Raw genomic sequence first — 144,179 nt, 5'->3', positions numbered from 1 at the left:
CATGGTCCCCGCACTAGTTGAGATAATATTGCTTGTAAGACTCATGTAATTGGTTTTGATTAATCAATTATAATTCTCAATTTAGACTATGTCTATTTGTGAATTTTTCACTAAGTAAGGGCGAAATTGTAAAGAAAGAGTTTATAGGGGCATATTTGTTAATTATGATACTTTGTATGGTTCAATTAATAAATATGATAAATGATAATATTATTTAATAATTATTTATAGTTATTAAATAGTTAGAATTGGCATTTAAATGGTTGAATTTGAAAATTGGCATTTTTGAGAAAATCAGATGCAGAAAAGATAAAACTGCAAAATTACAAAAAGTGAGGCCCAAATCCACTAGTATAGGGCCGGCCACTTTTGTTTGAATTTTTAAACTGATATTTTCATTATTTTAATGCCAAATAATTCAAACCTAACCCTAGTGGAATGTTATAAATAGATAGTGAAGGCTTCAGAAAAATTACACTTAAATTTTCTACTTTTTCATTCAGAAAAAACTGAGCCTTCTCTCTCCCTATCTTTGGCCGAACCCACTCTCTCTCTCTTCCTCATTGAGATTTCGAAATTCTTAGTGTATGAGTAGTGTCCACACACAGCAAGTGATACCTCAATCATAGTGAGGAAGATCGTGAAGAAAGACTTTCAGCAAGAAGGAGGTTTCAGCATCAAAGATTCAGAGAAAGAGATCCAGGTTCAGATATTTATAATGCTCTCCTACAGAAAGGAATCAAGGGCTAGATATCTGAACGGAATGAGTCATTATATTCCGCTGCACCCAATGTAAGGTTTCCTAAACTTTATATGTGTTTATTTCATCGTTTTAAAAAGTTCATATTTAGGGTGTTAATAAACATACTTGTAAGTAGATCTAAGATCCTGGTAAAATAAATTCCAACATTTGCTGCAGCAAAAGTAGCAGTGACTGAATGTTGAAATTAATGTAGAAAAAAGATGACGTGACAATTCATTAATTGATGTGGCAAAAATTGGCTGAGGTAGCATGAATACATATGGATTGTGGCTAATTTATGAGGAAATTTCTAGAAAATTCATAAGGTTTATGTGGAATTAATTTTATGAAATGTATTTTTGTGGAAAAGAGGGATAATATTACCTAGCCTCCATTACACCATTTGGGGGAACACAGTTTCATAGCAGCCACCATTATTGAAAATACTAAGGTGGCGTTTGGTAATATTTTTATTTTTAAATTTTTGAAAACAAAAAAATGAAAGTAGATTTTTTGTTTTTAAATTTTGTTTTTGAAAAACAAAAATGTGTTGTGCTATTGAGAACAACCTAATATTGACATGGATACTCGCTCACCCTTATATCTACAAGTCTGCTTTATCTTTGCTTATGAATATAATCAATAAGCATGTCTAAATCTATGACATTCCACATATAGATTCCAATTTTATTAAATCTTTTTCCCCTCAACAAAATACTCAGCAAATGAGAATATATATATATATATATATATATGAAACACTTCTTAATGGGTATAACCCATAAATGGTTACTAAACAAATTTAGTGCTATCTCTCTACACATAAATAATAAAGAAAATAAGATAAGGAAAACACATAAGTTCAAACTAAAATTAATCATATAATAAAATGAAATACATTTTAGAAATGGAAACAAAAAGAACACACACCTAGACAACTCGGTTGAAATGTCACCATCCAAAACTATCTGAAAGAGATTACTACATAATTTTCATAGCATAAGGTATAGCAGAGAAATATATGTCGTCGCGTTCATAAAATCAAAGCACGACCAACTAAGAAGGTAGCAACACACGAAATGACTCTACTACTACCAGTGCAAGATGATTCTTATTGTCACATATCAATGAATATTATATGCATTGCAAAACCCATTATCATCTCAGCAACAAGATGTTTGCAGTTGATAATTCTTGAATAAAGAGTTCTTTGTCATGTTTTTAAACTTAATTTGTGTGTGTGTGTGTGTTTTGTTTATTTTTTAGTTCTTTTCTTTCCTTTCAATGTTATTTTGTATTTTTATATTAATTTTTTTGGGTAATTTGGAGTGTTAGTGATAATTATTAAGTTTGATTTGAGTTTTGTTGAAGAAAAAAGTTTAATAGAGAAAATGCAAGATTTTGCTAAAAATTTGCAGGGATTTTACTGCAGCAAAAGTAGCAGGGGCTGAATGTTGAAAAAAGATGACGTGACAATTCATTAATTGATGTGGCAAAAATTAGCTGAAGTTGCATAAATACATGTGGATCGTGATTGATTTGTGAGAAAGTTTTTAGAAAATTCATAAGGCACATGTCGAATTAATTTTATGAAAGATATTTTTGTGGAAAAGAGGAATAATATTACCTAGTTTCCATTACACCATTTTGGGAAACATAATTTCTTAGCAGCCACCATTATTGAAAATACTAAGGGAATGAAGAAAAAAAAGAATAATAAGAAGAAAATGAGTGCACAAGAAAGAAGGAAGAAGGAGTCATCTATATAGTTTCTTCTACTCCTTTAATCTTTTGTATTTTGTTTTTATACTTCTTTATTTCATTTGGGTATATTTTATAACCTTGAGCATGAACTAATTTTCTTGTAGTTAGAACTTTAAATAAATCTTGGATTGTGAATTTTATTAATGTTTTATGAATGTGTTTTTGGTAATAGAAGTTTTGTTCATTCAATGATGCTTAATGTTTGTCTACATACTTTTGCTTTATCACTAATTTTAAGTTGTTAGCTAATCTTGATTTTAGAAAAAGTAAGATTAGTGGAAATACTTGAAAGATGCAAGATTATCACCTTAGAAAAGTTTGATGTGTAAATTGTTAAGGAATATTTTATTTACTTTGTATGACCCATGAGAAATTGATACTTAATTTGTATTATTTAAGTCTAAATTTGCATAGAAATATATTAATTTAGTCTTGAGAGCTCATAATATATAAGAAATTATATGTTGTGGTTGATAAAATTTAATTACTAATACATTCTTCCATATTCTTCCATGACATTTACATTAAATTTGTATTCTAAGAGAATTTAATTGTTCTAGCTCATCACTTTTCCCGTTTACTTTCTTGTTATATTTACTTTATTATTTAGTGTTGGTTTAATTCAAATCAACTCTTTATTGTTTTACCTAAATTGTTAGTATTAATTTTTGTATAATTGATTGTTAATCAATTCATGTGGAGAGTGGAGAGATACTCATACTTATCACTTTATCTAATTTTAAATAATAAGTAACTTTAGTCTAAAGTAATTTATTTTTTTGAATAAAATCATCAGCTTTATTTAACTGCAATCATTCATGATTACAAGAAGCAAATCGGTAGAAACCTCATTGCTTATAAGAGTACGATCAGCGACAAAATAGGATGCTCGAGCCAAAGAGCGAACAACTCTATTTGCAGACCGTCTTACAAAAATAACGAAAACATCACGCAATTGTTCTAAAAACATTTTACAATTAAAAATAATACTCTCAAAAATATGACAACAAAGGAAGATCACTTCTAATTGCTTAAACACGGATAGACAATCAGTTTCAACCACCGTTCCTTGCCAATCTCTTTGTTTTATCCAACTTAAGGCCTCCCTTACCCCCATTGCCTTCGCCAATTCAGGAGCAATGTTCCCTGCCCGACATCTAGTGATAGCCTCGACCAATTGACCATTAGCATCCCTAGCCACACACACAAAACTATAAGTGGCATTGGTGTCAAAAATTGCAACATCAATATTTAGTTTCAACTTGTTTGCAGTAGGTTTTTTCCAGGTCTCTCCTCTGTCTTCCTCTGTTAGAAACGCTGCTGTAGGAACCAGCAGCTTGTCTTGAGCATTACACCAACTAGAGAGAGTAGACTTGGCCAGAAAAACTACACCAGCAACCGTCGACTGTTTGTCCGTCCAAACCAGTTCATTTCTGGTTTTCCATATCGCCCAATAAAGCACTGCAATATCATCTCTCCTTTCTTTCTCCACTTGCTTGAACATGACTTCCAGCCATCGTAACGGCTGGGACATTCTTCTTCAAACCAGCAAGCTCCCAACAGTTACTAGCAAACGGACAATCCACCAGATAATGATAAGAAGTTTCAACATTGTTAACACACCTTGGACAGCCACTATCAACTTGTACATGCCTAGATGGAAGACGCGTTTTAGTATGAAGACAATCAGAAGCCGCTCGCCATACAAGATCTTTAACTTTAGGAGCAACATACAACTTCCAAATACCATTCCAAATCGCAGTATTACTTGGTATTTGGAATGGTAATAATCCACTATAAATTACACCAAAAACAGATGAAAGCACAGTAATATAGGGAATTTAACTTATTAAGTAAAATTGTACGAAAAAAAACTAATCAAAACAATACGAACAAAGATTACACAATATGACTAAATTTTTTTGACAAATTGAGAAAAATGCCTATTCAATATCAAGTTTTAATCTGATACAAAATAAAGAAACACTGTCAAACAACACAGCCAATAATATATACGATCTCGTTAACATTGAAGCTTAAATATAAAAGAAGATCATATATATAAATGATTGAGCACCATTAATTTCCCATTTAAATTTTCTTGAAATTCTAATGTGTGGTGATGACAGAATTCTAGACGCATGGATTAGATTATGAAATAGGGGAAAATCCAATTTTAGTAATTGCTTACTTTTGATGCAAGTATGAGATTAATAGGTACAAATGTGGTTTATATAACTACTAATTTGTTTTGTTTGTCTATGTAGTTTGAATTTAGTCCTCATATTCTTTTTCCTGCTATTTCCATTTTGGGATATACTTTTGATGTGTAAGCAAATCATTTCTTATGTGTATATATTATTGGTACATTTCAAAAATTCCTGAATCATTTGAATCGGTTCAGAATTATTTGGGATCTTTTGTGTACCCTTTGTTGGAAGAAACTCGAGCGCAGTTATACTCAAGTATGGACACGCTGCATCATAGATTACCTTATGCCAAGGCAGTTGCTTTTGAGAAAAAGTTTATCAAGTTCAAGTTGATTACTGGAGGAACAGATTCAATGATAAAACTTTGCCTGGAGACATGATGCATGATTTTAGTGAATGCTAAACCAGAAACAGGAAGATTATGGGCCTTTATATCAGTCACTGAGGATGAGAAGGGGAATGATAGTAACTCTAATTGTACTACTAATTTCAAAGCCAAGTCTTCAAAGAAATTTGAACTAGATATGCAGATGAAGACATCATTGTTTGTTGTTTTCCTGGGGAATTTGACCACCAACAAAAGGGTTTGGATTGGAAGGCATTGCATATGTCATGCAATCTTGACATATGCAATATGAATGAGTCTCAGACAGACTAGTGCAGTTCTTGCTTGTCTTGTCTTCACATGATACACTGCAAGAGCAGAGATGGTTTTGAGCTTATATGGGGTCCACCTGGGACAGGAAAGACGAAAATCAATGCTACACTTCTTAAAGATCAACTACACAACTCTTATTTGTGCACCAACAAATGTTGCAATAACTGAAGTGGCTTCTCGAGTCTTGACTGACACCAACAAAATCACTTCAAAAGTACAACCTCATACATACTCACTCGTAGTAACTCCTAATGTCCCCCACTTGTTCTAACAGAACAGAACAAGTACATATCATCTTATAAAAATAGAAATAATTACATATACACTTGTGTGTACAAATGGATGTGATCTTCGATCCACCAAATGAAAAATCCTTCTCGATTGAATTGAAGTGGGTTTCTTTGATATAATCCTAGATTTTAATCAAGTAAAACGATAGAGAAGTACCACGCCATACCTAGAAATCAACCGAAACCCTTGTCTTGTCTTGTCGAAATCTTCCAAAACTCTCACATCTGCCTCATTATCCCCACCACCAGTCGCCATATCTGTTTCTGGAAACTAAAAGAAACTCAAGGAATCGTTGGAAGGAGTCGATGAGTTCGTTGAGAATAATGTGGGAATAAAATAAAAAAGATAAAAAAAAACGTGAAAGGGGTAAAAATGACCTTACAATCCAACGCCTCATATTAATCCTACTCCTAATAGAATGTAGATTTTAATTACATTAAATAGTGCTCTCACTCCTTATTATCGTTTTTCATCTCACCCTCTCTCTCTCTCTCTCTCTTTCCTAAGCTAATTGAATACATTTGATAACCCTAATTTCAAAACTTCTAAATCTCAAATTTTTCTTAAACTTTGTAAATTAACAAAAATTAATCATTTCTTTGAGTGATTAATTATGATTTCTCCTGAAGTAATTGGTGATCCTCGTTACGATATATCACCCTATAGATATAGTTATACTACTCAACCTAACACAATAGAAGAAGAGCCACATGCTCCTTTCTTTACCATTAACTTAAATGCCAAGTTCATTCTTGTTCCACACCTATCTATTATAGAAGATGAAGATGAAGAATCTTTATTCGACGACGACGCTGGAAATCCAACTGCTTTTTTAGAAAATATTGGATGGATTTCGTACGAGACATTGATGAAGAGCGACGTTACTGAAACCATAGTTTACGTTCAAGACATGCTTGCTGCGATCTATCTTCCTTCTCTCTTATATTGCCGATCGCATTATTGATTGCTGTAAAAATATGATAAACAACAACGATTATGATCATAATTTGAATGAAGAAGTCGGTGTTAATATTTCCGTTGAAGTTTTGGTTTATGAACTACCTCAACTTGATGACGACGACGACTACGACGACGACGACGACGATGATGACGACTTTGATATGAATGATGTTCCAATTTGCTTTGTGGCGGCAAGTGAAGAGTCAATCGAGAAATTAGAAAAAGTTTGGGTTAAAGATAATCCAATTTTTTGTTCGATTTGTTTGGAGGATGTTTCGGTTGGTTTGGAAGCTGCTAAGTTACCATGCACTCACGCGTATCATGAAGGATGTGTTGTTGAGTGGCTACAAGTTAGTAAATTTTGTCCAAATTGTAGAGTCGAGATAGTGTAATAATCATGTACTTAACAAATATTTACTCATATATAAGCTATGTTTGGACCATTTTAATTATTATATTATGAAGTTGTGTATTATATAAACATCTTGAAGGAGTTCATTAATAAAGTTTTATGATCCGTTTTGTTTAGTGAGTATATTATTATTTTTTATTTTAGTGGTTGCTTCAAAAACTAACGATATTCATGATTCTATAGTATTATGTTTAATGTAGTTGTTTTTTCTTGTAACATCATTTTGATCATTACTAAATGGATGAAAAATATAGGCTTTGTTCACTAACAAAATGAAAACAAAATTTAAGCAACTAATTCAATTCTTACTATTTCAGGTTTTTTTTTTAATTAAAAATTTGAAAACAAAATGAAGAAGTGGATATTTGGTATCTTATTTTTTATTTTATTTTTTAATATTGTAGTTTATTATTTACCTCTTATAAAATACATAAAATACTAAAAGATATACAAATAGTAGTTACTCCATTGTTATTCTTGTCTCATTTATTTGTTGAACTATGCAATTAAATAAGTAAATTTTTAATTAGTTCTATTTTCAATATTGAATTTTATTTTGTTAAGCACTAACAGCACTGCTCATTATCTTGCTTGTAATGCTTGGATGAGTTTTTAAAAGCTCTTAAGATTGCTCACTACAGAAAACAATATTTGTTATATTTTTTCTTATTTAATATTTATGTATAGTAACAAATTTTTTTGTCACAATTTTGAGGCGGTGAGCGTTCGGGGCCCGAGGCGCACGCTTGGCTCACGTACCCTCAAGGTCAGCCCTATTTTCTGTCAAACTCTACAATATTTACAGGCATACTAAATAACATTTATGTTGTTGATCTTATGTGTGGTACCACAAATTATTTTCCAAATTAAGGTTACAAGCTTCTCTTTGATGATACATAAAAGAGGAATTGTGTCATGTCATATTGATATTGTAAGGAAATAAAAATGACAGAGTTACAGGTCAAGTTATTTATTAACTAACATTATTATAAAATTATATGATATTATTGTTCATTAACACAAATAAGGTATCAAACGAAAAAAAAAAAAAAAACATGATGAGAAAACTAAGAGTACATAAAGTTGCAGGTTTTCAATCTTTGACATGCATTGTGTTATTGAGAATAATCTAGCTAATATAGACATGGATACTCTAGCTCGGTTTGCTTTATCGTTACATATGAATATAATCAATAAACAAGCCTAGATCTATGTCGACATTAATTCCACATATAAATCCAAATTTTGAATCTTCTTCCCCTCAACAAAATACTTAACAAATGAGAACATATATATCATGCTATCTCTACACACAAATAATAAATAAAAAAAAAAGGAAAACACATAAGTTAAACCCAAAATTAATCATAATAAAATGAAATACATTTTAAGAATGGAAACAAAAAGAACACACACCTAGACAACCCGGTTGGAATGTCACCATCCAAAACTACCTGAAAGGAATTACTACATACTTTTCACAACATAAGGCATTGTAGAGAAATCTATGTCGCCATGTTCATAAAATCCAAGCACGACCAACTAAGAAGGTAGCAACATACGAAATGACTCCACTGCTACCAATGCAAGATGATTCTTATTGTCACATATCAATGAATATTATATGCATTGCAAAACCCATTATCATCTTAGCAACAAGATGTTTGCAGTTGATAATTCTTGAATAAAAAATTATTTGTCATGTTTTTTAACTTAATTTGTGTGTATTTTGTTTATTTTTTAGGTCTTTTCTTTCCTTTCAGTGTTATTTAGTATTTTTGTGTTCTTTTGGGTAATTTAGAGTTGTTAGTGATAATTATAAATTTTATTTGAGTTTTGGTATTTTTTAGGTCTTTTCTTTCCTTTCAGTATTATTTTATATTTTTGTGTTCTTTTGGGTAATTTAGAGTTGTTAGTGATAATTATAAGTTTTATTTGAGTTTTGGTGAAGAAAAGAGTTTAATAGAGAAAATAAAAGATTTTGCTAAAATTTTGCAGGGATTTTGCTGCAGCAAAAGTAGCAGTGGCTGAATGTTGAAATTAATGTAGAAAAAAGATGACGTGACAATTCATTAATTGATGTGGCAAAAATTAGCTGAGGTAGCATGAATACATGTGGATTGTGGCTAATTTATGAGGAAATTTCTAGAAAATTCATAAGGCACGTGTGGAATTAATTTTATGAAATATATTTTTGTGAAAAAAGAGGGATAATGTTACCTAGCCTCCATTACACTATTTGGGGGAACACAGTTTCTTAGCAGCCACCATTATTGAAACTACTAAGGGAATGAAGAAAAAGAAGAAGAATAAGAAGAAAATGAGTGCACAAGAAAGAAGGAAGAAGGAGGAGCCATTCATATTGTTTCTTCTACTGCTTTAATCCTTGGGAATTTTTTAGTTTTATATGAAAATGATAAAATAATTCTACAAATACTATTAGCTAAAATAATACACAATTATTGAGGTATTTATACAGAAATCATAAAAATAAAGCCATCAAATCATGAAAACACCCTGCCATTCTAGTTTCAAGTTTTTTTTTTTTTTTTGCTGATTTTTTTTTTTTTGGTTATCTCCTCTGTTGTCTTTTTGTTTATTATAGATATATTTTCTTTCTTATTAATATTTCTAAAAAAAATATTAGTTTCACTAAATAAAAAAAATACTAATTATTTTATTTTAGCTCATACTATTACAATTTATTTTTCGAGACAATTATTTTAATATGTGAAAAATATAAATATTTGCTATCACAAAAAATAATGATCCAAATAAAAAGTATAATTTATTTTATATATATTCATATATTTGAGCATTAACATTAGGCACCAGTAATTGTAGTACTAATACCACCATGAGGTAACTTTTTTTATTAATGATTAGTGATATTTCACAAAAATTATTAAATTAAAATCTTTAAGGCCCAATTTTTAATTGCAATAACATATCACACCTTATACGTAATAGTTAGACATCACTACCATTTCCTTTTATATCATGTTAACTAAAGAATAAATAAACTGTTAATTTAAGTAAAAATTAATTAATTATACCAACTAACTTCACAAAATATTATATTTTATTATTATTATTTTCATATTTAAAAGTAACCGTGTATTGTTGTTTAAGATAGTTTCACATTCTTTCAGTAACTTTTGTTACCTTTAAACATGTGTGATAAAATTACAGAGTTAGGATAAAGTACACTTAATATCAAAATTAATAAAGTCAATTTTTTTAATATTAACGATTCTAATATTAAGATACTATTTGGTTTCTTTATAAGTTCTTTTAGGAATTTATCAGAAATGTTTCAATAAGATAAACTCATTTAAAATACTATTATGTAAGTTTTAAATATCAAATTAGAAAAAAAAAATTGTAATCTATTAAAGTTCGTTTAATTTTATAGTTTGATTACTTTTTCGTTAACAAAATATAAAATAAACTAAAAGGTTACTTTTTATTTCAATCATTTTTCTAGATTCAGCAAAGAAATATATGATTTCCATATATTAAAATGATCATCTTAAGAAAGTAGGTCGTGATGATATTGAGCTCAATCAACTAACGATGTGATGTAAAAAAAAAAAAAAAGAGATAAGTGGACATACTTTTATGAAAATTTATTGAAATTGCTATATAAAAGAAGTGTATGTAAATTACAATATAAAGGTTACTCTTTTTTTTTAGACATATACTAAAATTGTTATAAAATAAACTTATGTAAAATATAATCTAATAAATAATAAAATACTTGGTAATATAAGAAATTAGTTGGTACATTGAATTTTGTTTAAGTGAAAAATTTGGTAGTATATCTTGTTTTCTTATAAGTTATTTTAAAAATTTGTAAAAAATATTTTATAAAATTAGAATATGATTTATAAAGAGAAGCATGCAATATTAATGCTTGACAATTAGAGTCTTATTTAAAAAAAAAAAAAATAGTGCTAAATCGTAAAGTAATTGAATTATAATGAGTTTCTCTTATGTATATTTTAACAATTTATATAAAATTTAATTGTTTGAAGAAATTTTTAAAAAAGAAAAATATATTCCTATCAAATATATTGACCAATACAGAATTATTATAAGAAAAATCAATTGTAATGTATATATATAGTACAAAATAATAATTGGTCAAAACATATAAATTCTTTCATAAACATAAATATAATCATTTATAATTTAGACGTTTTATAAAAATATTGTAAAAAATATGAGTGAATGAAAAGTTACATAATGTATGAATTATTCAGCGAGATTATATGTGTATTTAAGAGATTATCATTAACTAAATAAATATAAAACTAAATATGTATTCATAATACTTTTATTATTACAAAACGACGAAAAAATGAAATTATTTATATATAAAAAAAACCCAAGCAAAAACATGTGACATCTTCTTCTTTTTTTTTTTTACTTTGTATATTTTCTTTCTTTTTTTTTTTAATAAAATTTTGAATTTTTTCTAATTTTTGGTAACTTATGCTTTTAATCTCTATATCATAATTAATAGATAAAAAACTTCTCTTAAAAATTGATAACTTATAAACATCTTCATCTACAATACATAATATTAACACTAATAAAAAATAAAATCATAAATATAACTTATAAAAATATTAATCATCAACAAAATCTTTATGTAATATAGATAGGTTGATTTTTTTAATCTTCACATATTCTATACTTTTCTATTAACTCATAATATACAATTCAATATATAATAATAAATTCATAATTTTTAACTATCATAAAGTTATGTATAATAGTTTTAAAATATAAAAATTATAATTAATTTATTTAGTAAGATATAATGCATGTATACACATTTTTTTTTAGCTCTAACTATATATATACACTTAAAAATAATTGAGTTTTTATTAATCTGATTATTTAAATAATTTTAAAAGTTAATAAATTTAGAGTACAATTCTTATTTTTTTTAAAAAAATAGAGACGGCAAAATGCTTATTTATTTTATACACATTGCATTGATATTACTAAAACACACTAGGATTTAATGTGCCAAATCAGTTTTATATTAACCATATAAGATGAAAAGTAAGAGAAAGATCACAACTCAGTATCGAGAATATTTAACATCAGTAATAGTTTAGAGAATTTTTTTTTAAATCAGGAGAAAAAAAATACTTAGTAATTTATTTTTATAATAATTTAAATTGTGTACAAGCTGTAAAATTAATCATGAATTTCAATCATAAAATATATAAACTTCACTATAAAATATAAAATTATTTTAATATATATAATTTTCAATTATTATTAAAACCGCGCGAAGCGCGGTACCATTCCCTAGTTGAAATATAAAGGAAAGTGGTAATCGTGAGATTAATATCAAAAATTCGTTGTACAGCGTAAATTTCTCTTAATCCTTTGTATTTTGTTTTTATACTTCTTTATTTCATTTGGGTATTTTTAATAATCTTGAGCATGAACTAATTTTCTTGTAGTTAGAACTTTTAATGAATCTTGGATTGTAAATTTTATTAATGTTTTATAAATGTTTTTAGTAATAAGTTTTGCTCATTCAAGGATGCTTAATATTTGTCTACCTACTTTTGCTTGATCATCAATTGTAAGTTGTTAGCTAATCTTGATGATCCACACCTTGGAAAAGTGTGATGTGTAGATGGTATAAAAATATTTTATTTACCTTGTATGACCCAAGGAACATTGATGCTTAATTTGTATTCTCTAAATGGTCAAATAGCTCATACATCAGATGAGCTACTCTAAAGTTATTTTAAAGAATAGTACTGTAGCTTCTCTAAATGTAGCTAGAACTATTTATTGAGTTATATTTATTTTATTATTATTTTACTCTCTCACTCCTCTCTCATACCATCTCTTTATTTATTTTAATGATTTTTTCCTATAATTTTTTATAAATGTGTATTGAAAATAATAATATTTAAATGATATGAAGATAAAAATAGAGAAGCTGATGTATGATGTAAAGTAAAAGTTTGAGGTAAAATAAAAAAAAGTACAGTTTTAGTAAAGTATTATAAAAGATAGAGTAGAGAAGCTGTTAGGAGTGCTCTTATCACTTTATTTAATTTTAGCACACAATTCTAGTAAAAGTTAATTGCCAAATTTTTTACTTTCCCCCGAACTTTTTCATTTTTCTCATTCTCATTTCACCTAAATAATAATTAATTTTAGTTTAAACTAATTTGTTTTATTCAATTCATAATCAACTATAAATTGCACCAAAAATAGATCAAAGCAAAATAATATAGGGAATTTCACTTATTAAGTAAAATAATATGAAAAAAAACCAATCAAAACAATACGAACAAAGAATACACAATATAACTAAATTTTTTGACAAATTGAAAACGGAAAAATGCCTATTCAATACTAAGTTTTAATTTGATACAAAATAAACAAAAACTGTCAAACAACACAGCAAATGGTATTAGTCCTTAAACCACAACCAAAATTCGATTAGTTAGTTAGTTTTTAACTAACTTAACTGTCAAAAAGGACAACAAGTATTATTAGATCATTTAGCCTATATAAAGAGAACTACTCCTCTCATTTCATAAGAGAATAGAAACACAAAAATAAGTGCAAGAACAAGAAAGACACAACACAATAGAGAGAGAGAAGTTTGAGTGAGAAATGGAGAGAGATATCTGAGAGAGAGGGCTGGGATTGGGAAATTGTATTGAGCAACATTGACGATTATGTTCGCTCGAGTTAGTAAGTTAATGAGTATTGAGAGATTACACCATAAATGATATTTCCTTATAGTTTTCGAGAATGATATCTCTAATTCTTATTATCAAAAAACAACACTACCTCTGGGGACTTCCTTTTTGTATGAATTTTTTTACATGTTTTTTTCTTTAATTTATTATTATATAATTATTTTTTGAAAAATTATTTCTTTTGTTTTTGTATTTAAATATCACAAAAACAGCCCATTTCATCAATGGCTTTAAATGTGATCAGTGTAATAAATATGAACAATTACAATTCTTCATTCGAAAATGGACATTACAAAATTTCTGTAATCTGAAGATCAGTGTCAGTATATATATATATATTTTTATATCTATATTTTTGTTCATTGTTTTCACGAAGCTACGGACTCAAGAAACCTATTTTCCTTCAAAAATGAAAATGGGTTAAGGTGGTAAAGAGATGATGATGATGATGATGGAAGGTGGGGAAACTTCAGGTACGAGAACGCTAGATTTAGACTCTGCTGTTGATGGCTTCACTCAGACTGTGTTTTCTTGGACTCTTGAAGACATTTCTAATGAAAATCTTTAGAGAAATGCAAGTAAATGACCATATCTCTAACTTTACTGATAGTTAATGTTCATTTTTTAAAATAATAAAGCAAATATCATTTTTTACTTTTTAATACCTAAAATACCCTTCATTATATAAAAGGTATTATATGTTTTATTTCTTTAATAGAAATTTATACAGATCACAAAAGCCTCAAGTACTTTTTCACTCAGAAGGATTTAAATATGAGGCAACGACGATAGTTAGAACTGGTCAAAGATTATGACTGCGAGATTCTCTACCACCCTGGTAAAGCAAATGTGGTAGCGGATGCTCTAAGTCGGAAAGGACCAGGGCAAGTTTGTGAACTAAAGGAAATCTCAGCAAAGTTGGCTGAGGATATGACGAGAGCGGGAATTGAATTTGTAATTGGAAAACTTGCTAATATTACCATACAGTCTGATCTACTGGAAAGAATTAGAGTAGCTCAACAAAGTGATCTTGAGCTACAGGGACATAAGGAGAAGTTAGAGGCTGGATTGGCAAGAGACTTTTCGTGTTTATCTGATGGGTTGTTGCGATAAAAAAACAGAATCTGTGTACCGGTTGATAAAGAGATCAGACAGGAGATTCTTGATGAATCTCATACTACACCGTACTCCTTACACCCGGGAACAACCAAGATGTATCATGATGTGAAAGTTTTATACTGGTGGCCGGGTATGAAGAGGGATATTGTTGAATATGTGTCAAAATGCTTAACCTGTCAACAAATTAAAGCAGAACAACAAAGGCCGGCAGGTTTGCTTCAACCTCTAAAGATTCCTGAATGGAAATGGGAAGACATCACCATGGATTTCGTAGTGGGATTGCCTAGAACAGTAGGGTATTATGATTCTATTTGGGTGATAGTGGATCGATATACGAAGTCTGCTCACTTTCTCCCGGTGAGGACAACGTATACAGTGGATCAATATGCTGGTTTGTATATCAAGGAGATAGTTCGACTTCATGGTGCCCCAAAGTCGATAGTTTCAGATCGAGATCCAAAATTTACATCCAAATTCTGGGAAAGTTTACAGCAAGCAATGGGTACTAAGTTAAAATTCAGTACAACTTTTCATCCTCAAACCGATGGTCAATCTGAAAGGACTATCCAAATACTTGAGGATATGTTGAGGGCATGTGTAATGGACTTTGAAGGTTCTTGGAACAAGTACCTACCTCTGATTGAGTTTTCTTATAACAATAGTTATCAGAGTACCATTGGCATGGCTCCGTATGAGATGCTTTATGGAAGAAAATGTCGATCACCTATTCACTGGGATGAGGTTGGTGAACGTAGGTACCTTGGACCTGAAGCTGTCCAAAGAACGAGCGAGGCTATTGAAAAGATTCGAGCTCGTATGCTTGCTTCCCAAAGTAGACAGAAAAGCTACGCAGATCCAAAGCGTAGAGATGTTGAATTCCAAGTTGGGGATTTTGTTTTTCTTCGGGTGTCCCCAATGAAAGGAATTCGAAGGTTCGAAAAGAAAGGAAAGTTGAGTCCCAGATTTATTGGTCCATTTGAGATTCTTGAGAAAGTAGGTCAGGTAGCTTATCGGTTGGCTCTACCTCTTGCTTTATCTGGGGTTCATAACGTGTTTCATGTCTCGATGCTTCGGAAATATGTATTTGATACAACTCATATCTTAAGTTATGAAGACATTGAGCTTCAAACCGACCTGTCGTATGACGAACAACCAGTACAGATCTTAGACAGGAAAGAAAAGGTGTTGCGAAACAAGACTATTCCACTAGTTAAAGTGTTGTGGCGGAACAGCAAAGTTGAAGAAGCGACTTGGGAGTTAGAGTCGCAGATGCGGGAGTTGTATCCCGAGCTTTTCAGGTAATTTCGAGGACGAAATTCCTATAAGTGGGGGATAGTTGTAATATCCCAGAAAATAAATAATATTTAAATGGACATATTTTATTAAATATGTAATTACTTGAGAAATGAAGTAGGATTATGATCTTACTTAGGTAATTGTTGAGAAATTATTTAATGAAATACGTTATTTTTGGGCCCGGCAATTGTGGAATTTTAGCTATGTGGTTAGCAATGTTACGACATTAAATGAAAGAATTATTTTGAGAATATCTCGGATTAAGTTAGAATTTTATTAGAATGTCGGATTGGGGAATTAGTAAATTACCAAAATGCCCCTAGGGTTTTTTTTTAAGAATTAATTATTAAAGAGGGGTAGATTAGTAATTTAGGTGTTGGTTTTGTTTTTCTTTTTGTAGCTGCCTATATTTAAAAAAAAAAACAAAAGAAAAAACATTATTTAAAAGCTTTCTTCCAAGGCAAGAAAGAATCACAATTTCCAACTTTCCTTCCTCCTCTTCCTTCGAGCAGCTGCAACCAGCCACTAGGGGGATTATTTTTCTTCAGCCATCTCCTATTTTCAGAGCTAAACTCTAACTTCAAGCCAACCTTGAACCTTAGGTAAGTTCTTCCTTATGTTTTGGTGTTTTTTTTAGGTTTCTAAGCTAGGTTTGTTATTCTTTTTGGAAGTTTTCGTGTCGTAGGTTTAGAGAAGGTTTAGGTTTGTTATCTTAGTTGAATGAGGTCTGTTAATGTATGTTTGAATTGAATTCATGGCTGTTGGAATTGGTTTGTGAGTGAGGAAGCTAAAAGAATTTAGATTTCTTCACTTGAGTGTATGATTTTAAGCTAGAGATTGAACTACTGTGTTTTGCAGCTTGGGTTATGCCATATTTATGTTATTATACTGTTCTGGAAAGTTTGGTTAGGTTTGGAGGAGTTTTGGTTCGAATTTGGTGAAGAGGAACTTTTGTTCTGGTTCGCGTAACCTGGTCGACCTGGATTGGTTCGTGTATCGTAACCGGTCGACCGGTTGCTTGCGAGGAAAATTTTTCGGGTTTGCTTTATGTTCGGTTTGACTGGGAGTTGTGTACTATCTGTTTTAAATTAAATATGGGATGCTTGACCTAATTTGGGGTTGCTGGGAGTTAGGTTATGTTTGATTTCTAAACTAGGGTTTTAATCCGGAACTTTGAGTTAAGGTATTTATTGTGTTTCAATTGTCGTGACATAGGACCGGGATTGCTGTTGCTAAAATTTATAAACGCTACGCAGGTATACGCAATCAAGTAGTAAATCTCACACAGGTGAGGTCGATCCCACAGGGAATTGGATTAAATACCACTAAATTACACTTATGATTCTATTCGGCAAATCGAAAGCAATTATGATTTAAAAACAAGAAATATGAAAGTAATTCAGAAAACTTAATAACACAATTGAAAGTTGAGCAAGATGAGATAATAGAGAGGAGAATCCTGTTGTTGTTTACCCAAATCGTTAATGCTTAATTACTATCCTATTCTTGAAGTGAATGACAGATTATGAAATAACCTAGCTCCTTTCAGATCTTCTATATTCTAAATCACATGTTATCTAATTAACTCCTTAATTAAACTAACATGAAATCAGCATTAAGTAATAATCTACTCGTCACATAAGTCATGCAAATACTTTCGTTTCACATAGAACATCGATTATCTTAATTTTAGCATTCTCAATTCTCACTTTTTCAGATTTCGAATTGAGATCATAGAGCATGCACAAGGTGATCAATCTTAAACATGAAATTAAGAACAAATTAAGATAATTTCACACACAAGAATTGAGGAATGGTAATTAAACATTAACTAGGCAAAACATTAAACAACAATCATCATTCTCCCTAAATGGGAAATTTAGTTCAGAAATAAATCCATAACCATTCCTATAATAATATTCAACATAAAGAAATTAAAGAGGAATAGAGAAAGAAACTGTTGGTGGATGAATTCTGGATCTTCACTTTGATGTCCTCTGCTCTTCTTGCCTCTTTCTGCTGTGTTTTAGGGTTCCAAATCGCTTCCCCTGACTTCCAATCGTAGTTTTCTATTTATAACAAAAATTTAGGGTTCGATGGACGAAATTGCCCCTGGTCCGTACGGACGCTCACCGCGGCCAAAAGTGGTCTCGCCGCGGCCAAAAGTGCATCAAAAAACCACGTTTCTGCCCAGACTTTCTAGCCGCGGCCATGGAAATCTCGCCGCGGCGAGATGGAATTTTCTGCTTCGATCTGTTTTACTAAAATGAGCATAAATTTCTCATCCGAACTACAAATAAGCTGATTCAAGATGCGTTTGAAAGATAAAAAAGAGATCTAAAACTTTTATGTTTTGACTTTTTCCAAAATATGATCAGAACATAGTCGAATTTATGCTTGAAGTTTCAGCTTTATTCTCTTTCAAAATTTTCTCTATTTTATAGATCACTGTTTTTCCGAAATTTATCCAATTTATACATCCCAAGTGTAGAAACCTGAAATCATAGAAAACAAGCGTAATTCTATTCCAAAAACAATAATAAGGAAGAAAAATAACTATAAAATGTGACCCAAAACTTAGGCTAAAAATAGCTTAACAATTGCCTAGCTTGTTCTTCTACTCAGGTCGGCCATACTTTTGACTTCTGAATTAAGGTAAGAAAAGTGGTAAGCACCGTATGTGGTTAAAAATTAATGGATGAATGGAAGTGGCCTTAATTATTATCATGATATTGATTAAAAGCTTATTAAGCCTAGGTTATGACCTAGGGTTGGAAACGGTTATTACCGTTATGAGTAATTACTCTTGAAACCGCGGTTAGGTTTCTTACTTATCGTTTGCTTTATCGGGCAACGATAGTGACATATTCAGCTCGTATGTGACGAGTGGTAAAAAGTGGTACTTTATTAAGTACCAGGAATGTGTGATGTTCAAAGGAATGCTTATTATTATTATCGAATAGTAAGTAAACATAATGGCATGAGATTAAGTTAATAATCATCTTCTTTTAATTATTGTTTTGATCACTTTCTTGCTGAGTCTCTGTGACTCACTGGTGCTTTATGGTGCAGGTAAAGGGAAGGCTAAAGTCGAGCAACCATGAGTTTGTGGTCGCAGCAACAATGTACATACCAGCTGCGGTGGCACAGCCCAGTTTACAGGATGCTCTATTTTGATTGTATTTTGGAAAATATAAAGCTTATGTTGTAAAATACTTTGAAACCAGTTTGTAAATATTTTGAAAACAGGGGGACCCCGTAATCCATGTTACTTATCTTTTGTTAAACAGTTTAAAAGTCGAGTTTTAACTATCAAAATTTAATTACCCACACTTTTAGTATAATTACATATTATATAATTATCAGTATTTTAATAAATTGCACACACGTGGCGTCCCTGTTGGACAGGGCGTTACATGTTATTTAAGCATACAATTATTTTTTTTTTCATTAATATATCGTATGATATACAAACAATATACCTTAAACTAATATACATATATCACAAACTTAAACTAATATACTATTAAATGAATTATTTTCCACAATATACAGCAGCATACAAAAACTATATACCACAATCATAAGCAGATATACTATAGTTAGAAATTAATATACCACCAGTATAGTAAAAAAAAAAATTATACAAAAAATTTAATTTAATATTCCACAAGTTTTTTTTTCTTGTTCTTTCCTTCATGAAATACCAATGAACATAAAATCAATATCCCTCAGTCAAATATAACTATACCTCATACTTAAACTAATAATTCATGTTTTTTTCCTCTTTCGTTCATTATATACCATAGCACATTAAAACAATATACCACAATATTAAACTAATTTATTTTCTTTCAATTTTTTTTCTTAGTATATATTTACACATAAAAACAATATATCATAGTGCAAAATAACTATACCGAACACTAAACTATTATTCAATTCTTTTAATTTTATTTTTATTTCTTTCCTTCATGATATATAATATAACATACAAATACTATACCTTAGAGTAATATGAATATACCACAATAATTCTATAGTCAAATAAATATGGGCTATTTTCAAAAATATGGGAAAAGTTATTAAGGTTATGATAAATATGACATAAAAAGTAAATGCCACTAAATATGGCATTATCTAACCAATCAAACTAAAAATATGGGTTTTTTTCTAAAAGAAACCATATAAGACATTAAAAATAAATCTGAATTTAAAATTCATAAAAAATAAAAACTTAATTAAATTACCATAAAAAATATTAAAATTCTCTTCATATTTATTTTTTAAAAAAAATAAAACAAATAATACTATAGTGATTGCCAAAGTTGTCACTTGTGCTGGAAAATTCATCGGAGTTTACTGCCGACACCGGAAAGTCGCCGGAGTATAGCCGTCGGTGCCGGAAAATTCGCCGGAGTTGCTGCCGGCGCCGAAAAAGTCATCAGAATTAGCATTGTCGCTGGAAAAATCACCAAGAAACTAGTTTCTTGATGTTAGAAACCGGTTTCTTGGTGATTTTTCCGGTAATTTTACCGGTGACAATGCCAAGTCCGACGACTATTCTGGAGTTTGATGTCGGTGCCGAAAAAGTTGCCGGAGTAGTTCTTGGTGTTGGAAAAATTGCCAGAGTTATTGCCGGCGTAAAAAAAATCGTCAGAATTGACATTGTCGCCAGCAAAATCATTAGAAAAATCACCAAGAAAGTGGTTTTTTTATCAAGAAACTGGTTTCTTCACCAAGAAAGTGGTTTCTTCATCAAGGAACTAATTTTGTTACACAACAATAATAAAGATTATGAAAACAAAACAAAAATGATATACACTGAAAAATAATTGAAACCAGTTTCATCAATCAACCAAATAGAGAAAAAAAATACAAAAAAAATTACCAAGAAACCGAAAAAAAACCAGTTTCTTGGTGATTAGTCCGATAATTTTTCCGGTGACAATGACAATTTTGACGAATTTCTCAGAGTTTACCGTTCGATCGAAAAAGTCACCGGAGTAGATGTCGGTGTATTAGTCGTCAGAGTTGCTACCAATGCTAGAAAATTCGTCATAATTGCCATTGTCGTCAGAAAAATTACCGGAAAAATTACCAAAAAACTGGTTTCTTCATCAAGAAACCAGAAACCAGTTTCTTGGTAATTTTTCCAGCGACTATGCCAATTCTGATGACTTTTCTGAAGTTTACTGTCGCTGCCGGAAAAGTCGCCGGAGTAGCTGCTAGCGTCAGAAAAGTCGTCAGAATTGGCATTGTCAACGGAAAAATCACCAAGAAACCGGTTTCTTAGACTTCAAGAAACCGGTTTCTTGGTGATTTTTCAGTGATTATTCCGGCAAAAATGCCAACTCCAACGAATTTTCCGGCGCCGGCAGCAACTCCGACGAATTTTCCGGCACCGACCGCTACTCCGGTGACTTTTCCGGCACCGGCAGCAAACTCCGGTGACTTTTCCGGCATCAATGACAAATAAAAATTCCTAAACAAATAAAAACATTAAATATGGGATTTAGAAACCTAATTACATATATATGGCATATCAAATACCATAAAAAAACCTAAAAATAAAAAAATACCATATAAATTGGCCAAACTTAAATGTGCCATATTTATCATAAGAACTTTTAAAATCTCATACTAAGTGTAATTTCCTCAATAAATATATATATATATAAAAAAAAAACTTAAATAAACTTCCACAAGTTTTTTTTTTTCTCTTTCTTTCATGATATACCATAGCAAATAAAAACAATATACCACTCTATTTATTTATTATTATATCATAGCATATCATAAAGATATACTGTACAAAATAAAAAAAATACTAAAAACTTAAATTAATATTTAATAGTTTTTTTTTAATCCTTCACGATATACATATCACATACAAACGATATACATTAGACCAATATGAATATACCATAAACTTAAACTAATATACTATTAAATGATTTTTTTCCACGATATACAATAGCATATAAAAACTATATTCTGCAATCATAAGTATAAATATTATAGTGAAAAATTAATATACCATCAGTATAGTAGAAAAAAATTAGAGAAAATTACATGAGGAGACGAAATTTTAAAACAAATTTTGAAAATAGCGTTGCCTATTTTATTATAATAGAATTAGCACTTGTTTTTATTTATTTTACTTGATTTCGGCAACTGTATACCAATGAAAACTTATTGCTTATATGAGATTTTTAGAGAGTTTGAAAAAGTTATTTCCTCTTTTTATCTCTCTTCAATAGACACTAGTATATATGCCAGTTTCCTCTTTTTTTCAATTTTTTTTGTTCTTTTATTTTTATTTTTTTTTGTTTTGTCCTTTTATTTAGCGTCATCGTATTGTTTTTTTTTTCTTGATACATTGATTTAAAGTATTCATTTTAAATATTTTATTTTATTATTGTATTTCTTTCTCTCTTTCTCTCGTTTAAAAATTTAAAAAAAAAATCGATCGTAGAGAAATTATTTTGGCTGAAGAATTACATATGATTTATTTTTGAAGATCATTATTTTAATAAGATAAGTATATATACATATATTTTTGTTACTATTACTAGAGAAAATAAATAGAATTTAAAGTAACTATCTAATTTCTTTTTTTATATAATTAACAAATAAATAATTAAAATTAAATATACCATCCAATTTCATAAATTATTAAAAATCTTTTGTTAATTTATATTTAAAAACTATGAGATAGTATAGTATAAACAAGTTTACTTAATTAAGCAATTTAAATATATTTCTAAAATAACTTATAATAAAATAAGAAGGTAATATAAATTTAGTTATATTAATTATATACTAAATTTTTAATAAAGAAAGTATACTTTAGTTACTTTCTTTTCTTTCAAATATTTTAAAAAAAATTATGGTCAATATAATTATTTGAGTTCAAGAGTTATGTCTCACTAGGCCTAATCATCATAATCCACTTTTTAAAGTGATTCTTTTAAAATGTGCGAAGAATATATTTTTTCACCAGAAAATCGAAATAAAAAGTGACATTTTAGTTTTTTTTTTCTTATATACATATGTATATATATATATTTAGCTATCAAAAAAGTAATCAACTTTTAAACTTAAAACAAAATATACCAACCAATTTCACAAGTTACCAAAATATATTTTATTATTTTATATTTAAAATAAATAATATTCTACATAAGTCTTCTGTATTTAACTGCTAGTCGTCCTGATATCTGTTACAGTGTGGGAGTGTGTGCTAGATATCAAAGTAATCCTATGGAATCTCATGTATCAGCTGTAAAAAGGATTATTAGATATGTTAATAGCACTCCTGATTATGGAATTTGGTACTCAAAAGATACCAATTCAAATCTTGCTTGTTTTAGTGATGCAGATTGGGCAGGAAATGCTGATGATCGAAAGAGCACAAGTGGAGGGTGCTTCTTCCTTGGGAATAATCTAGTATCTTGGCATAGCAAGAAACAGAATTCCATCTCCTTATCCACTGCCGAAGCTGAGTACATAGCTGCTGGCAGTTGTTGCACTCAACTATTGTGGTTGAAACAAATGTTGATTGATTATGGGTTTGATTTGGGTGTTTTGACTATTTTTTGTGACAATACGAGTGCCATAAATATTTCCAAAAATCCTGTTCAACACTCTAGAACAAAGCACATTGATATAAGACACCACTTTATTAGGGAACTTGTTGAAAATAAATCATTGCAATTAGAATATGTTGATACTGAAAAACAATTAGCTGATATTTTCACCAAGGCCCTAGATGCAAGTCGCTTTGACTCCCTCAGAAAATCTTTGGGAGTTTGCATTGTTTAATTTTATCTGTTCATAATTCGTGTACAATAGTGTTATGTGATTCTTCTTTAGCTCTTAATCTTCTCTCATTGTATTTTGACAAAACATGTTTATGCTTTTGGAATATAATTAGTTAGGATCTCAGTCTGATCATACTTTGTGATGTTGTGTTAAAAGATTCTTGTTACTCTTTATTTGTGTCTAGGATTAAATAATGTTCTTATACAGAGTTGAGCAATTTTTGTTTCATTCTTGTCAGGCCCCTTGCTGGAATAGAGCTACCCATACTGAGGTGTGAAAGCCATCTGATGAGTAAGCTGGAACATTGTAATTAGCAACTATGATGAGGATGCACTACCATAGAAAAGGGCTACCTTCAGTATGGTGTGAAAGCATCCAGTTGCGGGATCAATTTGAAAAAGGCGAAAATGAAAAATCATGCCAAGGACAATGATCCTATTTTCACTGCACACACTTATGTCTGACAAGTGTGTTCAACTCTGTAAGTCTCCTCTATTAAAATTAAATTAATAATCCTGGTTCACAATTCTCAGTAACATGCATATCTTTTTCCTCAACATCAATTAAGTATGATCATTTCATGAGATTCTAATTAGTTATTTTCCTTGAAAGCATAACATGTAATCTACTTTGTCAATTGTCAATGATATTTGATTTCTCTGCTTGATTCGAATCACATATACTCATTGTACACATTATTTTTTTATTTTCGGTTTTATTTTAAAATAAAAACAAAAAAAAAAAGGGAGGCGTGTGACTTGCTTCATGGGTCAAGGAAAATCTTGTGCATAAATGGTAAGTATCAACATTCATTCTTTCTTTGATTTATTATGATATTTTTCCAAGTAAAGATTAATCTTTATATGGTAATGTGTCTTTATTCTTGAAAGATTGCTTTATTTTTGGAAAAATTTGTTGGCATTTCTAGTTTCCTTTTATTTTTTTTTAAAAAAAAAAGGGGGAAAGGAGTTGAGAAGTGGGCGGTTTCCTCTTTTGGTTCATGGGCTGGCGGTTATCATTTGAATTTTCAAAATTGGTTTCCTTTTTCTTGTTTTGATTCCAAGGTTATATAAACCAAGTTTTGTCACTTATTTCACCACCTACCCGAACCTTCTTCTTGTTTCTTTGTCAGACACTATTCATCTTCTCTTTCAGTTTCAAAATGGTGAGAACCAAGAATCTAGGGCACTCTAAAAAATTAGAAGAAACCGTTCCAACTCCTTCTAGTGCTCCCCCTGCTGCCTCAGTTCCTTCTCCTGCTGTTGCAAAGCCTGGAGATTCATCGCTTCCCCAGCGTGAATCTCAAGCCGTGAAGCCAAAACGTCCACCCAAGCAAGTAGCTCGCAAATCGGTAAGGCCCTATCGCACCTGGACGTCCTCTTCTGAATCCTCGAAGGAATCTCCTCCTCCATTGGCTGTTCCTCCTCCTGCTGCATCAATGGCTGGCACCACTCCAACAGGCCCTTCCACTCGAACTCGAGCCCAGCAAGCCTCGGCTGAGAAAGAACTTCAAGCCTCTCGATCTCGAGAGAAGACTGCTCCTCCAGCCAAGAAGAAACTCAAGACTAATCCTCCCTCGGCTTCCTCGAGTTCCAGTTCAGAAGAAGAGGATCCAATGGAAGTCTCTTCAGACAAATCAGTATCTCTGCATACCGAGAAGGACGATGAAGACACGGAACTCGAGCCGAGCCTCCTCGTTCAAAAGCGCTTCGCTGAAAGGCCTCTCGCTTCGCCAAAGGCAAGCAGCCCATGGAAGATCCTCCATCTGGTAATATCCCTTCCTCTATCTCTGGCTGTCCAACTTTTTACTATCGAGACAATGAGCGTGACTGGAATCTTTATGCAACTCGTAAGTTTGAAAGTGAGAGGAATTATGATTTGCATGCCCATCGTGTATATGGTATTGTAAAGTTCATTCAATTTCATCAATGGGAACACACTCTTACTGGTTTTATTGGATTCATTGCTAACATTATTAAAGAGTTTTATGCTAATCTTACTGATGATTTCCTTGATGAGAACTCTAGACTGTATAGAAGAGTGTATGTTAGGGGTCACTGGTTCTCATTTTCTGAAAAGGACATTGCTCAGGCTCTGCAATTGCCTGAGAATGTATCCAATGCTGTGATGTCCATGGATCGTGACTTGATGCACTCTGAACTCACTGGTGCTCGTTCGTAAGTGAAACCGAGGGGAGAGTCTTCGAATTACTCACCTCACTTTTGCTCATGCTTCCCTTATGCGGTTTGCACTAAGCAATTGGGTTCCAAATTCGAACAAGACCGTGGTGTCTCAAGAAGTGGCTACACTCCTATACCGCATCACCTCTGGAACTTCCATTGATCTAGCCTCTCATATTCTCAACCAGATTGTCTCCTTTCGAAGAGGTAAAAAGCCAACCTTCAAACTTGTATTTCCAAATCTCATCTATAAGGTTTTATCCTCTCAGAAGAATGTGGCCCAAGCACATGAAACTCTTGAGCCTCCCATCACTGGCCCTACATTCCAACCTTCTGAATATTTTGATGGTGTGTTCCAAAAACGGCCAAAGGCTGGTGCTGCTGCTGCTTCTGCTGGTGCAAGTTCGTGCTCTGCCGTTCGCAGCTCCCGGAAGTCAAGTCCGAACTTCGAATGTGTACACTCGTCTTGAAGCAATGGCTGATGTCCAGCATGACATGTCCAGGCAACTGTCCACCTTGATTAAACTCTCCAAAAATTAAAGTGTTATAGTTTGTTTCTTTTTACTTAAACTTTGGTCTATTTTTGTTCTTTGTTTACTTTGGCACTCCGATAAACAAAAAGGGGGAGAGATATTTTTTGGGTTTTGTTGCCCAACTCTGGACCCTTTTTTTTTAGGGGGAGTTGTGGTTTGTTAGTACTTGTGAACTTATTGTTTAAAGTTAGCATGCTCTTTGTTTTTATTGTGATATTCGATTGTGTTACTCAGGGGGAGTAGTATTGTTTGCTCTTGCTAACTTTGCATTGCAGGTACTTTATGGTAAAAATTATTTTGTTCATCTAAAGTGCCAAAGGGGGAGATTGTAAAGTCTTTTTTTGGCAAGTTAGGTGACAAAATAATTTTTCCTTTTTATGGTAAGATTGCTATGCATTCATTTTCGAAATCTTACATCTTTTATTCGGTTATAAGTTGCCATTTTCCTTGTTTGGAAAGTTGCACTTTCAGCTGAACTTTCCTTTGTTGAAAACTTCTCAAAAGAGAAGGAATTCTCTTTTGGAAAGTTGTCCTTTTAAGGGAAACTTTGATTATTGCCTTTTCCTTATTAATTTCAATTGTATCTTGATACAATCAGAATATCTAATCTGTTTTTGGCAGGAATCAAGCTTTGAAAGAAGATCGGACCCGATTTTAGTAAGTTTCCCGTTTAAGGCGTATACGCTTCGTCAGCAACCGAATCTGATGTAGCAGATCGTGTTTGTTTTTGGAAAGTCTTTGTACAGCTGCTAATTCGATCTTGTGGTTGCCTCTTTGGTTTCTATGATCTATAAATAGAGCCTAGAGAGCAACCATTCGAATTACCTCTTCCATTATTCATTTTTTGCATTTATCTTTTGTGAGAAGAGAGTGTTTCTTTGTTTTGTGAGAGCCTAGTTGTTCACCTAGGTTCTAGTTGTTCTATTTCTGTTCTTACTCTATCTTAGAGGTTGTGAAGAACTACTTGACTGAACAAGAGATTGGTCTTCGGGAGAAGACTTGATAAAGCCTTACTTCGGGAGGAAGTAAGCACTTGGTCTTCGGGAGAAGACTTGCTAAAGCCTTACTTCGGGAGGAAGTAAGCACTCACACTTCAAAGACGAAGGGAGTTCGGGCTTGAAGGTGTTTCAAGAAGTCAGATTCATAAAGTGGATTACAAAGGATTGCGCAATACTTTAGAGGGAGTCTAAACTTGTTTAAGTCAATTGTCTTTGTAATTTTGATACTTTATTAATTGATTTCATTCTCTGGGCGTGGCCCCGTGGACTAGGAGTGTTCGTGAGAACACTGATACCACGTATAAATCTCTTGTGTCAAGTTATTTATTTTTACGCAAATATTTTATATTCTCGTTCGGTTCTTTGTAGCAGAATTACTTTCTGCTGCTGCAAACGCTTACAGTTTTTATATTTTCTTATATACAACTGACATTTGCAAAAACACGGTTTTTCATTTGGTATCAGAGCGGGACACTAAACTCTTAGTGTGGTCCTATAACGTTTTTGTTAGAATGTCATTTTTTGCAGAAGGAAGTTCTATTTCTAGACCACCATTGCTTAATGACTCTAACTATCCTTACTGGAAAGTTAGAATGAGAGCCTTCATCAAATCTCAAGATGAGAAGGCGTGGAGAATGGTTCTATCAGGTTGGTCTCCTCCAGTTGAGACAGATTCTTCAGGTAATACTATTATAAAATCTGAACTGGAATGGTCTATTGAAGATGATAAACTATCTGCCTACAATAGCAAAGCCTTGCATGCTATCTTTAATGGTGTAGGTGAGGGTTACATTAAACTTATATCATCTTGTGTTTCTGCTAAGGAAGCTTGGGAGATTCTTCAAACTCAGTTTGAAGGAACTTCTGATGTGAAAAGATCTAGATTTATCATGCTTCAAACTAAATTTGATGAGCTTAGAATGTCTGATAATGAAACTTTAACTGAATTCTATGAAAAATTATCTGACATTGCTAATGAATATTTTGCTCTTGGAGAAAAGCTTGATGACTCTGTTCTTGTGAGAAAAATTGTTAGAGTTCTTCCTGAAAGGTTTGATACGAAACTTTTGGCAATGGAGGAAGCTAAAGATTTTAGCACTATGAAAGTGGAAGAATTGATGGGTTCCTTACGTACTTTTGAATTAAATCAACAGATTAAACAAAAGGACAAACCCAAATCCATTGTTGATAAAGGTAAAAGTATTGCTTTGAAAGTTGCTAATAATGAAAATTCTGATAGTGAATGTGATGATGAGATTGCTTTATTAACTAAGAATTTTCAGAAATATATGAAAAAGATGGGAAATAAAAAGAATATTTCGAAAGGTTCAAAAGGTAATGCTTTCATTAAACCATCTGTCTCTAACAAAAAGGGAATTCAGTGCAGGGAATGTGAAGGTTTTGGGCATATTCAATCTGAGTGTGCAAACACTTTGAAAAAGAATAAGAAAAGTTTCAATGTCACTTGGAGTGATGATGAAACCGAAAGTGATGAAGATATTACTGAAAATGTTGCCCTAACCTCTGTTATGACTAATGTGTTGTGTGATTCACAGGTGAAAGATAGATTGGTATGTCTGAATAATACCACCAAACAAGAGGAATCAGATTCAGATGAGTCTGAAATCTGTGAAGAATCTCTTGCTGAATCATACAAAGTCATGTATGAAAAATGGATTCAGGTTGCTTCTGAAAATAGAGAGTTGAATAAATTGAAATAAAAAATTGTCTCATCAGATTGAAATGTGTGAGTTGAAAATAAAAGAATATGAGACAAGTGTTTGTGATAAAGATGAAAAAATCTCTCTATTGAAGAAGGAACTTGAAAACTTTAAGAAAAATGTTCAAATGCTTAATCCTGGATCTTCTATTTTTGAAAAAGCTCAGAATGCAGGTCAGAGAGGTTTTGCAGGCCTTGGTTCTAATGGAATGGAAAGTTCTGGAGTCACGAAGTTTGTAAAATCTAGTGTTCCAACGAATCACCATGAGGCTTCAAACTCTGCCGTAACAAGCCATGTACTCGTGGCGAAGAAGAACAAACTCTTCGATGCCGCAAAATCTCCGGGATTTTCGGAAAGGGTAAGATCTCAGGTAAAAAGATTTGTTCCCATTTGTCATTTTTGTGGTAGAAAAGGACATATCAGACCTAAATGTTTCACATTGAACAACCTGTTTAAAACAAATTATTTTGATAATTTGAAAAAATCTCAAAAGAAACATAAAGGTTTGAAACAAATATGGGTGAAAAAGAAGTGTCTAGCTGGTTTTTCTGATAAACCTGCTGCATCTCAAATGTGGTATTTTGACAGTGGTTGCTCTAGACATATGACAGGTGACAAGGATTTCTTGACTAACATACGGCCTATGCAATGTGGAGAAGTCACCTTTGGTAATGGCTTATCAGGAAAAGTTGTTGGTATGGGAACTCTAAATTTTGAAGGGTTACCTAGACTGAAAAATGTGATGTTAGTTGAAGGACTGAGGGCTAATTTACTTAGCATCAGTCAAATCTGTGATCAAGGGTTTACTGTTTCTTTTGATAGTGATCATTGTTATGTTATGAATGATGACAATGAATGTATCTTGCAAGGATTTCGATCCAATGATAACCGTTACACTCTAACCCCTGTGTTTACTTGTCACTCAGCTATCAACAACACCCCAGATCTGTGGCATGCCAAGCTTGGGCATATTAATTTTAAAAACCTGAAAAAATTGTCAAATGCAGGTATTGTTCGAGGTCTTCCCAAGCTTGGTAAGGAAAGTGAAGGTAAGTGTGAACCGTGTCAACTTGGGAAGCAATTAAAAATCACTCACAAGCCTGTGTCTGATATCAATACCTCAAAGGTATTGGAATTGCTTCACATGGATCTTATGGGTCCAATCCAAGTTGAAAGTTTGAATGCTAAACGATATATCTTTGTGTGTGTTGATGATTTCTCTCGTTTTACTTGGGTAGATTTCTTAAGAGAAAAATCTGACACTTTTGATGCCTTTAAAACTCTTTGTCTGAGATTAAGAGTTGAGAAAGGTTGTAATATTGGGAAAATTGTTCGAATTCGAAGTGATCATGGTAAGGAGTTTGAAAATTCTGTGTATGATGATTTTTGCAAGTCTACAGGTATAACTCATGAATTTTCAGCTCCCAAAACTCCTCAACAAAATGGAGTTGTTGAGAGGAAGAATCGAACTTTGCAGGAAATGGCAAGAGTGATGTTAAATAGCAAGAAATTGACAAAGCGCTTATGGGCTGAAGCTATTAACACTGCTTGCTACATAATAAACAGAGTGTTTATTCGTCCAGGTACCTCAAAAACATCTTATGAAATCTGGAAAGGTAAGCGCCCCAATGTAAGTCATTTTCATGTTTTTGGATGTGTGTGTTATGTCTATAGAGATCGTGAGCATATTGGTAAATTTGATGCTAAAAGTGATGTTGGTGTGTTTATTGGATATTCCTTAAACAGTAGAGCTTATCGTGTTTATAACATGAGAACTCAAACTGTTTTGGAATCAGCTAATGTGGTTGTTGATGATTTTAGAGATTTTTCAGAGTTTTCCACAGAAGCCAAGATAGATAGTCTCATGGATACTCCTCCAAAAGTTGTAACAACAGATCCTGATGCAGCAGAACCCATTGCTGATGCTGCAAATGACGAATCTGCTGCTGCAACTGAAACTGGAGAACCAGAACCGTCTATCTTGACTCATCCAAACATCATCACTGACTCTATTCAGAAAGAACCAAGCACCAGAGTCAAACAAAATCATCCAAAAGATCTCATCCTTGGAAATCCTGAAGAAAGCATGGTAACTCGCAGAAGGTATATTAATTTAATCAGCTTTCTTTGCTTTGTTTCTCAATATGAACCGAAAAATGTGAAGGAAGCCATGACCTTTGAGGAATGGCTCAATGCAATGCAAGAGGAACTCAACCAATTTGTTCGCAACAAGGTATGGATTTTGGTCCGAAGACCAAAAGGTATAAATGTTATTGGAACAAAGTGGTTATTTAAAAATAAAAGTGATGAGTTCGGTACAATTGTGAGAAACAAGGCTCGTTTGGTGGCACAAGGGTACACACAGGTAGAAGGTATTGATTTTGATGAAACTTTTGCTCCTGTTGCAAGGTTAGAATCAATTCGTTTACTTTTGTGTATTGCTTGTATTCTGAATATTAAATTGTTTCAAATGGATGTGAAATCTGCCTTCCTAAATGGTATTTTGAATGAGGAAGTTTATGTTGAGCAACCAAAAGGATTCGAAGATCCTCAATTTCCAGACCATGTATACAAACTTGAAAAAGCTTTGTATGGTCTGAAACAAGCTCCTCGAGCTTGGTATGAAAGGTTGACTCAATTTTTACTTTCTCATGGCTATCACAGAGGTAGTGTGGATAAAACTCTTTTCATCAAACATATAAAATCTGATTTTATCATTGCTCAAATTTATGTTGATGATATAGTTTTTGGTTCTACATCTAACCATGAAGTGCAGGTATTTGTTGATCAAATGAAAAGTGAATTTGAAATGAGCATGGTTGGTGAGCTTAATTTCTTTCTGGGTCTTCAAGTGAGACAAATGGAAGGAGGTACATTTGTATCTCAAAGCAAGTATGCTAAGAACCTGGTCAAGAAATTTGGCCTTGAATCGGCTAAGCAGGTAAGTACTCCTATGAGCACCACACTGAAATTAACAAAAGATGAGAATGGAGTAAAGGTAGACACTACACTCTATCGTAGCATGATTGGAAGTCTTCTGTATTTAACTGCTAGTCGTCCTGATATCTGTTACAGTGTGGGAGTGTGTGCTAGATATCAAAGTAATCCTATGGAATCTCATGTATCAGCTGTAAAAAGGATTATTAGATATGTTAATAGCACTCCTGATTATGGAATTTGGTACTCAAAAGATACCAATTCAAATCTTGCTTGTTTTAGTGATGCAGATTGGGCAGGAAATGCTGATGATCGAAAGAGCACAAGTGGAGGGTGCTTCTTCCTTGGGAATAATCTAGTATCTTGGCATAGCAAGAAACAGAATTCCATCTCCTTATCCACTGCCGAAGCTGAGTACATAGCTGCTGGCAGTTGTTGCACTCAACTATTGTGGTTGAAACAAATGTTGATTGATTATGGGTTTGATTTGGGTGTTTTGACTATTTTTTGTGACAATACGAGTGCCATAAATATTTCCAAAAATCCTGTTCAACACTCTAGAACAAAGCACATTGATATAAGACACCACTTTATTAGGGAACTTGTTGAAAATAAATCATTGCAATTAGAATATGTTGATACTGAAAAACAATTAGCTGATATTTTCACCAAGGCCCTAGATGCAAGTCGCTTTGACTCCCTCAGAAAATCTTTGGGAGTTTGCATTGTTTAATTTTATCTGTTCATAATTCGTGTACAATAGTGTTATGTGATTCTTCTTTAGCTCTTAATCTTCTCTCATTGTATTTTGACAAAACATGTTTATGCTTTTGGAATATAATTAGTTAGGATCTCAGTCTGATCATACTTTGTGATGTTGTGTTAAAAGATTCTTGTTACTCTTTATTTGTGTCTAGGATTAAATAATGTTCTTATACAGAGTTGAGCAATTTTTGTTTCATTCTTGTCAGGCCCCTTCTTTGGAATAGAGCTACCCATACTGAGGTGTGAAAGCCATCTGATGAGTAAGCTGGAACATTGTAATTAGCAACTATGATGAGGATGCACTACCATAGAAAAGGGCTACCTTCAGTATGGTGTGAAAGCATCCAGTTGCGGGATCAATTTGAAAAAGGCGAAAATGAAAAATCATGCCAAGGACAATGATCCTATTTTCACTGCACACACTTATGTCTGACAAGTGTGTTCAACTCTGTAAGTCTCCTCTATTAAAATTAAATTAATAATCCTGGTTCACAATTCTCAGTAACATGCATATCTTTTTCCTCAACATCAATTAAGTATGATCATTTCATGAGATTCTAATTAGTTATTTTCCTTGAAAGCATAACATGTAATCTACTTTGTCAATTGTCAATGATATTTGATTTCTCTGCTTGATTCGAATCACATATACTCACTGTACACATTATTTTTTTATTTTCGGTTTTATTTTAAAATAAAAAAAAAAAAGGAAGGCGTGTGACTTGCTTCATGGGTCAAGGAAAATCTTGTGCATAAATGGTAAGTATCAACATTCATTCTTTCTTTGATTTATTATGATATTTTTCCAAGTAAAGATTAATCTTTATATGGTAATGTGTCTTTATTCTTGAAAGATTGCTTTATTTTTGGAAAAATTTGTTGGCATTTCTAGTTTCCTTTTATTTTTTTTTTAAAAAAAAAGGGAAAGGGGAAAGGAGTTGAGAAGTGGGCGGTTTCCTCTTTTGGTTCATGGGCTGGCGGTTATCATTTGAATTTTCAAAATTGGTTTCCTTTTTCTTGTTTTGATTCCAAGGTTATATAAACCAAATTTTGTCACTTATTTCACCACCTACCCGAACCTTCTTCTTGTTTCTTTGTCAGACACTATTCATCTTCTCTTTCAGTTTCAAAATGGTGAGAACCAAGAATCTAGGGCACTCTAAAAAATTAGAAGAAACCGTTCCAACTCCTTCTAGTGCTCCCCCTGCTGCCTCAGTTCCTTCTCCTGCTGTTGCAAAGCCTGGAGATTCATCGCTTCCCCAGCGTGAATCTCAAGCCGTGAAGCCAAAACGTCCACCCAAGCAAGTAGCTCGCAAATCGGTAAGGCCCTATCGCACCTGGACTTCCTCTTCTGAATCCTCGAAGGAATCTCCTCCTCCATTGGCTGTTCCTCCTCCTGCTGCATCAATGGCTGGCACCACTCCAACAGGCCCTTCCACTCGAACTCGAGCCCAGCAAGCCTCGGCTGAGAAAGAACTTCAAGCCTCTCGATCTCGAGAGAAGACTGCTCCTCCAGCCAAGAAGAAACTCAAGACTAATCCTCCCTCGGCTTCCTCGAGTTCCAGTTCAGAAGAAGAGGATCCAATGGAAGTCTCTTCAGACAAATCAGTATCTCTGCATACTGAGAAGGACAGTGAAGACACAGAACTCGAGCCAGAGCCTCCTCGTTCAAAAACTGCTTCTGCAGCAAAGGCCTCTGCTGCTGCCAAAGGCAAGCAGCCCATGGAAGATCCTCCATCTGGTAATATCCCTTCCTCTATCTCTGGCTGTCCAACTTTTTACTATCGAGACAATGAGCGTGACTGGAATCTTTATGCAACTCGTAAGTTTGAAAGTGAGAGGAATTATGATTTGCATGCCCATCGTGTTTATGGTATTGTAAAGTTCATTCAATTTCATCAATGGGAACACACTCTTACTGGTTTTATTGGATTCATTGCTAACATTATTAAAGAGTTTTATGCTAATCTTACTGATGATTTCCTTGATGAGAACTCTAGACTGTATAGAAGAGTGTATGTTAGGGGTCACTGGTTCTCATTTTCTGAAAAGGACATTGCTCAGGCTCTGCAATTGCCTGAGAATGTATCCAATGCTGTGATGTCCATGGATCGTGACTTGATGCACTCTGAACTCACTGGTGCTCGTTCAGAATTGAAACCAGGGGAGAGTCTTCGAATTACTCACCTCACTTTTGCTCATGCTTCCCTTATGCGGTTTGCACTAAGCAATTGGGTTCCAAATTCGAACAAGACCGTGGTGTCTCAAGAAGTGGCTACACTCCTATACCGCATCACCTCTGGAACTTCCATTGATCTAGCCTCTCATATTCTCAACCAGATTGTCTCCTTTCGAAGAGGTAAAAAGCCAACCTTCAAACTTGTATTTCCAAATCTCATCTATAAGGTTTTATCCTCTCAGAAGAATGTGGCCCAAGCACATGAAACTCTTGAGCCTCCCATCACTGGCCCTACATTCCAACCTTCTGAATATTTTGATGGTGTGTTCCAAAAACGGCCAAAGGCTGGTGCTGCTGCTGCTTCTGCTGGTGCAAGTTCAGGCTCTGCTGCTGCAGAGCTCCTGGAAGTCAAGTCTGAACTTCAGAATGTGTACACTCGTCTTGAAGCAATGGCTGATGTCCAGCATGACATGTCCAGGCAACTGTCCACCTTGATTAAACTCTCCAAAAATTAAAGTGTTATAGTTTGTTTCTTTTTACTTAAACTTTGGTCTATTTTTGTTCTTTGTTTACTTTGGCACTCCGATAAACAAAAAGGGGGAGAGATATTTTTTGGTTTTTGTTGCCCAACTCTGGACCCTTTTTTTTTAGGGGGAGTTGTGGTTTGTTAGTACTTGTGAACTTATTGTTTAAAGTTAGCATGCTCTTTGTTTTTATTGTGATATTCGATTGTGTTACTCAGGGGGAGTAGTATTGTTTGCTCTTGCTAACTTTGCATTGCAGGTACTTTATGGTAAAAATTATTTTGTTCATCTAAAGTGCCAAAGGGGGAGATTGTAAAGTCCTTTTTTGGCAAGTTAGGTGACAAAATAATTTTTCCTTTTTATGGTAAGATTGCTATGCATTCATTTTCGAAATCTTACATCTTTTATTCGGTTATAAGTTGCCATTTTCCTTGTTTGGAAAGTTGCACTTTCAGCTGAACTTTCCTTTGTTGAAAACTTCTCAAAAGAGAAGGAATTCTCTTTTGGAAAGTTGTCCTTTTAAGGGAAACTTTGATTATTGCCTTTTCCTTATTAATTTCGATTGTATCTTGATACAATCAGAATATCTAATCTGTTTTTGGCAGGAATCAAGCTTTGAAAGAAGATCGGACCCGATTTTAGTAAGTTTCCCGTTTCTCGCGGATCTGCTTCGTCAGCAACCGAATCTGATGTAGCAGATCGTGTTTGTTTTTGGAAAGTCTTTGTACAGCTGCTAATTCGATCTTGTGGTTGCCTCTTTGGTTTCTATGATCTATAAATAGAGCCTAGAGAGCAACCATTCGAATTACCTCTTCCATTATTCATTTTTTGCATTTATCTTTTGTGAGAAGAGAGTGTTTCTTTGTTTTGTGAGAGCCTAGTTGTTCACCTAGGTTCTAGTTGTTCTATTTCTGTTCTTACTCTATCTTAGAGGTTGTGAAGAACTACTTGACTGAACAAGAGATTGGTCTTCGGGAGAAGACTTGATAAAGCCTTACTTCGGGAGGAAGTAAGCACTTGGTCTTCGGGAGAAGACTTGCTAAAGCCTTACTTCGGGAGGAAGTAAGCACTCACACTTCAAAGACGAAGGGAGTTCGGGCTTGAAGGTGTTTCAAGAAGTCAGATTCATAAAGTGGATTACAAAGGATTGCGGCAATACTTTAGAGGGAGTCTAAACTTGTTTAAGTCAATTGTCTTTGTAATTTTGATACTTTATTAATTGATTTCATTCTCTGGGCGTGGCCCCGTGGACTAGGAGTGTTCGTGAGAACACTGATACCACGTATAAATCTCTTGTGTCAAGTTATTTATTTTTCTGCAAATATTTTATATTCTCGTTCGGTTTTTGTCGTAGCATTACTTTCTGCTGCTGCAAACGCTTACAGTTTTTATATTTTCTTATATACAACTGTCATTTGCAAAAACACGGTTTTTCATTTTTAATAAAGAAAGTATACTTTAGTTACTTTCTTTTCTTTCAAATATTTAAAAAAAAATTATGATCAATATAATTATTTGAGTTCAAGAGTTATGTCTCACTAGCCCTAATCGTCATAATCCACTTTTTAAAGTGATTCTCTTAAAATGTGCGAAGAATATATTTTTTCACCAGAAAATCGAAATAAAAAGTGACATTTTAGTTTTTTTTTTCTTATATATATATATATATATTTAGCTATCAAAAAAGTAATCAAATTTTAAACTTAAACAAAATATACCAACCAATTTCACAAGTTACCAAAATATATTTTATTATTTTATATTTAAAATAAATAATTTTTTACATAAGTTTAACTTACAAAATAATTTATATTCAAAATAACTTATATAAGGACACTAAATAGTATCTTAGACATTAAAAAAAAATGGTAATATGTATTATGTAAGTGATTTTGTAAATTATTATTATTATTATTATTATTATTATTGGAGGAGAGAGGATTGAAACTTGAAAACTTCTCTTTGTAGGAGACATGTAAAAGTATTAGACGTACTATACTTATGACTAAGATGTCATTTAGTTTCTTTGTAAGTACTTTTGTTAGTAACTTACAAAGTTGCTCTATAATATCCTTATTGAATAATTTTTAATTATAAAATAACTAAATACTTTATAATAATTTATGAAATTGGTGGCTATAGTTAATTTTCTTTAAGATTTTCTTTGTGAGGTGTTTAAGTTTATAATTTAGTTAATCTTGAGGGTTTTTTTATCTTTTTTAAAAGCATTTTAGTTAATACAAATACTAAAAAAAAACTAAAATGATGCTTTTAAGTCTAAAAATTTGTGTTTGCAGATGGAAAAAAAAACATATACTTTGTCAAAATGATTATTTTAAAAGGTATGTTATAATAATAACACGTTTGAGCTAAAATAATTAATAGTATGGCTGATTTTTTTATTTTTTTATTTTTTTTGAAAAACAAAATAGTGAGAGACGTATAATTTCTCTGAGAAAAAAAATAGAGAAATATGACACATGATTGGAGAGATTAAAGAAAGGTGATAATGTATTTGTTACCGAGCTTATATATATTTCATAGTGAAATATAACTATACCTCAAACTTAAACTAATATTCCACATTTTTTTTAATTTCCGTCTTATATACCATAGCACATTAAAATAATATACCACAATCTTAAACTAATATACTACCTTTCAGTTTTTTTTAATATACTATTGCACATAAAAATGATATACTATTGTGCAAAATAACTATACCAAACACTTAATTATTCAAGGTTATAATTGTAATTTTATCATCAAATTCTTAACATAATAGACATTTTTTTAATTTTTTATAAAAAGGGACATTTATTAACTTAATTGTTAGATTTAGGGCTATTTTGCATCTTGGCCCAAATCTTTATAAGGTTCTTTACTCTCACTGTGTAACTGTATATGTTGATTGTTGATGTTGTTCTTTTCTCTGTTTATTAATTAGTATCATCGTTCACCTTTTTGTTTGCCCTTTTTGTAACATTTTATTCTATAATTCTTCATTTTGTTTGTTTTTGTAATTTTAAATTTTCTTGAAATTCTAATGTGTGGATTAATTCTTAATTGTGATGACAGAATTCTAGACGCATGGATTAGATTGTGAAATAGGGGAAAATCCATTTTTAGTAATTGCTTACTTTTGATAAGAGTAAAGAGCCTTACAAAACTTTGCCTGGAGACATCATAATTTTAGTGAATGCTAAACCAGAAACATTTTCTGACTTAGAGATAGAGTGTTTAGAATGTTTGTGCTTTTTTTTCTTAATAAAAGAAATAACTATGACTCTTGGCTGCTTATATATTGACCAAAAGATTCTGTAAAATAATCGTTTTCTTTTGATCAAAATATTCATTTATTTTATTATTATTTATCCATTTCCACTCCTTTTTTCCCAAAATTCAAGCTCCAATGAAAAATTCAGCATAGCTTCATGCCATATGGAATGATGATATACAATAAAAGTTTAGGTGTTAGTCTTCGCATGATGCATTGCAAGAGCAGAGATGGTTTTGAGCTTATATGGGGTCCAACTGGGACAGGAAAGACGAAAATCAATGCTACACTTCTTAAAGATGAACTACACAACTCTTATTTGTGCACCAACAAATGTTGCAATAACTGAAGTGGCTTCTCGAAGCTTCTCGAGTCCCACTTGTTCAATGACACCATTAACTGAAGTGGGTTTTGTTTTGTTATAAAAAAGATATAATAAAAAACGTGAAAGGGTAAAAATGACCTTACAATTAAAAAAAAAACAAAATCCAACGCCCCATATTAATCCTACTCCTAATAGAATGTAAATTTCAATTACTTTAAATAGCCGTTTGAGTCCTTAATATCGTTTTTTCATCTCACCTCTCTCTCTTTCCTAAGCTAATTGAATACATTTGATAACCCTAATTTTGAAACTTCTAAAGCTCAAATTTTTCTTAAACTTTGTAAATTAACCAAAATTAATCATTTCTTTGAGTGATTAATTATGACTTCTCCTCAAGTAATTGGTGATCCTCATTACCATATATCACCCTATAGATATAGTTATACTACTCAATCTAACACAATAGAAGAAGAGCCACATGCTCGTTTCTTTACCATTAACTTAAATGCTAAGTTCATTCTTGCTCCACACTCCTCTAGTATGGAAGTTGAAGATGAAGAATCTTTATTCGACGACGACGCGGGAAATTCTACTGTTTTTTTAGAAAATATTGGATGGATTTCGTACGAGACATTGATGAAGAGCGACGTTACTGAAGCCCTACTTAACATTGAAGACATGCTTGCTGAGGTCTATCTTCCTTCTCTCTCTTTTATTGCCGTTGGCGTTATTGATTGCGGTAGAAAGATGATGAACAACAATGATTATGATAATAATAATTTGAATGAAGAAGTCGGTGTTAATATTTCTGTTGAAGTTTTTGTTGATGAACTACCTCAACTTGATGACGACGACGAGGACGACGACGACGACGATAATGACTTTGATATGAATGATGTTCCAATTCGCTTTGTGGCGGCAAGTGAAGAGTCAATCGAGAAATTAGAAAAAGTTTGGGTTAAAGATAATCCAATTTTTTGTTCGATTTGTTTGGAAGCTGCTAAGTTACCATGCACTCACGCGTATCATGAAGAATGTGTTGTTGAGTGGCTACAAGTTAGTAAATTTTGTCCAAATTGTAGAGTCGAGATAGTTTAAAAATCATGTACTTAACAAATTTTTACTCATATATAAGCTATGTTTGGACCATTTTAATAATTATTATATATGAAGTTGTGTATTATATAAACATATTGAAGGAATTCATTAATAAAGTTTTATGATCCGTTTTGTTTAGTGAGTATATTATTATTTTTGATTTTGGTGGTTGCTTCAAAAAATAATATCGTTAGTTTAATAATTATATACTCAACAAATTTTTACTCATATATATAAGCTATGTTTGGACCATTTTAATTATTATATATATAGTTGTGTATTATATAAACATCTTGAAGGAATTTATTAATAAAATTTTATGATCTGTTTAGTGAGTATATTATTATTTTTTATTTTGGTGGTTGTTTCAAAAACTAACGATATTCATGATTCTATAGCATTATGTTTAATGTAGTTGTTTTTTCTTGTAACATCATATGAGAAGAAATCCAATTTAAGTAACTATTCAATTCTTATTATGTTATGTATATTTTGATCATTAGTAAATGGATGAAAAATATAAGCTTTGTTCGTTAACAAAATGAAAACAAAATTTAAGCAATTAATTCGATTCTTACTATTTCAGGTTTTTTTTTTTAATTAAAAATATGAAAACAAAATGAAGAAGTGGATATTTGGTATCCTATTTTTTTTAATATTGTAGTTTATTATTTACCTTTTATAAAATACTTAAAAGATATTCAAATAGTAGTTACTCCATTATTATTCTTGTCTCATTTATTTGTTGAACTATGCAATTAAATAAGTAATAAATTTTTAATTAGTTCTATTTTCATTATTGAATTTTATTTTGTTAAGCGCTAACAACACTACTCATTATCTTGCTCGTAGTGCTTGGATGAGTTTTTAAAAACTCTTAAAATCGCTCACTACACAAAACAATATTTGTTATATTTTTTCTTATATAATGATATTTATGTATGGTAACAAATTTTTTTGTCACAATTTTGAGGCGGTGAGCGTTCGGGGCCCGAGGCGCACGCTTGGCTCACCTACCTTCGAGGCCAGCCCTATTTTCTGTCAAACTCTACAATATTTACAGGCATACTAAATAACATTTATGTTGTTGATCTTATGTGTGGTACCACAAATTATTTTCCAAATTAAGGTTACAAGCTTCTCTTTGATGATACATAAAAGAGGAATTGTGTCATGTCATATTGATATTGTAAGGAAATAAAAATGACAGAGTTACAGGTCAAGTTATTTATTAACTAACATTACTATAAAATTATGTGATATTATTGTTCATTAACACAAATAAGGTATCAAACGAAAAAAAAAAAAAAACATGATGAGAAAACTAAGAGTACATAAAGTTGCAGGTTTTCAATCTTTGACATGCATTGTGTTATTGAGAATAATCTAGCTAATATAGACATGGATACTCTAGCTCGGTTTGCTTTATCGTTACATATGAATATAATCAATAAACAAGCCTAGATCTATGTCCACATTAATTCCACATATGAATCCAAATTTTAAATCTTTTTCCCCTCAACAAAATACTTAACAAATGAGAACATATATCATGCTATCTCTACACACAAATAATAAATAAAATAAAAAAAAAAAAAGGAAAACACATAAGTTAAACCCAAAATTAATCATAATAAAATGAAATACATTTTAAGAATGGAAACAAAAAGAACACACACCTAGACAACCCGGTTGGAATGTCACCATCCAAAACTACCTGAAAGGAATTACTACATACTTTTCACAACATAAGGCATTGTAAGGAAATCTATGTCGCCATGTTCATAAAATCCAAGCACAACCAACTAAGAAGGTAGCAACATATGAAATGATTCCACTGCTACCAATGCAAGATGATTCTTATTGTCACATATCAATGAATATTATATGCATTGCAAAACCCATTATCATCTTAGCAACAAGATGTTTGCAGTTGATAATTCTTTAATAAAGAGTTATTTGTCATGTTTTTTTAACTTAATTTGTGTGTATTTTGTTTATTTTTTAGGTCTTTTCTTTCCTTTCAGTGTTATTTTGTATTTTTGTGTTCTTTTGGGTAATTTATAGTTGTCAGTGATAATTATAAGTTTTATTTGAGTTTTGGTAAAGAAAAGAGTTTAATAGAGAAAATACAAGATTTTGCTAAAATTTTGCAAGGAATTTGCTGCAGCAAAAGTAGCAGTGACTGAATGTTGAAATTAATATAGAAAAAAGATGACGTGACAATTCATTAATTGATATGGCAAAAATTAGCTGAGGTAGCATGAATACATATGAATTGTGGCTAATTTATGAGGAAATTTCTAGAAAATTCATAAGGTTTATGTGGAATTAATTTTATGAAATGTATTTCTATGGAAAAGAGGGATAATATTACCTAGCCTCCATTACACCATTTGGGGGAACACAGTTTCATAGCAGCCACCATTATTGAAAATACTAAGGAAATAAAGAAAAAAAAGAAGAATAAGAAGAAAATGAGTGCACAAGAAAGAAGGAAGAAGGAGGAGTCATCCACATTGTTTCTTCTACTGCTTTAATCCTTTGTATTTTATTTTTATACTTCTTTATTTCATTTGGGTATTGTTCTTTATAATCTTCAGCATGAACTAATTTTCTTGTAGTTAGAACTTTTAATGAATCTTGGATTGTGAATTTTATTAATGTTTTATAAATATTTTTGGTAATAAGTTTTGTTCATTCAAGGATGCTTAATATTTGTCTACCTACTTTTGCTTGATCATCAATTGTAAGTTGTTAGCTAATCTTGATTTTTTTTAAAAAAATAAGATTAGTAGAAATGCTTGAATGATCCAAACCTTGGAAAAATGTGATGTGTAGATGGTATAGACATATTTTATTTACCTTGTATGACCCAAGGAAAATTGATGCTTAATTTGTACTCTCTAAATGGTCAAATAGCCCATACATCAAATGAGCTACTCTAAAGTTAGTTTAAAAAATGGTATTGTAGCTTCTCTAAATGTAGCTACAACTATTCATTGAGTTATATTTATTTTATTATTATTTTACTCTCTCACTCTTCTCTCATAGGACTGTACATCGGTCGGTTTGGGCGGTTTATCCTATATATTTTCTAACCCAATCTAAAGTTCGGGTTGCTAAAATTTAAGTGCAACCCGCCCAATTTAAAAAAAAAAATCCTATAAACCGACCAACGGTTTGGGCGGTTTGGTCGGGTTAACCCGCCCAAACCGGCCATTTTTTTTTTTTTAGTTTTAAAGTCAAAATTAACAAAAATTTTAAAAATAAATTAAAAATATCACATTCCACCAAAGTACAATACCATATATATGACTTTAAAACTAATAATTAAGTATATAACTTTATATTATTATATATTTAATCATTTATATTATATATAATAAAAACTAAAAAGTTTAAAAAAAAAATAAAAGTGCAAAATCGGGTTGGTCGGGTTGGTCGGTTTAATTGGGCGGGTTGTACCTATTTTCAACCCGCCCAATTAACAGATTGGGCGGTTTGTAATTTTTTCGGATTATTTCGGTTTGTAATTTTTTTCGGTTTTTTCGGTTCGGTTTGGGCGGGTTATTCGGTTTAGGCGGTTTACAAATTTTTTTGTACACCCCTACTCTCTCATACCATTTCTTTATTTATTTTAATGATTTTTCTCTATAATTTTATATAAATGTGTATTGAAAATAATAATATTTAAATGATATGAAGATAAAAATAGAGAAGCTGATGTATGATATAATGTAAAAGTTTGAGGTAAAATAATAATAAAAAAAAGAGTAGAGTTTTAGTAAGGTATTATAAAAGATAAAGTAGAAAATCTGTTGGGAGTGCTCTTATCACTTTATTTAATTTTAGCATACAATTCTAGTAAAAGTTAATTGCCAAATTTTTAACTTTCCCCTGAATTTTTTCATTTTTCTCATTCTCATTTCACCTAAATAATAATTAATTTTAGTCTAAACTAATTTGTTTTATTCAATTCAATAATTAACTATAAATTACACCAAAAATAGATCAAAACAAATTAATATAGGGAATTTCACTTATTAAGTAAAATAATATGAAAAAAAACCAATCAAAACAATACGAACAAAGAATACACAATATAACTGACTTAACTGTCAAAAAGGACAGCAAGTATTATTAGGTCCTTTAGCCTATATAAAGAGACTACTCCTCTCATTTCATAAGAGAATAGAAACACAAGAATAAGTGCAAGAACAAGAAAGACACAACACAATAGAGAGAAGTTTGAGAGAGAAATGGAGAGAGATATCTGAGAGAGAGAGAGGGCTGGGATTGGGAAATTGTATTGAGCAACATTGATGATTATGTTTGCTCGAGTTAGTAAGTTAATGAGTATTGAGAGATTACACCATAAATCATATTTCCTTATAGCTTCTGAGAATGATATCTCTAATTCTTATTATCGAAAAACAACACTACCTCTGGGGACTCCCGTTTTGTATGAATTTTTTTACATTTTTTTTCTTTAGTTTATTATTATATAATTATTTTTTGAAAAATTATTTCTTTTGTTTTTATATTTAAATATCACAAAAACAGCCCATTTCATCAGTGGCTTTAAATGTGATCAGTGTAATAAATATGAACAATTACAATTCTTCATTCAAAAATGGACATTACAAAATCTGTGTAATCTGAAGATGAATGTCAGTATACATATATATATATCTATATTTTTGTTCATTGTTTTCACGAAGCTTCGGTCTCAAGAAACATATTTTCCTTCAAAAATGAAAATGGGTTAAGGTGGTAAAGAAATGATGATGGAAGGTGGGGAAACTTCAGATACGAGAATGCAAGATTTAGACTCTGCTGATGATGGCTTCACTCAGACTGTGTTTTCTTGGACTCTTGAAGACATTTCTAATGAAAATCTTTATAAGGTTCTTTACTCTCACTCTGTAACTGTATATGTTGATTGTCGATGTTGGTCTTTTCTCTGCTTATTAATTAGTATCATCGTTCACACCTTTTTGTTTGCCCTTTTTGTAATATTTTATTCTATAATTCTTCATTTTGTTTGTTTTTATAATTTTAAATTGGGAAAATTACATGTGGACACGTTTTTTTCTATTTAATTCTAATAATAACATTTCTTTTTAAATTATTGAATATACCGTTAGTTTTACCGTTTTTCATTTTATGCCATTTCTTTATGTTTTGGCTTCTTGAGCACGCTTAGTGGATGAGAAGGTCATGTCAAAGTGGGCGCGCAGGCACGTTTTTCAGTTTTTGAATTTTTTTAAACTTTTACCCAAAAAGTGGGTTGTAAACCTCCCAAACCGCCTCTATTTCTATCAATATAAGTGTTATTTTGTTTTTTTTTCCTAATTTCATTTCTTCTCTCTAAATGTTTAGTAATGGTGAAAACACGTTCGTCTACTTCTCCATCCGCGTCCTCCAAGGCGATGAATCCGAAGAACAAATCAAAAGAAACAATGTCTGAGGGTAGTGATAGTGGAGAGTCTGATCTTTCTTCGAAGAGGAAGAGGAACAATGCTGGGTCTAAGAAGGGGAAATTTGCAGATCGTCTGTTGAAAAAGATGAAGCAGGTGGTTGAAGAAGACGATGTTGAATATGATAGTGACGATTTGGAGATTGGAGTTCCAGATAGTATTAAAGTATATATAATTTATATTTTATTGTAATTTGTTTGGTTTATTTTCTGATTTTTGGTTTGATGGATTTATGGTTTACAGATTTGTTTTTGGCTTTTTGTTTTTTTTTTTTTTTTTTTTTTTTCAGTTTTCAACTTAAGTTTTTGCATGTGTTTTTTTTTTCTTTTGTTGATTTTTGGTTGTCTTAGGGTTTTCTATGGATTTTTTATTGTTTTTTGATTTTTCAATAAATTTTAGTATATACATTTCAAATATTAATTTGTTTTTGTAATTGTTATGTTTTCGGTTATTTAGTTTGTTTATTTTTGATTTTCAATTTGCATATATAATTTTTATTTTATTGTAATTTTTTTGGTTTATTTTTTGATTTAATTTTTGTTTTGATGGATTTATGGGTTAAGATTTTTATTTAAAATGTATATAATCTATTTGCATGTGTTTTATTTTTTATTTTTGTTGATTTTGTTTGTGTTAGGCTTTTCTAGGGATATATATTGTTGTTTGTTTATATATTTGGGATAAAGCTTAATTGTATAGTGATTGATAGGTAGTGGTGTGAGGTCTCTCGGGATTCCTAATCTAATAGTAGACAGTACACATTAACACTAGTAAATGAGTTAAATACAAGATGAGATAAGACAATTTTTATAAATGGGTTAAATCTGTGTTGGTGTATTCACTTTATAAGTTTAATTTTCCCATTTTGCAAAAGCAAAATTATTTAATTAGTGTTTTAAATTTTTAGCATTTTCATAAGTTTTCACATTCGATTCAACTATAATTTTTAAATATGTATTGAATTTATTTTTTTTAGAGAGTGAAATGTTTGGTCTATTTGATTTTGTGGTTTAGTTTTGGTAAAATAAGTATACGTATTAGTTTATTATATATAATCAGAAAAGTGATTCTAAGTAGATTCTAACCGTTGTGTAGTAAGGCTTGTTAAGTTATACTTCTTTATTTTTGTTTTTCTTGACTTGTTTTTTTTTTTTAGGTTGATTTGTTTTTGTTTTTTGTTTATATAGTTGGGATGAAGCTTATTGAAGTTATTTTTTTTAGATAGTGAAATGTTTGGACTATTTTGTTTTTGTGTTTTAGTTTTGGTAAAATGTGTATACGTATTAGTTTATTATGTATAGTCAGAAAAGTGATTTTCTTATTATTTATGTTTACATAATAGTTTACAGTATCTGTATGTTGATTTATGTGTTTATTTCTTTTGTAGGAGTGGGAGCAATATTTTAAACTTGAGAGTCGTGTTAAGGATTAGATGATTTTCTTCCCTAATACATTGGAGAACAAAGTGATTGCAAATATCAATGCTAAGTTGAGCCCTGAACAAATTAGGCCTTTTTGTAAATCATGTTTTGGTCATTTGTTAGACATGAAACCAATTTTATATCAGCCTCAGTTATTACATAATGCTCTACTTAGGGAGGTACATCAAAAAATGGGAAGGAGATGTGGTTTAAGTTTGGTTGTGAAAATTTTAGGTTTAGTTTGGCTGAGTTTGCGGTCATAACTGGTTTACTGTGTAATGGTGATAACGATATGAAAAAGTATGCAAAAAGGGAGAATGCATTTGTCGATAAGTATTTTTTTGAGCAGCAAGTTACTCATGGTGCGGTTGAACAAAGATTTATGTTTAGTGGGTTCAAGAGTGATGAGTATGCTGTTAAAATGGCAATTTTGTACCTTCTTACAAATGGGTTGATTTGTAGTCCTGCAGTAAAAAAGGTTTTTGATGAGTTGATGAATATTGTGGGGCTTGGTGAATATGATAGTTTCCCTTGGGGGAAAATTGTTTTTGATCTTACATTGCACAATTTGATGATTGCTTTGAGGGGCAGAAAAAGAACAGATTTGTCTGATGATTCTTGTGGTAAGGGAAAAGCTAAGGTGAAACGCAAACAGACGAAAGAAAATAGTAAAACATACAAGTTACCTGGTTTCCCTTATGCGTTTATGGTCTGGTTATATGAAACCATTCCTTTATGTCTTAAGGCCTCTATATGCCAATATGATGCTTCGGAAGAGTATAGGATTTGTAGGTGGTCAAGTACTGGAAATCCCAACTCTGGGGAGCTGGATAGGAAAATTTTCATGTCATCAAAGGTAAATAAATATTTATTAAAATCATGTTGTTGTTTCTGTTTATTGCTGTGATATATTTTTGTAAACTTATCTGCTTACTTTTCTCATTTTTTATTTGTAGCTGAAAGCTCAAGCTATTCTCCCCACTGATGTTGAAAGAAAGATGATGAAACTTGAAAGTTTTGATTTCCCCGTGGTAGAATCTTCTGAAGATGATTTTGATGATGAGCCATTAGAAAGGAAGCATTATGAGAAAGGTGACCCTTCTAGTATACAGAGAAGTTATGGTGTGGGGAAGTCTGATCTAGTAGAGTTAAGGAACAACGTGAAGATGCTTGTTGGTAATCAAACAAAATTTGATGAGTCTTTGAGTTTGTTGAAGAATGAGATGAAGTGTAGTGTTAAGGAATGTGAGTTGAATATAAAGTCTTATTGATGCAAAAATTGATGGAAGTTTGAAGTTTTATTTGGACATGAAGTTCAATGAGTTGAGAAATTGTTTTATAAGTGGAAATGATGGTGGAAATGTTGTAGTCAGTGATGAGGATACTTTTAATATGGTATGTTTTACATATTATTTTTATTTGATAGTGTCTATTATTATTGTTTGTTTGCTATTTTTATTTATTGAGTATGTGATTAGTTATAATGCTGAGTTTTTATTGTGTGTCTTGTATTTTATTTCAGAATGATGATGACCTTGTTTTGACAAATGAAGAGGAGCTAGTTGTGGAGGTAATATTAGTTAAAGAAGAAACTAATAAGTTTACTGTTTTTTAATTAGTTGTTAGATTAATTATTGGTTTTTATGTAAACTGTTTTTATTATTTTTTATAAATTTTTTTTTTCTAATGTTGTTTATTTTTTTTGTGGTATCCTGTTTATGTGTAAACTTTTTTGATTATTTTTGATAATATTTGTAATCTAAAGTTAAACTTTTTTTAGGTTGAAAAAGTTGAAGATGAAATGTTGGTAGATAATAAGGTAACTTTTTTAAATTTTAATATTGATGTAAATTATTATGTAACTTATTAGGATTATTTTTATTATTTTGTAGTGTAATGTGAAATTATATACAGGTTGAGGAAGTTTTAGATGATACGATTGTAGAGAATAAGGTAACTTTTTTTTTTATGTTTTTATTGTAGTTTTAGTTTTGTAGTTTACTTGTTATATTTAAACATCAGTAACAATTTGGTTTATGATTTATTTTTTATTGCAGAATGATGGTGGTAGTCAGCCTACTTTTGATATAATGTGTTTTATTACATCACAACCTAGTGATGATAATGGGAACGATGATAAGAAAGAAGTGGTTGATGATGATCATGAGATGTTCAAAAACGGGTCTAACAAGTTAAGGGAAGATAATAATGATGGCGATGACAAGGTTATAGTTTGTGTTTTATTTATATATTTTGTTATGTGAGTTATATATATATTTGCATATTGATAATTTATTTTTTTATATTTTATTTTGTTTTTTGCAGGGTATTGGTGGTGATGAGGTTGGTGCCAAGGAAGTTAAAGGTGGAGGTAATGTTGGTGCATCTAGTGGTGGAGTGAGTGCTGGTGAGTCAGCTGTCAAAGAAGGCAAGGAGGTAGTTGGTGGGGGTGTAAATGAGAAGGTTGCTGATGATAAGGTGATTTATGATGAAACTAAAGAGTGTACTGTAGCTGTAACTAAAAAGTTGGGTGATAGTCAAGGTACGGAGGATAGTATAACACTATTTGCTTTAGAGAAGATCAATGATATTGAGGAAAAAATTGCTAAGGTATTTTTATGTTCGTGTTTGGTAATTGTTATGGATTATTAGAGTATTTTTTTTTTTTTTTTGAGTTGTGTTTTATTATTTTTTTTTTAAAACTGCTTTTTTTTTTTTGTAGGGTAAGGTGTTGCACAATGAAATAATGGCTCCTAATCAGAGGAATAATGCAAAGGTTCCATGTTATAAATGTTTAATTACGTCATTTTGTTTACGTACTTATTATTGAAACTTTTTAGTTTATTTTATTATTATTATTTTTATTTTTTAAATTTGTGTTTGTTGTGTTTGTTGGTAGGGTTTGACTGTGGATTTTACGTCTAAGGTTGTTAAAAGGCCTGCGAAGCCTGGATCTGTAATGAAGAGTCCTTACACAACAAATTTTGGTTCGGCCAGCAGTGGTAAACCAACGGGTGAAGTGTATGGATTGTTTCCGTTTTCAAATGGATTGATGGTCATGCCAGATGAACTTCAAGTTAAATCATTTGAGCAATGGTTTAATGTTGGTTTCAATGATAAAAACAAATTGAAGAAGTTCAAACAAGAGTATCGAGTATTGAAGGTGCTGTTAAATTTTGTTGTTGTGAAGGTTAACGATAAAATATGGTTTTACGATCTGAGAACCCCGGGGAGGAATTTATCATGTTCGGTTAGTATTTTTCTTATGATATATTAATGGGATTTGTTTTTTCTGTTTGTTTTAAGTTTTTTTGTGTGTTTATAATTTATGTTTTTTTTATGTTCTACGTGGTGCAGCATATTGATGTGTGCTTTTATTACTTGAGGAAGCAAATTAAGTATGACAAAAGTGTGAGGGTTTCTGCCAGAACCTCTGATTGTTTTTTTGCAGCCCATATATTTGATTTGTACAATAAGTTTTGTGCAAATGATGAGGATATTAATTCTGTTCCTCGGGATACTAAGGCAGCTTCGTATATTGCGGGATTTGGTTTGTTGTGTGGTAAACCATGGTTCGTTTTAGATTTCATGCTATTTCCAGTCAATGTAATGGCTTTGGCACATTGGATTTTGTGCATCTTTGACATCAAGATGAGATGTCTGAAGGTGTGCAATTCTTTGAGGGGTGGAAAGTTTAAGGACAGTCGTAGTTTTGTGAATGCATTTGCTGTTATTTTGCCATTTTATTGTCTCATGTGGATTTCTATGGTCGGAGGTCGGATATTGACAAGAGCACTCAGTATTTTCAGGGAGTGAAGGATACAGATCCTTTAGAAATTGTTTTTATAGATAAATTGCCTCAACAAGATCAATGGTAACTATATTGTATACTTTATTATTTTTTTTTATTAACATTTTAGTTTACGATCGTTCTGACTGTTATTCTTGTTCTTTTTTTTTTTTTTGTAGTGACTGTGGTGTATTCGTTATAAAGTATGCTGAATACTTTATACATGAAATGATCAACAATGTCCCCAAAACTTTGAATATGGATTTCGTTCGAAAGAAGATGTGCGTTGAGCTTTTCGTGCATGCTATGAAGAAGGAGTTGAATGGATATGAATCTGGTTCAGCGTTTACTAGAAAGATGCCCAAAGCTACTAGGGGAGCTTTGAAGATTGGATGATTAGTGTTACAATTACTATCTTTAGTTTGGACTATATTGTTTGTATTTTTCTAATGTTTGTAATTAGCACATGTAGTATTTTGCAAACTTTAACATGTAGCTTTTGGTTTTATGTAACTGTTGTGTGTGCAAGGTTTCTTTTGGTTTGGAACACTTAATTAGGTGGTGACATGTTTTTTTGGATGGTATATGAACCTTGTATGTTATGGAACATTATTTTGTGTAAATGAAATTTTTGTGTACTTAAGCAACTAATTAGTTTACGTTTTCGATCGATGATCAATCTAATTAAAATTGATTTTTTTTTCAGGAAACAAATCACGATCATCAGATAATTTTCTTGTGTACATATCGATATGAGAGGGTAACAGGTACATATTTTTTTTTAATTGGTGTGAGGATACGAATAGGTAATAGATATATTAATTTTTTTTTTTAAAAAAATGAACATTAATTTTCATTTGAAGATCATTATAACAAAATATAAAACCTAAAATAGATGGATATGGGTAACATGTTTGTTTATTTTTTTGACAAGTTTTTGTTTTTGTAAAATCAGAGGAACCATTATGTTCATAATAGTCTAAGACATAGTACTAATGTACTACTTATTACTGTAAGTATCAAATGTTGTGAAAAAAATGTTATTTTTTTAAGTACTGATGTTCTTTCTCTTTCGTGTTGGCTTTGGAACTGGTTCAGTTTTGCACGATCTTATGTTGTGTCCTTTTTGGTTGCATGCCCCACATTTGACCTGTGTTTTTATTTCCAGCACACCTTTGTACCTTTGTTTTTTTGGCCGCCCTGCTGGCCTCTTGTGTGTTGGGGGCAGAACAATCATATCTTTTATATGATCCGGTACATCCCAAGTTGTAGAATCTGCTAGTGGGAAGATATTATCTTCATATGTTGAGAAAAAAAGTTTTTTTCGTGTAGTAGTATGAGCAGTAGCTGTAGCATGATAGATTCTTTTTCGTTAACACAACCATTGCATGTGAGCAAGGCATTTCATCATATTCAAATTTTTGACAGCTGAAGGTTTTTTTTTCCAGGTTTACTATGTATGAGTCGGTACAATCATGTACTTTGTATACAACCAGATTTGATGTTTCCACCTGTGCAAGTAGTTATATTAGTTACATTCTTGATTGCATGTAAAAAAAAATTTAAGCATGTTTATTGGTATACAAACGGGTTTGATTTTGGATATGCAGCAATAGACTAATAAGTTTATTTAATAACTGTATGAGACAATAAAGTGATTTTTTTTCAGTAATGAGTGCAAAAATAAACCAGTACGTCTATTTCAAATAAATATGGAATAATTTTTATAAGGCAGATATGTTACCTTGTACTTTAAGCTCATATCTCGTTCTTTACGTAGACTTTTCTCTGGTTTTTGTGCCAAGTATGTGAATGTAGACAATGCTCTATTCTTGTTGTCCCAATACCATTTTTGAACCAAAGAGTGAAGACATTATAGTAAAGTTGCTATTGGTAACTCTCTTACTTCTTTGAGTACTGCATTCACAGATTATGCGATGTTCGATGTCATTGTTTTGTATCACTTGTTTTGGCTGTATAACCTTGTCCACTTACTGTTTCCAACTTCGTTGACCAGATAGTCTCTTATGCCGCTATGAATATTGTCTAAATCTCTCATGTTTTTTTTTCATATACAGCAGCATTGTAAGCTTTGGAAGCTCCATTGAATGCATTCTTGAGTTCATCTCCACCATTTTTGAACTTGGTCTTGATATTTTTTAGCAAGTGGTAGCAACAAACCCCATGCATGAGGTTTGAGAAGTTTGTATTTGCTGCTTTCGCAATACTTTCATGTCTGTCTGAAATAATGCACTGCCCTTCTCTTTCACTGTATGATTCTTTTAGCTTGCTGAAGAACCAGTTCCATGAAGTGTCATTCTTAGAGTCTACTATTGCAAATGCTAGTGGAAATATGTGTCTATTTGCATTTTGTGCACTAGCTATTAATAATGCTGCACCATGTTGATTTTTTAAGAAAGTACCATCCGTGACTATTATTGGATTGCAGTGTTGCCAACCTTTGATGGAAGCACCTATTGCGAAGTATAGGTATTTGAAGTGGCCATTTTCGTCTGTGACAAGGTCTGTGATTGTTCATGTAATTCAATAAACCATTTAGTATATTATATTTTATAATTTTGTTTGGAAAACTTGGTTTTAGGGTTGTCAAGTAGTACCTGGGTTGCATTTTTCCATCATGTATAAGATTCCTGGTATTTCAGAGTACGATTCGTGTGGACAGCATCTTGCATCTACAATAGCTTTTTCTCTAGCCCTCCATGCTTTTTGGTAAGATATGGAGACACAATAGTCATCTGCCATGTCATCCACTATTTCATTTGGTGTGTAGTCTCTCTTTGGCTTTACAAATTTGGTTCTTATTACACTACCAATCAGGTTGCTTGTTGCATTAGGATGGTCTACAGATGTGACATCTATTGAGCATGTATGAGAATGCTGAATCTTTCTGATTTTGAACATGTTTGTTTTTCCATGTTTTGATGCCAAGAAACTCCATGTACAATTTTCATCGATGCAAACTAGCTTATAGTCAAGTTTGGAGGATCTCTTTACCTTGAAGGATTGATTTCTTCTTATAGAGTATAGGCTGACAGCATTTTGTAGAGTTTCTTTGTTTGAAAAAACTTGTCCAACAAATATGTTATCAACATGAGGATCTGAGATCACCTGACTTGTTGCTTGCTGGCTTGTTTCAATTGCATTTTCAACTTGATTGATTACGAAGTCTGCCATGTTTTGTGCATACTCTGTCCTTGTAGGTATAGCTTGGGTGATTTGCATTGTATGTTCAGAGTAGTCGTGATTGATGGAGTTGTTACCAATATTTTCTGTTGGAATGGCTGTCGAAAGGTTTACCATCATAGGGTATTTGGTCTCATCATCATCTTTTTTTTTTTTTTCTGATTTGTTCATAAAATTTGCAGCCATTGTCATCTATAATCTTCATGGGTGGTATTCCTAATTTAATTTGGAATTGAACATCAATGTTTTGTTTACTTCTGTCCAAACCCAAAGTAGAACATATTGTTTGTGCAAGTAGGTTGTAAGAACATTTTGATGGTATTAATATCCCTGTCACTTTAAAATCTGTGTAGTTTGTTTTGTCCACTCATTGTCCATTATAAAATATCATAACTGTTCTTGGATCTTCCATATCAAACTGTCATCAATCAATGCAAATGTAACTTTTGTTATAAACAGTTTTGAATATTCTAAGTATTTTTTTTTTGTTGACAAATATACGTATAAAAAATGATTTTCTCACATAATTATTGAAAGTATTTTTGTATAATAATCAGTTATGTATTTTTAATTTTTATAATTACCTATTTTGGTAGCTTTTGGTGGTGCGATTAGGAAAGGCAGAGGAAGACGATGAAGATGTACATGTCGTCGATTACACTGCGGAAGGTAATTTTTGCTTAACCTTTGATTTTTGATCGCATTTGCTGTGTCGACTGTTTGGTTGATATGTCGTAATGTTGTCTGATTGCTTCGTTGGTTCTGAATTAATGTTGATCGGCTAGCTGTGATTTTTTGTAACTGAAGCTTTTTTTTTGTTCTTTAATGGAGATTTTTTTTTTGAGAGAAGTTTTACAGCTGTGATATTGATTTGTATAATCGCAGGGAAGCGATTTTGAAAATCGTTATTGCAGTTTTCAAAATCGAAATTTGTTTTTAGGATGTTCGATCGGTTGTCGAACGAAACCTTTTTTTTTTGTTCGTTAATGGTTTTTTTTTTTCAAGATTTGATTTGAATTCTCAGATTTTGAATTATAGATTTATAGGTTTCCTTTTTTTTAATATAAATCACGCGCTGTTTAAGAAATTCAATCCCTTGATTTTCGGATGATTACAGCGCGTTGATGAAACGAGATTGCAGGCTGGGTTTATTTTGGATTTACGGTAGGGGTGATGACGTGTCACGTTATTAGGATTGCATTAGATTAATTAACGTCATTTATGTTAACAGATTGTAAATTACGTATATATACGAAAATTTCCCATTTAAATTTTCTTGAAATTCTAATGTGTGTATTCTTAATTGTGATGACAGAATTCTAGACGCATGGATTAGATTATGAAATAGGGGAAAATCCATTTTTAGTAATTGCTTACTTTTGATGCAAGTATGAGATTAATAGGTACAAATGTGGTTTATATAACTACTAATTTGTTTTGTTTGTCTATGTAGTTTGAATTTAGTCCTCATATTCTTTTTCCTGCTATTTCCATTTTGGGATATACTTTTGATGTGTAAGCAAATCATTTCTTATGTGTATATATTATTGGTACATTTCAAAAATTCCTGAATCATTTGAATCGGTTCAGAATTATTTGGGATCTTTTGTGTACCCTTTGTTGGAAGAAACTCGAGCGCAGTTATACTCAAGTATGGACACGCTGCATCATAGATTACCTTATGCCAAGGCAGTTGCTTTTGAGAAAAAGTTAATTTATCAAGTTCAAGTTGATTACTGGAGGAACAGATTCAATGATAAAACTTTGCCTGGAGACATGATGCATGATTTTAGTGAATGCTAAACCAGAAACAGGAAGATTATGGGCCTTTATATCAGTCACTGAGGATGAGAAGGGGAATGATAGTAACTCTAATTGTACTACTAATTTCAAAGCCAAGTCTTCAAAGAAATTTGAACTAGATATGCAGATGAAGACATCATTGTTTGTTGTTTTCCTGGGGAATTTGACCACCAACAAAAGGGTTTGGATTGGAAGGCATTGCATATGTCATGCAATCTTGACATATGCAATATGAATGAGTCTCAGACTAGTGCAGTTCTTGCTTGTCTTGTCTTCACATGATACACTGCAAGAGCAGAGATGGTTTTGAGCTTATATGGGGTCCACCTGGGACAGGAAAGACGAAAATCAATGCTACACTTCTTAAAGATCAACTACACAACTCTTATTTGTGCACCAACAAATGTTGCAATAACTGAAGTGGCTTCTCGAGTCTTGACTGACACCAACAAAATCACTTCAAAAGTACAACCTCATACATACTCACTCGTAGTAACTCCTAATGTCCCCCACTTGTTCTAACAGAACAGAACAAGTACATATCATCTTATAAAAATAGAAATAATTACATATACACTTGTGTGTACAAATGGATGTGATCTTCGATCCACCAAATGAAAAATCCTTCTCGATTGAATTGAAGTGGGTTTCTTTGATATAATCCTAGATTTTAATCAAGTAAAACGATAGAGAAGTACCACGCCATACCTAGAAATCAACCGAAACCCTTGTCTTGTCTTGTCGAAATCTTCCAAAACTCTCACATCTGCCTCATTATCCCCACCACCAGTCGCCATATCTGTTTCTGGAAACTAATGAGCAACGGAAAAGAAACTCAAGGAATCGTTGGAAGGAGTCGATGAGTTCGTTGAGAATAATGTGGGAATAAAATAAAAAAGATAAAAAAAAACGTGAAAGGGGTAAAAATGACCTTACAATCAACCCACAAAATCCAACGCCTCATATTAATCCTACTCCTAATAGAATGTAGATTTGAATTACATTAAATAGTGGTCTGACTCCTTATTATCGTTTTTCATCTCACCCTCTCTCTTTCCTAAGCTAATTGAATACATTTGATAACCCTAATTTCAAAACTTCTAAAGCTCAAATTTTTCTTAAACTTTGTAAATTAACAAAAATTAATCATTTCTTTGAGTGATTAATTATGATTTCTCCTGAAGTAATTGGTGATCCTCGTTACGATATATCACCCTATAGATATAGTTATACTACTCAACCTAACACAATAGAAGAAGAGCCACATGCTCCTTTCTTTACCATTAACTTAAATGCCAAGTTCATTCTTGTTCCACACCTATCTATTATGGAAGATGAAGATGAAGAATCTTTATTCGATGACGACGCTGGAAATCCAACTGCTTTTTTAGAAAATATTGGATGGATTTCGTACGAGACATTGATGAAGAGCGACGTTACTGAAACCATAGTTTACGTTCAAGACATGCTTGCTGCGATCTATCTTCCTTCTCTCTCTTATATTGCCGATCGCATTATTGATTGCTGTAAAAATATGATAAACAACAACGATTATGATCATAATTTGAATGAAGAAGTCGGTGTTAATATTTCCGTTGAAGTTTTGGTTTATGAACTACCTCAACTTGATGACGACGACGACTACGACGACGACGACGACGATGATGACGACTTTGATATGAATCATGTTCCAATTTGCTTTGTGGCGGCAAGTGAAGAGTCAATCGAGAAATTAGAAAAAGTTTGGGTTAAGGATAATCCAATTTTTTGTTCGATTTGTTTGGAGGATGTTTCGGTTGGTTTGGAAGCTGCTAAGTTACCATGCACTCACGCGTATCATGAAGGATGTGTTGTTGAGTGGCTACAAGTTAGTAAATTTTGTCCAAATTGTAGAGTCGAGATAGTTTAATAATCATGTACTTAACAAATATTTACTCATATATAAGCTATGTTTGGACCATTTTAATTATTATATTATGAAGTTGTGTATTATATAAACATCTTGAAGGAGTTCATTAACAAAGTTTTATGATCCGTTTTGTTTAGTGAGTATATTATTATTTTTTATTTTAGTGGTTGCTTCAAAAACTAACGATATTCATGATTCTATAGTATTATGTTTAATGTAGTTGTTTTTTCTTGTAACATCATTTTGATCATTACTAAATGGATGAAAAATATAGGCTTTGTTCGCTAACAAAATGAAAACAAAATTTAAGCAACTAATTCAATTCTTACTATTTCAGGTTTTTTTTTTAATTAAAAATTTGAAAACAAAATGAAGAAGTGGATATTTGGTATCTTATTTTTTATTTTATTTTTTAATATTGTAGTTTATTATTTACCTCTTATAAAATACATAAAATACTAAAAGATATACAAATAGTAGTTACTCCATTGTTATTCTTGTCTCATTTATTTGTTGAACTATGCAATTAAATAAGTAAATTTTTAATTAGTTCTATTTTCAATATTGAATTTTATTTTGTTAAGCACTAACAGCACTGCTCATTATCTTGCTTGTAATGCTTGGATGAGTTTTTAAAAGCTCTTAAGATTGCTCACTACAGAAAACAATATTTGTTATATTTTTTCTTATTTAATATTTATGTATAGTAACAAATTTTTTTGTCACAATTTTGAGGCGGTGAGCGTTCGGGGCCCGAGGCGCACGCTTGGCTCACGTACCCTCAAGGTCAGCCCTATTTTCTGTCAAACTCTACAATATTTACAGGCATACTAAATAACATTTATGTTGTTGATCTTATGTGTGGTACCACAAATTATTTTCCAAATTAAGGTTACAAGCTTCTCTTTGATGATACATAAAAGAGGAATTGTGTCATGTCATATTGATATTGTAAGGAAATAAAAATGACAGAGTTACAGGTCAAGTTATTTATTAACTAACATTATTATAAAATTATATGATATTATTGTTCATTAACACAAATAAGGTATCAAACGAAAAAATCAAAAAAAAAAACATGATGAGAAAACTAAGAGTACATAAAGTTGCAGGTTTTCAATCTTTGACATGCATTGTGTTATTGAGAATAATCTAGCTAATATAGACATGGATACTCTAGCTCGGTTTGCTTTATCGTTACATATGAATATAATCAATAAACAAGCCTAGATCTATGTCCACATTAATTCCACATATAAATCCAAATTTTGAATCTTTTTCCCCTCAACAAAATACTTAACAAATGAGAACATATATATCATGCTATCTCTACACACAAATAATAAATAAAAAAAAAAGGAAAACACATAAGTTAAACCCAAAATTAATCATAATAAAATGAAATACATTTTAAGAATGGAAACAAAAAGAACACACACCTAGACAACCCGGTTGGAATGTCACCATCCAAAACTACCTGAAAGGAATTACTACATACTTTTCACAACATAAGGCATTGTAGAGAAATCTATGTCGCCATGTTCATAAAATCCAAGCACGACAAACTAAGAAGGTAGCAACATACGAAATGACTCCACTGCTACCAATGCAAGATGATTCTTATTGTCACATATCAATGAATATTATATGCATTGCAAAACCCATTATCATCTTAGCAACAAGATGTTTGCAGTTGATAATTCTTGAATAAAAAATTATTTGTCATGTTTTTTAACTTAATTTGTGTGTATTTTGTTTATTTTTTAGGTCTTTTCTTTCCTTTCAGTGTTATTTAGTATTTTTGTGTTCTTTTGGGTAATTTAGAGTTGTTAGTGATAATTATAAATTTTATTTGAGTTTTGGTATTTTTTAGGTCTTTTCTTTCCTTTCAGTATTATTTTATATTTTTGTGTTCTTTTGGGTAATTTAGAGTTGTTAGTGATAATTATAAGTTTTATTTGAGTTTTGGTGAAGAAAAGAGTTTAATAGAGAAAATAAAAGATTTTGCTAAAATTTTGCAGGGATTTTGCTGCAGCAAAAGTAGCAGTGGCTGAATGTTGAAATTAATGTAGAAAAAAGATGACGTGACAATTCATTAATTGATGTGGCAAAAATTAGCTGAGGTAGCATGAATACATGTGGATTGTGGCTAATTTATGAGGAAATTTCTAGAAAATTCATAAGGCACGTGTGGAATTAATTTTATGAAATATATTTTTGTGAAAAAAGAGGGATAATGTTACCTAGCCTCCATTACACTATTTGGGGGAACACAGTTTCTTAGCAGCCACCATTATTGAAACTACTAAGGGAATGAAGAAAAAGAAGAAGAATAAGAAGAAAATGAGTGCACAAGAAAGAAGGAAGAAGGAGGAGCCATTCATATTGTTTCTTCCACTGCTTTAATCCTTGGGAATTTTTTAGTTTTATATGAAAATGATAAAATAATTCTACAAATACTATTAGCTAAAATAATACACAATTATTGAGGTATTTATACAGAAATCATAAAAATAAAGCCATCAAATCATGAAAACACCCTGCCATTCTAGTTTCAAGTTTTTTTTTTTTTTGCTGATTTTTTTTTTTTTTTGGTTATCTCCTCTGTTGTCTTTTTGTTTATTATAGATATGTTTTCTTTCTTATTAATATTTCTAAAAAAAATATTAGTTTCACTAAATAAAAAAAATACTAATTATTTTATTTTAGCTCATACTATTACAATTTATTTTTCGAGACAATTATTTTAATATGTGAAAAATATAAATATTTGCTATCACAAAAAATAATGATCCAAATAAAAAGTATAATTTATTTTATATATATTCATATATTTGAGCATTAACATTAGGCACCAGTAATTGTAGTACTAATACCACCATGAGGTAACTTTTTTTATTAATGATTAGTGATATTTCACAAAAATTATTAAATTAAAATCTTTAAGGCCCAATTTTTAATTGCAATAACATATCACACCTTATACGTAATAGTTAGACATCACTACCATTTCCTTTTATATCATGTTAACTAAAGAATAAATATTGTTAATTTAAGTAAAAATTAATTAATTATACCAACTAACTTCACAAAATATTATATTTTATTATTATTATTTTCATATTTAAAAGTAACCATGTATTGTTGTTTAAGATAGTTTCACATTCTTTCAGTAACTTTTGTTACCTTTAAACATGTGTGATAAAATTACAGAGTTAGGATAAAGTACACTTAATATCAAAATTAATAAAGTCAATTTTTTTAGTATTAACGATTCTAATATTAAGATACTATTTGGTTTCTTTATAAGTTCTTTTAGGAATTTATCAGAAATGTTTCAATAAGATAAACTCATTTAAAATACTATTATGTAAGTTTTAAATATCAAATTAGAAAAAAAAAATTGTAATCTATTAAAGTTCGTTTAATTTTATAGTTTGATTACTTTTTCGTTAACAAAATATAAAATAAACTAAAAGGTTACTTTTTATTTCAATCATTTTTCTAGATTCAGCAAAGAAATATATGATTTCCATATATTAAAATGATCATCTTAAGAAAGTAGGTCGTGATGATATTGAGCTCAATCAACTAACGATGTGATGTAAAAAAAAAAAAAAAGAGATAAGTGGACATACTTTTATGAAAATTTATTGAAATTGCTATATAAAAGAAGTGTATGTAAATTACAATATAAAGGTTACTCTTTTTTTTTTAGACATATACTAAAATTGTTATAAAATAAACTTATGTAAAATATAATCTAATAAATAATAAAATACTTCTTGGTAATATAAGAAATTAGTTGGTACATTGAATTTTGTTTAAGTGAAAAATTTGGTAGTATATCTTGTTTTCTTATAAGTTATTTTAAAAATTTGTAAAAAATATTTTATAAAATTAGAATATGATTTATAAAGAGAAGCATGCAATATGAATGCTTGACAGTTAGAGTCTTATTTAAAAAAAAAAAAAATAGTGCTAAATCGTAAAGTAATTGAATTATAATGAGTTTCTCTTATGTATATTTTAACAATTTATATAAAATTTAATTGTTTGAAGAAATTTTTAAAAAAGAAAAATATATTCCTATCAAATATATTGACCAATACAGAATTATTATAAGAAAAATCAATTGTAATGTATATATATATAGTACAAAATAATAATTGGTCAAAACATATAAATTCTTTCATAAACATAAATATAATCATTTATAATTTAGACGTTTTATAAAAATATTGTAAAAAATATGAGTGAATGAAAAGTTACATAATGTATGAATTATTCAGCGAGATTATATGTGTATTTAAGAGATTATCATTAACTAAATAAATATAAAACTAAATATGTATTCATAATACTTTTATTATTACAAAACGACAAAAAAAATGAAATTATTTATATATAAAAAAAACCCAAGCAAAAACATGTGACATCTTCTTCTTTTTTTTTTTTTTTTACTTTGTATATTTTCTTTCTTTTTTTTTTTAATAAAATTTTGAATTTTTTCTAATTTTTGGTAACTTATGCTTTTAATCTCTATATCATAATTAATAGATAAAAAACTTCTCTTAAAAATTGATAACTTATAAACATCTTCATCTACAATACATAATATTAACACTAATAAAAAATAAAATCATAAATATAACTTATAAAAATATTAATCATCAACAAAATCTTTATGTAATATAGATAGGTTGATTTTTTTAATCTTCACATATTCTATACTTTTCTATTAACTCATAATATACAATTCAATATATAATAATAAATTCATAATTTTTAACTATCATAAAGTTATGTATAATAGTTTTAAAATATAAAAATTATAATTAATTTATTTAGTAAGATATAATGCATGTATACACATTTTTTTTAGCTCTAACTATATATATACACTTAAAAATAATTGAGTTTTTATTAATCTGATTATTTAAATAATTTTAAAAGTTAATAAATTTAGAGTACAATTCTTATTTTTTTTAAAAAAATAGAGACGGCAAAATGCTTATTTATTTTATACACATTGCATTGATATTACTAAAACACACTAGGATTTAATGTGCCAAATCAGTTTTATATTAACCATATAAGATGAAAAGTAAGAGAAAGATCACAACTCAGTATCGAGAATATTTAACATCAGTAATAGTTTAGAGAATTTTTTTTTAAATCAGGAGAAAAAAAATACTTACTAATTTATTTTTATAATAATTTAAATTGTGTACAAGCTGTAAAATTAATCATGAATTTCAATCATAAAATATATAAACTTCACTATAAAATATAAAATTATTTTAATATATATAATTTTCAATTATTATTAAAACCGCGCGAAGCGCGGTACCATTCCCTAGTTGAAACATAAAGGAAAGTGGTAATCGTGAGATTAATATCAAAAATTCGTTGTACAGCGTAAATTTCTCTTAATCCTTTGTATTTTGTTTTTATACTTCTTTATTTCATTTGGGTATTTTTAATAATCTTGAGCATGAACTAATTTTCTTGTAGTTAGAACTTTTAATGAATCTTGGATTGTAAATTTTATTAATGTTTTATAAATGTTTTTAGTAATAAGTTTTGCTCATTCAAGGATGCTTAATATTTGTCTACCTACTTTTGCTTGATCATCAATTGTAAGTTGTTAGCTAATCTTGATGATCCACACCTTGGAAAAGTGTGATGTGTATGGTATAAAAATATTTTATTTACCTTGTATGACCCAAGGAACATTGATGCTTAATTTGTATTCTCTAAATGGTCAAATAGCTCATACATCAGATGAGCTACTCTAAAGTTATTTTAAAGAATAGTACTGTAGCTTCTCTAAATGTAGCTAGAACTATTTATTGAGTTATATTTATTTTATTATTATTTTACTCTCTCACTCCTCTCTCATACCATCTCTTTATTTATTTTAATGATTTTTTCCTATAATTTTTTATAAATGTGTATTGAAAATAATAATATTTAAATGATATGAAGATAAAAATAGAGAAGCTGATGTATGATGTAAAGTAAAAGTTTGAGGTAAAATAAAAAAAAAAGTACAGTTTTAGTAAAGTATTATAAAAGATAGAGTAGAGAAGCTGTTAGGAGTGCTCTTATCACTTTATTTAATTTTAGCACACAATTCTAGTAAAAGTTAATTGCCAAATTTTTTACTTTCCCCCGAGCTTTTTCATTTTTCTCATTCTCATTTCACATAAATAATAATTAATTTTAGTTTAAACTAATTTGTTTTATTCAATTCATAATCAACTATAAATTGCACCAAAAATAGATCAAAGCAAAATAATATAGGGAATTTCACTTATTAAGTAAAATAATATGAAAAAAAACCAATCAAAACAATACGAACAAAGAATACACAATATAACTAAATTTTTTGACAAATTGAAAACGGAAAAATGCCTATTCAATACTAAGTTTTAATTTGATACAAAATAAACAAAAACTGTCAAACAACACAGCAAATGGTATTAGTCCTTAAACCACAACCAAAATTCGATTAGTTAGTTAGTTTTTAACTAACTTAACTGTCAAAAAGGACAACAAGTATTATTAGATCATTTAGCCTATATAAAGAGAACTACTCCTCTCATTTCATAAGAGAATAGAAACACAAAAATAAGTGCAAGAACAAGAAAGACACAACACAATAGAGAGAGAAGTTTGAGTGAGAAATGGAGAGAGATATCCGAGAGAGAGGGGGATTGGGAAATTGTATTGAGCAACATTGACGATTATGTTCGCTCGAGTTAGTAAGTTAATGAGTATTGAGAGATTACACCATAAATGATATTTCCTTATAGTTTCTGAGAATGATATCTCTAATTCTTATTATCAAAAAACAACACTACCTCTGGGGACTTCCTTTTTGTATGAATTTTTTTACATGTTTTTTTCTTTAATTTATTATTATATAATTATTTTTTGAAAAATTATTTCTTTTGTTTTTGTATTTAAATATCACAAAAACAGCCCATTTCATCAATGGCTTTAAATGTGATCAGTGTAATAAATATGAACAATTACAATCCTTCATTCGAAAATGGACATTACAAAATTTCTGTAATCTGAAGATCAGTGTCAGTATATATATATATATTTTTATATCTATATTTTTGTTCATTGTTTTCACGAAGCTACGGACTCAAGAAACCTATTTTCCTTCAAAAATGAAAATGGGTTAAGGTGGTAAAGAGATGATGATGATGATGATGGAAGGTGGGGAAACTTCAGGTACGAGAACGCTAGATTTAGACTCTGCTGTTGATGGCTTCACTCAGACTGTGTTTTCTTGGACTCTTGAAGACATTTCTAATGAAAATCTTTAGAGAAATGCAAGTAAATGACCATATCTCTAGCTTTACTGATAGTTAATGTTCATTTTTTAAAATAATAAAGCAAATATCATTTTTTACTTTTTAATACCTAAAATACCCTTCATTATATAAAAGGTATTATATGTTTTATTTCTTTAATAGAAATTTATACAGATCACAAAAGCCTCAAGTACTTTTTCACTCAGAAGGATTTAAATATGAGGCAACGACGATGGTTAGAACTGGTCAAAGATTATGACTGCGAGATTCTCTACCACCCTGGTAAAGCAAATGTGGTAGCGGATGCTCTAAGTCGGAAAGGACCAGGGCAAGTTTGTGAACTAAAGGAAATCTCAGCAAAGTTGGCTGAGGATATGACGAGAGCGGGAATTGAATTTGTAATTGGAAAACTTGCTAATATTACCATACAGTCTGATCTACTGGAAAGAATTAGAGTAGCTCAACAAAGTGATCTTGAGCTACAGGGACATAAGGAGAAGTTAGAGGCTGGATTGGCAAGAGACTTTTCGTGTTTATCTGATGGGTTGTTGCGATACAAAAACAGAATCTGTGTACCGGTTGATAAAGAGATCAGACAGGAGATTCTTGATGAATCTCATACTACACCGTACTCCTTACACCCGGGAACAACCAAGATGTATCATGATGTGAAAGTTTTATACTGGTGGCCGGGTATGAAGAGGGATATTGTTGAATATGTGTCAAAATGCTTAACCTGTCAACAAATTAAAGCAGAACAACAAAGGCCGGCAGGTTTGCTTCAACCTCTAAAGATTCCTGAATGGAAATGGGAAGACATCACCATGGATTTTGTAGTGGGATTGCCTAGAACAGTAGGGTATTATGATTCTATTTGGGTGATAGTGGATCGATATACGAAGTCTGCTCACTTTCTCCCGGTGAGGACAACATATACAGTGGATCAATATGCTGATTTGTATATCAAGGAGATAGTTCGACTTCATGGTGCCCCAAAGTCGATAGTTTCAGACCGAGATCCAAAATTTACATCCAAATTCTGGGAAAGTTTACATCAAGCAATGGGTACTAAGTTAAAATTCAGTACAGCTTTTCATCCTCAAACCGATGGTCAATCTGAAAGGACTATCCAAATACTTGAGGATATGTTGAGGGCATGTGTAATGGACTTTGAAGGTTCTTGGAACAAGTACCTACCTCTGATTGAGTTTTCTTATAACAATAGTTATCAGAGTACCATTGGCATGGCTCCGTATGAGATGCTTTATGGAAGAAAATGTCGATCACCTATTCACTGGGATGAGGCTGGTGAACGTAGGTACCTTGGACCTGAAGCTGTCCAAAGAACGAGCGAGGCTATTGAAAAGATTCGAGCTCGTATGCTTGCTTCCCAAAGTAGACAGAAAAGCTACGCAGATCCAAAGCGTAGAGATGTTGAATTCCAAGTTGGGGATTTTGTTTTTCTTCGGGTGTCCCCAATGAAAGGAATTCGAAGGTTCGGAAAGAAAGGAAAGTTGAGTCCCAGATTTATTGGTCCATTTGAGATTCTTGAGAAAGTAGGTCAGGTAGCTTATCGGTTGGCTCTACCTCCTGCTTTATCTGGGGTTCATAACGTGTTTCATGTCTCGATGCTTCGGAAATATGTATTTGATACAACTCATATCTTAAGTTATGAAGACATTGAGCTTCAAACCGACCTGTCGTATGAAGAACAACCAGTACAGATCTTAGACAGGAAAGAAAAGGTGTTGCGAAACCAGACTATTCCACTAGTTAAAGTGTTGTGGCGGAACAGCAAAGTTGAAGAAGCGACTTGGGAGTTAGAGTCGCAGATGCGGGAGTTGTATCCCGAGCTTTTCAGGTAATTTCGAGGACGAAATTCCTATAAGTGGGGGATAGTTGTAATATCCCAGAAAATAAATAATATTTAAATGGACATATTTTATTAAATATGTAATTACTTGAGAAATGAAGTAGGATTATGATCTTACTTAGGTAATTGTTGAGAAATTATTTAATGAAATACGTTATTTTTGGGCCCGGCAATTGTGGAATTTTAGCTATGTGGTTAGCAATGTTACGACATTAAATGAAAGAATTATTTTGAGAATATCCCGGATTAAGTTAGAATTTTATTAGAATGTCGGATTGGGGAATTAGTAAATTACCAAAATGCCCCTAGGGTTTTTTTTTTAAGAATTAATTATTAAAGAGGGGTAGATTAGTAATTTAGGTGTTGGTTTTGTTTTTCTTTTTGTAGCTGCCTATATTTTTTTAAAAAAAAAACAAAAGAACAAAACATTATTTAAAAGCTTTCTTCCAAGGCAAGAAAGAATCACAATTTCCAACTTTCCTTCCTCCTCTTCCTTCGAGCAGCTGCAACCAGCCACTAGGGGGATTATTTTTCTTCAGCCATCTCCTATTTTCAGAGCTAAACTCTAACTTCAAGCCAACCTTGAACCTTAGGTAAGTTCTTCCTTATGTTTTGGTGTTTTTTTTAGGTTTCTAAGCTAGGTTTGTTATTCTTTTTGGAAGTTTTCAGGGCTGTAGGTTTAGAGAAGGTTTAGGTTTGTTATCTTAGTTGAATGAGGTCTGTTAATGTATGTTTGAATTGAATTCGTGGCTGTTGGAATTGGTTTGTGAGTGAGGAAGCTAAAAGAATTTAGATTTCTTCACTTGAGTGTATGATTTTAAGCTAGAGATTGAACTACTGTGTTTTGCAGCTTGGGTTATGCCATATTTATGTTATTATACTGTTCTGGAAAGTTTGGTTAGGTTTGGAGGAGTTTTGGTTCGAATTTGGTGAAGAGGAACTTTTGTTCCTGGTCTGCCAGAACCGGTCGACCGGATTGGTTCTGGTGTATCAGAACCTGGCCGACCTGGGTTGCTTGCAGGGGAAAATTTTTCGGGTTTGCTTTATGTTCAGTTTTGACCTGGGGAGTTGTGTACTATCTGTTTTAAATTAAATATGGGATGCTTGACCTAATTTGGGGTTGCTGGGAGTTAGGTTATGTTTGATTTCTAAACTAGGGTTTTAATCCGGAACTTTGAGTTAAGGTATTTATTGTGTTTCAATTGTCGTGACATAGGACCGGGATTGCTGTTGCTAAAATTTATAAACGCTACGCAGGTATACGCAATCAAGTAGTAAATCTCACACAGGTGAGGTCGATCCCACAGGGAATTGGATTAAATACCACTAAATTACACTTATGATTCTATTCGGCAAATCGAAAGCAATTATGATTTAAAAACAGTAAAATATGAAAGTAATTCAGAAAACTTAATAACACAATTGAAAGTTGAGCAAGATGAGATAATAGAGAGGAGAATCCTGTTGTTGTTTACCCAAATCGTTAATGCTTAATTACTATCCTATTCTTGAAGTGAATGACAGATTATGAAATAACCTAGCTCCTTTCAGATCTTCTAGATTCTAAATCACATGTTATCTAATTAACTCCTTAATTAAACTAACATGAAATCAGCATTAAGTAATAATCTACTCGTCACATAAGTCATGCAAATACTTTCGTTTCACATAGAACATCGATTATCTTAATTTTAGCATTCTCAATTCTCACTTTTTCAGATTTCGAATTGAGATCATAGAGCATGCACAAGGTGATCAATCTTAAACATGAAATTAAGAACAAATTAAGATAATTTCACACACAAGAATTGAGGAATGGTAATTAAACATTAACTAGGCAAAACATTAAACAACAATCATCATCCTCCCTAAATGGGAAATTTAGTTCAGAAATAAATCCATAACCATTCCTATAACAATATTCAACATAAAGAAATTAAAGAGGAATAGAGAAAGAAACTGTTGGTGGATGAATTCTGGATCTTCACTTTGATGTCCTCTGCTCTTCTTGCCTCTTTCTGCTGTGTTTTAGGGTTCCAAATCGCTTCCCCTGACTTCCAATCGTAGTTTTCTATTTATAACAAAAATTTAGGGTTCGATGGACGAAATTACCCCTGGTCCGTACGGACGCTCGCCGCGGCCAAAAGTGGTCTCGCCGCGGCCAAAAGTGCATCAAAAAACCACGTTTCTGCCCAGACTTTCTAGCCGCGGCCATGGAAATCTCGCCGCGGCGAGATGGAATTTTCTGCTTCGATCTGTTTTAGTAAAATGAGCATAAATTTCTCTTCCGAACTCCAAATGAGCTGATTCAAGATGCGTTGGAAAGATAAAAAAGAGATCTAAAACTTTTATGTTTTGACTTTTTCCAAAATATGATCAGAACATAGTCGAATTTATGCTTGAAGTTTCAGCTTTATTCTCTTTCAAAATTTTCTCTATTTTATAGATCACTGTTTTTCCGAAATTTATCCAATTTATACATCCCAAGTGTAGAAACCTGAAATCATAGAAAACAAGCGTAATTCTATTCCAAAAACAATAATAAGGAAGAAAAACAACTATAAAATGTGACCCAAAACTTAGGCTAAAAATAGCTTAACAATTGCCTAGCTTGTTCTTCTACTCAGGTCGGCCATACTTTTGACTTCTGAATTAAGGTAAGAAAAGTGGTAAGCACCGTATGTGGTTAAAAATTAATGGATGAATGGAAGTGGCCTTAATTATTATCATGATATTGATTAAAAGCTTATTAAGCCTAGGTTATGACCTAGGGTTGGAAACGGTTATTACCGTTATGAGTAATTACTCTTGAAACCGCGGTTAGGTTTCTTACTTATCGTTTGCTTTATCGGGCAACGATAGTGACATATTCAGCTCGTATGTGACGAGTGGTAAAAAGTGGTACTTTATTAAGTACCAGGAATGTGTGATGTTCAAAGGAATGCTTATTATTATTATCGAATAGTAAGTAAACATAATGGCATGAGATTAAGTTAATAATCATCTTCTTTTAATTATTGTTTTCATCACTTTCTTGCTGAGTCTCTGTGACAAACTGGTGCTTTATGGTGCAGGTAAAGGGAAGGCTAAAGTCGAGCAACCATGAGTTTGTGGTCGCAGCAACAATGTACATACCAGCTGCGGTGGCACAGCCCAGTTTACAGGATGCTCTATTTTGATTGTATTTTGGAAAATATAAAGCTTATGTTGTAAAATACTTTGAAACCAGTTTGTAAATATTTTGAAAACAGGGGGACCCCGTAATCCATGTTACTTATCTTTTGTTAAACAGTTTAAAAGTCGAGTTTTAACTATCAAAATTTAATTACCCACACTTTTAGTATAATTACATATTATATAATTATCAGTATTTTAATAAATTGCACACACGTGGCGTCCCTGTTGGACAGGGCGTTACATGTTATTTAAGCATACAATTATTTTTTTTTCATTAATATATCGTATGATATACAAACAATATACCTTAAACTAATATACATATATCACAAACTTAAACTAATATACTATTAAATGAATTATTTTCCACAATATACAGCAGCATACAAAAACTATATACCACAATCATAAGCAGATATACTATAGTTAGAAATTAATATACCACCAGCATAGTAAAAAAAAAAATTATACAAAAAATTTAATTTAATATTCCACAAGTTTTTTTTTCTTGTTCTTTCCTTCATTAAATACCAATGAACATAAAATCAATATCCCTCAGTCAAATATAACTATACCTCATACTTAAACTAATAATTCATGTTTTTTTCCTCTTTCGTTCATTATATACCATACACTACAACAAATTAATTTATTAGGGGCGACTTTTAATCAACTATAAATCGCCCCTAATGTATTTTAGAGGCGACATGTCGCCCCTAATAAGTCGCCTCTGAAAGTTTGCGCCTAAAAGTACCATTAGGGGCGACAAAAAAGTCGCCTGACAATTGGTGCGACACTGTCGCCCCTAAAAATTAAACACGAATTCCTGTTTTTGACTTTTAGAGGCGACAATGTCGCCCCTAATACCTAAAATGTCGCCCCTAAAAGGTATTGTCAGAGTTGTTTTATTTGACCTTTAGGGGCAACATTGTCGCCCCTAAAGATTTTTATATTAAAAAAAAATATAATTTATATTATTTAAAATATTAATTTTTATTTTATTAAAAATAATTATAATAACAAATAAAATTAAAAATAATAATTAATAAATTTAAATTACTTCATTAATAAGTAGCACAATAACATAATAAAATTAAATTGTTCTTACAAATTTTAGTAACTAAACCAACTTAGAAAAAAAACCAACATTATAATAGTTCTTACAAAAAAAAAAAATATAATAGTAGCCTTTTAGTTCTACAACTGAGATAAAAAGTCATGTGATCTCTCGTTCTCATCGAACTCTGGAAGACTCGATGGCTGGCGTTGTGAAGTCTGAGGTTGTTGTAGCGGCTGTGATGTCTCAGGTGGTTGTACCGGCTGTGATGTATGTGGTGGTTGTAGCGGCTGAGATGTTGATGCCCCCATCATCCATTGATATGGGTAGACTGGCTGAGCCTGCTGTGACGACGAAGGTTGTTGTGATGATCCAGCCATATTAGTCGAACCTGGAAAGAAAGCAGAAGGATGTTGCTGCGAAATTCCTCCGTACATGAATGGATACGGTGGTCCATACATGTAAGGGTAAGGCGGTGGAGGGTGTGATGGTTGTGGCAAAGGCTGCGAGAGCGGCGGTACTAGATGCTGAGGCTGTGATGTCGAAGATGTATGCATGTCAGATGATGCCGCTGGATGTTGAGAATGTGCAGGGGAACCTTGATCCATGTGTGTCTGAGACGGTTGAGGTGCTGGAGTGGAATACTTACTCTTAAGCATATTAAACATTGCTAGCTTTGCAGGGTCCATATTTGATGGGTCCATTTGAGATGAAAAGAGATTAAACATCACACTCATGTCATTTACCCAATCTTGTGAAGGTGGCTGTGATTGGGTGGATTGGGCACGACTACTTGAAGATTTACCCTTCACTCTGCGACCAATTCCACGAACGTGACCCCGCCTCTGACCGAACGCCTCTTCGAAGATGCTGACTTGATCAGGTGATGACCCAGAATCAGTATCTATCTGAGAACGAGCTGCTTGAATTGCTTGCAACCGCTCCTATATGAAATCAAAAAATTAGAACAATATGAAACTAATATTGGGAAAATATAAAAATCAAGTGACAAAGACTTACATAATCTTGTCTTGCATATTCATTAACTAATTGAATTAATTTTATTAAATTCTATTGAATATTTATATTTATGAGCCTACAATAAAAATTAGCTTAGAGGTTCTTTTAATATAGGGTCAATATTTTATTTTTAGTATCCAAATTTTTGAATTAATTTCACTAAATTCTTTTGAATATTTATATTTATGAGCCTACAATTAAATTCTATTGAATATTTTTGGTATGTGCACAGATTTTGATTATGCAATTATTGTTATTTTTTTTACATAGGCTTGCAATTTTTAGTCTTGTAGTACAAAAAATATATTTTAACATGTAGGTCGCTTAAATAGTTTTTTAGTCAATATTACAAACCAATAGATGATAACAATTGTATTATTTTAAAATATTTTAACTTGTCACTATCTTATTCTTCTTTTTAGATTTTTATTTATTTATTCAAAATTTCGGCAGCATAACAACTTAAAAATCATAAATCCAAAATTTTATAATCTACAAAAACATTAAGCAATCATTACAGAACAATATGTGCATGAAAAAATAATCCACCCATCCGACCGCAGTACATTTAATCACAGAACCTACTTCACTACGGATGAATATTTAAGATATTCAAACTCTTCTATATGATGATACACATATTTGAGTACTATGTATTTTCTAATATAAGAAATGTAAAAATAATTACAAACCTTTAAATTGCAAAAAGATTATTATAGAAACTATAGTAGGCAGCAACGATCCAATGCAGTAAAGCAAGAACTAATTTAAAAAAAAAAAAAAAAAAAAAACAAAGTAAGCAAAAGAATATATATTCACACACACTTTATACATATTCATATATATATATATATATATATATATATATATCCTAACACAAACTTTATACATATTCATATATATATATATTTATATCCTAACACAACATTTATACATATTCATATACATATATATACTAGAAGAAAGTTACGTGCAAGGCACGTATATTTAGTTTTATATTATGTGTTCTATAATTTAATTAAGAAAGATTCAATAAATAATCATATAATTTAAAATGATTTAAAAACTAATTTTAATTAGTGTGTGGGGTTATTTGAAAATCAATAGTGAAAAGTCAAATTTAAAATTTGCAGAAAGAGAAGAGGAGAATGGAGATTAGCTGAAATATATTTAAAAAATAATAATGCTACACACTTACTATGGACACTTAACTCGAGCCGGTAATAATAAAATTATAAAGAATAAGGGTAGCAGGCATATAACTGGACATATGAAAGAAAAAATATAAAAAACAAGAAATATGATAGCTTCCAAATAATATTATAACAAAGCAATGCTCTCCAAATTTATCTTAATATCATTCTTCTCTTGAAGCCTCTCATCAATCTCATAGCACTCCATGATAGATTCAACAAAATATATGTGTTTATGTATATTTGGATTCAACAAAATATATGTGTTTATGTATATTTATTTTGAGCAAATCAGTAAACATATATTTTCAACAAATTAACCCGATAAACTCAAGATCCACATACATATAGCTAAGTATTTAAATACAATTGTAAAATCTAAACTTAAAAACAAAATCAAATGGACAATTCATGCTCAATTAATAAAGCTATATATATTCTGTTATGATTACATCAACCCAAATATTCTTACTTGCAATAACCGAATTATAAAAATTAAAAAGTATAATTTGAGATATATAGACTAAAATCATCCAAATAAACAAATAAATTAGTTACACATAGAATTATAAATGATACTTTTTTTAGAGTGTGTTTGAAACTTATGTGAAATTTTTCGGATCTCTTCACTACTATTTTTTATCTCTATTTTTTTTTTTGTATAAATATATATATGTATATAGAAAATTTATATTAAAAAATGAAAAATATACGTACATATATTTTATTGTTGTTAATTAAATTCAAAATAGTATAGTAATAGAGAAAATTTAGAAATTAGATTTTTATTATGAATTTTTATTTATTTAAAATAATTAACTTTAATAAAAAAAAAATTAGAAAAAATGAGAACGTACAAGATTAGGTATATATATTTTATTGATTTTAATTAAATTCAAAATAGGATAGTAAATTTATGGTTTAAATAATATCACATGAGAACAATATATAATATTGTATATATATAAATAATATCAGTTCAAATATCAAATATCAGTTTAAATTTTTATTTTATTATTTTATTATATATTAATAATATTTTATTATTTTATTAAATATAAATAAAAAGTCACACCCATGAATTTCTCATAAACCAAGAATTTAGTTATATAGGCACACTTTATATAGAATAGATATATCCTAACACAAACTTTATACATATTCATATATATATATATCCTAACACAACATTTACACACATATATATATATATATAAATATCCTAACACAAACTTTATACATATTCATATATATATATATAGATACACTAACACACACAATATACATATTCATATATATATATATATATTAACACATAATATATAAACACAAAAATATATATAAATCTACATAAAATGCATAAATATATACACACAAATATATATTTATATCAATAAACATAAATATTAATCAATTTCAGAAAAAAAAAATTAAAAAAAAAAAGAAAAAAACACACAAAAAAAATCTAATCTAACTATTAATTCTAATAATTTTTTTTCGAAATGGACTAATTTTAATAATTTTAATAACCTAAATTTACATATAAATTAATTACAATTACATTTCTTTTGCAAAAATGGTATAAATAAGCATATATATTCTTTTTATCATATAAATATATATATATATATATAATTAAAAAATAATTAAATACATACCTATTATTGCTCCGGTCGACGATGATGGTGGGATTCCGGCTACATCGGAGGTGTTGCGGTGCGGGGTGGTTGGCGATTGGAGGTGCACCGTGCGGTGTGATTGGTGATCGGAGGTGCACCGTGCGTGGGGAAGAAGATGAGGATTCCGGCTAGAAATATGGTTTAGTTTTATTTTTAATCCCCATTTTTTTTTCTGGATGAAAAGAAGAAGAAAATGGTTTTTTTGATGAAAAATGAAAAGTTTTTTTAGAGAAGAAGAAGGAGAAATGGCTGGGGAAGAGGAAGTGTGCGTCTTTTAATGTGCACGCAATTTGAGGCGACACTTGGGGCGACACTGTCGCCCCTAATGTGTTGACCGTGTCAGGTGGCAGGGCATTAGGGGCGACATATGTCGCCTTTAATAATGTGAGCGGGAAAATTCCCGCCTAATTGCAACGGGTGGATTTCAACTTATTAGGGGCGACATGTGTCGCCCCTAATAAGTTACTTTTCCCTACAAAAAGTTTTAGGGGCGACATATGTCGCCTCTAAAGGTCTCCAGATTTAAAAAAAAAATAAACCTATTTCTTTAGGGGCGGCTATGATTTGTCGCCTCTAATAGCCTTACTATTAGAGGCGATTTTTTGTCGCCTCAAAATTGTCTCCCCTAAAATTTAAATTTGTTGTAGTGATAGCACATTAAAACAATATACCACAATATTAAACTAATTTATTTTCTTTCAATTTTTTTTCTTAGTATATATTTACACATAAAAACAATATATCATAGTGCAAAATAACTATACCGAACACTAAACTATTATTCAATTCTTTTAATTTTATTTTTATTTCTTTCCTTCATGATATATAATATAACATACAAATACTATACCTTAGAGTAATATGAATATACCACAATAATTCTATAGTCAAATAAATATATATATATATAAAAAAAAAAACTTAAATAAACTTCCACAAGTTTTTTTTTTTCTCTTTCTTTCATGATATACCATAGCAAATAAAAACAATATACCACTCTATTTATTTATTATTATATCATAGCATATCATAAAGATATACTGTACAAAATAAAAAAAAATACTAAAAACTTAAATTAATATTTAATAGTTTTTTTTTTTAATCCTTCACGATATACATATCACATACAAACGATATACATTAGACCAATATGAATATACCATAAACTTAAACTAATATACTATTAAATGATTTTTTTCCACGATATACAATAGCATATAAAAACTATATCCTGCAATCATAAGTATAAATATTATAGTGAAAAATTAATATACCATCAGTATAGTAGAAAAAAATTAGAGAAAATTACATTAGGAGACGAAATTTTAAAACAAATTTTGAAAATAGCGTTGCCTATTTTATTATAATAGAATTAGCACTTGTTTTTATTTATTTTACTTGATTTCGGCAACTGTATACCAATGAAAACTTATTGCTTATATGAGATTTTTAGAGAGTTTGAAAAAGTTATTTCCTCTTTTTATCTCTCTTCAATAGACACTAGTATATATGCCAGTTTCCTCTTTTTTTCAATTTTTTTTGTTCTTTTATTTTTATTTTTTTTTGTTTTGTCCTTTTATTTAGCGTCATCATATTGTTTTTTTTTTTCTTGATACATTGATTTGAAGCATTCATTTTAAATATTTTATTTTATTATTGTATTTCTTTCTCTCTTTCTCTCGTTTAAAAATTAAAAAAAAAATCGATCGTAGAGAAATTATTTTGGCTGAAAAATTACATATGATTTATTTTTGAAGATCATTATTTTAATAAGATAAGTATATATACATATATTTTTGTTACTATTACTAGAGAAAATAAATAGAATTTAAAGTAACTATCTAATTTCTTTTTTTATATAATTAACAAATAAATAATTAAAATTAAATATACCATCCAATTTCATAAATTATTAAATTTTTTTTGTTAATTTATATTTAAAAACTATGAGATAGTATAGTATAAACAAGTTTACTTAATTAAGCAATTTAAATATATTTCTAAAATAACTTATAATAAAATAAGAAGGTAATATAAATTTAGTTATATTAATCATATACTAAATTTTTAATAAAGAAAGTATACTTTAGTTACTTTCTTTTCACTACTACAAAAACACCCTTTAGAGGCGGTTTTAAAGCCCTTTAGGCGTCGGTTTTCGCGAAATTCGCTACCGACGCCTATCAGGGCAACGCTAAAGGGTTTATTTGAACCGACGCCATATATACCCCTATGGCGTCGGTTATTAGCTAGGAACCGACGCCATAGGGGTATATATGGCGTCGGTTCCTAGCCAATAACCGACGCCTTATGTGGCGTAGGAACCGACGCCAAAACTCCTCAGATTTCAGTTTTTTTCATTTTTTTTTAATTTAATTATATTATTTTAATTTTATATTTATTAATTTATATATTATTTTATTTAATTTAAATTACATATTTATTTAAATTTTAAATTACATATATATTTAATTTAATTATATATTAATTACATTTTAAATTAAATAGTAATTAAATTTGGGTAAAAACATAATTTGATTTCATAAAAATAATTAAATATTACACAAACATGTAAAATTAGTTAAAAATATTAATAAGTTAATAAATCTAATTACAAGTTAATCTATAAAAATTACATAATGAAGAAAAATTCTTCGACCTTTGAACCTCAATCGTCACCGTGAATCACCGCCATCAATTGTTCGATCCACTTTCGCTGTAGTGGTAAAATTTCTGTTTTTGGATCGTATTGCTTCTTACCCCCAAACTGTTAAAAAAATTAAAAATTTATATTAGTTTATGTATATGTATATTATATATTTGTTATTATAAAATTTATATACTATGATCAATAATTAAAACTTACAGCTTTTTGATCTTCTATGTAACGGTTGGGGTTGGCACGTGCGACGATGTCAGTGATATATTTCAAAACATAAAAACCGCATTCTTGGCTTTTAGGTTGTCTTGGACAGTTTGCTTGTGAAATTCCTTGCCACGGGCCAAGATACTGATGTGCGTCCCCTATATACATGAATGCCCTGTTTGGAAAAATTATATTAGCATTTCAATTCGTTAGTTAATTTAAATTCGTTACATAAGAAGTCATTAAATAATTACCTTCCGATCATTTGTTCTATTTCTTCGGGAATTGGGCGGCCTTTTAGAGGATTTAAATGGATAATTTTCTTTGGCGCAACCACCACTAGCGTCCAATGCATCCTAGAAAATTATATTGGAATATAAGTAAGATAGTATAAAAATAATTTGAAGACATAATATAGAAATGAACAATTAGCACTAAAGAATTTAATAAAGTTTACCCGATATTCCAAGGAATAAAGAACATTTGGTGGTTGCTGTTCATTAATGATAACCAATTAGCCAATCGTCTTGCCGCATCGTCAAAAGACTGACTCTGTTCTTCATCGCTGATCCCATGCATTGTGAGAAGCTCTGGGTCGTAAAACTTGAAAATTTTTCTCGTACCGTTGATGCTCTCCCATATGTGCCTCGCCAAAAAAAGTGTTAGTGCCTTATAATAATTTAACTATAATTTGATATAAGGTTAATTAGATTAAAGAAGAGTATACATCATTCCAAACAGCATTCCCTGGTTGCCGATGTAGTTACACGTAGCAACCTGCTGCAAATCCTCTCCAGATAAAATGATCTGGGTACGCGGTGCAATGAATCCTCGGGGGACAGAAATTGTGATTATATCACGTTTATCTTTGAGCCTTAGGAATTCATGAATCATCCATTTCAGCGAATTAGGGATCAACGCCATCTTCTCTTCCGTGAACAACTCATCTTCCCGTGCACCACGGCTTTGTGGAGAAAGCATCGGAGCTTTCCCCTTTGACGCATCACGTCTTGAGGGCGGTTGAGCGAGTGGACCCTAAACAAAACAGAACATAATATATATATATATATCAAATTTTATCTAAATTCTACCGAAATTTCGGCAGCATAACGGTTGTAATTGAATGATCCCAAAAATTTTGAACATGGCTGTATAACGACAAATAACACATATATAACAGTAGTTTGTTCATCCATCCCACCGCAGGACATATATTCGCAGAACCTACTTCACTACGGATGAATATTGAAGATATTCAAACTCTACTAATCATTAATAATTAATTTCAGTTGAGAAGTTACCTCGGTTGTTAAAATTAAGTGTTTAGGCCAAGGAAGGAACATCTGGTACACGTCCCTAACATATCTGAACTCTTCAAGTGGGACTGGGATTTCAGCGTCCTCTTGCAGGATTTCCGAAACCATGATCCGAGCATGTGAATCATCGTAACTCGGCAAAGGAACTTTGATCTTACCCACATGCTCGTACAAATACCCTCGGGCCACAATATTGTCGATGTTGTCAGAGCAGAGATGTACTTGCTGATTAAGGGCCGCATGGTCATCAAAATTGTATAGGATACCTTGGTCGTTGAGGGAAATGAACTCCTCAGCATACATTTGTGGTTGTACCTCATCCTGAGGAGCGTATGGTTGTGGAACATACGCCTCACCAGCCACCTCTCCTTCTTCCTCTTGTTCGGCAGCGTTCCTCTGCTGCTTAAGGGATTGGACTTCGGCTTTTAATTGTTCAATCTCCTTCGCTTGCCGAGCCACAACATCAGACACTTCCCTTTTCTTCCTGCCGAACAGTTGAGATGCCCTGGTCAGGAACCTACAAATCATAAAATGCAAATTAGCAACGATTTCATTTGTGTAACTAAATAAATAACATTTGAAGTAATAGCATACCCAGCAGCCCTGACACGTCCAGGATGCTCTGGTGTCCCGAGCGCCTGCGTGAGGATATCGTTTTGGCCCTGGACCTGAATTTGTCCCTGACTAAGCTTCTCCTCTAATTGAGCCTAATGCACGCATATATTCAAGCAATTAGTATATGAATTATATACACTAACTCTAATTGAATTATATATTCAAGCAATTAGTATAGGAATTAATATATACTTACTATCTTCTCGGCAATTTCCTTGTCGTAATCAGTGACAAGTTTTCTACTCTTGGTGCGAGATTTAATCCAAACACGGTGGCGGGGAGGATCTGCAACTTCGAGGTCCTTTTTCTACATAACGTTATAACAATGAAATGAGTACCAATTAAATTGTATAGCACATTATAGCACATTAAATTTTTAGTATTACTTACCACAACTTCCCGTACGTTCACCATTCCACTCCGACCACTTCGATGTCTGGATTGAATTTTTGAGGAACGTTCACGTTGCACCTTACTCAATTCCTACAATGCCAAAAAAATACATTAGATACATGTACTTGTATTTAAGAGTTTATCTTAGTGTTAATATAATTAGCGTACCAGAAATTCAGGAGTTAGTCTACTTTCAACAAATTTGCACCAATCAGCAGCGTCGATCTCCGGGTGCTTTTCGTGACTTGTGCCGCCGTCCCGCATCATTCTCTTTCAACGCGGGCATTATGATGTCTTTTGTCATCCTATTCTTGAAGTCTTTCATTAACTTCCCAGCTAGGATGAGACAATCATGTTTGAAGGTGTCCGGCACAATGAACCCCGTCTATTTTGAAGGAAAACAAACACGGTTAGAGTCAACATTTGGAGTAATAGAAAAACAAATCAAAATTCTAACAAATAATAGCTTACCTGAATGTCTTTCCAAACTTTATTTTTCAGAGTCTGGTTGACTTCTTTCCAATTTTTATAAGCCAACCCTATTGTCTGCCGACATCTGACTCCCAGAGTGGATACGAGCTTCGCGTAGCTTTTTCCACAGTATTGACCTTTATCATTAACTTCGAGGGCCACTCTTTTGCCCTGATCCATTAGTTTGGATATTTCATTCATTTGCGTCGGCCCTCGTGTAGGTATTGTGGTTGGACACTCATTTTCTGCTCCCGAATCAGATCCTGATTCTGAGTTCGCCATGTCTACACCATTAACAATATAGTTACAAAATGATAAGTTAACAATATCAAGGAGGAAATGGAATGCAAACATACAACAAGTAATAGTATGAAATAGTTAATTAATATAGCCGTTTCATTCATCTTTGTAATTGCTATAGTTATTAGCATTTGTAATGGTCTGTAATAATGATGGTTATTAGTAACACTTACCTACTATCTTATAAGTAAATGAATCTAATATTGTTTGAAGAAAAGGACATAATAATGAGAATAAATTGAGTATTTTTGTTAAAATAAACGTAGACTTAAACGTATATATAATTTTTATTTTCTGCTGCTTTGATTATTTATTTGCAAATTGCAATTGCATTATCTATACGACTAGTTACTATTCTAAATGAATGCTTGCTTGTTCTTTAATGTTACCAAATTCTTCCATCAAGACAGTGCGCTATCTTTATCCATTTTTTCTTTTTTTGCTGAAATCTATCTTTGTCCAAAATTGCATTAAACAAATAATACAGTTTTTCTTTCATAGCTACAAAAACCAACTATGCGTTTCATAGCTACACAATGTAACTAACTAAGTCTCTCACACAATTTATTCATATTAATCTAAAAATTACTCAAATTTTCGTTTTACATTAGTTCATGTTATTAGGTTGTTTAGTTGATTATAATGTTGGTAAAATTAAAAAGTTTTCATAAATGTGAATATTATTATTTTTTATGTGACCTAACTTCTTATTACTATGTTATAATTAACTATATTATGAATGGTTTTAGTAAGATTTATCCTAATTCTACCGAAATTTCGGCAGCATAACGGCTGTAATTGGACGTTCCCAAAAATTTTACAAGTGCCTAAAATAACAAACAAAACAGATAAACAATACAAAATTAATCCACCCATCCGACCGCAGTACATGTATTCGCAGAACCTACTTCACTACGGATGAATATTTAAGATATTCAAACTCAACTAACATGCATTGATAATTAATTATATATTAAGAAAAAGTTAGTTAAAGTATATACCTATAATTGCAAGCCCAAATACGCTACACACAAAATTATGCCGAACCCCTATAATATAAAGAAATACAACGAAATTACAAAATTAATTATTTCATAACTTATAACTAGTTATAAAAAATTGTAACAAGTTACTTAGTTACTAAATTATACATACATATATATAATCAATTATATCTCACACTATTATCTCAAAAAAATAAAATTATATCACACACTAATTCCATTTTAAAATTTTTATTTCTAAACTAATTTTTTTTTTTGAAACTAATAAAATCCCTCCAATGTCATTTTATTCACAATAAATATATATTGCAAAAAATATATAAAATACAATTACAAAATTTATTTTCATAAAAAATATACACACACTATATACACACACAATATATACACACATTATATACAAATATTCAATAAAATATACAAATACATATATATACTATACATTGTGGTATAAATTATTACCTAATAACCGCAATCCGACGACCACCGTAAAAAATCCCGACACTATACACATAAAACACAATAATATTACTAATAAAATAAAAAAAACTCAAATAATAATTTACAAAAACAAAAAATAAAACAATATACATAATACAATAAGAATAGAAGCAATATTTATACCTTAAACGAGGTTGAGATTGAACAATTTCTCAACAAAAATGGATGGCCGGATTTCACACCCAAAGTTTACTATTTGGGTTCGGATGACACTTTTAGAGGCTAAAAAATCAAAACTTTTTAGCTGTATGTTATTTAGTATCGAAAATGGAGGATTTTAAAAAAAAAATGGACTGAAATGGTTGAGAAATGGGGGAGATATGGTTGGTCAAAGTGGGTTCGGCGAGGGTTTTTTCTGGGTATTTCTTCTCTCTGGTTTTGCTGGGTTTTGTGTGAAGTGAAGGAGGAAGACGAAGCTGGTGATATATACATAGGACGACCCTATGCCGTCGGTTCCTTCATAGGAACCGACGGCATAGGGTACACGTGTCATGATCTCGTGTACCCTATGCCGTCGGTTCCTATGAAGAAACCGACGGCATAGGGTAATTCAGAAAAAAAAAATAAAATTTAATTTCCAACCGCCTCTAAATGGTATAATGCAATTTTATACCTACGGTTTTTATCAAAAAACCGCCTCTAAATGTCAATTTCGGTATTTTTACACCCTTTAGCTTCCCTTTTTATAAATGGGGTTGAAAAAACTGCCTCTAAAGGCTAACATTGTAGTAGTGTTTCTTTCAAATATTTTAAAAAAAATTATGATCAATATAATTATTTGAGTTCAAGAGTTATGTCTCACTAGGCCTAATCGTCATAATCCACTTTTTAAAGTGATTCTTTTAAAATGTGCGAAGAATATATTTTTTCACCAGAAAATCGAAATAAAAAGTGACATTTTAGTTTTTTTTTTCTTATATATATATATATATATATATATATTTATATATATTTAGCTATCAAAAAAGTAATCAACTTTTAAACTTAAAACAAAATATACCAACCAATTTCACAAGTTACCAAAATATATTTTATTATTTTATATTTAAAATAAATAATATTCTACATAAGTTTAACTTACAAAATAATTTATATTCAAAATAACTTATATAAGGACACTAAATAGTATCTTAGACATTAAAAAAAAATGGTAATGTATTATGTAAGTGATTTTGTAAATTATTATTATTATTATTATTATTGGAGGAGAGAGGATTGAAACTTGAAAACTTCTCTTTGTAGGAGACATGTAAAAGTATTAGACTATACTTATGACTAAGATGTCATTTAGTTTCTTTGTAAGTACTTTTGTTAGTAACTTACAAAGTTGCTCTATAATATCCTTATTGAATAATTTTTAATTATAAAATAACTAAATACTTTATAATAATTTATGAAATTGGTGGCTATAGTTAATTTTCTTTAAGATTTTCTTTGTGAGGTGTTTAAGTTTATAATTTAGTTAATCTTGAGGGTTTTTTTATCTTTTTTAAAAGCATTTTAGTTAATACAAATACTAAAAAAAAACTAAAATGATGCTTTTAAGTCTAAAAATTTGTGTTTGCAGATGAAAAAAAAAACATATACTTTGTCAAAATGATTATTTTAAAAGGTATGTTATAATAATAACACGTTTGAGCTAAAAAAAATAGAGAAATATGACACATGATTGGAGAGATTAAAGAAAGGTGATAATGTATTTGCTACCGAGCTTATATATATTTCATAGTGAAATATAACTATACCTCAAACTTAAACTAATATTTCACATTTTTTTTTTAATTTCCGTCGTATATACCATAGCACATTAAAATAATATACCACAATCTTAAACTAATATACTACCTTTCAGTTTTTTTTAATATACTATTGCACATAAAAATGATATACTATTGTGCAAAATAACTATACCAAACACTTAATTATTCAAGGTTATAATTGTAATTTTATCATCAAATTCTTAACATAATAGACATTTTTTTAATTTTTTATAAAAAGGGACATTTATTAACTTAATTGTTAGATTTAGGGCTATTTTGCATCTTGGCCCAAATCTTTATAAGGTTCTTTACTCTCACTGTGTAACTGTGTAACTGTATATGTTGATTGTTGATGTTGTTCTTTTCTCTGCTTATTAATTAGTATCATGGTTCACCTTTTTGTTTGCCCTTTTTGTAACATTTTATTCTATAATTCTTCATTTTGTTTGTTTTTGTAATTTTAAATTTTCTTGAAATTCTAATGTGTGGATTCTTAATTGTGATGACAGAATTCTAGACGCATGGATTAGATTGTGAAATAGGGGAAAATCCATTTTTAGTAATTGCTTACTTTTGATAAGAGTAAAGAGCCTTACAAAACTTTGCCTGGAGACATCATGATTTTAGTGAATGCTAAATCAGAAACATTTTCTGACTTAGAGATAGAGTGTTTAGAATGTTTGTGCTTTTTTTTCTTAATAAAAGAAATAACTATGACTCTTGGCTGCTTATATATTGACCAAAAGATTCTGTAAAATAATCGTTTTCTTTTGATAAAAAAATTCATTTCTTTTATTATTATTTATCCATTTCCACTCCTTTTTTCCCAAAATTCAAGCTCCAATGAAAAATTCAGCATAGCTTCATGCCATATGGAATGATGATATACAATAAAAGTTTAGGTGTTAGTCTTCGCATGATGCATTGCAAGAGCAGAGATGGTTTTGAGCTTATATGGGGTCCAACTGGGACAGGAAAGACGAAAATCAATGCTACACTTCTTAAAGATCAACTACACAACTCTTATTTGTGCACCAACAAATGTTGCAATAACTGAAGTGGCTTCTCGAAGCTTCTCGAGTCCCACTTGTTCAATGACACCATTAACTGAAGTGGGTTTTGTTTTGTTATAGAAAAGATATAATAAAAAACGTCAAAGGGTAAAAATGACCTTACAATTAAAAAAAACAAAATCCAACGGCCCATATTAATCCTACTCCTAATAGAATGTAAATTTCAATTACTTTAAATAGCCGTTTGAGTCCTTAATATCGTTTTTTCATCTCACCTCTCTCTTTCCTAAGCTAATTGAATACATTTGATAACCCTAATTTCGAAACTTCTAAAGCTCAAATTTTTCTTAAACTTTGTAAATTAACCAAAATTAATCATTTCTTTGACTGATTAATTATGACTTCTCCTCAAGTAATTGGTGATCCTCATTACCATATATCACCCTTTAGATATAGTTATACTACTCAACCTAACACAATAGAAGAAGAGCCACATGCTCGTTTCTTTACCATTAACTTAAATGCCAAGTTCATTCTTGCTCCACACTCCTCTAGTATGGAAGTTGAAGATGAAGAATCTTTATTCGACGACGACGCGGGAAATTCCACTGCTTTTTTAGAAAATATTGGATGGATTTCGTACGAGACATTGATGAAGAGCGACGTTACTGAAGCCCTACTTAACATTGAAGACATGCTTGCTGAGGTCTATCTTCCTTCTCTCTCTTTTATTGTCGTTGGCGTTATTGATTGCGGTAGAAAGATGATGAACAACAATGATTATGATAATAATAATTTGAATGAAGAAGTCGGTGTTAATATTTCTGTTGAAGTTTTTGTTGATGAACTACCTCAACTTGATGACGACGACGACGACGACGATAATGACTTTGATATGAATGATGTTCCAATTCGCTTTGTGGCGGCAAGTGAAGAGTCAATCGAGAAATTAGAAAAAGTTTGGGTTAAAGATAATCCAATTTTTTGTTCGATTTGTTTGGAGGATGTTTCGGTTGGTTTGGAAGCTGCTAAGTTACCATGCACTCACGCGTATCATGAAGAATGTGTTGTTGAGTGGCTACAAGTTAGTAAATTTTGTCCAAATTGTAGAGTCGAGATAGTTTAAAAATCATGTACTTAACAAATTTGTACTCATATATAAGCTATGTTTGGACCATTTTAATAATTATTATATATGAAGTTGTGTATTATATAAACATATTGAAGGAATTCATTAATAAAGTTTTATGATCCGTTTTGTTTAGTGAGTATATTATTATTTTTGATTTTGGTGGTTGCTTCAAAAAATAATATCGTTAGTTTAATAATTATATACTCAACAAATTTTTACTCATATATATAAGCTATGTTTGGACCATTTTAATTATTATATATATAGTTGTGTATTATATAAACATCTTGAAGGAATTTATTAATAAAATTTTATGATCTGTTTAGTGAGTATATTATTATTTTTTATTTTGGTGGTTGCTTCAAAAACTAACGATATTCATGATTCTATAGCATTATGTTTAATGTAGTTGTTTTTTCTTGTAACATCATATGAGAAGAAATCCAATTTAAGTAACTATTCAATTCTTATTATGTTATGTATATTTTGATCATTAGTAAATGGATGAAAAATATAAGCTTTGTTCGTTAACAAAATGAAAACAAAATTTAAGCAATTAATTCGATTCTTACTATTTCAGGTTTTTTTTAATTAAAAATATGAAAACAAAATGAAGAAGTGGATATTTGGTATCCTATTTTTTTTTAATATTGTAGTTTATTATTTACCTTTTATAAAATACTTAAAAGATATTCAAATAGTAGTTACTCCATTGTTATTCTTGTCTCATTTATTTGTTGAACTATGCAATTAAATAAGTAATAAATTTTTAATTAGTTCTATTTTCATTATTGAATTTTATTTTGTTAAGCGCTAACAACACTACTCATTATCTTGCTCGTAGTGCTTGGATGAGTTTTTAAAAACTCTTAAAATCGCTCACTACACAAAACAATATTTGTTATATTTTTTCTTATATAATGATATTTATGTATGGTAACAAATTTTTTTGTCACAATTTTGAGGCGGTGAGCGTTCGGGGCCCGAGGCGCACGCTTGGCTCTCCTACCTTCAAGGCCAGCCCTATTTTCTGTCAAACTCTACAATATTTACAGGCATACTAAATAACATTTATGTTGTTGATCTTATGTGTGGTACCACAAATTATTTTCCAAATTAAGGTTACAAGCTTCTCTTTGATGATACATAAAAGAGGAATTGTGTCATGTCATATTGATATTGTAAGGAAATAAAAATGATAGAGTTACAGGTCAAGTTATTTATTAACTAACATTACTATAAAATTATGTGATATTATTGTTCATTAACACAAATAAGGTATCAAACGAAAAAAAAAAAAAAAAAAAACATGATGAGAAAATTAAGAGTACATAAAGTTGCAGGTTTTCAATCTTTGACATGCATTGTGTTATTGAGAATAATCTAGCTAATATAGACATGGATACTCTAGCTCGGTTTGCTTTATCGTTACATATGAATATAATCAATAAACAAGCCTAGATCTATGTCGACATTAATTCCACATATGAATCCAAATTTTAAATCTTTTTCCCCTCAACAAAATACTTAACAAATGAGAACATATATATCATGCTATCTCTACACACAAATAATAAATAAATAAAAAAAAAAGGAAAACACATAAGTTAAACCCAAAATTAATCATAATAAAATGAAATACATTTTAAGAATGGAAACAAAAAGAACACACACCTAGACAACTCGGTTGGAATGTCACCATCCAAAACTACCTGAAAGGAATTACTACATACTTTTCACAACATAAGACATTGTAAAGAAATCTATGTCGCCATGTTCATAAAATCCAAGCACAACCAACTAAGAAGGTAGCAACATATGAAATGATTCCACTGCTACCAATGCAAGATGATTCTTATTGTCACATATCAATGAATATTATATGCATTGCAAAACCCATTATCATCTTAGCAACAAGATGTTTGCAGTTGATAATTCTTTAATAAAGAGTTATTTGTCATGTTTTTTTAACTTAATTTGTGTGTATTTTGTTTATTTTTTAGGTCTTTTCTTTCCTTTCAGTGTTATTTTGTATTTTTGTGTTCTTTTGGGTAATTTATAGTTGTCAGTGATAATTATAAGTTTTATTTGAGTTTTGGTAAAGAAAAGAGTTTAATAGAGAAAATACAAGATTTTGCTAAAATTTTGCAAGGAATTTGCTGCAGCAAAAGTAGCAGTGACTGAATGTTGAAATTAATATAGAAAAAATGATGACGTGACAATTCATTAATTGATGTGGCAAAAATTATCTGAGGTAGCATGAATACATATGAATTGTGGCTAATTTATGAGGAAATTTCTAGAAAATTCATAAGGTTTATGTGGAATTAATTTTATGAAATGTATTTCTATGGATAAGAGGGATAATATTACCTAGCCTCCATTACACCATTTGGGGGAACACAGTTTCATAGCAGCCACCATTATTGAGAATACTAAGGAAATAAAGAAAAAAAAGAAGAATAAGAAGAAAATGAGTGCACAAGAAAGAAGGAAGAAGGAGGAGTCATCCACATTGTTTCTTCTACTGCTTTAATCCTTTGTATTTTATTTTTATACTTCTTTATTTCATTTGGGTATTGTTCTTTATAATCTTCAGCATGAACTAATTTTCTTGTAGTTAGAAGTTTTAATGAATCTTGGATTGTGAATTTTATTAATGTTTTATAAATATTTTTGGTAATAAGTTTTGTTCATTCAAGGATGCTTAATATTTGTCTACCTACTTTTGCTTGATCATCAATTGTAAGTTGTTAGCTAATCTTGACTTTTTAAAAAAATAAGATTAGTAGAAATGCTTGAATGATCCAAACCTTGGAAAAATGTGATGTGTAGATGGTATAGAAATATTTTATTTACCTTGTATGACCCAAGGAAAATTGATGCTTAATTTGTACTCTCTAAATGGTCAAATAGCCCATACATCAAATGAGCTACTCTAAAGTTATTTTAAAAAATGGTATTGTAGCTTCTCTAAATGTAGCTACAACTATTCATTGAGTTATATTTATTTTATTATTAATTTACTCTCTCACTCCTCTCTCATACCATTTCTTTATTTATTTTAATGACTTTTCCTATAATTTTTTATAAATGTGTATTGAAAATAATAATACTTAAATGATATGAAGATAAAAATAGAGAAGCTGATTTATGATGTAAAGTAAAAGTTTGAGGTAAAATAAAAAAAAAGTAAAGTTTTAGTAAGGTATTATAAAAGATAAAGTAGAAAATCTGTTGGGAGTGCTCTTATCACTTTATTTAATTTTAGCATACAATTCTAGTAAAAGTTAATTGCCAAATTTTTGACTTTCCCCTGAATTTTTTCATTTTTCTCATTCTCATTTCACCTAAATAATAATTAATTTTAGTCTAAACTAATTTGTTTTATTCAATTCAATAATTAACTATAAATTACACCAAAAATAGATCAAAGCAAATTAATATAGGAAATTTCACTTATTAAGTAAAATAATATGAAAAAAAAACCAATCAAAACAATACGAACAAAGAATACACAATATAACTGACTTAACTGTCACAAAGGACAGCAAGTATTATTAGGTCCTTTAGCCTATATAAAGAGACTACTCCTCTCATTTCATAAGAGAATAGAAACACAAGAATAAGTGCAAGAACAAGAAAGACACAACACAATAGAGAGAAGTTTGAGAGAGAAATGGAGAGAGATATCTGAGAGAGAGAAAGGGATTGGGAAATTGTATTGAGCAACATTGACGATTATGTTCGCTCGAGTTAGTAAGTTAATGAGTATTGAGAGATTACACCATAAATCATATTTCCTTATAGCTTCTGAGAATAATATCTCTAATTCTTATTATCAAAAAACAACACTACCTCTGGGGACTCCCGTTTTGTATGAATTTTTTTACATTTTTTTTTCTTTAATTTATTATTATATAATTATTTTTTGAAAAATTATTTCTTTTGTTTTTATATTTAAATATCACAAAAACAACCCATTTCATCAGTGGCTTTAAATGTGATCAGTGTAATAAATATGAACAATTACAATTCTTCATTCAAAAATGGACATTACAAAATCTGTGTAATCTGAAGATGAATGTCAGTATACATATATATATATATATCTATATTTTTGTTCATTGTTTTCACGAAGCTTCGGACTCAAGAAACATATTTTCCTTAAAAAATGAAAATGGGTTAAGGTGGTAAAGAAATGATGATGGAAGGTGGGGAAACTTCAGATACGAGAATGCAAGATTTAGACTCTGCTGATGATGGCTTCACTCAGACTGTGTTTTCTTGGACTCTTGAAGACATTTCTAATGAAAATCTTTATAAGGTTCTTTACTCTCACTCTGTAACTGTATATGTTGATTGTCGATGTTGGTCTTTTCTCTGCTTATTAATTAGTATCATCGTTCACACCTTTTTGTTTGCCCTTTTTGTAATATTTTATTCTATAATTCTTCATTTTGTTTGTTTTTATAATTTTAAATTGGGAAAATTACATGTGGACACGTTTTTTTCCATTTAATTTTAATAATAACATTTCTTTTTAAATTATTGAATATACCGTTAGTTTTACCGTTTTTCATTTTATTCCATTTCTTTATGTTTTGGCTTCTTGAGCACGCTTAGTGGATGAGGAGGTCATGTCAAAGTGGGCGCGCATGCACGTTTTTCAGTTTTTGAATTTTTTTAAACTTTTACCCAAAAAGTGGGTTGTAAACCTCCCAAACCGCCTCTATTTCTATCAATATAAGTGTTATTTTATTTTTTTTTTCCAAATTTCATTTCTTCTCTCTAAATGTTTAGTAATGGTGAAAACACGTTCGTCTACTTCTCTATCCGCGTCCTCCAAGGCGATGAATCTGAAGAACAAATCAAAAGAAACAATGTCTGAGGGTAGTGATAGTGGAGAGTCTGATCTTTCTTCGAAGAGGAAGAGGAACAATGTTGGGTCTAAGAAGGGGAAATTTGCAGATCGTCTGTTGAAAAAGATGAAGCAGGTGGTTGAAGAAGACGATGTTGAATATGATAGTGACGATTTGGAGATTGGAGTTCCAGATAGTATTAAAGTATATATAATTTATATTTTATTGTAATTTGTTTGGTTTATTTTCTGATTTTTGGTTTGATGGATTTATGGTTTACAGATTTGTTTTTGGCTTTTTTTTTTTTTTTTTTTTTCAGTTTTCAACTTAAGTTTTTGCATGTGTTTTTTTTTTCTTTTGTTGATTTTTGGTTGTCTTAGGGTTTTCTATGGATTTTTTATTGTTTTTTGATTTTTCAATAAATTTTAGTATATACATTTCAAATATTAATTTGTTTTTGTAATTGTTATGTTTTCGGTTATTTAGTTTGTTTATTTTTGGTTTTCAATTTGCATATATAATTTTTATTTTATTGTAATTTTTTGGTTTATTTTTTGATTTAATTTTTGTTTTGATGGATTTATGGGTTAAGATTTTTATTTAAAATGTATATAATCTATTTGCATGTGTTTTATTTTTTATTTTTGTTGATTTTGTTTGTGTTAGGCTTTTCTAGGGATATATATTGTTGTTTGTTTATATATTTGGGATAAAGCTTAATTGTATAGTGATTGATAGGTAGTGGTGTGAGGTCTCTCGGGATTCCTAATCTAATAGTAGACAGTACACATTGACACTAGTAAATGAGTTAAATACAAGATGAGATAAGACAATTTTATAAATGGGTTAAATCTGTGTTGGTGTATTCACTTTATAAGTTTAATTTTCCCATTTTGCAAAAACAAAATTATTTAATTAGTGTTTTAAATTTTTAGCATTTTCATAAGTTTTCACATTCGATTCAACTATAATTTTTAAATATGTATTGAATTTATTTTTTTTAGAGAGTGAAATGTTTGGTCTATTTGATTTTGTGGTTTAGTTTTGGTAAAATAAGTATACTTATTAGTTTTAGTAAGGCTTGTTAAGTTATACTTCTTTATTTTTGTTTTTCTTGACTTTTTTTTTTTTTAGGTTGATTTGTTTTTGTTTTTTGTTTATATAGTTGGGATGAAGCTTATTGATGTTATTTTTTTTAGACAGTGAAATGTTTGGACTATTTTGTTTTTGTGTTTTAGTTTTGGTAAAATATGTATACGTATTAGTTTATTATGTATAGTCAGAAAAGTGATTTTCTTATTATTTCTGTTTACATAATAGTTTACAGTATATGTATGTTGATTTATGTGTTTATTTCTTTTGTAGGAGTGGGAGCAATATTTTAAACCTGAGAGTCGTGTTAAGGATTAGATGATTTTCTTCCCTAATACATTGGAGAACAAAGTGATTGCAAATATCAATGCTAAGTTGAGCCCTAAACAAATTAGGCTTTTTTGTAAATCATGTTTTGGTCATTTGTTAGACATGAAACCAATTTTATATCAGCCTCAGTTATTACATAATGCTCTACTTAGGGAGGTACATCAAAAAATGGGAAGGAGATGTGGTTTAAGTTTGGTTGTGAAAATTTTAGGTTTAGTTTGGCTGAGTTTGCGGTCATAACTGGTTTACTGTGTAATGGTGATAACGATATGAAAAAGTATGCAAAAAGGGAGAATGCATTTGTCGATAAGTATTTTTTTGAGCAGCAAGTTACTCATGGTGCGGTTGAACAAAGATTTATGTTTAGTGGGTTCAAGAGTGATGAGTATGCTGTTAAAATGGCAATTTTGTACCTTCTTACAAATGGGTTGATTTGTAGTCCTGCAGTAAAAAAGGTTTTTGATGAGTTGATGAATATTGTGGGGCTTGGTGAATATGATAGTTTCCCTTGGGGGAAAATTGTTTTTGATCTTACATTGCACAATTTGATGATTGCTTTGAGGGGCAGAAAAAGAACAGATTTGTCTGATGATTCTTGTGGTAAGGGAAAAGCTAAGGTGAAACGCAAACAGACGAAAGAAAATAGTAAAACATACAAGTTACCTGGTTTCCCTTATGCGTTTATGGTCTGATTATATGAAACCATTCCTTTATGTCTTAAGGGCTCTATATGCCAATATGATGCTTCGGAAGAGTATAGGATTTGTAGGTGGTCAAGTACTGGAAATCCTAACTCTGGGGAGCTGGATAGGAAAATTTTCATGTCATCAAAGGTAAATAAATATTTATTAAAATCATGTTGTTGTTTCTGTTTATTGCTGTGATATATTTTTGTAAACTTATCTGCTTACTTTTCTCATTTTTTATTTGTAGCTGAAAGCTCAAGCTATTCTCCCCACTGATGTTGAAAGAAAGATGATGAAACTTGAAAGTTTTGATTTCCCTGTGGTAGAAACTTCTAAAGATGATTTTGATGATGAGCCATTAGAAAGGAAGCATTATGAGAAAGGTGACCCTTCTAGTATACAGAGAAGTTATGGTGTGGGGAAGTCTGATCTAGTAGAGTTAAGGAACAACGTGAAGATGCTTGTTGGTAATCAAACAAAATTTGATGAGTCTTTGAGTTTGTTGAAGAATGAGATGAAGTGTATTGTTAAGGAATGTGAGTTGAATATAAAGTCTTATTGATGCAAAAATTGATGGAAGTTTGAAGTTTTATTTGGACATGAAGTTCAATGAGTTGAGAAATTGTTTTATAAGTGGAAATGATGGTAGAAATGTTGTAGTCAGTGATGAGGATACTTTTAATATGGTATGTTTTACATATTATTTTTATTTGATAGTGTCTATTATTATTGTTTGTTTGCTATTTTTATTTATTGAGTATGTGATTAGTTATAATGCTGAGTTTTTATTGTGTGTCTTGTATTTTATTTCAGAATGATGATGACATTGTTTTGACAAATGAAGAGGAGCTAGTTTTGGAGGTAATATTAGTTAAAGAAGAAACTAATAAGTTTACTGTTTTTTAATTAGTTGTTAGATTAATTATTGGTTTTTATGTAAACTGTTTTTATTAATTTTTATAAATTTTTTTTTTCTAATATTGTTTATTTTTTTTGTGGTATCCTGTTTATGTGTAAACTTTTTTGATTATTTTTTATAATATTTGTAATCTAAAGTTAAACTTTTTTTAGGTTAAAAAAGTTGAAGATGAAATGTTGGTAGATAATAAGGTAACTTTTTTAAATTTTAATATTGATGTAAATTATTATGTAACTTATTAGGATTATTTTTATTATTTTGTAGTGTAATGTGAAATTATATACAGGTTGAGGAAGTTTTAGATAATACGATTGTAGAGAATAGGGTAGTCAGCCTACTTTTGATATAATGTGTTTTATTACATCACAACCTAGTGATGATAATGGGAACGATGATAAGAAAGAAGTGGTGGTGATGAGGTTGGTGCCAAGGAAGTTAAAGGTGGAGGTAATGTTGGTGCATCTAGTGGTGGAGTGAGTGCTGGTGAGTCAGCTGTCAAAGAAGGCAAGGAGGTAGTTGGTGGGGGTGTAAATGAGAAGGTTGCTGATGATAAGGTGATTTATGATGAAACTAAAGAGTGTACTGTAGCTGTAACTAAAAAGTTGGGTGATAGTCAAGGTACGGAGGATAGTATAACATTATTTGCTTTAGAGAAGATCAATGATATTGAGGAAAAAATTGCTAAGGTATTTTTATGTTCGTGTTTGGTAATTGTTATGGATTATTAGAGTATTTTTTTTTTTTTGAGTTGTGTTTTATTATTTTTTTTTAAAACTGTTTTTTTTTTTGTAGGGTAAGGTGTTGCACAATGAAATAATGGCTCCTAATCAGAGGAATAATGCAAAGGTTCCATGTTATAAATGTTTAATTACGTCATTTTGTTTACGTACTTATTATTGAAACTTTTTAGTTTATTTTATTATTATTATTTTTATTTTTTAAATTTGTGTTTGTTGTGTTTGTTGGTAGGGTTTGACTGTGGATTTTACGTCTAAGGTTGTTAAAAGGCCTGCGAAGCCTGGATCTGTAATGAAGAGTCCTTACACAACAAATTTTGGTTCGGCCAGCAGTGGTAAACCAACGGGTGAAGTGTATGGATTGTTTCCGTTTTCAAATGGATTGATGGTCATGCCAGATGAACTTCAAGTTAAATCATTTGAGCAATGGTTTAATGTTGGTTTCAATGATAAAAACAAATTGAAGAAGTTCAAACAAGAGTATCGAGTATTGAAGGTGCTGTTAAATTTTGTTGTTGTGAAGGTTAACGATAAAATATGGTTTTACGATCTGAGAACCTCGGGGAGGAATTTATCATATTCGGTTAGTATTTTTCTTATGATATATTAATGGGATTTGTTTTTTCTGTTTGTTTTGAGTTTTTTTGTGTGTTTATAATTTATGTTTTTTTTATGTTCTACGTGGTGCAACATATTGATGTGTGCTTTTATTACTTGACGAAGCAAATTAAGTATGACAAAAGTGTGAGGGTTGCTGCCAGAACCTCTGATTGTTTTTTTGCAGCCCATATATTTGATTTGTACAATAAGTTTTGTGCAAATGATGAGGATATTAATTCTGTTCCTCGGGATACTAAGGCAGCTTCGTATATTGCGGGATTTGGTTTGTTGTGTGGTAAACCATGGTTCGTTTTAGATTTCATGCTATTTCCAGTCAATGTAATGGCTTTGGCACATTGGATTTTGTGCATCTTTGACATCAAGATGAGATGTCTTAAGGTGTGCAATTCTTTGAGGCGTGGAAAGTTTAAGGACAGTCGTAGTTTTGTGAATGCATTTGCTGTTATTTTGCCATTTTATTGTCTCATGTGGATTTCTATGGTCGGAGGTCGGATATTGACAAGAGCACTCAGTATTTTCAGGGAGTGAAGGATACAGATCCTTTAGAAATTGTTTTTATAGATAAATTGCCTCAACAAGATCAATGGTAACTATATTGTATACTTTATTATTTTTTTTTATTAACATTTTAGTTTACGATCGTTCTGACTGTTATTCTTATTCTTTTTTTTTGTAGTGACTGTGGTATATTCGTTATAAAGTATGCTGAATACTTTATACATGAAATGATCAACAATGTCCCCAAAACTTTGAATATGGATTTCGTTCGAAAGAAGATGTGCGTTGAGCTTTTTGTGCATGCTATGAAGAAGGAGTTGAATGGATATGAATCTGGTTCAGCGTTTACTAGAAAGATGCCCAAAGCTACTAGGGGAGCTTTGAAGATTGGATGATTAGTGTTACAATTACTATCTTTAGTTTGGACTATATTGTTTGTATTTTTCTAATGTTTGTAATTAGCATATGTAGTATTTTGCAAACTTTAACATGTAGCTTTTGGTTTTATGTAACTGTTGTGTGTGCAAGGTTTCTTTTGGTTTGGAACACTTAATTAGGTGGTGACATGTTTTTTTGGATGGTATATGAACCTTGTATGTTATGGAACATTATTTTGTGTAAATGAAATTTTTGTGTACTTAAGCAACTAATTAGTTTACGTTTTCGATCGATGATCAATCTAATTAAAATTGATTTTTTTTTTCAGGAAACAAATCACTATCATCAGATAATTTTCTTGTGTACATATCGATATGAGAGGGTAACAGGTACATAATTTTTTTTAATTGGTGTGAGGATACGAATAGGTAATAGATATATTAATTTTTTTTAAAAAAAAAAATGTACATTAATTTTCATTTGAAGATCATTATAACAAAATATAAAACCTAAAATAGATGGATATGGGTAACATGTTTGTTTATTTTTTTGACAAGTTTTTGTTTTTGTAAAATCAGAGGAACCATTATGTTCATAATAGTCTAAGACATAGTACTAATGTACTACTTATTACTGTAAGTATCAAATGTTGTGAAAAAAATGTTATTTTTTTTAAGTACTGATGTTCTTTCTCTTTCGTGTTGGCTTTGGAACTGGTTCAGTTTTGCACGATCTTTTGTTGTGTCCTTTTTGGTTGCATGCCCCACATTTGACCTGTGTTTTTGTTTCCAGCACACCTTTGTACCTTTGTTTTTTTGGCCGCCCTGCTGGCCTCTTGTGTGTTGGGGGTAGAACAATCATATCTTTTATATGATCCGGTACATCCCAAGTTGTAGAATCTGCTAGTGGGAAGATATTATCTTCATATGTTGAGAAAAAAAGTTTTTTTCGTGTAGTAGTATGAGCAGTAGCTGTAGCATGATAGATTCTTTTTCGTTAACACAACCATTGCATGTGAGCAAGGCATTTCATCATATTCAAATTTTTGACAGCTGAAGGTTTTTTTTCCAGGTTTACTATGTATGAGTCGGTACAATCATGTACTTTGTATACAACCAGATTTGATGTTTCCACCTGTGCAAGTAGTTATATTAGTTACATTCTTGATTGCATGTAAAAAAAAATTTAAGCATGTTTATTGGTATACAAACGGGTTTGATTTTGGATATGCAGCAATAGACTAATAAGTTTATTTAATAACTGTATGAGACAATAAAGTGATTTTTTTTCAGTAATGAGTGCAAAAATAAACCAGTACGTCTATTTCAAATAAATATGGAATAATTTTTATAAGGCAGATATGTTACCTTGTACTTTAAGCTCATATCTCGTTCTTTACGTAGACTTTTCTCTGGTTTTTGTGCCAAGTATGTGAATGTAGACAATGCTCTATTCTTGTTGTCCCAATACTATTTTTGAACCAAAGAGTGAAGACATTATAGTAAAGTTGCTATTGGTAACTCTCTTACTTCTTTGAGTGCTGCATTCACAGATTCTGCGATGTTCGATGTCATTGTTTTGTATCACTTGTTTTGGCTGTATAACCTTGTCCACTTACTGTTTCCAACTTCGTTGACCAGATAGTCTCTTATGCTGCTATGAATATTGTCTAAATCTCTCATGTTTTTTTTTTCATATTCAGCAGCATTGTAAGCTTTGGAAGCTCCATTGAATGCATTCTTGAGTTCATCTCCACCATTTTTGAACTTGGTCTTGATATTTTTTAGCAAGTGGTAGCAACAAACCCCATGCATGAGGTTTGAGAAGTTTGTATTTGCTGCTTTCGCAATACTTTCATGTCTGTCTGAAATAATGCACTGCCCTTCTCTTTCACTGTATGATTCTTTTAGCTTGCTGAAGAACCAGTTCCATGAAGTGTCATTCTTAGAGTCTACTATTGCAAATGCTAGTGGAAATATGTGTCTATTTGCATTTTGTGCACTAGCTATTAATAATGCTGCACCATGTTGATTTTTTAAGAAAGTACCATCCGTGACTATTATTGGATTGCAGTGTTGCCAACCTTTGATGGAAGCACCTATTGCGAAGTATAGGTATTTGAAGTGGCCATTTTCGTCTGTGACAAGGTCTGTGATTGTTCCTGTAATTCAATAAACCATTTAGTATATTATATTTTATAATTTTGTTTGGAAAACTTGGTTTTAGGGTTGTCAAGTAGTACCTAGGTTGCATTTTTCCATCATGTATAAGATTCTTGGTATTTCAGAGTACGATTCGTGTGGACAGCATCTTGCATCTACAATAGCTTTTTCTCTAGCCCTCCATGCTTTTTGGTAAGATATGGAGACACAATAGTCATCTGCCATGTCATCCACTATTTCATTTGGTGTGTAGTCTCTCTTTGGCTTTACAAATTTGGTTCTTATTACACTACCAATCAGGTTGCTTGTTGCATTAGGATGGTCTACAGATGTGACATCTATTGAGCATGTATGAGAATGCTGAATCTTTCTGATTTTGAACATGTTTGTTTTTTCATGTTTTGATGCCAAGAAACTCCATGTACAATTTTCATCGATGCAAACTAGCTTATAGTCAAGTTTGGAGGATCTCTTTACCTTGAAGGGTTGATTTCTTCTTATAGAGTATAGGCTGACAGCATTTTGTAGAGTTTCTTTGTTTGAAAAAACTTGTCCAACAAATATGTTATCAACATGAGGATCTGAGATCACCTGACTTGTTGCTTGCTGGCTTGTTTCAATTGCATTTTCAACTTAATTGATTACGAAGTCTGCCATATTTTGTGCATACTCTGTCCTTGTAGGTATAGCTTGGGTGATTTGCATTGTATGTTCAGAGTAGTCGTGATTGATGGAGTTGTTACCAATATTTTCTGTTGGAATGGCTGTCGAAAGGTTTACCATCATAGGGTATTTGGTCTCATCATCATCTTTTTTTTTTTCTGATTTGTTCATAAAATTTGCAGCCATTGTCATCTATAATCTTCATGGGTGGTATTCCTAATTTAATTTGGAATTGAACATCAATGTTTTGTTTACTTCTGTCCAAACCCAAAGTAGAACATATTGTTTGTGCAAGTAGGTTGTAAGAACATTTTGATGGTATTAATATCCCTGTCACTTTAAAGTCTGTGTAGTTTGTTTTGTCCACTCATTGTCCATTATAAAATATCATAACTATTCTTGGATCTTCCATATCAAACTGTCATCAATCAATGCAAATGTAACTTTTGTTATAAACAATTTTATATATTCTAAGTATTTTTTTTTGTTGACAAATATACGTATAAAAATGATTTTCTCACATAATTATTGAAAGTATTTTTGTATAATAATCAGTTATGTATTTTTAATTTTTATAATTACCTATTTTGGTAGCTTTTGGTGGTGCGACTAGGAAAGGCAAAGGAAGACGATGAAGATGTACATGTCGTCGATTACACTGCGGAAGGTAATTTTTGCTTAACCTTTGATTTTTGATCGCATTTGCTGTGTCGACTGTTTGGTTGATATGTCGTAATGTTGTCTGATTGCTTCGTTGGTTCTGAATTAATGTTGATCGGCTAGCTGTGATTTTTTGTAACTGAAGCTTTTTTTTTTGTTTTTTAATGGAGATTTTTTTTTTTGAGAGAAGTTTTACAGCTGTGATATTGATTTGTATAATCGCAGGGAAGCGATTTTGAAAATCGTTATTGCAGTTTTCAAAATCGAAATTTGTTTTTAGGATGTTCGATCGGTTGTCGAACGAAACCTTTTTTTTTTGTTCGTTAATGGTTTTTTTTTTCAAGATTTGATTTGAATTCTTAGATTTTGAATTATAGATTTATAGGTTTCCTTTTTTTTAATATAAATCGCGCGCTGTTTAAGAAATTCAATCCCTTGATTTTCGGATGATTACAGCGCGTTGAAGAAACGAGATTGCAGGCTGGGTTTATTTTGGATTTACGGTAGGGGTGATGACGTGTCACGTTATTAGGATTGCATTAGATTAATTAACGTCATTTATGTTAATAGATTGTAAATTACGTATATATACGAAAATTTCCCATTTAAATTTTCTTGAAATTCTAATGTGTGTATTCTTAATTGTGATGACAGAATTCTAGACGCATGGATTAGATTATGAAATAGGGGAAAATCCATTTCTAGTAATTGCTTACTTTTGATGCAAGTATGAGATTATGAGATTAATAGGTACAAAATGTCGTTTATATAACTAAACTAATTTGTTTTGTTTGTCTATGTAGTTTGAATTTAGTCCTCATATTCTTTTTCCTGCTATGTAAGCAAATCATTTCTTATGTGTATATATTATTGGTACATTTCAAAATTTCTTATGCTTCCAAATCTCACTTACTATAATTTGTGAGTGTTGACTATAAAACTCTTAAAAACAAGCTCATTGAGCTTTTACCATTCATTTGGTTTTTGTGTAGAAGTTGCAAACTTCTTTATCAGTCACTGAGGATTGAGGATGAGGACGGGGCTGGTAGTAGCTCCACCACGGAGGATGAGAACGGGAATGATAATAGCTATAACTCTACTACTAATTTCAAAGCCAAGTCTTCAAAGGAATTTGAACTAGATATGCAGATGAAGAATTCATTGTTTTTTGTTTTCCTGGGGAATTTGACCACCAACAAAAGGGTTTGTGATAAGTCCCGAGAACTCCAAACTCAAGTACACAATGAAACAGTAGCAAATAGCACAAACAGCAGCAATAATAGGAATAGAACAGTAGCAAAACAATAGGAAATGTATATTGAATGTATGAGAAACCCAATTACAAAGTAAGGGAGCCCTTAGGCCCCTTTGGTGCAAATAGAAATTTACTCAATACATTACCCCCTCTCTATTATCTTACTCACCTATATATACTATTGTATTTTCTCCTAAACACTACCCTCTAAACAAAGACTCAAATACCCTTCTATTTAATATATGCTAGCCCACCATACTAATCGCAGGGTCTAACAGTTTGGAAGGCATTGCATATGTCATGCAATCTTGATTTGCTTAAATATGTTCTAAGTAATCGTTCATGGGTAAGCTTTTTAACTAGAATGTGTTTCCATTAACCATGCTTCAATCTGTTTCAATTCATTTACCTGTCCTGAGGAGAATTGTTGCAGATGTGAGGTGAAGTTAGTGAAGAGTCTATCTTCCAATATGAATGAGTCTCAGACTAGTGCAGTTCTTGCTTGTCGTCACATGATGCACTGCAAGAGCAGAGATGCTTTTGAGCTTATATGGGGTCCGCCTGGGACAGGAAAGACGAAAGCCAATGCTACTCTTCTTGTTTCCCTCTTAAAAATGAACTACAGAACTCTTCTTTGTGCACCCACAAATGTTGCAATAACTGAAGTGGCTTCGCAAGTCCTGAAGATAGTTACAGAGTCTAAATCCATGTTCTGCTCATTAGGAGATATTCTTCTGTTTGGCAATATGGAAGAACTCAAAGTTGGCTCAGATATTAAAGATGTATTTTTGGAATATCGAGTTCAAAGGCTTGTGGAGTGTTTAGGTCCGGATGGATTCTATTCATCTCATTTGAGAATTGATGGATTCTAGTTCTAGTGCATGCCAAAACATAGATTCTTCAAGTTCAACTATAGCAACTAAGCCAGAGTACAAGCAAGTCTTTCTTTAAGGAGATCACTATTCATATTAACATTTACATTGGCAACTACATTTACATTCTCTTATTAACAAATGAACAAATGCATATGTCAATAGTGGCTCCCACATGACATCACCCACCTGAAATGAGTTGCCAAAATGTTATAAGCTATTCATATTTGAGGTACAAAAATCCAATATGAGAATAGGATCAACTTGACTCTACAAGAAATAATGATGAGAATTGCATTCTTAATTGTAGTTAGTTATCCCAAGTAAACAAACAAAAACATATAATGTAATATTCCCCTAAGAGAAACTAAATACAGACAATCAGTTAATCATCAAACAAAAACAAATCACTTGAAAAGTACAACCTCATACATACTCATAGTAACTCCTAATGTCCCACTTGTTCAATGACACCATTAACAGACAGAACAAGTTCTTATGATTCGTTTTTTTTAGTACTAATTAAGTTTATAATAGAAATTGTACAAAGCTGAATGTTATCTATGAATGGTGAAAATCAACACACAGAACACACAGTAGTAATTAGTAAAAGTCTAAAACACTACTCCATTTGGTCACACAAACTTACAACCCAAAATCTCATCTTTCTATTTTATTTAAATAAAACTAATTTACTCTTTTTTACACAAAAATTTCATCTGCCAATCAATTCAATTGAAGAAACTACTCAAAACCTTATAAAAATAGAAATAATTACATATACACTTGTGTGTACAAATGGATGTGATCTTCGATCCACCAAATGAAAAATCCTTCTCGATTGAATTGAAGTGGGTTTCTTTGATATAATCCTAGAAATTAATCAAGTAAAAGATAGAGAAGTACCACGCCATACCTAGAAATCAACCGAAACCCTTGTCTTGAATAATAATCGCCAAGTTCGAAATCTTCCAAAACTCTCACATCTGCCTAATTATCCCCACCACCACTCAAATCTACTCAATAAGGTGACGCAGAACTGTATAGTCGCCATATCTGTTTGTGGAAATTAATGAGCTATTTGAACATAGCAACGGAAAAGAAACTGAAGGAATCGTTGGAAGGAATCGATGAGTTCGCCGACGATTTGTAACAGTAACCAGTAACCAGTAACCAGTAACCAGTAACCAGTTCGTTGAGAAGAATGTGGGAATAAAATAAATAAGATAAAAAACGTGAAAGGGGTAAAAATGACCTTACAATCAACCGAAAAAATCCAACGGCTCATATTAATCCTACTCCTAATAGAATGTAGATTTGAATTACATTAAATAGTGGTCTGACTCCTTATTATCGTTTTTCATCTCACCCTCTCTCTCTTTCCTAAGCTAATTGAATACATTTGATAACCCTAATTTCGAAACTTCTAAAGCTCAAATTTTTCTTAAACTTTGTAAATTAACCAAAATTAATCATTTCAGTGATTAATTATGACTTCTCCTCAAGTAATTGGTGATCCTCATTACCATATATCACCCTATAGATATAGTTATACTACTCAACCTAACACAATAGAAGAAGAGCCACATGCTCGTTACTTTACCATTAACTTAAATGCCAAGTTTATTCTTGCTCCACACTCATCTAGTATGGAAGTTGAAGATGAAGAATCTTTATTCGACGACGACGCGGGAAATTCCACTGCTTTTTTAGAAAATATTGGATGGATTTCGTACGAGACATTGATGAAGAGCGACGTTACTGAAGCCCTACTTAACATTGAAGACATGCTTGCTGAGGTCTATCTTCCTTCTCTCTCTTTTATTGCCGTTGGCGTTATTGATTGCGGTAGAAAGATGATGAACAACAATGATTATGATAATAATAATTTGAATGAAGAAGTCGGTGTTAATATTTCCGTTGAAGTTTTTGTTGATGAACTACCTCAACTTGATGACGACGACGATGACGACGATGATGACGATGATGACTTTGATATGAATGATGTTCCAATTCGCTTTGTAGCGGCAAGTGAAGAGTCAATCGAGAAATTAGAAAAAGTTTGGGTTAAAGATAATCCAATTTTTTGTTCGATTTGTTTGGAGGATGTTTCGGCTGGTTTAGAAGCTACTAAGTTACCATGCACTCACGCGTATCATGAAGAATGTGTTGTTGAGTGGCTACAAGTTAGTAAATTTTGTCCAAATTGTAGAGTCGAGATAGTTTAATAATCATGTACTTAACAAATTTTTACTCATATATATAAGCTATGTTTGGACCATTTTAATTATTATATATAAAGTTGTGCATTATATAAACATTTTGAAGGAATTCATTAATAAAGTTTTATGATCTGTTTTGTTTAGTGAGTATATTATTATTTTTGATTTTGGTGGTTGCTTCAAAAAATAATATCGTTAGTTTAATAATTATGTACTTAACAAATTTTTACTCGTATATATAAGCTATGCTTGGACCATTTTAATTATTATATATAAAGTTGTGTATTATATAAACATCTTGAAGGAATTCATTAATAAAGTTTTATGATTCGTTTTGTTTAGTGAGTATATTATTATTTTTGATTTTGGTGGTTGCTTCAAAAACTAACGATATTTATGATTCTATAGCATTATGTTTAATGTAGTGATTTTTTGTTGTAACATCATATGAGAAGAAATCCAATTTAAGTAACTATTCAATTCTTATTATGTTATGAATACTTTGATAATTAGTTAATGGATTAAAAATATAGGCTTTGTTGGGTAACAAAATGAAAACAAAATTGAAACTATTCAATTCTTACTACTTTTTCTTTTTAATTAAAAATATGAAAACAAAATGAAGAAATGGACATATGGTATCCTATTTTTTATTTTATTTTTTAATATTATAGTTTATTATTTACGTCTCTTAAAATACTAAAAGATATCCGAATACTAATTACTCCATTGTATTCTCTTGTAGTATGCATGAAATATGTATAGAAATTTTTTGTTATAGGACCTACTAAAAAGACCCCATGATGAGTGTAAATCTTTAATTAGTTCTATTTTCAGTATTAAATTTTATTTTGTTAAGCGATCTACTAACAATGTTGTTTATTGTCTTGCTCGTGGTGTTTGGATGAGCTTTTAAAAATTCTTAAAAGCTTTAAGGTTTAGTCCTTTATAACTACACATTAAATAATTTTTTAAAAAAGTAGAAGTTGAGAATTGATGCCTAAACTTCTTAGCTTAAAGTAACACCTTTTACTACTATACCAAACAACATTTGTTATATTTTCTTCTTATTTAATATTTATGTATACTAACAATTTTTTTTTTTTTTTTTTTTTACAATTTTGAGGCCCTGAGCGTTTGGGGGCTTGAGGCGCAAGCCTGGCTCACCTACCCTTAAGGTCGGCCCTATTTTCCTTCAAACTCTACAATATTTATAGGCATACTAAATAACATTTATGGTGTTGATCTAATTATGTGTGCTATTACCACAAATTATTTTTCAAATTAAGGTTACAAGCTTCTCTTGTCATATTGATATTGTTAGGAAATATAAAAGACATGTCACAAGATAAGTTATTTATAAACAAACATTACTATAAAATTATGTGATATTATTGTTCATTAACACAAATAAGGTTTCAAACAAAAGAAAAAAAAAAAAAAAAAAAAGAGGAGAAAACTAAGAGTACATAAAGTTGCAGGTATTCAATGTTTGACATGTGTTGTGCTATTGAGAACAACCTAATATTGACATGGATACTCGCTCACCCTTATATCTACAGGTGTGCTTTATCTTTGCATATGAATATAATCAATAAACATGTCTAAATCTATGACATTCCACATATAGATTCCAATTTTATTAAATCTTTTTCCCCTCAACAAAATACTCAGCAAATGAGAATATATATATATATATATATATATATATGAAACACCATTTAATGGGTATTACCCATGAATGGTTACTAAACAAATTTAGTGCTATCTCTCTACACACAAATAATAAAGAAAATAAGAAAAGGAAAACACATAAGTTCAAACAAAAATTAATCATATAATAAAATGAAATACATTTTAGAAATGGAAACAAAAAGAACACACACCTAGACAACTCGGTTGAAATGTCACCATCCAAAACTATCTGAAAGAGATTACTACATAATTTTCATAGCATAAGGTATAGCAGAGAAATATATGTCGTCGCGTTCATAAAATCTAAGCACGACCAACTAAGAAGGTAGCAACACACAAAATGACTCTACTGCTACCAGTGCAAGATGATTCTTATTGTCACATATCAATGAATATTATATGCATTGCAAAACCCATTATCATCTCAGCAACAAGATGTTTGCAGTTGATAATTCTTGAATAAAGAGTTCTTTGTCATGTTTTTAAACTTAACTTGTGTGTGTGTGTTTTGTTTATTTTTTAGTTCTTTTCTTTCCTTTCAATGTTATTTTGTATTTTTATATTAATTTTTTTGGGTAATTTGGAGCGTTAGTGATAATTATTAAGTTTGATTTGAGTTTTGTTGATGAAAAAAGTTTAATAGAGAAAATGCAAGATTTTGCTAAAAATTTGCAGGGATTTTACTGCAGCAAAAGTAGCAGGGGCTGAATGTTGAAAAAAGATGACGTGACAATTCATTAATTGATGTGGCAAAAATTAGCTGAAGTGGCATAAATATATGTGGATCGTGATTGATTTGTGAGAAAGTTTCTAGAAAATTCATAAGGCGCATGTGGAATTAATTTTATGAAAGATATTTTTGTGGAAAAGAGGAATAATATTACCTAGTTTCCATTACACCATTTTGGGAAACATAATTTCTTAGCAGCCACCATTATTGAAAATACTAAGGGAATGAAGAAAAAGAAGAAGAATAAGAAGAAAATGAGTGCACAAGAAAGAAGGAAGAAGGAGTCATCTATACAGTTTCTTCTACTCCTTTAATCTTTTGTATTTTGTTTTTATACTTCTTTATTTCATTTGGGTATCTTTTATAACCTTGAGCATGTACTAATTTTCTTGTAGTTAGAACTTTTAATAAATCTTGGATTGTGAATTTTATTAATGTTTTATGAATGTGTTTTTGGTAATAGAAGTTTTGTTCATTCAATGATGCTTAATGTTTGTCTACATACTTTTGCTTGATCACCAATTTTAAGTTGTTAGCTAATCTTGATTTTAGAAAAAGTAAGATTAGTGGAAATACTTGAAAGATGCAAGATTATCACCTTAAAAAAGTTTGATGTGTAAATTGTTAAGGAATATTTTATTTATTTTGTATGACCCATGAGAAATTGATACTTAATTTGTATTATTTAAGTCTAAATTTGCATAGAAATATATTAATTTAGTCTTGAGAGCTCATAATATATAAGAAATTATATGTTTTGGTTGATAAAATTTAATTACTAATACATTCTTCCATGACATTTACATTAAATTTGTATTCTAAGAGAATTTAATTGTTCTAGCTCATCACTTTTCCCGTTTACTTTCTTGTTATATTTACTTTATATTTAGTGCTGATTTAATTCAAATCAACTCTTTATTGTTTTACCTAAATTGTTAGTATTAATTTTTGTATAATTGATTGTTAATCAATTCATGTGGAGAGTGGAGAGATACTCATACTTATCACTTTATCTAATTTTAACACAACAACAATTCAATTCTAGTAAAAGTTAATAGCCAAATTTTTGACTTTCCCCTCAACTTTTTCATTTTTCTCATTCTCATTTCACTTAAATAATAAGTAACTTTAGTCTAAAGTAATTTATTTTTTTGAATAAAATCTTCAGCTTTATTTAACTGCAATCATTCATGATTACAAGAAGCAAATCGGTAGAAACCTCATTGCTCATAAGAGTACGATCAGCGACAAAATAGGATGCTCGAGCCAAAGAGTGAACAACTCTATTTGCAGACCGTCTTACAAAAATAACGAAAACATCACGCAATTGTTCTAAAAACATTTTACAATTAAAAATAATACTCTCAAAAATATAACAACAAAGGAAGATCACTTCTAATTGCTTAAACACGGATAGACAATCAGTTTCAACCACCGTTCCTTGCCAATCTCTTTGTTTTATCCAACTTAAGGCCTCCCTTACCCCCATTGCCTTCGCCAATTCAGGAGCAATGTTCCCTGCCCGACATCTAGTGATAGCCTCGACCAATTGACCATTAGCATCCCTAGCCACACACACAAAACTATAAGTGGCATTGGTGTCAAAAATTGCAGCATCAATATTTACTTTCAACTTGTTTGCAGTAGGTTTTTTCCAGGTCTCTCCTCTGTCTTCCTCTGTTAGAAACGCTGCTGTAGGAACCAGCAGCTTGTCTTGAGCATTACACCAATTAGAGAGAGTAGACTTGGCCAGAAAAACTACACCAGCAACCGTCGACTGTTTGTCCGTCCAAACCAGTTCATTTCTGGTTTTCCATATCGCCCAATAAAGCACTGCAATATCATCTCTCCTTTCTTTCTCCACTTGCTTGAACATGACTTCCAGCCATCGTAACGGCTGGGACATTCTTCTTCAAACCAGCAAGCTCCCAACAGCTACTATCAAACGGACAATCCACCAGATAATGATAAGGAGTTTCAACATTGTTAACACACCTTGGACAGCCACTATCAACTTGTACATGCCTAGATGGAAGACGCGTTTTAGTATGAAGACAATCAGAAGCCGCTCGCCATACAAGATCTTTAACTTTAGGAGGAACATACAACTTCCAAATACCATTCCAAATCGCAGTATTACTTGGTATTTGGAATGGTAATAATCCACTATAAATTACACCAAAAACAGATGAAAGCACAGTAATATAGGGAATCGAACAAAGATTACACAATATGACTAAATTTTTTTGACAAATTGAGAAAAATGCCTATTCAATATCAAGTTTTAATCTGATACAAAATAAAGAAACACTGTCAAACAACACAGCCAATAATATATACGAGTTGTTCTCGTTAACATTGAAGCTTAAATATAAAAGAAGATCATATATATAAATGATTGAGCACCATTAATTTCCCATTTAAATTTTCTTGAAATTCTAATGTGTGTATTCTTAATTGTGATGACAGAATTCTAGACGCATGGATTAGATTATGAAATAGGGGAAAATCCAATTTTAGTAATTGCTTACTTTTGATGCAAGTATGAGATTAATAGGTACAAATGTCGTTTATATAACTACTAATTTGTTTTGTTTGTCTATGTAGTTTGAATTTAGTCCTCATATTCTTTTTCCTGCTATTTCCATTTTGGGATATACTTTTGATGTGTAAGCAAATCATTTCTTATGTGTATATATTATTGGTACATTTCAAAATTTCTTATGCTTCCAAATCTCACTTACTATAATTTGTGAGTGTTGACTATAAAACTCTTAAAAACAAGCTCATTGAACTTTTACCATTCATTTTGTTTTTGTGTAGAAGTTGCAAACTTCTTTACTTAACTAATAAACTTTGTTTCTTTCTAGGTGAAAAAAATTCCTGAATCATTTGAATGGGTTCAGAATTATTTGGGATCTTTTGTGTACCCTTTGTTGGAAGAAACTCGAGCGCAGTTATACTCAAGTATGGACACGCTGCATCATAGATTACCTTATGCCAAGGCAGTTGCTTTTGAGAAAAAGTTTATCAAGTTCAAGTTGATTACTGGAGGAACAGATTCAATGATAAAACTTTGCCTGGAGACATGATGCATGATTTTAGTGAATGCTAAACCAGAAACAGGAAGATTATGGGCCTTTATATCAGTCACTGAGGATGAGAAGGGGAATGATAGTAACTCTAATTGTACTACTAATTTCAAAGCCAAGTCTTCAAAGAAATTTGAACTAGATATGCAGATGAAGACATCATTGTTTGTTGTTTTCCTGGGGAATTTGACCACCAACAAAAGGGTTTGGATTGGAAGGCATTGCATATGTATTATGGAAGATGAAGATGAAGAATCTTTATTCGACGACGACGCTGGAAATCCAACTGCTTTTTTAGAAAATATTGGATGGATTTCGTACGAGACATTGATGAAGAGCGACGTTACTGAAACCATAGTTTACGTTCAAGACATGCTTGCTGCGATCTATCTTCCTTCTCTCTCTTATATTGCCGATCGCATTATTGATTGCTGTAAAAAAATGATAAACAACAACGATTATGATCATAATTTGAATGAAGAAGTCGGTGTTAATATTTCCGTTGAAGTTTTGGTTTATGAACTACCTCAACTTGATGACGACGACGACTACGACGACGACGACGACGATGATGACGACTTTGATATGAATGATGTTCCAATTTGCTTTGTGGCGGCAAGTGAAGAGTCAATCGAGAAATTAGAAAAAGTTTGGGTTAAAGATAATCCAATTTTTTGTTCGATTTGTTTGGAGGATGTTTCGGTTGGTTTGGAAGCTGCTAAGTTACCATGCACTCACGCGTATCATGAAGGATGTGTTGTTGAGTGGCTACAAGTTAGTAAATTTTGTCCAAATTGTAGAGTCGAGATAGTTTAATAATCATGTACTTAACAAATATTTACTCATATATAAGCTATGTTTGGACCATTTTAATTATTATATTATGAAGTTGTGTATTATATAAAAATCTTGAAGGAGTTCATTAATAAAGTTTTATGATCCGTTTTGTTTAGTGAGTATATTATTATTTTTTATTTTAGTGGTTGCTTCAAAAACTAACGATATTCATGATTCTATAGTATTATGTTTAATGTAGTTGTTTTTTCTTGTAACATCATTTTGATCATTACTAAATGGATGAAAAATATAGGCTTTGTTCGCTAACAAAATGAAAACAAAATTTAAGCAACTAATTCAATTCTTACTATTTCAGGTTTTTTTTTTTAATTAAAAATTTGAAAACAAAATGAAGAAGTGGATATTTGGTATCTTATTTTTTATTTTATTTTTTAATATTGTAGTTTATTATTTACCTCTTATAAAATACATAAAATACTAAAAGATATACAAATAGTAGTTACTCCATTGTTATTCTTGTCTCATTTATTTGTTGAACTATGCAATTAAATAAGTAAATTTTTAATTAGTTCTATTTTCAATATTGAATTTTATTTTGTTAAGCACTAACAACACTTCTCATTATCTTGCTTGTAATGCTTGGATGAGTTTTTAAAAGCTCTTAAGATTGCTCACTACAGAAAACAATATTTGTTATATTTTTTCTTATTTAATATTTATGTATGGTAACAAATTTTTTTGTCACAATTTTGAGGCGGTGAGCGTTCGGGGCCCGAGGCGCACGCTTGGCTCACGTACCCTCAAGGTCAGCCCTATTTTCTGTCAAACTCTACAATATTTACAGGCATACTAAATAACATTTATGTTGTTGATCTTATGTGTGGTACAACAAATTATTTTTCAAATTAAGGTTACAAGCTTCTCTTTGATGATACATAAAAGAGGAATTGTGTCATGTCATATTGATATTGTAAGGAAATAAAAATGACAGAGTTACAGGTCAAGTTATTTATTAACTAACATTATTATAAAATTATATGATATTATTGTTCATTAACACAAATAAGGTATCAAACGAAAAAAAAAACATGATGAGAAAACTAAGAGTACATAAAGTTGCAGGTTTTCAATCTTTGACATGCATTGTGTTATTGAGAATAATCTAGCTAATATAGACATGGATACTCTAGCTCGGTTTGCTTTATCGTTACATATGAATATAATCAATAAACAAGCCTAGATCTATGTCGACATTAATTCCAAATTTTGAAGCTTTTTCCCCTCAACAAAATACTTAACAAATGAGAACATATATATCATGCTATCTCTATACACAAATAATAAATAATAAAAAAAAGGAAAACACATAAGTTAAACCCAAAATTAATCATAATAAAATGAAATACATTTTAAGAACGGAAACAAAAAGAACACACACCTAGACAACCCGGTTGGAATGTCACCATCAGGAATTACTACATACTTTTCACAACATAAGGCATTGTAGAGAAATCTATGTCGCCATGTTCATAAAATCCAAGCACGACCAACTAAGAAGGTAGCAACATACGAAATGACTCCACTGCTACCAATGCAAGATGATTCTTATTGTCACATATCAATGAATATTATATGCATTGCAAAACCCATTATCATCTTAGCAACAAGATGTTTGCAGTTGATAATTCTTGAATAAAAAATTATTTGTCATGTTTTTTAACTTAATTTGTGTGTATTTTGTTTATTTTTTAGGTCTTTTCTTTCCTTTCAGTGTTATTTTGTATTTTTGTGTTCTTTTGGGTAATTTAGAGTTGTTAGTGATAATTATAAATTTTATTTGAGTTTTGGTATTTTTTAAGTCTTCTCTTTCCTTTCAGTATTATTTTATATTTTTGTGTTCTTTTGGGTAATTTAGAGTTGTTAGTGATAATTATAAGTTTTATTTGAGTTTTGGTGAAGAAAAGAGTTTAATAGAGAAAATAAAAGATTTTGCTAAAATTTTGCAGGGATTTTGCTGCAGCAAAAGTAGCAGTGGCTGAATGTTGAAATTAATGTAAAAAAAAGATGACGTGATAATTCATTAATTGATGTGGCAAAAATTAGCTGAGGTAGCATGAATACATGTGGATTGTGGCTAATTTATGAGGAAATTTCTAGAAAATTCATAAGGCACGTGTGGAATTAATTTTATGAAATATATTTTTGTGAAAAAAGAGGGATAATGTTACCTAGCCTCCATTACACTATTTGGGGGAACACAGTTTCTTAGCAGCCACCATTATTGAAACTACTAAGGGAATGAAGAAAAAGAAGAAGAATAAGAAGAAAATGAGTGCACAAGAAAGAAGGAAGAAGGAGGAGCCATTCATATTGTTTCTTCTACTGCTTTAATCCTTGGGAATTTTTTAGTTTTATATGAAAATGATAAAATAATTCTACAAATACTATTAGCTAAAATAATACACAATTATTGAGGTATTTATACAGAAATCATAAAAATAAAGCCATCAAATCATGAAAACACCCTGCCATTCTAGTTTCAAGTTTCTTTTTTTTTTTTGCTGATTTTTTTTTTTTTTTGGTTATCTCCTCTGTTGTCTTTTTGTTTATTATAGATATATTTTCTTTCCTATTAATATTTCTAAAAAAAATATTAGTTTCACTAAATAAAAAAAATACTAATTATTTTATTTTAGCTCATACTATTACAATTTATTTTTCGAGACAATTATTTTAATATGTGAAAAATATAAATATTTGCTATCACAAAAAATAATGATCCAAATAAAAAGTATAATTTATTTTATATATATTCATATATTTGAGCATTAACATTAGGCACCAGTAATTGTAGTACTAATACCACCATGAGGTAACTTTTTTTATTAATGATTAGTGATATTTCACAAAAATTATTAAATTAAAATCTTTAAGGCCCAATTTTTAATTGCAAAATTACACTTAGTATGGGATTTTAAAAGTTCTTATGATAAATATGGCACATTTAAGTTTGGCCAATTTATATGGTATTTTTTTGTTTTTAGGTTTTTGTATGGTATTTGATATGCCATATATATGTAATTAGGTTTCTAAATCCCATATTTACTGTTTTTATTTGTTTAGGAAGTTTTATTTGTCATTGATGCCGGAAAAGTCACTGGAGTTTCTTTGTCGGTGCGGGAAAAGTCACGGAGTAGCGGTCGGTGCGGAAAAGTCGTCGGAGTTCTTTGCGGCGCGGAAAATTCATCGGAATTGGCATTTTCACCGGAAAAATCACCAAGAAACCGGTTTCTTAAAGTCTAAGAAACCGGTTTCTTGGTGATTTTTCCGTTGACAATGCCAATTCTGACGACTTTTCTGACGCTAGCAGCTACTCCGGCGACTTTTCCGGCACCGACAGTAAACTTCAAAAAAGTCATTAGAATTGGCATAGTCGCCAGAAAAATTACCAAGAAACTGGTTTCTGGTTTCTTGATGAAGAAACCAGTTTTTTGGTAATTTTTCCGGTAATTTTTCTGACGACAATGGCTTGACGAATTTTCTAGCGTTGGTAGCAACTCTGACGACTAATACACCGACAGCTACTCCGGTGACTTTTTCAGTACCAACAGTAAACTCTAGGAAATTCGTCAAAATTGTCATTGTCACCGGAAAAATTATCGGGCTAATCACCAAGAAACTGGTTTTTTTTCGGTTTCTTGATGAAGAAACCAGTTTCTTGGTAATTTTTTTATATTTTTTTTCTCTATTTGGTTGATTGATGAAACTGGTTTCAATTATTTTCAGTGTATATCATTTTTGTTTTGTTTTCATAATCTTTATTATTGTTGTGTAACAAAATTAGTTCCTTGATGAAGAAACCACTTTCTTGGTGAAGAAACCAGTTTCTTGATGAAAAAACCACTTTCTTGGTGATTTTTCTAATGATTTTGCTGGCGACAATGCCAGTTCTGACGACTTTTTTTACGCCGACAATAACTCTGGCGATTTTTCCAACACCAGGAACTACTCCGGCAACTTTTTCGGCACCGACATCAAACTCCAGAATAGTCGTCGGACTTGGCATTGTCACTGGTAAAATTACCGAAAAATCACCAAGAAACCGGTTTCTAACATCAAGAAACCGGTTTCTTGGTGATTTTTCCAAAATGACAATGCTAATTCGACGACTTTTTCGGCATAAAGAACTCCGGCGACTTTTTCGGCACCAATGGCGGCACTCGACGACTTTTCCGTGCCGACAAGAACTCCGTGACTTTTCCAAAGACGAGTGACAACTTCGGCAATCACTATAGTTTTATTTGTTTTATTTTTTTAAAAAAAATAAATATGAAGGGAATTTTAATATCTTTTATGGTAATTTAATTAAGTTTTTATTTTTTATGAATTTTAAATTCAGATTTCTTTTTAATGTTTTGTATGGTTTTTTTTAGAAAAAAACCATATTTTTAGTTTGATTGGTTAGATAATGCCATATTTAGTGGTATTTACTTTTTATGCCATATTTATCATAACCTTAATAATTTTTCCCATATTTTTGAAAATAGCCCATAACATATCACACCTTATACGTAATAGTTAGACATCACTACCATTTCCTTTTATATAATGTTAACTAAAGAATAAATAAACTGTTAATTTAAGTAAAAATTAATTAATTATACCAACTAACTTCACAAAATATTATATTTTATTATTATTATTTTCATATTTAAAAGTAACCATGTATTGTTGTTTAAGATAGTTTCACATTCTTTCAGTAACTTTTGTTACCTTTAAACATGTGTGATAAAATTACAGAGTTAGGATAAAGTACACTTAATATCAAAATTAATAAAGTCAATTTTTTTAATATTAACGATTCTAATATTAAGATACTATTTGGTTTCTTTATAAGTTCTTTTAGGAATTTATCAGAAATGTTTCAATAAGATAAACTCATTTAAAATACTATTATGTAAGTTTTAAAAATGTTAGCTTATTATATTATATGATAATTCATTAGTTTCAAAAATTAACTATAAGGTTGCCCAAGTAAATTTTAAATGATATACCATAATATAACTTCAAAATAACTATTTGATTATTAAAATGTTTACAAATAAATTTTAGAGGTAACCAAATTGTATCTCAAAGTATATGATATAAAATTATTTTTTTACGTAAAAGTAACTAATTAATTTTTTATCAACATTATAAGTAACCAAAATATTATTTTGAAGACGTGAAAACATTAAATAAAAAATAGAATCTAGGATGAAAAAGTTTATTATATTATAGATGTACGTTAGTTGATTGATGTTATTTATAGTATATTAAAAAAGATAACATGAAAAGATGAAACAATAATAACAACAATATTTTTTTTTACTCAAAAGTAACTAACTGGTTTCTTAAAACTAAAAAAAAAAAAAAAAAAAACCAGAACAAAAGAGAGTAAGTTTTGGATTTTTTTTTTAAAGTATTGATTGAGTTGTTCCTATGTCCAACAATGATTCCGTCTCTAATTTTTAGGTATTTTCGGTAGTTTGAGGAACAGTTTCGATACTGAACTCATGATCGATCTTGTGGCGATCATAACCGAAGCTTTTTTTGCTCGTTAATGGAGTTTTTGTTGGTGAGAATGGTTTCAAATTGTGACTTTGATCTTATATATGATCGCAGTAAGATTTTGTAGATCTTGTCAGTAGTCTGAGAAATGATTTTGGTTATAAATGATTGATTGATGTTGTGTTGTTTGTGAACGAAGCTTTTTTGTTCGTTAATGGAGTTTTTTTTCTTCTTTTTGTGAGAATGATTCAAGTTGAGATTTTAATATTCTTTTTTTGGTTATAAATTTAAAGATTTTATTTTCAGTATTGTGTTTAATGCGTTTTTCAAAGGACCCATTAATTAGTCCCCTAATTAGAGGAAGAATATGGTACAGGTTTTGTGTTTGGGATACTGATATGGACTTATTTTGATTTACGGTAAGGATGCTGACGTGTTACGCTAATAGAAAGATATTAAATTAATGGACGTCAATTATATTATTAAAATATCTATTACGTATACTAATGAAAATTTCCCAAATTTTAATTAGTTTTATTTTCAATATTGAATTTTATTTTGTTAAGCGCTAAGAACACTGCTCATTATCTTGCTTGTAATGCTTGGATGAGTTTTTAAAAGCTCTTAAGATTGCTCACTACAGAAAACAATATTTGTTATATTTTTTCTTATTTAATATTTATGTATAGTAACAAATTTTTTTGTCACAATTTTGAGGCAGTGATCGTTCGGGGCCCGAGGCGCACTCTTGGCTCACGTACCCTCAAGGTCAGCCCTATTTTCTATCAAACTCTACAATATTTACAGGCTAAATAACATTTATGTTGTTGATCTTATGTGTGGTACCACAAATTATTTTCGAAATTAAGGTTACAAGCTTCTCTTTGATGATACATAAAACAGGAATTGTGTCATGTCATATTGATATTGTAAGGAAAGAAAAAAGACAGAGTTACAGGTTAAGTAATTTGCGGCATAACCTCCTTAAGTGGCCAGGTTCTTGCAAGTAACTCTCAATTTTAAAATTTTGGTGGTAAAACATCATAAATCCAAGTTCTGTTAGCACTTAGCCATTTCCATCTATTTTGTTAACTGCCATGGTGGAATGTATACGTGTACATGTGGCACAATTTTATTGGTCCACATAAATAAATATTTAAAAAATAAAATAAAAAATAATTATTTTAAAAATAAAAAATTAAAAAAAAAAAGTCTTTTAGTTTTATTTTATAATTAGAATTATAATTTTTTTTATTAAATTTTGATATGTACTCGTAAGCTTTCATATTTCGTTTTCTCCATGGAAATCATACTAATCTCTGTGTTTTTATTTATATATATAAAAATATATAATAGACCCATATTTTTGCTACGAAGCTTCGGAGGCAAGAAACCTATTTTCCTTCAAAAAATGAAAATGGGTTAAGCTTTGTTGTATTTCTCAATCTAATTTAGTTTTCACATTCCATTCATGACTAGAGCGTATTTATGTATGTTTTTGTTATATAATAAAGAGATTTTGGAGTAGTATAATGTGTGCGTGCATATATATAAATATATATACAGGTTAAGGGAAATTGTATTACCTGTCCTGAGGAGAATTGTTGCAGATCTGATGAGAAGTTAGTGAAGAGTCTATCTTCCAATATGAATGAGTCTCAGACTAGTGCAGTTGTTGCCTGTCTTCACATGATGCTACTCTTCTTGTTTCCCTCTTAAAGATGAACTACAGAACTCTTGTTTGTGCACCAACAAATGTTGCAATAACTGAAGTGGCTTCTCAAGTCCTGAAGATAGTTACAGAGTCTAAATCCATGTTCTGCTCATTAGGAGATATTCTTCTGTTTGGCAATACGGAGGAACTCAAAGTTGGCTCAGATGTTAAAGATGTATTTTTGGAATATCGAGTTCAAAGGCTTGCGGAGTGTTTAGGTCCGGATGGTTGGAACCATTGCTTTCCTTCCATGATAAGCTTACTTGAACGTTGGGTTTCTCAGTACCGTGTTTTCCTGGAATCTGAATTGATAAGAGAACAACAAGAACAGAGCTGTGGAACTAATATTAAAGAAGAAATCATAGAAAAGTTCAAACCATTTCTTGATTACATGAGACAAAGGTTTGCTTCCACTGTCAAGCAGTTGAGAAAATGCATTTGGATCTTTTGTACGCATTTACCTCAAAGTTTCATTTTGGATCAAAATTTTCTAAACATGACAACCCTTACTGTGTTACTTGATAGTTTTGAAGCACTTCTGTTACAAGCGAAGTATGTATATACTTTCACTTCTCTTTTTCTTTTCTTAATAATTACTCTTTCATCCTGATTTTGCAATATATAATTCCTTATCTACAATGCTTTTTTCTGAACAGATTTCTGAGGAAGCTAGTTTTGGAAGAAGTTTGTTTCAGAGGTTGAGCGCACTGAACCATTTGGTTTTTTACACATCATGGCATGAGACCAAAGCTAAACTTAGTATTGGTGTGGTGTCTCCCTATTCTGCTCAAGTTGTTGCAATTCAAAGAGAAGGTTGGAAAGAAGTATGACTATATTAATGGCTTTCGAGTGAAATTGAAAACAATTGACGGGTTCCAGGGTGGGGACGAAGACATTATACTAATGTCAACCGTAAGATCTGATATAGGCCAGACATTGGATTTCATATCCAAACCTCAGAGAACGAATGTTGCTCTCACTAGAGCTAGGTATGCCACTGATGTTTTTCCCCAAGCATGTTGTTGCCTGGTTTTCATAAGCGTGAGTAAAAAATGTCTGTTCTATTGATCTGTCCAGGCATTGCTTGTGGATACTTGGTAATGAAAGAACCCTTGCTAATAGTCAATCTATTTGGGAAGCTCTAGTCATTGATGCAAAAAAGCGTCTCTGTTTCTATAATGCTGATGAAGATGTGAGTTTGGTGAAGGCTATGTTAGAGATAAAGAAAGAGCTTGATCAATTCGATGATCTTCTTAATGCTGATAGCATGCTTTTCAGAAATTCGAAGTGGAAGGTAATTTTTAGTGCTCAGTTGCTCTTGTCAGACATACATATATGACATTTCTATTCTAATTTTTTTATTTCTGTCCTTGCCATTCCAAATTTCAGGTTCTTTTCAGTGATAACTTTTTGAAGTCCTTTAGAAAGTTAACACCTATTCGGAAAAAAAAGTCAATTTTAAACCATCTTCTTAAGATTTCCGGTGGTTGGCGGCCTAAAAGATTTCTAAAAAGAATCGGGAAGTAGAAGTTCTTTGGAGATAATGAGATTTAAGGTTGATGGCCAAATTGTTATTAGTACAGTGGACATCGCAAAGAATTCGAACTACTTCCAAGTACTAAAGATATGGGATGTCTTGTCTCCGGATGATGTACCAAAACTGATAAAACGCCTTGATAACATTTTTGGTAACTACACAGATGATTTTGTCAACCTGTGCAATGAAAGACTTTTCAATGGGTAGGTAGTTTTGCGTTTGAATAATTCCTAGCTAACATTGCTAATTAAACTTTGCTCTATACTCTCCCATCATATTGTGTTATTGATATGCTTGGAAATACCAAAGGAGTGGCCACCCTCTTTGGATTTTGTTAGGTTTAAGGATCTCTCTAACAACAAATCTGAGAGTGAATCAATTGGTCCTTCCTCTGATGGAGTAAGTTATGTTGAGAATTCGAAGGTCAGTGAAAGTTTGCTGCTTATGAAGTTCTACTCCTTGTCTCATGGTGTAATAAAAAGTGCTCTAGCTAATTTTTACTTTTTTAATTTAAAAATATTTAGTTACATGCATAATACAGGGTGGGTTGGAGATTAGGATAACTATAAGTCTATAACCACGGGTTATATTATGAGAAATGTTAAAGGGCAGTGCCTAGCACCCTTCTATGTGTCAATATCGCTATTGGTCCAATTAAATATCGGGTCCCATATAATTTAATATAATAGTTTATAGAGAGTATCGCTAGCCAATCACAATACGACATGTCGAGAAGGTGCTAGGCACCACTGATGTCTAATAGCAATGCTCGTTATATTATTTATCTTGATCGAAATCTACTGTCTTGGAATTCAAAGAAACAAAAAAGTACAGCACTTTCTTCCACCAAAGATGAATTTTGACCAATTGCATCTACTAACTACTAAGGTCCTTTGGTTGCATCCTCTACCAATTTATGAACTTTGTATTCCATTAATTGGATGACCCGCCCACTGATGGAGGTACATGAAACAACAAGAAAATTTAGCTTAGGATCATTAAATATAAAGTGTGGTCTTTTAATATACCATCTAATTAAAAATAAAATATTTATACTTTTAATATTTTTTTCTCTCAAAAATAATTTCACATTTCAAAAAAATCTCTCTTTAACTCTCACTTTTTGGCATTGAACTCCTTTCCAGAATCCTCTCTGTCGAACCCAGAACTCCAATCATTTTTCAGTCTAATATCACAAATACATTGCTACAATCATCTCTTAACATCACTAAATACGCAAAACATTGTTAATTATCACTAAACTTCATGTATAACTACAGATTCGATCTATTATTACAAATATATTGCTAAATATCGCAAAAAAATAGAAAAAAAAAAAAGAGAGAGAGATAGGTTGAGAACTCTAGCAATGTGTGAGGATTTTGAGGTAGTTGAGCTCGTGAATTTCGGGGCTTTGGGGTAGAGACATCGAGACTTAGAGAGAGAGAGAGAGAGAGAGAGAGAGATCGTCAGAGAAGACGACGGTAGAGGCTTGTGACTGGATTTTTGAGTCTGGTTCGACAGCAGTGGTTCTGGGTCGAGATACAATGCCGAAGAGTGAGAGAGTTAAAGAGATTAAAGAGATAGGCTTTTTTTTCTTAAATGTAAGGATATTTTTGGAATAAAAATATATTAAAAGTGTAAATACTCTATTTCTAATCGGGTAGTATATTAAAAGATCAAGTTTTACATTTAAGCATGTTAAACGAGATTTCTCAAATATACAGTTATTGGTAATTAGTCCCTCCCCCAAAATATATTTGTTCACAATTCGCCCCCTCAACTTAATTTCTCAGTGCTCACTTAAATAAAAATAAAATACTTAACAAATGAGAACATATATATCATGCTATCTCTACACACAAATAATAAATAAAATAAAAAAAAGGAAAACACATAAGTTAAACCCAAAATTAATCATAATAAAATGAAATACATTTTAAGAATGGTAACAAAAAGAACACACACCTAGACAACCCGGTTGGAATGTCACCATCCAAAACTACCTGAAAGGAATTACTACATACTTTTCACAACATAAGGCATTGTAGAGAAATCTATGTCGCCATGTTCATAAAATCCAAGCACGACCAACTAAGAAGGTAGCAACATACGAAATGACTCCACTGCTTCCAATGCAAGATGATTCTTATTGTCACATATCAATGAATATTATATGCATTGCAAAATCCATTATCATCTTAGCAACAAGATGTTTGCAGTTGATAATTCTTGAATAAAGAGTTATTTGTCATGTTTTTAAACTTAATTTGTGTGTATTTTGTTTATTTTTTAGGTCTTTTCTTTCCTTTCAGTGTTATTTTGTATTTTTGTGTTCTTTTGGGTAATTTAGAGTTGTTAGTGATAATTATAAATTTTATTTGAGTTTTGGTATTTTTTAGGTCTTTTCTTTCCTTTCAGTATTATTTTATATTTTTGTGTTCTTTTGGGTAATTTAGAGTTGTTAGTGATAATTATAAGTTTTATTTGAGTTTTGGTGAAGAAAAGAGTTTAATAGAGAAAATAAAAGATTTTGCTAAAATTTTGTAGGGATTTTGCTGCAGCAAAAGTAGCAGTGGCTGAATGTTGAAATTAATGTAGAAAAAAGATGACGTGACAATTCATTAATTGATGTGGCAAAAATTAGCTGAGGTAGCATGAATACATGTGGATTGTGGCTAATTTATGAGGAAATTTCTAGAAAATTCATAAGGCACGTGTGGAATTAATTTTATGAAATATATTTTTGTGAAAAAAGAGGGATAATGTTACCTAGCCTCCATTACACCATTTGGGGGAACACAGTTTCTTAGCAGCCACCATTATTGAAACTACTAAGGGAATGAAGAAAAAGAAGAAGAATAAGAAGAAAATGAGTGCACAAGAAAGAAGGAAGAAGGAGGAGCCATCCATATTGTTTCGTCTACTGCTTTAATCATTGGAAATTTTTTAGTTTTATACGAAAAATAATTCTACAAATACTATTAGCTAAAATAATACACAATTATTGAGGCATTTATACCGAAATCATAAAAATAAAGCCATCAAATCATGAAAACACCCTGCCATTCTAATTTCAAGTTTCTTTTTTTTTGCTGATTTTTTTTTGGTTATCTCCTCTGTTGTCTTTTTGTTTATTATATATATATTTTCTTTCCTATTAATCTTTCTAAAAAAAATATTAGTTTCACTAAATAAAAAAAATACTAATTATTTTATTTTAGCTCATACTATTACAATTTATTTTTCGAGACAATTATTTTAATATGTGAAAAATATAAATATTTGCTATCACAAAAAATAATGATCTAAATAAAAAGTATAATTTGTTTTATATATATTCATTTATTTGAGCATTAACATTAGGCACCACTAACTGTAGTACTAATACCACCATGAGGTAACATTTTTTTATTAATGATTAGTGATATTTCACAAAAATTATTAAATTAAAATCTTTAAGGCCCAATTTTTAATTGCAATAACATATCACACCTTATACGTAATAGTTAGACATCACTACTATTTCCTTTTATATTATGTTAACTAAAGAATAAATAAACTGTTAATTTAAGTAAAAATTAATTAATTATACCAACTAACTTCACAAAATATTATATTTTATTATTATTATTTTCATATTTAAAAGTAACCATGTATTGTTGTTTAAGATAGCTTCACATTCTTTCAGTAACTTTTGTTACCTTTAAACATGTGTGATAAAATTAAGAGTTAAGATAAAGTACACTTAATATCAAAATTAATAAAGTCAATTTTTTTAATATTAACGATTCTAATATTAAGATACTATTTGATTTCTTTATAAGTTCTTTTAGGAATTTATCAGAAATGTTTCAATAAGATAAACTCATTTAAAATACTATTATGTAACTTTTAAATATCAAATTAGAAAAAAATATCAAATTAGAAAAAAATATTGTAATCTATTAAAGTTCGTTAAATTTTATAGTTTCATTACTTTTTCGTTAACAAAATATAAAATAAACTAAAAAGTTACTTTTTATTTCAATCATTTTTCTAGATTCAGCAAAGAAATATATGATTTCCATATATTAAAATGATCATCTTAAGAAAGTAGGTCGTGATAATATTGAGCTCAACCAACTAACGATGTGATGTAAAAAAAAAGAGATAAGTGGATATACTTTTATAAAAATTTATTGAAATTGCTATATAAAAGAAGTGTATGTAAATTACAATATAAAGGTTACTCTTTGTTTTTTTAGACATTTACTAAAATTGTTCTATAAAATAAACTTATGTAAAATATAATCTAATAAATAATAAAATACTTCTTGGTAATCTAAGAAATTAGTTGGTACATTGAATTTTGTTTAAGTGAAAAATTTGGTAGTATATCTTGTTTTCTTATAAGTTATTTTAAAAATTTGTAAAAAATATTTTATAAAATTAGAATATGATTTAGTAACTTTTAAATATGAAATAATTATATAAAAAAAAATAGTAACGTATTAAATTATAATTGGCATTCAAATTTTGTTGTATTTGAAAATTTATTTTTTCTTCAATAAACTAAGTAGAAAAGAAATTAAAATGTTACTTTTGATTTTGGTCATTTTGTATGATAACAGTAAAAGAAAAAATATGTGATTCTCATTAAAATGGTAGATAATAATATTTGAACTTAAATAATTATTAATGTGACTAGAAAAAACTTTTTAAACTTTTTTTTTAAGAAAAAAGAGAAATAAAAAAAGAATAGAGAAAGTTTTTATAATATTAAAATAAATCATTAATATTGGTGTGTTTCATATATAATCAATAAATAAAAAGTGTAAAAAAACAAATGGAAAGAAAAAAAAAAGTCAAACTACACCTATTTGTATTAATGTGCCGTTTAATTTTGGCGTGTATACATGTATTCCAAAATAATTGAAATGGGAAAGTATTATGATTGAAATATAAAGGAAAGTGGTAATCGTGAGATTAATATCAAAAATTCGTTGTACAGCGTAAATTTCTCTTAATCCTTTGTATTTTGTTTTTATACTTTTTTATTTCATTTGGGTATTTTTAATAATCTTGAGCATGAACTAATTTTCTTGTAGTTAGAACTTTTAATGAATCTTGGATTGTGAATATTATTAATATTTTATAAATGTTTTTAGTAATAAGTTTTGTTCATTCAAAGATGCTTAATAGATCATCAATTGTAAGTTGTTAGCTAATCTTGATGATCCACACCTTGGAAAAGTGTGATGTGTAGATGGTATAAAAATATTTTATTTACCTTGTATGACCCAAGGAAAATTGATGCTTAATTTGTATTCTCTAAATGGTCAAATAGCTCATACATCATATGAGCTACTCTAAAGTTATTTTAAAGAATAGTATTGTAGCTTCTCTAAAAGTAGCTAGAACTATTTATTGAGTTATATTTATTTTATTATTATTTTACTCTCTCACTCCTCTCTCATACCATCTCTTTATTTATTTTAATGATTTTCTCCTATAATTTTTTATAAATGTGTATTGAAAATAATAATATTTAAATGATATGAAGATAAAAATAGAGAAGTTGATTATGATGTAAAGTAAAAGTTGGAGGTAAAATAAAAAAAAGTAAAGTTTTAGTAAAGTATTATAAAAGATAGAGTAGAGAAGCTGTTAGGAGTGCTCTTATCACTTTATTTAATTTTAGCACACAATTCTAGTAAAAGTTAATTGCCAAATTTTTTACTTTCCCCCGAACTTTTTCACTTTTCTCATTCTCATTTCACCTAAATAATAATTAATTTTAGTTTAAACTAATTTGTTTTATTCAATTCATAATCAACTATAAATTGCACTAAAAATAGATCAAAGCAAAATAATATAGGGAATTTCACTTATTAAGTAAAATAATATGAAAAAAAAAAACCAATCAAAACAATACGAACAAAGAATACACAATATAACTGACTTAACTGTCAAAAAGGACACCAAGTATTATTAGGTCCTTTAGCCTATATAAAGAGACTACTCCTCTCATTTCATAAGAGAATAGAAACACAAGAATAAGTGCAAGAACAAGAAAGACACAACACAATAGAGAGAAGTTTGAGAGAGAAATGGAGAGAGATATCTGAGAGAGAGAGGGCTGGGATTGGGAAATTGTATTGAGCAACATTGACGATTATGTTCGCTCGAGTTAGTAAGTTAATGAGTATTGAGAGATTACACCATAAATCATATTTCCTTATAGCTTCTGAGAATGATATCTCTAATTCTTATTATCAAAAAACAACACTACCTCTGGGGACTCCCGTTTTGTATGAATTTTTTTACATTTTTTTTTCTTTAATTTATTATTATATAATTATTTTTGAAATTTTTACATGAAAAATCTATTTTACACAATTTATTACACAATTACTCATACACGCCTATGTCTACATTTTTACTTACAAAGTTAGTTTTATTACACAAATACCACTTAGTCATCATTCCATCCATCGTCAATCAAATCCTACTCTCTTCCATCTCTTTTTTCATTTTCTATCAATCAATCCATCATTTCACTCTCTTTTTTTATTCTTTTCTTTTTATTTTGAATTTTATTTCAGTTTTTAATTTTTTATTTTTAATTTTATTTTCAGTTTTTAATTTTTAATTTTTTTTCCATAACAATTCTTCTTTTCTTTTTATTTTTAATTTTATTTCAGTTTTTAATTTTTTATTTTTAATTTTATTTCAGCTTTTAATTTTTTATTTTTAATTTTATTTTCAGTTTTTAATTTTTAATTTTTTTTCCATAACAATTCTTCTTTTCTTTTTATTTTTAATTGTAAAGCTAGTTTCTTATATATTGTTGCTTAGGTCTAGGATTGACTTCTATCAATCAAGGGAGAACTATATATAAACATATATGATATGCACACGTAGTGAAGATTTTTGAGACGTACACAATGATATTATTGTCAACATATATAGTAGATATTAGGAAATTAGGTATACCAATACCAACGGCACCACGATTCTAAGATTTTATTTTTGAAATATCTCAAAATCAGTCTAATATTATTTGTACAAATTAAAAACGCGCATGTTAGTGTGTCTAATTAAGTCAATAAAAATCACTATTGAAAGAGTGATGAACATATATAGCATTGCTATTGAAAAAACTGATGATATACAACATTCACGTGCAACAATATTAGAGAATAGTGTGCAGAGATTTCATTGTCAACGTTTCTGGGAAAAAAGATAATGTTGGTGCTGATGTTCGAACCGAGGTTTGTTTTCGGTTTCTTTTTGGTTTTCTCCCATATTTGAAATTTTACACCTTCTGTATGTATTTTTTTAATATGTTTTTTATCTAGTTGATTCCTGTCCATTTTTAAATATCATCAATGGGTAACAATGAGATTTATCATGGATATTGATGTTCAAAGAGTTTTTCCTGTATTTTAGTTTGTATACAGTTGTTTTGTAGTTTTATTATAGTTTTGCTACTTGCATATGTTATTTCACTATAAAATTAATATGAAACTATTTGCACAAAACTTACTATGTATAACTACTATTTCTTAGTCCCCATCAAATTAAATTCTTGCATAATATATAAACTATCATAAAACGATAATGCAACTATAAGGCAACTATTTGCACTTGCATACAGTTGTTTTGTAGTTTTATTATAGTTTTGCTACTTGCATATGTTATTTCACTATAAAATTAATATGCAACTATTTGCACAAAACTTACTATGTATAACTACTATTTCTTAGTCCCCATCAAATTAAATTCTTGCATAATATATAAACTATCATAAAACGATAATGCAACTATAAGGCAACCAAAACAAAAAATAAATCAAAATGTAACTGTATATAACGTAGATGTATTATTCATGAGGTTTTTTTAAAATTTTTCACATCATACATTGTTTTGAATTTGGTGGGAGGTCCAGATCTGTTTGTTACAGATCTACATTTCATGAATCTGGATTTCGATATTAGGGGGAGTTGTTTTGATCGAATAAAACAGAAAACAAATGTGTAATTTCAGTTTCTTCACAGTTTTTCTGATTTTTTTTTCGTCATTTTCGGCTTTTAGATCATTGCAGTATTCTTTTCCGCTGATTTTGCCGTAATTAATAGTTGTATTTTTCTCGTTTTGGTTTCATTTTGGTTGTTTTGCGGTTTTGAAACGAGCGCGTATTTTCATCTTCATGGTTCGCTCTGTACAGCTGAAGGCTTAGTGCATGTGGTATTTTTGTAAATATTTGTATGTGGACTGTATAAATGTTTAATGGGCCGGCCCAAAGTATTTTTGTAATTTTTTTTCCTTTTTTGTATTTTTTTGTTTTTTTCCCATTATTTTTTGAAAAATTATTTCTTTTGTTTTTATATTTAAATATCACAAAAACAGCCCATTTCATCAGTGGCTTTAAATGTGATCAGTGTAATAAATATGAACAATTACAATTCTTCATTCAAAAATGGACATTACAAAATCTGTGTAATCTGAAGATGAATGTCAGTATACATATATATATCTAATTTTTGTTCATTGTTTTCACGAAGCTTCGGACTCAAGAAACATATTTTCCTTCAAAAATGAAAATGGGTTAAGGTGGTAAAGAAATGATGATGGAAGGTGGGGAAACTTCAGATACGAGAATGCAAGATTTAGACTCTGCTGATGATGGCTTCACTCAGACTGTGTTTTCTTGGACTCTTGAAGACATTTCTAATGAAAATCTTTATAAGGTTCTTTACTCTCACTCTGTAACTGTATATGTTGATTGTCGATGTTGGTCTTTTCTCTGCTTATTAATTAGTATCATCGTTCACACCTTTTTGTTTGCCCTTTTTGTAATATTTTATTCTATAATTCTTCATTTTGTTTGTTTTTATAATTTTAAATTGGGAAAATTACATGTGGACACGTTTTTTTTTTCCATTTAATTCTAATAATAACATTTCTTTTTAAATTATTGAATATACCGTTAGTTTTACCGTTTTTCATTTTATGCCATTTCTTTATGTTTTGGCTTCTTGAGCACGCTTAGTGGATGAGGAGGTCATGTCAAAGTGGGCGCGCAGGCACGTTTTTCAGTTTTTGAATTTTTTTAAACTTTTACCCAAAAAGTGGGTTGTAAACCTCCCAAACTGCCTCTATTTCTATCAATATAAGTGTTATTTTATTTTTTTTCCTAATTTCATTTCTTCTCTCTAAATGTTTAGTAATGGTGAAAACAAGTTCGTCTACTTCTCCATCCGCGTCCTCCAAGGCGATGAATCCGAAGAACAAATCAAAAGAAACAATGTCTGAGGGTAGTGATAGTGGAGAGTCTGATCTTTCTTCGAAGAGGAAGAGGAACAATGCTGGGTCTAAGAAGGGAAAATCTGCAGATCGTCTCTTGAAAAAGATGAAGCAGGTGGTTGAAGAAGACGATGTTGAATATGATATTGACGATTTGGAGATTGTAATTCCAGATAGTATTAAAGTATATATAATTTATATTTTATTGTAATTTGTTTGGTTTATTTTCTGATTTTTGGTTTGATGGATTTATGGTTTACAAATTTGTTTTTGGCTTTTTGTTTTTTTTTTTTTTTCAGTTTTCAACTTAAGTTTTTGCATGTGTTTTTTTTTTCTTTTGTTGATTTTTGGTTGTCTTAGGGTTTTCTATGGATTTTTTATTGTTTTTTTATTTTTCAATAAATTTTAGTATATACATTTCAAATATTAATTTGTTTTTGTAATTGTTATGTTTTCGGTTATTTAGTTTGTTTATTTTTGGTTTTCAATTTGCATATATAATTTTTATTTTATTGTAATTTTTTTGGTTTATTTTTTGATTTAATTTTTGTTTTGATGGATTTATGGGTTAAGATTTTTATTTAAAATGTATATAATCTATTTGCATGTGTTTTATTTTTTATTTTTGTTGATTTTGTTTGTGTTAGGCTTTTCTAGGGATATATATTGTTGTTTGTTTATATATTTGGGATAAAGCTTAATTGTATAGTGATTGATAGGTAGTGGTGTGAGGTCTCTCGGGATTCCTAATCTAATAGTAGACAGTACACATTGACACTAGTAAATGAGTTAAATACAAGATGAGATATAAGACAATTTTTATAAATGGGTTAAATCTGTGTTGGTGTATTCACTTTATAAGTTTAATTTTCCCATTTTGCAAAAGCAAAATTATTTAATTAGTGTTTTAAATTTTTAGCATTTTCATAAGTTTTCACATTCGATTCAACTATAATTTTTAAATATGTATTGAATTTATTTTTTTTAGAGAGTGAAATGTTTGGTCTATTTGATTTTGTGGTTTAGTTTTGGTAAAATAAGTATACGTATTAGTTTATTATATATAATCAGAAAAGTGATTCTAAGTAGATTCTAACCGTTGTGTAGTAAGGCTTGTTAAGTTATACTTCTTTATTTTTGTTTTTCTTGACTTGTTTTTTTTTTTTTAGGTTGATTTGTTTTTGTTTTTTGTTTATATAGTTGGGATGAAGCTTATTGAAGTTATTTTTTTTAGACAGTGAAATGTTTGGACTATTTTGTTTTTGTGTTTTAGTTTTGGTAAAATGTGTATACGTATTAGTTTATTATGTATAGTCAGAAAAGTGATTTTCTTATTATTTCTGTTTACATAATAGTTTACAGGATCTGTATGTTGATTTATGTGTTTATTTCTTTTGTAGGAGTGGGAGCAATATTTTAAACCTGAGAGTCGTGTTAAGGATTAGATGATTTTCTTCCCTAATACATTGGAGAACAAAGTGATTGCAAATATCAATGCTAAGTTGAGCCCTGAACAAATTAGGCTTTTTTGTAAATCATGTTTTGGTCATTTGTTAGACATGAAACCAATTTTATATCAGCCTCAGTTATTACATAATGCTCTACTTAGGGAGGTACATCAAAAAATGGGAAGGAGATGTGGTTTAAGTTTGGTTGTGAAAATTTTAGGTTTAGTTTGGCTGAGTTTGCGGTCATAACTGGTTTACTGTGTAATGGTGATAACGATATGAAAAAGTATGCAAAAAGGGAGAATGCATTTGTCGATAAGTATTTTTTTGAGCAGCAAGTTACTCATGGTGCGGTTGAACAAAGATTTATGTTTAGTGGGTTCAAGAGTGATGAGTATGCTGTTAAAATGGCAATTTTGTACCTTCTTACAAATGGGTTGATTTGTAGTCCTGCAGTAAAAAAGGTTTTTGATGAGTTGATGAATATTGTGGGGCTTGGTGAATATGATAGTTTCCCTTGGGGGAAAATTGTTTTTTATCTTACATTGCACAATTTGATGATTGCTTTGAGGGGCAGAAAAAGAACAGATTTGTCTGATGATTCTTGTGGTAAGGGAAAAGCTAAGGTGAAACGCAAACAGACGAAAGAAAATAGTAAAACATACAAGTTACCTGGTTTCCCTTATGCGTTTATGGTCTGGTTATATGAAACCATTCCTTTATGTCTTAAGGCCTCTATATGCCAATATGATGCTTCGGAAGAGTATAGGATTTGTAGGTGGTCAAGTACTGGAAATCCTAACTCTGGGGAGCTGGATAGGAAAATTTTCATGTCATCAAAGGTAAATAAATATTTATTAAAATCATGTTGTTGTTTCTGTTTATTGCTGTGATATATTTTTGTAAACTTATCTGCTTACTTTTCTCATTTTTTATTTGTAACTGAAAGCTCAAGCTATTCTCCCCACTGATGTTGAAAGAAAGATGATGAAACTTGAAAGTTTTGATTTCCCCGTGGTAGAAACTTCTGAAGATGATTTTGATGATGAGCCATTAGAAAGGAAGCATTATGAGAAAGGTGACCTTTCTAGTATACAGAGAAGTTATGGTGTGGGGAAGTCTGATCTAGTAGAGTTAAGGAACAACGTGAAGATGCTTGTTGGTAATCAAACAAAATTTGATGAGTCTTTGAGTTTGTTGAAGAATGAGATGAAGTGTAGTGTTAAGGAATGTGAGTTGAATATAAAGTCTTATTGATGCAAAAATTGATGGAAGTTTGAAGTTTTATTTGGACATGAAGTTCAATGAGTTGAGAAATTGTTTTATAAGTGGAAATGATGGTGGAAATGTTGTAGTCAGTGATGAGGATACTTTTAACATGGTATGTTTTACATATTATTTTTATTTGATAGTGTCTATTATTATTGTTTGTTTGCTATTTTTATTTATTGAGTATGTGATTAGTTATAATGCTGAATTTTTATTGTGTGTCTTGTATTTTATTTCAGAATGATGATGACCTTGTTTTGACAAATGAAGAGGAGCTAGTTGTGGAGGTAATATTAGTTAAAGAAGAAACTAATAAGTTTACTGTTTTTTAATTAGTTGTTAGATTAATTATTGGTTTTTATGTAAACTGTTTTTATTATTTTTTATAAATTTTTTTTTTCTAATGTTGTTTATTTTTTTGTGGTATCCTGTTTATGTGTAAACTTTTTTGATTATTTTTGATAATATTTGTAATCTAAAGTTAAACCTTTTTTTAGGTTGAAAAAGTTGAAGATGAAATGTTGGTAGATAATAAGGTAACTTTTTTAAATTTTAATATTGATGTAAATTATTATGTAACTTATTAGGATTATTTTTATTATTTTGTAGTGTAATGTGAAATTATATACAGGTTGAGGAAGTTTTAGATGATACGATTGTAGAGAATAAGGTAACTTTTTTTTTTTTATGTTTTTATTGTAGTTTTAGTTTTGTAGTTTACTTGTTATATTTAAACATCAGTAACAATTTGGTTTATAATTTATTTTTTATTGCAGAATGATGGTGGTAGTCAGCCTACTTTTGATATAATGTGTTTTATTACATCACAACCTAGTGATGATAATGGGAACGATGATAAGAAAGAAGTGGTTGATGATGATCATGAGATGTTCAAAAACGGGTCTAACAAGTTAAGGGAAGATGATAATGATAGCGATGACAAGGTTATAGTTTGTGTTTTATTTATATATTTTGTTATGTGAGTTATATATATATTTGCATATTGATAATTTATTTTTTTATATTTTATTTTGTTTTTTGCAGGGTATTGGTGGTGATGAGGTTGGTGCCAAGGAAGTTAAAGGTGGAGGTAATGTTGGTGCATCTAGTGGTGGAGTGAGTGCTGGTGAGTCAGCTGTCAAAGAAGGCAAGGAGGTAGTTGGTGGGGGTGTAAATGAGAAGGTTGCTGATGATAAGGTGATTTATGATGAAACTTAAGAGTGTACTGTAGCTGTAACTAAAAAGTTGGGTGATAGTCAAGGTACGGAGGATAGTATAACACTATTTGCTTTAGAGAAGATCAATGATATTGAGGAAAAAATTGCTAAGGTATTTTTATGTTCGTGTTTGGTAATTGTTATGGATTATTAGAGTATTTTTTTTTTTTTTTTGAGTTGTGTTTTATTATTTTTTTTTTAAAACTGTTTTTTTTTTTTTTTTTTTTGTAGGGTAAGGTGTTGCACAATGAAATAATGGCTCCTAATCAGAGGAATAATGCAAAGGTTCCATGTTATAAATGTTTAATTACGTCATTTTGTTTACGTACTTATTATTGAAACTTTTTAGTTTATTTTATTATTATTATTTTTATTTTTTAAATTTGTGTTTGTTGTGTTTGTTGGTAGGGTTTGACTGTGGATTTTACGTCTAAGGTTGTTAAAAGGCCTGCGAAGCCTGGATCTGTAATGAAGAGTCCTTACACAACAAATTTTGGTTCGGCCAGCAGTGGTAAACCAACGGGTGAAGTGTATGGATTGTTTCCGTTTTCAAATGGATTGATGGTCATGCCAGATGAACTTCAAGTTAAATCATTTGAGCAATGGTTTAATGTTGGTTTCAATGATAAAAACAAATTGAAGAAGTTCAAACAAGAGTATCGAGTATTGAAGGTGCTGTTAAATTTTGTTGTTGTGAAGGTTAACGATAAAATATGGTTTTACGATCTGAGAACCCCGGGGAGGAATTTATCATGTTCGGTTAGTATTTTTCTTATGATATATTAATGGGATTTGTTTTTTTTGTTTGTTTTGAGTTTTTTTGTGTGTTTATAATTTATGTTTTTTTTATGTTCTACGTGGTGCAGCATATTGATGTGTGCTTTTATTACTTGAGGAAGCAAATTAAGTATGACAAAAGTGTGAGGGTTGCTGCCAGAACCTCTGATTGTTTTTTTGCAGCCCATATATTTGATTTGTACAATAAGTTTTGTGCAAATGATGAGGATATTAATTCTGTTCCTCGGGATACTAAGGTAGCTTCGTATATTGCGGGATTTGGTTTGTTGTGTGGTAAACCGTGGTTCGTTTTAGATTTCATGCTATTTCCAGTCAATGTAATGGCTTTGGCACATTGGATTTTGTGCATCTTTGACATCAAGATGAGAAGTCTTAAGGTGTGCAATTCTTTGAGGCGTGAAAAGTTTAAGGACAATCGTAGTTTTGTGAATGCATTTGCTGTTGTTTTGCCATTTTATTGTCTCATGTGGATTTCTATGGTCGGAGGTCGGCTATTGACAAGAGCACTCAGTATTTTCATGGAGTGAAGGATACAGATCCTTTAGAAATTGTTTTTATAGATAAATTACCTCAACAAGATCAATGGTAACTATATTGTATACTTTATTATTTTTTTTTATTAACATTTTAGTTTACGATCGTTCTGACTGTTATTCTTATTCTTTTTTTTTTGTAGTGACTGTGGTGTATTCGTTATAAAGTATGCTAAATACTTTATACATGAAATGATCAACAATGTCCCCAAAACTTTGAATATGGATTTCGTTCGAAAGAAGATGTGCGTTGAGCTTTCCGTGTATGCTATGAAGAAGGAGTTGAATGGATATGAATCTGGTTCAGCGTTAACTAGAAAGATGCCCAAAGCTACTAGGGGAGCTTTGAAGATTGGATGATTAGTGTTACAATTACTATCTTTAGTTTGGACTATACTGTTTGTATTTTTCTAATGTTTGTAATTAGCACATGTAGTATTTTGCAAACTTTAACATGTAACTTTTGGTTTTATGTAACTGTTGTGTGTGCAAGGTTTCTTTTGGTTTGGAACACTTAATTAGGTGGTGACATGTTTTTTTGGATTGTATATGAACCTTGTATGTTATGGAACATTATTTTGTGTAAATGAAATTTTTGTGTACTTAAGCAACTAATTAGTTTACGTTTTTGATCGATGATCAATCTAATTAAAATTGATTTTTTTTTTCAGGAAACAAATCACTATCATCAGATAATTTTCTTGTGTACATATCGATATGAGAGGGTAACAGGTACATATTTTTTTTTTTAATTGGTGTGAGGATACGAATAGGTAATAGATATATTAATTTTTTTTTTTAAAAAAAAAAAATGCACATTAATTTTCATTTGAAGATCATTATAACAAAATATAAAACCTAAAATAGATGGATATGGGTAACATGTTTGTTTATTTTTTTGACAAGTTTTTGTTTTTGTAAAATCAGAGGAACCATTATGTTCATAATAGTCTAAGACATAGTACTAATGTACTACTTATTACTGTAAGTATCAAATGTTGTGAAAAAAATGTTATTTTTTTTAAGTACTGATGTTCTTTCTCTTTCGTGTTGGCTTTGGAACTGGTTCAGTTTTGCACGATCTTTTGTTGTGTCCTTTTTGGTTGCATGCCCCACACTTGACCTGTGTTTTTGTTTCCAGCACACCTTTGTACCTTGGTTTTTTTGGCCGCCCTGCTGGCCTCTTGTGTGTTGGGGGTAGAACAATCATATCTTTTATATGATCCGGTACATCCCAAGTTGTAGAATCTACTAGTGGGAAGATATTATCTTCATATGTTGAGAAAAAAAGTTTTTTTTTCGTGTAGTAGTATGAGCAGGGCCGGCCAGAGGGTGGGGCAGCCGGGGCATACGCCCCAGGCCCCATAATTTTCGAGGCCCCGAAAAAATTTAAATAATATATACATATATAAAAATATAATATATATAAATATTTAATTCCATAAATTGCATGAGAATCTTGTAGCACGACTGGTAATTGATGTTATTTATGAGTGGAGAGGTTGTAGGTTCGATCCTTCCCACCTTTATTTTTATATTTTAAAAAGTTATATATGTTATTCTTTCATTTCAAAGTCATAACAAAGAAAAACTATAAAGATAATAAATAAATAATATTAATGTTTTAAAAAGAATTATACCTAGTTCTTTTAGTTTTAAGATATTTACTTTTTTTAATAGTACTATAAATAATGTATATTTATTATGTATTTTTTAAAAAATTTATAAATATGTAAAAAAATTATATAATTTTTGATATATTTTTTATTTTTTAAAAAAAAATATGCTAAAAAATATAACTTTTCAATAGAGATGTTCGTAATAATTAATTAAATATTACTTTATCGAGAGTTTATGTGGCAAAAATTTATTTATTACATAAAATAATTAAAATTGATATTGTGTCAAAAATTTAATTAATATTTATCTTTAATTTTTATATAAAAAAGGCCTATTTTTAAATTTTGCCCCAGGCCTCTTCACACCTTGAGACGGCCCTGAGTATGAGCAGTAGCTGTTGCATGATAGATTCTTTTTCGTTAACACAACCATTGCATGTGAGCAAGGCATTTCATCATATTCAAATTTTTGACAGCTGAAGGTTTTTTTTCCAGGTTTACTATGTATGAGTCGGTACAATCATGTACTTTGTATACAACCAGATTTGATGTTTCCACCTGTGCAAGTAGTTATATTAGTTACATTCTTGATTGCATGTAAAAAAAAATTTAAGCATGTTTATTGGTGTACAAACGGGTTTGTTTTTGGATATGCAGCAATAGACTAATAAGTTTATTTAATAACTGTATGAGACAATAAAGTGATTTTTTTTCAGTAATGAGTGCAAAAATAAACCAGTACGTCTATTTCAAATAAATATGGAATAATTTTTATAAGGCAGATATGTTACCTTGTACTTTAAGCTCATATCTCGTTCTTTACGTAGACTTTTCTCTGGTTTTTGTGCCAAGTATGTGAATGTAGACAATGTTCTATTCTTGTTGTCCCAATACCATTTTTGAACCAAAGAGTGAAGACATTATAGTAAAGTTGCTATTGGTAACTCTCTTACTTCTTTGAGTGCTGCATTCACAGATTCTGCGATGTTCGATGTCATTGTTTTGTATCACTTGTTTTGGCTGTATAACCTTGTCCACTTACTGTTTCCAACTTCGTTGACCAGATAGTCTCTTATGCCGCTATGAATATTGTCTAAATCTCTCATGTTTTTTTTTTCATATTCAGCAGCATTGTAAGCTTTGGAAGCTCCATTGAATGCATTCTTGAGTTCATCTCCACCATTTTTGAACTTGGTCTTGATATTTTTTAGCAAGTGGTAGCAACAAACCCCATGCATGAGGTTTGAGAAGTTTGTATTTGCTGCTTTCGCAATACTTTCATGTCTGTCTGAAATAATGCACTGCCCTTCTCTTTCACTGTATGATTCTTTTAGCTTGCTGAAGAACCAGTTCCATGAAGTGTCATTCTTAGAGTCTACTATTGCAAATGCTAGTGGAAATATGTGTCTATTTGCATTTTGTGCACTAGCTATTAATAATGCTGCACCATGTTGATTTTTTAAGAAAGTACCATCTGTGACTATTATTAGATTGCAGTGTTGCCAACCTTTGATGGAAGCACCTATTGCGAAGTATAGGTATTTGAAGTGGCCATTTTCGTCTGTGACAAGGTCTGTGATTGTTCCTGTAATTCAATAAACCATTTAGTATATTATATTTTATAATTTTGTTTGGAAAACTTGGTTTTAGGGTTGTCAAGTAGTACCTGGGTTGCATTTTTCCATCATGTATAAGATTCTTGGTATTTCAGAGTACGATTCGTGTGGACAGCATCTTGCATCTACAATAGCTTTTTCTCTAGCCCTCCATGCTTTTTGGTAAGATATGGAGACACAATAGTCATCTGCCATGTCATCCACTATTTCATTTGGTGTGTAGTCTCTCTTTGGCTTTACAAATTTGGTTCTTATTACACTACCAATCAGGTTGCTTGTTGCATTAGGATGGTCTACAGATGTGACATCTATTGAGCATGTATGAGAATGCTGAATCTTTCTGATTTTGAACATGTTTGTTTTTCCATGTTTTGATGCCAAGAAACTCCATGTACAATTTTCATCGATGCAAACTAGCTTATAGTCAAGTTTGGAGGATCTCTTTACCTTGAAGGGTTGATTTCTTCTTATAGAGTATGATCGACAAAGATTTTGTAGAGTTTCTTTGTTTGAAAAAACTTGTCCAACAAATATGTTATCAACATGAGGATCTGAGATCACCTGACTTGTTGCTTGCTGGCTTGTTTCAATTGCATTTTCAACTTGATTGATTACGAAGTCTGCCATGTTTTGTGCATACTCTGTCCTTGTAGGTATAGCTTGGGTGATTTGCATTGTATGTTCAGAGTAGTCGTGATTGATGGAGTTGTTACCAATATTTTCTGTTGGAATGGCTGTCGAAAGGTTTACCATCATAGGGTATTTGGTCTCATCATCATCTTTTTTTTTTTTTTCTGATTTGTTCATAAAATTTGCAGCCATTGTCATCTATAATCTTCATGGGTGGTATTCCTAATTTAATTTGGAATTGAACATCAATGTTTTGTTTACTTCTGTCCAAACCCAAAGTGGAACATATTGTTTGTGCAAGTAGGTTGTAAGAACATTTTGATGGTATTAATATCCCTGTCACTTTCAAATCTGTGTAGTTTGTTTTGTCCACTCATTGTCCATTATAAAATATCATAACTGTTCTTGGATCTTCCATATCAAACTGTCATCAATCAATGCAAATGTAACTTTTGCTATAAACAGTTTTGAATATTCTAAGTATTTTTTTTTTGTTGACAAATATACGTATAAAAAATGATTTTCTCACATAATTATTGAAAGTATTTTTGTATAATAATCAATTATGTATTTTTAATTTTTATAATTACCTATTTTGGTAGCTTTTGGTGGTGCGACTAGGAAAGGCAGAGGAAGACGATGAAGATGTACATGTCGTCGATTACACTGCGGAAGGTAATTTTTGCTTAACCTTTGATTTTTGATCGCATTTGCTGTGTCGACTGTTTGGTTGATATGTCGTAATGTTGTCTAATTGCTTCGTTGGTTCTGAATTAATGTTGATCGGCTAGCTGTGATTTTTTGTAACTGAAGCTTTTTTTTTGTTATTTAATGGAGATTTTTTTTTTGAGAGAAGTTTTACAGCTGTGATATTGATTTGTATAATCGCAGGGAAGAGATTTTGAAAATCGTTATTGCAGTTTTCAAAATCGAAATTTGTTTTTAGGATGTTCGATCGGTTGTCGAACGAAACCTTTTTTTTTTGTTCGTTAATGGTTTTTTTTTTTCAAGATTTGATTTGAATTCTCAGATTTTGAATTATAGATTTATAGGTTTCCTTTTTTTTAATATAAATCACGCGCTGTTTAAGAAATTCAATCCCTTGATTTTCGGATGATTACAGCGCGTTGATGAAACGAGATTGCAGGCTGGGTTTATTTTGGATTTACGGTAGGGGTGATGACGTGTCACGTTATTAGGATTGCATTAGATTAATTAACGTCATTTATGTTAATAGATTGTAAATTACGTATATATACAAAAATTTCCCATTTAAATTTTCTTGAAATTCTAATGTGTGGATTCTTAATTGTGATGACAGAATTCTAGACGCATGGATTAGATTATGAAATAGGGGAAAATCCATTTTTAGTAATTGCTTACTTTTGATGCAAGTATGAGATTAATAGGTACAAAATGTCGTTTATATAACTAAACTAATTTGTTTTGTTTGTCTATGTAGTTTGAATTTAGTCCTCATATTCTTTTTCCTGCTATGTAAGCAAATCATTTCTTATGTGTATATATTATTGGTACATTTCAAAATTTCTTATGCTTCCAAATCTCACTTACTATAATTTGTGAGTGTTGACTATAAAACTCTTAAAAACAAGCTCATTGAGCTTTTACCATTCATTTGGTTTTTGTGTAGAAGTTGCAAACTTCTTTATCAGTCACTGAGGATTGAGGATGAGGACGGGGCTGGTAGTAGCTCCACCACGGAGGATGAGAACGGGAATGATAATAGCTATAACTCTACTACTAATTTCAAAGCCAAGTCTTCAAAGGAATTTGAACTAGATATGCAGATGAAGAATTCATTGTTTTTTGTTTTCCTGGGGAATTTGACCACCAACAAAAGGGTTTGTGATAAGTCCCGAGAACTCCAAACTCAAGTACACAATGAAACAGTAGCAAATAGCACAAACAGCAGCAATAATAGGAGTAGAACAGTACCAAAACAATAGGAAATGTATATTGAATGTATGAGAAACCCAATTACAAAGTAAGGGAGCCCTTAGGCCCCTTTGGTGCAAATAGAAATTTACTCAATACATTACCCCCTCTCTATTATCTTACTCACCTATATATACTATTGTATTTCCTCCTAAACACTACCCTCTAAACAAAGACTCAAATACCCTTCTATTTAATATATGCTAGCCCACCATACTAATCGCAGGGTCTAACAGTTTGGAAGGCATTGCATATGTCATGCAATCTTGATTTGCTTGAATATGTTCTAAGTAATCGTTCATGGGTAAGCTTTTTAACTAGAATGTGTTTCCATTAACCATGCTTCAATCTGTTTCAATTCATTTACCTGTCCTGAGGAGAATTGTTGCAGATGTGAGGTGAAGTTAGTGAAGAGTCTATCTTCCAATATGAATGAGTCTCAGACTAGTGCAGTTCTTGCTTGTCGTCACATGATGCACTGCAAGAGCAGAGATGCTTTTGAGCTTATATGGGGTCCGCCTGGGACAGGAAAGACGAAAGCCAATGCTACTCTTCTTGTTTCCCTCTTAAAAATGAACTACAGAACTCTTCTTTGTGCACCCACAAATGTTGCAATAACTGAAGTGGCTTCTCAAGTCCTGAAGATAGTTACAGAGTCTAAATCCATGTTCTGCTCATTAGGAGATATTCTTCTGTTTGGCAATATGGAAGAACTCAAAGTTGGCTCAGATATTAAAGATGTATTTTTGGAATATCGAGTTCAAAGGCTTGTGGAGTGTTTAGGTCCGGATGGATTCTATTCATCTCATTTGAGAATTGATGGATTCTAGTTCTAGTGCATGCCAAAACATAGATTCTTCAAGTTCAACTATAGCAACTAAGCCAGAGTACAAGCAAGTCTTTCTTTAAGGAGATCACTATTCATATTAACATTTACATTGGCAACTACATTTACATTCTCTTATTAACAAATGAACAAATGCATATGTCAATAGTGGCTCCCACATGACATCACCCACCTGAAATGAGTTGCCAAAATGTTATAAGCTATTCATATTTGAGGTACAAAAATCCAATATGAGAATAGGATCAACTTGACTCTACAAGAAATAATGATGAGAATTGCATTCTTAATTGTAGTTAGTTATCCCAAGTAAACAAACAAAAACATATAATGTAATATTCCCCTAAGAGAAACTAAATACAGACAATCAGTTAATCATCAAACAAAAACAAATCACTTGAAAAGTACAACCTCATACATACTCATAGTAACTCCTAATGTCCCACTTGTTCAATGACACCATTAACAGAACAGAACAAGTACATATGATTCGTTTATTTTAGTACTAATTAAGTTTATAATAGAAATTGTACAAAGCTGAATGTTATCTATGAATGGTGAAAATCAACACACAGACTTAACACCCAAAATCTCATCTTTCTATTTTATTTAAATAAAACTAATTTACTTTTTTTTTACACAAAAATTTCATCTGCCAATCAATTCAATTGAAGAAACTACTCAAAACCTTATAAAAATAGAAATAATTACATATACACTTGTGTGTACAAATGGATGTGATCTTCGATCCACCAAATGAAAAATCCTTCTCGATTGAAGTGGGTTTCTTTGATATAATCCTAGAAATTAATCAAGTAAAAGATAGAGAAGTACCACGCCATACCTATTTCAACCGAAACCCTTGTCTTGAATAATAATCGCCAAGTTCGAAATCTTCCAAAACTCTCACATCTGCCTAATTATCCCCACCACCACTCAAATCTACTCAATAAGGTGACGCAGAACTGTATAGTCGCCATATCTGTTTGTGGAAATTAATGAGCTATTTGAACATAGCAACGGAAAAGAAACTGAAGGAATCGTTGGAAGGAATCGATGAGTTCGCCGACGATTTGTAACAGTAACCAGTAACCAGTAACCAGTAACCAGTAACCAGTTCGTTGAGAAGAATGTGGGAATAAAATAAATAAGATAAAAAACGTGAAAGGGGTAAAAATGACCTTACAATCAACCGAAAAAATCCAACGGCTCATATTAATCCTACTCCTAATAGAATGTAGATTTGAATTACATTAAATAGTGGTCTGACTCCTTATTATCGTTTTTCATCTCACCCTCTCTCTCTTTCCTAAGCTAATTGAATACATTTGATAACCCTAATTTCGAAACTTCTAAAGCTCAAATTTTTCTTAAACTTTGTAAATTAACCAAAATTAATCATTTCTTTGAGTGATTAATTATGACTTCTCCTCAAGTAATTGGTGATCCTCATTACCATATATCACCCTATAGATATAGTTATACTACTCAACCTAACACAATAGAAGAAGAGCCACATGCTCGTTACTTTACCATTAACTTAAATGCCAAGTTTATTCTTGCTCCACACTCATCTAGTATGGAAGTTGAAGATGAAGAATCTTTATTCGACGACGACGCGGGAAATTCCACTGCTTTTTTAGAAAATATTGGATGGATTTCGTACGAGACATTGATGAAGAGCGACGTTACTGAAGCCATACTTAACATTGAAGACATGCTTGCTAAGGTCTATCTTCCTTCTCTCTCTTTTATTGCCGTTGGCGTTATTGATTGCGGTAGAAAGATGATGAACAACAATGATTATGATAATAATAATTTGAATGAAGAAGTCGGTGTTAATATTTCCGTTGAAGTTTTTGTTGATGAACTACCTCAACTTGATGACGACGACGATGACGACGATGATGACGATGATGACTTTGATATGAATGATGTTCCAATTCGCTTTGTAGCGGCAAGTGAAGAGTCAATCGAGAAATTAGAAAAAGTTTGGGTTAAAGATAATCCAATTTTTTGTTCGATTTGTTTGGAGGATGTTTCGGCTGGTTTAGAAGCTACTAAGTTACCATGCACTCACGCGTATCATGAAGAATGTGTTGTTGAGTGGCTACAAGTTAGTAAATTTTGTCCAAATTGTAGAGTCGAGATAGTTTAATAATCATGTACTTAACAAATTTTTACTCATATATATAAGCTATGTTTGGACCATTTTAATTATTATATATAAAGTTGTGCATTATATAAACATTTTGAAGGAATTCATTAATAAAGTTTTATGATCTGTTTTGTTTAGTGAGTATATTATTATTTTTGATTTTGGTGGTTGCTTCAAAAAATAATATCGTTAGTTTAATAATTATGTACTTAACAAATTTTTACTCGTATATATAAGCTATGTTTGGACCATTTTAATTATTATATATAAAGTTGTGTATTATATAAACATCTTGAAGGAATTCATTAATAAAGTTTTATGATTCGTTTTGTTTAGTGAGTATATTATTATTTTTGATTTTGGTGGTTGCTTCAAAAACTAACGATATTTATGATTCTATAGCATTATGTTTAATGTAGTGATTTTTTTTTTGTAACATCATATGAGAAGAAATCCAATTTAAGTAACTATTCAATTCTTATTATGTTATGAATACTTTGATAATTAGTTAATGGATTAAAAATATAGGCTTTGTTGGGTAACAAAATGAAAACAAAATTGAAACTATTCAATTCTTACTACTTTTTCTTTTTAATTAAAAATATGAAAACAAAATGAAGAAATGGACATATGGTATCCTATTTTTTATTTTATTTTTTAATATTATAGTTTATTATTTACCTCTCTTAAAATACTAAAAGATATCCGAATACTAATTACTCCATTGTATTCTTGTAGTATGCATGAAATATGTATAGAAATTTTTTGTTATAGGACCTACTAAAAAGACCCCATGATGAGTGTAAATCTTTAATTAGTTTTATTTTCAGTATTAAATTTTATTT

At 30.7% G+C, this 144,179-nt stretch overlaps 11 protein-coding genes and 1 long non-coding RNA gene across 12 annotated transcripts; 6 read left to right on the top strand and 6 right to left on the bottom strand.

Moving 5' to 3' along the window:
• Nucleotides 1-53,317: 53,317 nt before the first annotated feature.
• On the bottom strand, nt 53,318-54,652 carry LOC115723881 (uncharacterized). The gene is made up of 2 exons (XM_030653345.2): nt 53,881-54,652; nt 53,318-53,787 (listed from the first exon to the last, which is right to left on the bottom strand). The coding sequence occupies exons 1-2, from the start codon at nt 54,650-54,652 to the stop codon at nt 53,318-53,320; spliced, it is 1,242 nt and encodes a 413-aa protein (XP_030509205.2).
• Nucleotides 54,653-57,437: 2,785 nt separating this feature from the next.
• LOC133031484 (uncharacterized) lies at nt 57,438-58,178 on the top strand. The gene has a single exon (XM_061104993.1). The coding sequence runs from the start codon at nt 57,438-57,440 to the stop codon at nt 58,176-58,178; it is 741 nt and encodes a 246-aa protein (XP_060960976.1).
• Nucleotides 58,179-71,759: 13,581 nt separating this feature from the next.
• LOC115723602 (uncharacterized) lies at nt 71,760-73,473 on the bottom strand. Its single transcript, XM_061104992.1, has 2 exons — nt 73,465-73,473; nt 71,760-72,563 (listed from the first exon to the last, which is right to left on the bottom strand). Exons 1-2 carry the CDS (start codon nt 73,471-73,473, stop codon nt 71,760-71,762), a joined length of 813 nt encoding a protein of 270 aa, XP_060960975.1.
• Nucleotides 73,474-80,912: 7,439 nt separating this feature from the next.
• Nucleotides 80,913-83,131, bottom strand: LOC133031483 (uncharacterized). Its single transcript, XM_061104991.1, has 4 exons — nt 82,939-83,131; nt 82,474-82,521; nt 81,173-81,456; nt 80,913-81,086 (listed from the first exon to the last, which is right to left on the bottom strand). Exons 1-4 carry the CDS (start codon nt 82,988-82,990, stop codon nt 80,913-80,915), a joined length of 558 nt encoding a protein of 185 aa, XP_060960974.1. The 5' UTR covers nt 82,991-83,131.
• A 3,016-nt stretch (nt 83,132-86,147) lies between these two features.
• On the top strand, nt 86,148-86,876 carry LOC115702287 (uncharacterized). Its single transcript, XM_030629733.2, has one exon. It carries the CDS (start codon nt 86,148-86,150, stop codon nt 86,874-86,876), a length of 729 nt encoding a protein of 242 aa, XP_030485593.2.
• Nucleotides 86,877-98,588: 11,712 nt separating this feature from the next.
• LOC115702288 (uncharacterized) lies at nt 98,589-99,551 on the bottom strand. The gene is made up of 2 exons (XM_030629734.2): nt 99,248-99,551; nt 98,589-99,166 (listed from the first exon to the last, which is right to left on the bottom strand). The coding sequence occupies exons 1-2, from the start codon at nt 99,549-99,551 to the stop codon at nt 98,589-98,591; spliced, it is 882 nt and encodes a 293-aa protein (XP_030485594.2).
• Nucleotides 99,552-101,749: 2,198 nt separating this feature from the next.
• Nucleotides 101,750-104,055, bottom strand: LOC115702286 (uncharacterized). Its single transcript, XR_009684547.1, has 2 exons — nt 103,534-104,055; nt 101,750-102,806 (listed from the first exon to the last, which is right to left on the bottom strand). It is a non-coding gene; the product is annotated as an uncharacterized LOC115702286 (long non-coding RNA).
• A 52-nt stretch (nt 104,056-104,107) lies between these two features.
• On the top strand, nt 104,108-104,845 carry LOC133031482 (uncharacterized). Its single transcript, XM_061104990.1, has one exon. It carries the CDS (start codon nt 104,108-104,110, stop codon nt 104,843-104,845), a length of 738 nt encoding a protein of 245 aa, XP_060960973.1.
• Nucleotides 104,846-119,078: 14,233 nt separating this feature from the next.
• Nucleotides 119,079-120,950, top strand: LOC133031002 (regulator of nonsense transcripts 1 homolog). Its single transcript, XM_061104179.1, has 3 exons — nt 119,079-119,407; nt 119,496-119,712; nt 119,808-120,950. Exons 1-3 carry the CDS (start codon nt 119,157-119,159, stop codon nt 119,943-119,945), a joined length of 606 nt encoding a protein of 201 aa, XP_060960162.1. The 5' UTR covers nt 119,079-119,156; the 3' UTR covers nt 119,946-120,950.
• Nucleotides 120,951-130,882: 9,932 nt separating this feature from the next.
• On the top strand, nt 130,883-134,871 carry LOC133031481 (uncharacterized). Its single transcript, XM_061104989.1, has 13 exons — nt 130,883-131,480; nt 131,644-131,925; nt 132,050-132,075; nt 132,203-132,250; nt 132,461-132,499; nt 132,595-132,633; nt 132,740-132,907; nt 133,008-133,160; nt 133,209-133,292; nt 133,412-133,465; nt 133,589-133,939; nt 134,047-134,501; nt 134,655-134,871. The coding sequence occupies exons 1-13, from the start codon at nt 130,883-130,885 to the stop codon at nt 134,869-134,871; spliced, it is 2,514 nt and encodes an 837-aa protein (XP_060960972.1).
• A 2,266-nt stretch (nt 134,872-137,137) lies between these two features.
• Nucleotides 137,138-138,568, bottom strand: LOC115706230 (uncharacterized). Its single transcript, XM_061104988.1, has 2 exons — nt 137,797-138,568; nt 137,138-137,715 (listed from the first exon to the last, which is right to left on the bottom strand). The coding sequence occupies exons 1-2, from the start codon at nt 138,566-138,568 to the stop codon at nt 137,138-137,140; spliced, it is 1,350 nt and encodes a 449-aa protein (XP_060960971.1).
• Nucleotides 138,569-142,851: 4,283 nt separating this feature from the next.
• LOC133031480 (E3 ubiquitin-protein ligase BIG BROTHER-like) lies at nt 142,852-143,334 on the top strand. Its single transcript, XM_061104987.1, has one exon. The coding sequence runs from the start codon at nt 142,852-142,854 to the stop codon at nt 143,332-143,334; it is 483 nt and encodes a 160-aa protein (XP_060960970.1).
• The last annotated feature ends 845 nt before the right edge of the window (nt 143,335-144,179 follow it).

Source organism: Cannabis sativa, chromosome 9 (assembly GCF_029168945.1).
Source record: "Cannabis sativa cultivar Pink pepper isolate KNU-18-1 chromosome 9, ASM2916894v1, whole genome shotgun sequence".
In the NCBI taxonomy this organism is placed as follows: domain Eukaryota; kingdom Viridiplantae; phylum Streptophyta; class Magnoliopsida; order Rosales; family Cannabaceae; genus Cannabis; species Cannabis sativa.
Note: the sequence above shows the minus strand (reverse complement) of the source record. Positions and strands in the feature narration are given on the sequence as shown.

What these genes read in the sequence shown, in the direction of transcription:
- LOC133031480 (XM_061104987.1), top strand. Translation starts at nt 142,852, where the DNA reads ATGAAGAGCGACGTTACTGAAGCCATACTTAACATTGAAGACATGCTT.
- LOC115702287 (XM_030629733.2), top strand. Translation starts at nt 86,148, where the DNA reads ATGACTTCTCCTCAAGTAATTGGTGATCCTCATTACCATATATCACCC.
- LOC133031484 (XM_061104993.1), top strand. Translation starts at nt 57,438, where the DNA reads ATGATTTCTCCTGAAGTAATTGGTGATCCTCGTTACGATATATCACCC.
- LOC133031482 (XM_061104990.1), top strand. Translation starts at nt 104,108, where the DNA reads ATGACTTCTCCTCAAGTAATTGGTGATCCTCATTACCATATATCACCC.
- LOC115706230 (XM_061104988.1), bottom strand. Translation starts at nt 138,568, where the DNA reads ATGGCTGCAAATTTTATGAACAAATCAGAAAAAAAAAAAAAAGATGAT. An exon ending in GATGGAAAAATGCAACCCAG is followed by an intron (nt 137,716 to 137,796) that starts GTACTACTTGAC and finishes ATTGAATTACAG; the next exon opens with GAACAATCACAGACCTTGTC.
- LOC115702288 (XM_030629734.2), bottom strand. Translation starts at nt 99,551, where the DNA reads ATGTTCAAAATCAGAAAGATTCAGCATTCTCATACATGCTCAATAGAT. An exon ending in GATGGAAAAATGCAACCTAG is followed by an intron (nt 99,167 to 99,247) that starts GTACTACTTGAC and finishes ATTGAATTACAG; the next exon opens with GAACAATCACAGACCTTGTC.
- LOC133031002 (XM_061104179.1), top strand. Translation starts at nt 119,157, where the DNA reads ATGAGACCAAAGCTAAACTTAGTATTGGTGTGGTGTCTCCCTATTCTG. An exon ending in GTTGCTCTCACTAGAGCTAG is followed by an intron (nt 119,408 to 119,495) that starts GTATGCCACTGA and finishes TGATCTGTCCAG; the next exon opens with GCATTGCTTGTGGATACTTG. An exon ending in TCAGAAATTCGAAGTGGAAG is followed by an intron (nt 119,713 to 119,807) that starts GTAATTTTTAGT and finishes TCCAAATTTCAG; the next exon opens with GTTCTTTTCAGTGATAACTT.
- LOC133031483 (XM_061104991.1), bottom strand. Translation starts at nt 82,990, where the DNA reads ATGTGTATAGTGTCGGGATTTTTTACGGTGGTCGTCGGATTGCGGTTA. An exon ending in CGTCGGATTGCGGTTATTAG is followed by an intron (nt 82,522 to 82,938) that starts GTAATAATTTAT and finishes TTTATATTATAG; the next exon opens with GGGTTCGGCATAATTTTGTG. An exon ending in ATTTGGGCTTGCAATTATAG is followed by an intron (nt 81,457 to 82,473) that starts GTATATACTTTA and finishes TTAATGGTGTAG; the next exon opens with ACATGGCGAACTCAGAATCA.
- LOC133031481 (XM_061104989.1), top strand. Translation starts at nt 130,883, where the DNA reads ATGTGGTTTAAGTTTGGTTGTGAAAATTTTAGGTTTAGTTTGGCTGAG. An exon ending in GAAGTGTAGTGTTAAGGAAT is followed by an intron (nt 131,926 to 132,049) that starts GTGAGTTGAATA and finishes GAAATGTTGTAG; the next exon opens with TCAGTGATGAGGATACTTTT. An exon ending in AAATGTTGGTAGATAATAAG is followed by an intron (nt 132,500 to 132,594) that starts GTAACTTTTTTA and finishes AATTATATACAG; the next exon opens with GTTGAGGAAGTTTTAGATGA.
- LOC115723881 (XM_030653345.2), bottom strand. Translation starts at nt 54,652, where the DNA reads ATGGCTGCAAATTTTATGAACAAATCAGAAAAAAAAAAAAAAGATGAT. An exon ending in GATGGAAAAATGCAACCCAG is followed by an intron (nt 53,788 to 53,880) that starts GTACTACTTGAC and finishes GAACAATCACAG; the next exon opens with ACCTTGTCACAGACGAAAAT.